Genomic DNA, 144,179 nt, shown 5'->3' with positions numbered 1-144,179 from the left:
ACGTTTTTTAGTATGCCGGTAATTTGGTGGTGTTTTTGCTTTGGGCGTGGTAGCATGCCGGTATCCCCAAAAAAAATTGTGGGGCGGGGCGGTGCCGGTAGCAGCCTTTGGGGGAAACTTTGCAACTCTATTTTATGGCTCAAGATGATCTCCATAAAAAGCTCATAAGCCAACGGTCATTATGGGTCCAGAGGCCAGTTTTACCAACAGAAAAATAGCCGCCTGCCGGAATTTTTGCCTAAAGATCGTTTCACATATGGAGCGTAAACGGTAAAGCCCTATCCGCTTACGAGCCCATCGCGTTTACGCTCCGTATGTGAAGCGGTCTTGACTGAGGCAAAAATTCCGGCAGGCGGTTATTTTTCTGTTGGTAAAACTGGTCTCAGGTCATGATATTTCCGGGCTGGTGAAAAAAAAAAATGATGGGCTCGAGGGTACAATTTGGTCGTGATCCAATGCCTTTTACGAGAGCTTTTAACGAAAAACCACCCGCCGCCCCTATACGTACAAGGGTTAAATGGGATATAGCATAGGCGGCGGAACGGGGAGGGCACCGGGGCACCGTGCACCCTTTGATTTTTGCATTTTAACATTAGCCCTATGGGCGTTGCATGGAAAGAATGGGACCAAAAGGCGGCAGTGCTCCCCCCTCCCCCTTAATTGAAGGTGTTCCGCCGCTACTGGGATATAGGCATTAAATGTTTTGTGGAGGAAGTGTCATGTTTTAAATTTGATGCGTTGGAAATGCACAAATACCCAAAGAGTTCCAGGACGGTATGGAATTTCAGTAAACATAGTTGTGTCAGCAATGGGGTCTGGTAGGTGGGGGCAATGGCCCTGCCTGGCGCCCAAAAAGGGGGCACGACCCCAAATGACCTGCCGACCACTGATCTAGTGTATGGGGCTTCTTGCCTCAGGCCGTGAGGTGTTTTGCCCTGGGGTTGGGGAAAATGCCCCATTTGCAGTTGCTTCACAAAGCACTTCCTAGCTGGGAGTCCGATCATAAGTGAATGAATTTGAGGGGTGGAATTTAAAGTAAAATGTCCAAAGAACACATTGAGCACAAATTTTGCCTTCCAGGTGATGTGAGACAAAAGTAGGTACATACCTATGTAGCAAAATAAATTATCTGTGGCGTCTTGCCCAAGGCTACCCTACTTTATACCCTACGTACATTTGCTATGCGTAGGCTTTTGTACGTGACGTACTTTTGTCCATACGTACTTTATACCCTACGTACTTCTGCGATACGTACTTTTGTCCGTGACGTACTTTTGTCCATACGTACTTTTTACCCTACGTACATTAGCTATACGTACTTTTGTCCGTGACGTACTTTTGTCCATACGTACTTTATACCCTACGTACTTTTGCGATACGTACTTTTGTCCCTGACGTACTTTTGTCCATACGTACTTTATACCCTACGTACTTTTGCGATACGTACTTTTGTCCCTGACGTACTTTTGTCCATACGTACTTTATACTGTACGTACTTCTGCGATACGTACTTTTGTCCTTGACGTACTTTTGTCCATACGTACTTTATATTGTACGTATTTCTGCGATACGTACTTTTGTCCCTGACGTACTTTTGTCCATACGTACTTTATACTGTACGTACTTTTGCGATACGTTCTTTAATCCTACGTACTTTTGCTTACGTACTTTTGTCCTACGTACTTTGGCGATACGTACTTTTGTCCTTAACCCCCGGCCCGCACCTGGTGCTCCCGGGCCGCGGCAGTCGACAACCCGTAAAACGTGACCTCTGCTGACCTCTGACCCTTACAGGTGACTCAGGTGCTGTGCTGACTGGATGACATTGAGCTGAACTTTCTTTTAGGGTCCATCCAGTTGAAGGTGTACATACCTGAACTTCCTGACTCCTTTGCTTATAGCCCAATCTTCTCGGATCTTAGCAAGAAACTTGGTTTGACTTAATCCCTCATTCAAAACTTAATCCTTCAAGGTCGCCACTTCAAACGGGTGACACCGTCTTACGTCTTACTTTAAACCCACACCTCCCTTCACCCCTATCTGTACCGGGGAACCCGTATCACTCGCGTTCTCCCCCACCTCACGTGCAGGTGACTCTGAACGACCTGCACGGCGCGCACAAGGAGCCATCCGCCGTGTCCCTGAAGCCTCCCAAGCTGGACCTGAAGCGTGTCTCGAGCAGCCAGTCTGCACTGGCGACCATGACGCACGCCGAGATGAGGCGCATGTTCGGTGGTGACCGCCGACTGGCCATGTTTGGCTTCACCGTGGAGACCATCACCCTGCTGCTGCTGCCCATGGTCACCACCAAGTGAGTAGCGCTGGAGGGAAGAGGGAGGAGGGAGAGAGAGAGGGGTCGAGGAAGACGGATGGTCAGATGAGACAGGGCTGGACACTATGACCCGTGTTTGGGGACATGTTGTCTGGGTAGGGTGGTAGGATGGTGCTGATTATTCATTGTTGTGTCGGAGAGAGCGGGCTTGGTGATGGATCTGTTTGTGGGCTCCGGGATTCAACGTGGCGGAAAATTAATGGTGATGGTTAATTGAATGTAACATTGCGTTCTTAATCATGTTTATGCTCTGCCTCTGATGGGTATCCAAACAGCCTTCGTAACTAGTCGCAGTAAATGTAACCACTCTATAGCTATTTCCCATCGCGTGACACTTTCTTCGCATGCACCGTGTCGCTTCCACTTGGAAATTGACTCGTTTCCTGCGTACAATGGTCCTGAGACTCGCATGTTTTCGCGCAAGACATACATATAATTCCGCGTTCCTTATGGTTTGTTTATTTTTCATTTACCAAAGTACCTATATTCTTACTTATTTTGAACGCGTTTTAGGTTACTTATGTCACGTACGGACAGTTCAGCAGCGTCCGGTTTATGTCACTGACACAATCCCATTGTCGCCTACAGGAAGGAGGCTCTGGGCTCGATGGGCAACGACGCGCCGCTGGCCTGTCTGTCCCAGTACATGCCGCTCATCTACAGCTACTTCAAGCAGCTGTTTGCCCAGGTCACCAACCCTCCGATCGACCCGTTCCGCGAGAAGATTGTCATGTCACTGGCCTGCCCGATCGGTACGTTCTGAGGGCAGTGCTGGGGGTGGGGCGGGGTGCGGATCAATTGTAGGAGCGTGGCGTGTCGGGAGGGGTTGGGGGGGGGGGATAATGGAGAGGAGCGAGACCGGTAATTGAGTGGATGAGTGTTCCCAACTGCCGCGCTGACGACCTGTTATCGTCGCAACGGGAGAACAATGCGAGCGAGTAGCTGGCAATATCATTATCGACGTTCCTTTGCTTTTGTTCGGTTAGCGGACTCTTGGGCGCCATAGCAGTGACGATGAACAAATTGAACCAATGGACTGCAGTTTTGCCAACACTTTACCTTGCTGTATGGACAGGAATTTTGTTACAACTTATATGCATACTTTGCAAGTTAACCCTGACCATTCCGTGAAATTATTGAAATCATTAGTAGTTAACTAACTTTGCCTAACGTCCCCAGGCTATTCAGTTTGCCCTGACCTGTGTGACCTGACCTGACTTGACCTGACCTTTCGCCGCCCCGCCAGGTCCGGAGGCCAACATTCTGGAGTCGAGCGAGCTCCAGTGTAACCGACTGTACCTGGAGCAACCGATCCTCTCTGTCAATGACCTGCAGGTCATCGTGGACTGCAAGTACAAAAACTGGCGGGTCAGTGCCGGCGGCGAACTGTGCATGAACACGAGCTGATATAATGTTTCTATATTTAAATTTTGTGGTAATTTCAAACATTGAGATCGATTATACATTCAGCTACCTTACTCAAGTCAGTCCCTCGCTTTACATTGGTAAGGAGTATGCGGACAATTTTATCGATACACGGCTGGAAATCTTGTAAAGTTTGTTTTGTTACCGTTAATTTTATTGGGGTCGTTTGTTTGAATTTTATGAAATACGTGGTTCACAATGGTCGTACAAAGGAGACCGTTTGACCTCAACTGCTCCCGGCCGGCCGGTCCATAAATCACTCGAGCTCCGCGGCGCTGGTCAGCAGAGATGTTACTCGGACGACATAAGTGGCCGTATTTGACGTTGTCTAATGATCCCTCTGGTCGTGTGCGGACCACTAATGATGTCATACTCAATCACCGCACAGTGGAGTCGGTGTGACCTTTACAATACCACCGACAAATTGTGACATGTACGAGTGTCGCCCAGACGCATGCCTCCGTCCGACAGAATAATTAATAGCCTGTGGTGATTTGCAGCGATTGTGTTACTGTTACAAGAACTAATGTGACACATTAGACATGTATGACTTCCTGAATGATTGCATAGAAGTTAACATTGATATCATTAGATGCATTGACAGTCACGAGACCCGTATGAGACACGTAGGTCTTGTTAATGCCATAAAAGATTGTATCGTGGGACAAAACTTCTTTTTCATTTGCTCATAACGTGTAGTGCTGAATGTACCCCAACGTGTAACGAGATGCATCTGCTAACACACGTTTTCCATGTGATATGAGGATATCACACTGGGGTACGTTTGTCCGACGCATAGTACATCACATGAGGCGGCACATCACTCCGCCTATCCCGTCCCCTACACCTGCCGTCATCTATAATTTCCTGTTCCCCCGTTTCAGACGTGCGTGATCGACGTGACGTACCCAGTGGAGAAGGGCGCCCGTGGCATGCTGTCGACCATTGACCGGGTGGCCGGCGCCGCCTGCCAGGCCGCCAAGGACGGCTACCAGCTCATTGTTCTCTCCGACAGGAAGGCAGGACCCGAGAGGTGAGGAAAGGGTCAATGGTAGAGGGTGTAGAGTAATGCCAAAGGACGGAATGATCATCGAGGAACACCCTTCGGGGATATGTCACTGTCGAGCGACGAAGAGGCGCATATAGGGAGGAGTGTTGACTTCGAGTCATTGCCACTGCAAGTTAGGGAGGCCATTCCAAATGGATAACGGTACTGTTGATGTTGCCCGATGTGACTGTTGGTATAGAGAGATATTATTGCTGTTTAGAAAGGATGTAGGTGCGTGGACTGCGTGTTACGCGTCGATGAAACGTATTTATTACTGAGTGGAACGCCAATGTCATTCCCCGAGCCCTTACCGTGAGCCCTTTGCTTGGATTGAATGCCACCATTCCCCTTCTGATTGTGCTGCTCCGTTTCTCGTTCCCAGGGCTCCCATGAGCCCTCTGCTGGTTGGTGATGATCGACCGTACTCTACTCTGCTGAGTGCTGACCGTGCCGCTTCGTTCCGTCCCACAGGGTTCCCGTGAGCCACCTGCTGGTGCTCGGCGCCACCCCATCCCCTGTTGACCGCGTTTCGCTTCTCGTCCCCAGGGTTCCCGCGAGCCCCCTGCTGACCGTAACGTTCTTTCCATCCTCAGGGTTCCCGTGAGCCCCCTGCTGGTGCTCGGCGCCACCCACCATCACCTGATTGAGGAGCGTCAGCGGATGAAGGTCGGCCTCATCGTTGAGACCGGAGAGGCTAGGTCAGTGGACAAAGTCGCTTACCGTGGCGACTCTGCCATACTCACACTCTCTGATGAACGAGGTCGTTTGGACAGATAGTGGCGGTCGAGGAAGCGGTTGATCTTCTTCGGGCTATATTGGCCTGGGGGAAGAAGATCGATGGACGAGTTTGCACCGCCTCATAATTTCAGCTCAGGTCGTTCTGAGAAAACCAATTTTCGTTGAATGACCGTCCTATAAAGCGAAGCTATTTATGTACTTTACGAACTTAGGCATAATCTCTTTAAGGCATGAAATTTATTTACGAAATTGTTTCACGGGATAAGATGTCAATGACTGAAGTTTTAGAGATGTATGGTTATATCAATGGTAGGAGCTCGGGCATCTTCTTCAATCACTATAATATTTTGCCGTAACAGATAGTTGACGTGTCATGATGCTAAATACGTGTACAACACTAATTTATTCGAGACACCCGTTCGTTAGCTGCACAAACCCTGTTAGCGACCACCGAATGCCGCCCCACTCTGCCTGACCGCCGCTCCCGTTTCGTTTGTGCGTGTATGTGCTCGTGCAGGGAGGTGCACCAGATGTGTGTGCTGCTCGGGTTCGGTGCCGACGCCATCTGTCCCTACATGGTGTTCGAGATCATGGCCGCCCTCCGTGAGGAGAAGGTCCTGGATGAGACCTTCACCGACAAGGTCATCTTCACGGTAAGTGACGAACACACCTGTCTTGGAGGTGGGTAAGGGGAGGGGCGGGGCTGACCAAGACTATCGAAATCTAGGTAAAGTGTGGGTATATGGTGCTCGAGAGGACCTTTACGTTCGCACAGCAGACCGGGTATTTTTAGCGGATTGGTAGTTTGTGTCGACGCCAGGTCTAATGCCCGGATATATGAAGGCATGGCTCCTGGTTCTCGTGACAAGTCAGGACTATAAATGAGGCCTCTTGCACCAAACTACCTACCTAGGTAATTTCAGCTTTTACCTAGATTCTCTTGCACCAAACTACCTACCAAAAAACGCTACCGTGAAAATTTACCTAGAAATTCTACCGAGTGGCAAAGAACTTACCAATTGTTAAAATCCGACCGGCTGTTTTCCTCTTGCACCGAAAGCCGGAAAGAAGTACTCGCGGAGGAATTTTTGACGATTTGACGGTAAACGCGGGCTTCCAAAATAACTAGCAAAACCTTAGGTAAAATGATTCAATTAGTAACAATAGGCACAATACATATTAATCCACGGGTACTTTTATGTAAATTAGGCATTACAAAATGTTTAGACAATGAGAAATCAATATTTTTATGAGTGAATAATAATATAATTGACTAAATGCTCCATGGGTTCACAGAGGTGCTTCTCCGTACCAAGGCGATAAACCTCCGTAGCAGAACAGCCAGGTTGAAGACTCACTCGTTGCCATGGAAACTAAGCTTATTTGTTCAAGTAATTTAATATCAAAATAACTTCTATCGGTATTTACGTAAATAAAAAATGATTTCATAATACCAAAATGTATATTAATAAAAACAATATCCATTTAATTGTTTTCTTAAGTTACTATTTGTTTGCGCCCACAAATAATTCGTCGCCAAACAGCCAATCAAAACAAATCCTAAAAACCCGAGCTGTCAAATTTACCTAGGTAGGTAGGTAGGATGGTGCAAGAGAAGCTACCGCCGTAGGTAGTTTTACTAGGTAGGTATTTTGCCGATTCTACCTAGCTAGGTATTTTGGTGCAAGAGGCCTCAGGACATTGTGAACAGCCTGACAGGGAAATTGTGATATGTGGGCAGAGGCCTCTTGCACCAAAATACCTAGCTAGGTAGAATCGGCAAAATACCTACCTAGTAAAACTACCTACGGCGGTAACTTCTCTTGCACCATCCTACCTACCTACCTAGGTAAAGTTGACAGCTCGCGTTTTTAGGATTTGTTTTGATTGGCTGTTCGGCGACGAATTATTTGTGGGCGCAAACAAATAGTAACTAAAGAAAACAATTAAATGGATATTGTTTTTATTAATATACATTTTGGTATTATGAAATCATTTTTCATTTACGTAAATACCGATAGAAGTTATTTTGATATTAAATTACTTGAGCAAATAAGCTTCGTTTCCATGACAACGAGTGAGTCTTCAACCTGGCTGTTCTGCTACGGAGGTTTATCGCCTTGGTACGGAGAAGCACCTCTGTGAACCCATGGAGCATTTGGTCAATTATATTATTATTCACTCATAAAACATTGATTTATCATTGTCTAAACATTTTGTAATGCCTAATTTACATAAAAGTACCCGTGGATTATCGTGTATTGTGCCTATTGTTTCTAATTGAATCATTTTACCTAAGGTTTTGCTAGTTATTTTGGAAGCCCGCGTTTACCGTCAAACCGTCAAAAATTTATCCGCGAGTACTTCTTTCCGGCTTTCGGTGCAAGAGGAAAACAGCCGGTCGGAGTTTAACAACTGGTAAGTTCCGATGCCGCTCGGTAGAATTTCTAGGTACCTAGATTTTCACGGTAGCGTTTTTTGGTGGATAGTTTGGTGCAAGAGAATTTAGGTAAAATCGGAATTTACCTAGGTAAGTAATTTGGTGCAAGAGGCCTCAGCTCTTCATGGCTACCGGCCCATTTGTCCGACCGGCATATTACTGAGTTTCTGGGGACTTGTCTCTGCCCAACGCGCCAGAAATAGTTAATGTAAGCTGCACTGTCGCCTTAAAGCGCTAGGCCCAGGTCATTCTGTTCTTTTGATGTGCCCTGGTAATCTGCAGATTAACACTTACTTTGAACGCAACTCAAACTCGTTTTGTGAGTAGTTGATGTAATAAAGCCTTGGAGCGAACCTTACGTAAAATGACGATCGTTATTCTTGTAACAGTTTAAATTAATTTATCGAACTTTGTTACGAGTGGACGATATTACGTTAATATCGTACTTTCATCGTGGAAGTCAGCGGCAGCCAGCGTTGCGGAGGTGATCAGCAAAGGTCACCATTTATTAATAACCCCGGACGCACTCGACAGTCCACAGACATGTGTGTGATACCGTGACGGCTTATCTTCCAGAACTACGTGGCGGCCATGTCCCGTGGCATAGCCAAGGTGATGGCCAAGATGGGCATCTCCACGCTGCAGTCCTACAAGGGCGCGCAGATCTTCGAGGCCGTCGGACTCAACCACGAGGTCATCGACAAGTGCTTCAAGGTAGGTGCTAGAAGAAGTCGGTCTCGGTACTGCTGTTGGTGCCCTGTTCTCATTCTTTGTCTGCTGATTCGTAAAAGTCCTAACACGACGTGTCTGATATTTTGTTTATTTGTTAATTTTCAAGCAGGCTAGGCTACTTCAGAGATATCCTCCATGATTGTAGCCCCGCTTATTCGAAAATCCTTCCACCATTTCATGTCATGTGTTCTTTGCCCAGTAGCGAAAAGAGTGAATCACACAGCATCCAAAACTGCAACCGAGTCTCACCAACGGTGTGTATCGTCGCGACTGGAGGATATGACTGGAGGATACTGTTCCCCGATACATTCATTCGTACCACTGTGTTTCTCCCTTCCCCAGGGCACGGCGTCGCGACTGGACGGCGTCACGTTCAAGATGCTGGCTGACGAGGCTCTATGCCGCCACCGTCTGTCCTACAATCTCCGAGAGTGTGACACCTACGTGCTGCCCAACCCGGGCTACTACCACTGGCGCAAGGGCGGCGAGAAACACATCAACGACCCGGATAACATCGCCAGTCTGCAGGTCGGTGGGGGGGGGGGAGGGGATGGTGGACGTTGTGGAGGGGAGGGGTGTTAGGTGGAAGCAGAGTATATAGAACGTCGGTGGAAGGGTGGGTGGAGGGGAAGGGGATGACGGGAAGTGGATGGTGGGAGGTGGTAGGTGGACCGTGGACCGTGGACCATGGACCGTGGACCGTGGACCGTGGGTGGTTTGATGTGGAGGGTGTGAGCTGGACGTTGGACGGTGGGCAAGGCGATAGACAGCTGGGGAACAGGTGTTAGAGACGATGCCAGGGGAAGTAGCCGCGACTGAGGACGGTAGCTTCGGATCTTCAACAGTTCGTCATTTGGTGCTGTCTGCTCAAATAGTTCTAGGGATGTCTCGTTGCACCGTTCTCATCGTTCCAGTGATAGATTTGAAAGTTATCGCTTGGTGAGCGGTTGTAGTCAGGATTACCGTTCTAGTGGCGTATCTAACAGCCTGCGCTCCTCTCATCGTCCGACAGGCGGCAGCGCGCACCAACAGCAAGAACGCCTACGAGCGGTTCGTGGCGTCGAGCATGACCACGATCCGCGAGTGCACCCTGCGCGGACAGCTGACCATGGTCGAGTCGCAGACACCGGTGGACATCAGCGAGGTCGAGCCGGCCAGCGAGATCGTCAAACGCTTCTGCACTGGTCAGTGGTCGGTCACTAATGGCTGGGAGAGGGAAGAGGGGCTTTGGATGGAGTTACTTAAAGGACATTGGAAAAGTGGACACGAGAGAGATGGTTTGGTAAATGTTGATGTAGTTTACCTACTGATTAGTGAAGAAAGTGGAAAATGAGGAAGAAAGGTGAAGGACTGTTTATGCTACGATATTATGACCTCAGGCTCCAGTTGACTGTTGGTTGGAACTGTCATTACGCATTCTGTTACATGGATTGTTACATCACTGCAATGCACCACCGAGTGCACAGTTGTGACTAGTGATGTCAATTACAGAAAATCAGGATACCGATACCAAACCAAATACCAACCAAAAACCATGGGAATATACCGGAACCAAACCAACTTTGGAATACCAGGAATATACAAACTTTTTACCAAATTCGCAGCCTCTTATACATTATTGAGGATTCATAATACCAACAAAATACCAAAAACATAAGGTTGGAAATACCAAATACCAAGTTGGTATCGGTTTGGTATCGGTATACCAAAAAGTCGGTATCCGAAACCGAATGACATCTCTAGTTGTGACGCATTGTGTTTTTCGCTTTCCGCACTTGGCGCCACCCCACATTCCGTTTACACCGTCCGCTGTTGACTCCTCCCACCCTTCTCCAGGCGCCATGAGTTTCGGCAGCATCTCGTACGAGACGCACACGACTCTGGCCATCGCCATGAACCGGGTCGGCGGCAAGTCCAACACCGGTGAAGGCGGCGAGAACTCTGAACGGTTTGTGATCGAGGACCCCAAGAACATCAAACGATCGGCCATCAAACAGGTTTGTGCTGCCGGCTGGGAGGAAAACAGAGAGAGGTAGGAGGTATAGTCCCCGAATGGGACACGTTACTTGGGTTGGGCTGGCTAATTGTTAGATAATTTTGGTCCTCGATGTTCAAGGAAAGCGCTGCGATTAAATTGGGCTGGGGCCGCCAACCTAGCGTAGTGAGTACGAAACAATGCCGCTAGCTCTCCTTCTTCATGCTTGTCGATAACTTGCGAATTGAATTCTCTTTTTCCTTACATATGTTTCGTCAGTCGTCGAACTGTGTGGCACTTCCTGAAAGCGGATTTTTGTTGCCAATTACGGAGCCTCTGTGTTCCGGATCTATATGCGCACCGTCAGGTTTATGTTTATTTCCACCACCACTCACCACTATCCCCGTGTTTTTGCCAGGTGGCCTCTGGCCGGTTCGGAGTGACCGCCACCTATCTGGCCAATGCCGACGAGATCCAGATCAAGATGGCGCAGGGAGCCAAGCCCGGAGAGGGTGGCGAGCTGCCCGGACACAAGGTGAGACTTGGTGGGGATTGGAGATGAACCAGAGACTACATACGTGCAGGGCGCTGATTGAGTCGGGTTGCATGGTCGTTTGCGTCAATCAGGCAGCATTTCTGCTATTTTTCCACATGAGTTGGTTACCTTTGTTTTTGACTTGGGGGCAACAAAGCATAGACGACTTTGTGTCACCATCCAGTGTAATGGGTGAGCTTCGTGTATTTATCTTGCCATATTTGTCACGTTGGCTTGAATACTTGTGTGGTGCAGCTGCCTAACCCACATATCCATAGCTGCGTCCATAACTTCTTCCCCCGTCGATAGGTGTCTGAGGACATTGCGAAGACGCGTCACTCGGTGCCCGGCGTGGGTCTCATCTCCCCGCCGCCGCACCACGACATTTACTCCATCGAGGACCTGGCAGAGCTCATCTACGACCTGAAGTCGGCCAATCCAGCGGCCCGCATCAGCGTGAAGCTCGTCTCCGAAGTGGGAGTCGGCGTGGTGGCCAGCGGCGTGGCCAAGGTGAGTACGGTTGCTAGTGGCTTGTACAGTGGTTTAGCGTATTGGGACCTTGAAAGGGTGATCTGGCAATGGTGATTATAGGAAGCAAGAGAGATCAAACAGATGCAGTTAATTGTCATCAGAGGAAACTAGAGTTTGGCCACCCAAGTTAAGGAAGTGCTGATTAAGGTGGTTCACCATTATTGGTGTATTTTGCAACATTCAAAAGTGCCTTTTAAGACAAACAGTGGTACATTTCGACGAACACTGACCGCTGCCTGCGTAGGTTAATTATTCCCTTACTATCCCTGTCCCCCGTCCCGCTGACTAACGCCCCGTCGTGACCCCTCCCTTTCTGCCTCTGTCTACAGGGCAAGGCCGAGCACATCACCATATCGGGCCACGACGGCGGCACCGGCGCCAGCAGCTGGACGGGCATCAAGTTCGCCGGACTGCCCTGGGAACTGGGCCTGTCGGAGACGCACCAGACTCTGACGCTCAACAACCTGCGCTCGCGCGTGGTGCTCCAGGTCGACGGGCAGATCCGCACAGGTGAGAGTAGTGGGGGACTTTAGAGAGATGGGAGGGTGCGATTTGTAAAGGCGATAATCATGTCAGGTAATGGCGAAACCTCAGGTAGTTGCTGTATACTGTATAGTCTTTTAGTTGCTTGGGTTGTGTCGGATTTTATCGTTTCGGTGTAATGCGTAGTACTTTTAAAAGTTTTGGTTTTATCACGGACAGGAAATTTATTAGCACACGTTACAGCTAATTGCGCTTAACTTACATTTGTTAACAGCGGGACAGGCCTCATTGCCGTCGACCAATTTCTGATAGCACTATTCCGTCGTTAGTTGGTACCTGTTATCCTGGCCTTAGCTACATCCATTTAGCAGTGGTGAGGCTGCGAGCGGGCAGCGTCAGGTCTAGATGGCCCCGCTCCGGGTCAGTGAGGCTCACCTCCAGCTCAATATCGCCCGTGTTGAGCAGCGTGGCCACGGTTCCGCCGTCGGGAGTCTCGGCCACCACGCTGAGTAGGTCTCCCTGCTCCACGCCGGCGTCCAACACCGTGGAACCCGGCGGCACAAACCTGGCGAAGTGGCCCATCGCATAGAACATGGGCTGCTTGTAGAAACGCTGCAGCTCGTCGTCTACGATGATCGGAGAGTCGACGAAGTTACTCACCCAGTTGGGTCCGCCGTTCATGTCGAGCGCGATGTTCCAGTCGATCCATCCGGTCACCCAGTGGTTCAGGTCGCGGATGATGTCGGCAGCGTAGTTTTCGGCGCGATGCCAGCTGCCCAGCGCTACCTTCTGGATCTCCCACGGGTAGGAGCCCTCGCAAGCCTCAGTGTTGAGCAGAAACTTGTCCGGGTGGTGGTTGTGCGTGGCCGTGAGTGCGTCAGCAGGGAAGAATGGGTCTCCGTACCAATGCACGGCCACGCCGTCCACGTAAGCAGCCGCCTCGGGATCCGCAAGCACGACGTCGGCCCAGGCGGGCAGCAGGAATCGCTGGTCGTCCAGGATCATCACCTTGGTGGCGTTGAATCGTGACGCCCGCAGCGTCGGACCCAGGTTGGTTTTAATCCACTCTGTCTGCGACTCAGCCGTCCAGCCCATGCAGTTGAAGGCGAACTCGGGGATATCGCCGTCAATAGGCTCGTTCTGTGCCGTGACGCCCCACATAGAGATACCCTCCTTGTCATACTCCTCCAGGAATCGGACGAAGTAGTTAGCCCAGGTCTGATAGTACTCCGGCAGCAGGTGGCCCATGCCGTTCAGCGCACCGTTGCTTTTCATCCAGGCGGGTGCCGACCACGGAGAGGCGAACACTCGTACCTCAGTGTCAGACACGGCCAGCGCGCGGCGTAGGTACGGCAGCTTGTACTCTGTGTCCTCGTGAGTCAGCGAAAAGTTGGCCAGCACTGTGTCTCCAGCCACATCGGCGTACGTGTAGGGATGGGTGGAGAAGTCGCAGCCACCCATCGGGACGCGCGCCACCGAGTATCCGATGCCGTCCGGTCCATAGTAGGAGTTGATGAGCTGCTCCTGCGCAGCCTCGGGCAGCTTGACGATGTTGATGCCGGCGGCGTCGGTGAAGGCGCCGCCGAATCCAAACACCTCCTGACGGCGTTCGGCGCCCTCCAGAGCGATCCGCAGCTGCGCCAGTCGGTTGGCGTCGCGCGGCTCGGTGCTCCAGGAGGCAGAACTGAGCTGGAACCGCGCGCCGGCTCGGGTAGACGTGATGACTACGGCTTCACCGGCAGCGGGCGCCGGTACTTCAGGTACCGTGTCGCAGTAGGTCGCGTTACAGGCGCACACGACGCTGTCATGGCCGAACTTGACCGGTTCGCAGGGCACCGACTCCGCAGCGGTCGGTGAAACCAACACTGCTACGGCGAGCAGCAGCACCACCGCTGCCATGGTCGAGCTGAGGTCTGTGCCGGCGAGTGGCGTATCGCCGCTGAATCGGTCCGGTCGGACCACCAAGCTTTACTCCGTCCCCGGTCGCGCCGACACTGACACTGACCGAGGGCCCAGTCGGTAACGACCCTATCTCGGCCCATCTGCCCGGCGTCAGGCCTGGCGGCAGTGGCGTGGCTTTGGAAGGCGGCCAGCCGGAGAGCGGCTCCCAGGGGTTTATTTGCCGGCCCGACGGCTCGGAGCCGCTATCGGATGAGAGTTTGACAGCTGCGGAAACATTCGTGGCCGAACGGCGGCAGGGTCAGGAAACGGCCGCGATTTGTTATCACAATGGCCGTCAAGCGGCGTTCATTAGTCTTCTAGGAACATGTTTGTTAGAAAGTGGAGTGTCGATGAAAGTAACGGGGTGTAGATTGTTCAGACGGTATCCTCAATCATCGTTTTTGTGTCATGTTAAATATGTGCCGTTTGTTTTACATATAAACATGCTTTTCACTTCATGCACGAATTAGAATGATAAAGCGAATTCTTCAAGCTATATCATGGTGTCATTTAGGACCTATCTCCTACCTATCTCCAGCTTATTATATAAATTAATCACTTATCTCCCGATACACGTTCCTTTCGCCTTCGCCCCTACGATTCACGGACACGGCTCCCTTTCTGTGAGGATGAGACGTGCTGGTGAAACCGAACGTTTCCCATTAATCACATCTGTCTGTCCTATCAGTCACGATCTAACCTTGCTGATATATTCGTCAGGATTCGACGTGCTGGTGGGCGCCATCCTAGGTGCCGACGAGTTCGGCTTCAGCACGGCGCCGCTGATCGCGCTGGGCTGCATCATGATGCGCAAGTGTCACCTGAACACGTGTCCGGTCGGCATTGCCACCCAGGACCCCGAGCTGCGGAAGAAGTTCGAGGGACAGCCGGAGCACGTCATCAACTACCTCTTCTTACTGGCCGAGGAGGTTAGTAGGATGACTGCTGGTGGCTACAGAGATTCGGGGAGAAAGGAGGGAGGGAGCTATGTAATGCTGATGCTAGAGGCGATGAGAAATGTTATGGGAATGAGTATGGGCTTGCTTTAATCTATCGTAACCGCATTCCTCAAAGCATTTTCTTGGTCAAGAATACTTCGAACGGTGGAATAGACGGCAGCACACGATTTTGTAGTGATACTACCAATGTTTTGACATTGTCTACCATCTACTTCATGATGTAATCACCACTTTTTTCTTCAGGTTCGTGGCTACATGGCCAAGCTTGGCGTTCGCAAGTTCAACGACCTGATCGGCCAGACCCAGTACCTGAAGCTGCGGGACGACCTGCCGCCCAAGACGAAGCTGCTGAACTTCGCGCGTATCCTGCTGCACGCTCAGGATCTACGGCCCAACACCAACATCCTCGGAGGGAGCGTCGCTCAGGTAGGGTTGTGTTGGAGCTCCCTCCTTGAGGTGCTGTCCAGGGAAGGTTCACTCTCTGTTTGTTATCCGTGGGCTCACTCTGGGTAATGTGCTTTTAAATATATGCCTGGCCGTGACAGACAGTCTTACATTTTGACGCGTCATTTTATCGACTCGTCTTTAAATCCTGTAATCGCTTTGTTGCTGTATTTTCTACCGCCAGCTGTCCTTATGTTCACCCATTCTCTTGTTTCGGTGTGCTGACGTCGTCACCACCCGGCAGGACTTTGAGCTGTCGACCCGAATGGAGGAGGGCATCATCGCCCAGTGCATGGACGTGATCGACGGCAAGACGGACCGTGTGCACATCCAGGCGGACATCATGAACAACTGCCGGACGTTCGGCGCCACCCTCAGCTACCACATCGCCAAGTGAGTTAACGACACCATGATTCTTACAGATAACCGCACCTGCTGCCCTCATGTTACAGTCGTCTAGTCATATCCAGAATCATGTCACAATCTAGCATTGCAGTCCCCGTGCTCACGCCTAGGTCGGAAGGATAGCCCGCTGTCTGACTTTTCTCGTACCCGACCCCGCTGGCTGTCGCTCTTCCACCCGCTGTCCGGTCAGGAAGACACCCTGTTGTTATCTCTAATTTGTCGCACGCTAACCGTCGCACCTCTCCGTCTTTCAGGAAGCACTTGGACGCCGGCCTTCCGGACAACAGTATCCAGCTGGACCTGAAGGGCTCGGCCGGCCAGAGTTTCGCCGCCTTCCTCTCCAAGGGCGTGCACATCACACTCGAGGGAGACGCCAACGACTATGTCGGCAAGGTGCGTCATACATTATACCAGACACCCAGGCTGAGTCAAACCTTGTCGAAGTGGAACTTTCCTACGGTGATTACAGATTGTGTTAAGAGGTTGTTTCAATTGTCTGGCTATAAAACCTAGCTAAGTGTTATTGCTGGTGCCTGAGTATCATTCGGGCGAGCTGTAAGGGCACACAGCCACGAGAGTATGGTCGGTCGTTGATTACTGCGACTGCTACATCTTTTCGGTAACTGTGAACTATCTGCATTTCGACACTGATTGATAATTAAGCCGCTGCTTCTCATTTCCATCATTGATTCAGTGCGCGCTTCATTCCACATTGCTTGATTTTATTAAGTTCGTTTTAGTGCGTGATAAGGTCACATTCAATCACGGGAGAGGGAACTGTCAAATAACTGGGACGTGAATTGACTCGCCAATGAACCCGGACTACAGAAGTTTTAATGTTAAACGTCTTCAACTCTTCACGGCCTGTAGACATTCGGACATCATCCTCGGCATATTGAGATAACAGGAATTAACCTTTTCGCAACATTAGGAGTGGACTAACTAACCCGTATCAGCGAACGCCTGACCTTGTGACCCTTCCCCGCAGGGTATGTCTGGCGGCGTATGAGCGGACGTCTGACCTTGTGACCTTTCTCCACAGGGCTTGTCTGGCGGCGAGCTCACCATCTACCCGCCCAAGGGCATGCCGGAGGAGTTCCACTCCGAGGACAACATCATCGTGGGCAACGTGTGCCTCTATGGCGCCACCTCGGGCCGCGCCATGATCCGGGGACAGGCGGCCGAGAGGTTCTGCGTGCGAAACTCCGGAGCCACCGCCGTCATCGAGGTCAGGAGGGAGAGGGAGGGGCTGGGGGATCAGGGGAGGGTAAGGGGGTTTCGGAATAAACAGTAGGTCAAGTAGCTTGGTATCATTGTGAATTGAGTGAATTGCCAATCCCAAATTGACTTTTCGGTGGTTGGTTTTTAACGTAATTTTGAGCATATTGCTCGCTCGAGACGAAGTTTGTCTGCAAGAGTTCCTGAAATGGTTCTAAGAGGATGTCATTTGTTACCACTTTTCATTAGACTGAAGGCTAATTATGGTATTTCTCTGCGTAACTTTGCAACAGCTGGTCAGGGTGCCTAATTTCGCTGGGATAATGAAAAGATGCAACTCTAGTTAGCTACCACTTAATATGTCTAACGTTACTTTGTGCTCAGAGCGTGTTACATTTTTCGTTCTAACGTGCAAGCTTCAGATTGTCTGGCAACATCAGTAGAATACAATCCCGTATCAACGACGGCTCACACCAGCCGTCTGTTTTATCCGAGTATAACGGGCGGTATATGTGAGGGAAAAGTAATATGTCTCACGGGCGGTAAAAGTAATATTTCCTAACATAATTAGTATTTATCCGAGTAGCTAGCCCTGACCGATCAGACCCCGTCTCCCGTTGTTCCCACAGGGCGTGGGTGACCACTGCTGTGAGTACATGACCGGCGGTCGGGTCCTGATCCTCGGACCCACCGGACGCAACTTTGCCGCCGGCATGTCGGGAGGCATCGCCTACGTGTACAGCGAGGTGGCCGAGGACTTCCAGAAGTGAGTGCGCCAAACGCCAAAACAATGTGGAGATAGCCCAAGTCGCTCTCAACATTTGCCTGTTGAGGAGAGCGACTTGGGCTGTGTTGTAATTGCAAGTTTTCCTATCGAACTATGAGGCTTTTGAAAGATAAATCGTAGGGAAAGTTCAATATAGTTAAGTTACACAGTCGGCAATGCGCGTTGCATTGTTGGAAAAACCGTTAGAGCCGCTCTGGTGTGCCTAGGCACTTCCGTTACCTTAGTAGTATCAATAGTAACAGCTTCCGCCTAAGCGAGATCCTTCAATCAAAATTATCGAATGCTCTTTATTCTTTAATAGGTGTGCCTACCACTTATGTTTCATTCCCATAAATTGGTCGCACTCTGGTGAGAGATCTACGTTATGAGAGTGTTACTGGAGGTCACTTACTCACGACCGTCTCTCTTCCAACACCATCAGGAAGTGCAACATGGAGATGGTGGACCTGCTGCCGATGGAGAAGGAGGAGGACATCATGTTCGTCGAGGCGCTGCTCCGTGAGTTCTCCGAAAAGACTGGCTCCCTGGTGGCCCTGCGCATCCTCGACAACTGGCCAGAGAGCGTCAAGAAGTTCACCAAGGTCGGTTACGGATGTAACGTAGACATAACGTAGAGTCGTAGACGGAACGTATGACCGTGTGTGTGTGTGTGATCGCTGACCAGCTTCTGACCGTAGCACCATTTTCTGATTTTGTTACCAGCCTCTGGCCGTCTGACCGTTTGTCCCCACGTCAGACCTGCTCCTGACCATGTACTTTCGTCCGTCCAGGTGTTCCCATACTAGTACCGTCGGGCGCTGCGCCAGCTGACTCTCCTTTTGACCGTCTGTGACCTGTTGTCTCACCTGTGTGACCTTATGACAATATTCCAGGTGTTCCCGTACGAGTACCGTCGGGCGCTGCGCCAACTGGCCGAGGCTGAGTTCAAGAAGAAGCAGCTGGAGAAGAAGAAGGAGGCCAAGGAGGAGTCTGACGAGGAGCCGGACGTGCTGGACATCGAGGACTCCATCACCGACCCCGAGAAGGAGAAGAAGGTGCTTGTCAAGCTGGACAAGATGAGGTCAGTCGACTCGGCGGTGTAGCCGAGCCGTAGTCTATGTGTTGGCATCCTGCTAGAGCGGTTCTTGCTAAGACTGAGTTTATTACTGAGTTAAATCGCCTTTCGCTTTATGTCAAAGCCTCTTGAGAGGCATTTCACATAGTGTCTTTCTTACATTGGCATTGCAAGCACTTCCTATGTGTGTAGGGCAATTGACACACATCAGCCACTATAGGCTGAAAGTGCCTGCTTATCGAACTTATTTCGTACGCTTTGTGCGTGGGTTTTAGCGACCGTGTTCTTTCTTATATGAATTGTATTCGCAACCCCAACCATTCTGTTCAAACCAGCACCTACGTCCCACATACGTGCAACGTCTAACCCTCCTCACCCTCCACCCCCAGGGGCTTCCTGCAGTACGACCGTGAGAAGATCATGTACCGGTCGGCCGCGGAGCGGATGAAGGACTGGAACGAAATCTACAACCACAAGCTGGTGAAGAAGGGACTGCGGCGCCAGGCGGCAAGGTGAGTGCCACACGGATTGTGGCTTTCTCCGTGCTCGTAGGGGTAGAGACAAGAGTGCCATGCCTGTTCCTCGTCTTCGATGACTTGGTCATTTGCCGAAATTAATGAACATCGTGTTTCCTTTTGCGTTTTGCTTCCGTATTTGAAAAGCCCAGGTTACTTGCGGGTGTGCACGGTTGCCACTGGTCGGTCTGTGTGTCGGTCGTTCACCGCCTGCTCACCGCTCGTGGGTCTGTCTTTAGTGTCTGACTATCTTCTAATCGCTGCTTTGCTCTCTGCCAGGTGTATGGAGTGCGGCACGCCGATGTGTCAGAGCACCACCGGCTGTCCGCTGGGCAACATCATCCCCAAGTGGAACGACCTGGTGTACAAGGGTCTGTGGGAGGAGGCGCTGGACCACCTGCTGCAGACCAACAACTTCCCCGGTCAGTGCGACCGCCGCTCGCTGGCCTCAGTGGAGACATAAAAGTTAAAACTGATATTGAGTCTTGTCAGCGCTCGATGATATTATATAGAGAGATTGTAAGGAGCGAATAGTTTAGCCTTGTGTTCTGCTTATACAAATGCAGCTTGTCGCTTGGGGGGAGGGGGAAGGGGGGCAAAAACTGACGGACGTCTGTTTGCCCTACTTTTTAGAAATTTATCGCAATTGACATGCAGTATTTCCATTTGCGTTTGACGGGGCAAATTTCATACATAAGTCACCTGAACCGTTCCCTTTCTTCCAATTCACCACCTCACGTTGACTCGTCTCTCCGGTACAGAGTTCACCGGCCGCGTGTGCCCGGCGCCGTGTGAGGGCGCCTGTGTGCTGGGCATCATCAACCCACCGGTCACCATCAAAAACATCGAGTGCGCCATCATCGACCACGGATTCGAAATGGTGGGTCGTAGGGTGGCATTTACCTCTGACTGTATTGCTAGTCATGAGCCATGCGGACAGGATCAAGACCCCCGAAGAAAGCGCTGACATTGTTAGTGTGCTGGTATCACTCAACATGCGCTCATTGCTTTATCTCCATACTCGCGGTCGGTACAAGCGTGATGCGATCTGTTGTGCCTCATCCTCTTCACAGCTCTTGTTTGACGTTTTTTAGGACATTATTTGTCATATTCATCTCGTAAATGACCGTCGTCGATTTGTCATTTGTTCCATATGACCGTATTGCCTAATTACCCTCCCTCTTTACCAGGGCTGGGTGCACCCGGAGCCGCCGCTCAGGCGCACCGGTAAGAAGGTCGCCATCGTGGGAGGCGGTCCGGCCGGCATGGCGGCCGCCGCCCAGCTCAACAAGGCCGGCCACACAGCTGTCGTGCTGGAGCGAAACGACCGCATCGGCGGCCTCCTCCAGTACGGCATCCCCACCATGAAGCTGGACAAGGGAGTGGTGGCGCGCCGCGTCAAGCTGCTCGAGGACGAGGGCGTCATGTTCGTCACCAACTGCAATGTCGGCGTTGACGTCAAGCCCAAGGTGAGTCGGGTGCGGTGGGGTGCGTGAACTGTCGTCAGAATTAACGGCCGTTTCTCTACCACTCTTCAGCCTGTGTAGCGTAACACCTCGCCTCCCTCCCATAAAAACTCTGGTTGTGAGTCACGTAATTTGTCATCTCTCATCATGTAAGTTCTCATCTCAGCATGGTCATCACTCATCATGTAAGTTTGACATCCTCCGTCTGCCTGTTGTAAAAGCTGCTGTTAGAAGATTTCCTGTCCTGTATCCCTCCCAAAGTCGATGGACAATGGGCATGGACAATGGGCATCACTGATTTGCCTTTCTCCTGATGAGTATGATGTCGCACACCACCTCCCTCCCGCACGAGCTGCTGGATGATATAACGTCACACCCCGTCTCCCTCATCCAGGAGCTGCTGAGTGAGTATGACGCCGTGATCCTATGCACGGGTGCCTCCTGGCCTCGTGACCTGCCGATCCCCGGCCGAAAGCTGGAGGGCATCCACTTCGCCATGGAGTTCCTGGAGACGTGGCAGAAGAAGCAGATGGGTAACGACATTGACGAGACGCGCCTCTCGGCCAAGGACCGTGACGTCATCGTCATCGGCGGCGGAGACACGGGCAACGACTGCATCGGCACCTCCCTGCGGCACGTACGTAACGGGGAATCCAAACTAATGACCATCGCTGCTTTAGGAACGTGACCTCGGAATATGTGGAGATGGACGAGCGTTTTAAGTTGGACGTTTTGTGTGATTATTGAGTCGCATTTAGTGATTCTGCTGCAAGGGATAGCTAAAAGTGGGTCCATTCTTCTTTTGTCATGCGCACACGCTAGCTTGCCAGGCAATCTTATCAGGCTCAGGCTCAGCTGGGAAGTTGACCCTGATGACATGACTTGAGCTGATTCGGTTAATCATCTGCAATGGTTTTATAGGGAGTCGATTGTCAACATTTCACTCGCCGGTTGTCTGACCTATATGCCTGCGTTTTCGGCAGGGCGCCCGCTCGGTGACGGCATTCGAGATCCTGCCGCGGCCGCCGGACTCGCGCGCCAGCGACAACCCCTGGCCTGAGTGGCCCAAGGTGTTCCGTGTCGACTACGGACACGAGGAGGTCAAGGTAGGTGACCTGATGCCGCTTGAAGGTAGCGATATCTGAAGTTTGAATTTGAAGCTATCGATACATTTCGGTTATTAACTGCTGCTACGTAAATGCTCCAACATGATTTGCACTATGAAGTCGGTAAATCATCTTAATCTCGTTCAAAGATTACGAGAGAACCACTTCATTCGCTCTCTGTCGTTCTTGTGTAGTTAGTGCTTTCTCCTCTTACCCAGACTGTATACTCTACTAATGGTCCCTGACTTCCTCCCTCACCCCCCCCCCCCTGTGTCTTACAGCACAAATTCGGCGCCGACCCGCGCCACTACTCGATCATGTCCAAGGAGTTTCTGTCGGACGATTCGGGCCGCGTGTCGGGCGTGCGCACCGTTCGTGTGGAGTGGGTGAAGGACGACGAGGGACGCTGGCAGCTCAAGGAGCAGCCCGACACCGAACAGGTGGGTGCGGTAGTCACAATCAGCTCTTCGGTGAAGGGTTGTTTTCTAGTTCGGAGGCTATCTTATTGGTATGTTGATTGATAATTTGTGTATTACATATTACTCTTACAGCTTCCCTTGTCATCACACCAATAAGGTACCGAATTGTCTTACCTCGAAGTTCCTCTGAAATAATCGGCTTAACTGACTTAGTTTGACGTATTCTGTTATTATTGGTCTGACTGTGAAACGAGTCACACATAGACAAAGCCAGTGTGCATTTTATCACAAGCGTCCCGTGTAAAATATGTGACCAATGGTTATCGTCTCCCACCAGGTGTTCAAGGCCGACCTGGTGATCCTGGCCATGGGTTTCCTGGGCCCGGAGGCCGACCTCATCAAGCAGATGGAGCTCGAGCAGGACCCCCGCTCCAATGTCAAGACTCCGCCGGGAAAATACAATACCAGCTTGCCGGGCGTATTCGCAGCGGGAGGTAAGGCGATTGGGCGTGCCCGCTACGGCTTGGTGCGTCTACAGGGATGTAAAATGTAGTTACTCTCACCCGTGACGATGGAATTAAAATTGTGGAACATAAAATTGTTTATCATTGTTGGTCATTTTACACTTTACTTCGACGTATTCCTTCAGTTATTCCCGTTGACTCTACTGCTGTATCTACTGTTCATCCCAACATTTCATGAATGCTGCTCTGAGTGTCCGATCCGCTGGTCTCTGTCCGAATGTCCAGTTCCATAACGTAGTATGTCCTTCCCGCTCTGATTGTGTGTCTTCCTCCCTCTGTGAGGGATGCTCTTCCACTACCGTAACCGAGTGTCTTCCTTCGCTTATGACCGCCTACTCCCCCCGCTTTGGCCGAGTGTGTCTCTCCCTCTCTGACTAGTTGTGCCCCTCCAGTCTAACACTCGTCGGTCCCGCCTCGTTTCCAGACTGCCGCCGCGGCCAGTCGCTGATCGTGTGGGCCATCTCCGAGGGTCGTCAGGTGGCTCGGCAGGTGGACGAGTTCCTCTCCGACGGACTCACCATGCTTCCCAGCGAGGGAGGTATCATCCGCATCCCGGCCATGGGTGAAAAGAAGGCCTGGGACCCGCTGGAAGACTACGAGATACCCGTGTAGGCTACTAGCAGTCAGCGCCGCCGCTTCCGAGCCACTCTCGTCACCCGTTGCCCGAAGCCGCCGCCGGCTAGTCTAGTGCTAATAGTGGTGTGCTCAGTAGCACTGGAGGGCCAGCCGGCCCAGCTCGACATCCTGACCCTCGTCGTGGTGTGTGTGGCCGATCGTTGCTTCTTGTTTGGCTTACGGTGCTACGAGGAGATGCATAGCTGGCGGTTGGGCTAGATGTGCTGGCGTGAGACAGTACCCTGTCGTGTAGAATGGGTAAAGCGAGGTGGTCCCGCGTGCGTTCGCGGCAAGAGCTTTGGGTGCCGTGGCCGGACGTCCGTCTCGAGACAGGGCGCGGTTTTTGTCAGATGATCTGTCTGCAGCCAGAAGGACGGATTAGTGAGGCTGTCGGAAGAAGAGTAACCACGTGCGCGAGGGTCTCCCTGAGGGGCCGAGACGACGCTGAGTGAGATTCTGAAGCATGTTTTCTGTGAGAGCTTTTGTGAAGTGTGCGGTCGAACGGCGTGGCCCTCGACCCGTTCGAGCAGTATGTGTATGTGTGAATGAGTGAGTGTGGTGGAACCAGTCAGTCAGTCGACTCTCGTTAGAAATAAATGGTTTCTCTGCCACCATTGGTCGCTGTGCCTGCGTGTAGAGGTTGTGTATACCCACAGATGTGTAGTCAGGATATCGTCGTTTGCCAACAGTCTTCCAATAATCGAACAGCTCACGTATTTGTTGCAGACAGAAGTGGGTCCGACTCAGCTTTATGGGTACGCTGTAGGTATGGACAGCTGAGCTGTAGAGGACATGGTGCTGATGTAGCTGCGTATCGTGACCTCACAGTCAGCAAAATATATTCATGTGCGGCGAGGAAGTTTGAGCGAAAAGAGGCACGCTTGAGGCCAAGCGTGTTAGGCCAACGGCATTCGCTGTTTGAGCACACTTGAGGCCAACGACATTCGCTTGCTATATGTGTTGGGAAAATTGTGAAATTGTATTTTAAATATCGAATTTTAAACGTCAGCTATTCAATCCAATGATTGCCAGACATTTCTTTTGATTTAATGGATGGAGATGACTGTGTCACATTTTTTTTTATTTCCGCATTTGCCAAATGGATTAACACCTATCTCATTTGTAGATAAAAGCGCAGTGGCAATTAGCGATCTTTTTGTCATGTAGAAGCATAACCGATTAAACGATAGATAACCCACGATTGTCCACTCCCTGGTTACCCACGGACTGCGAAGCGTCCTCTGACCACAGGACGACTTGGCCCCCATCGCAGGCAAGATACACCCTACCGGCGTACTGTTGAACTGCTGGTTCAGGGACTGGCCGCAAGGCGGCAAGTAACTGAAGATGAAGCTCAAGAAGGTAGTGATCCGGTCCGATCCGGTTTCAACTGAGTGCGACTGCTAAGTCTGCCTCATAAGAAGCTCCCAATTGGTTCATGGCCTGTGCTAGTCTCTTTCGTATGACTACCACGATGAGCCCTCGCCGGACCTGTCAGTTGTCTACATCCTTGCGGTTCGGCCGAGAGGGGGTGGAGTGAAACTTCCCTAGCCGTTCCGACACCGATTGGGTCGAGCCTCGCAAAAACATGAACGTGTGCCTTCGCGAGACGCAGTGATTGGTACCCGGTTTTGAGGTCTTATACCAGCTGTTGAGCCGTGGGGTCAGGTCAAGAACCCTTTAAGTTCGGTGGAGGCTCGACGGCTCGTTTTTTGGTTGCTTAATGTAACTTCGCCAAAAACGGTCATAGAGCAGCGATTTTGACACCAACATGTTCGTCATAGTCAGGCGAGTGTGATGTTTTTTTCTGATTGAGGCCAACTTGGGGCGTTGACCTCAGACCAAAGCCAGGTCAAAGTCGCTCAGTTCACGAAGTTCGTCAGAGGCGGTTGACATGCATCAAATGAGCACTTGATCATGCCGCACATCAATTGATTGGACAGATCTTTTCGAGTCCACTGGTGGCTTCACCGACTCGAGAGCGTTCAATTTGATCGATATTTTTGCTAAAATTCCGATGCATTTGATGGCGTCGCATATGACGTCAGCTAAGATCTGAATAATCAAAAAGGCATCGGCTCTTTCAAGGAGTGTGTGCTATTATGATTTTATGTGCTTGAGCTAGTCGGTTAGTCTTATATCATTTGTGGTGCCAAAGTAAAAATTGCAATGTTTCTCACCGGACTTATTATAAAGGTGAAGCTACGTGACTGAACTGAGCTCATATGACCTATGTGAAAAAAGTGCGAGACAAACAAGCTTTGAGAGCTCGGGAGTTGTATGTCGACGGTCGTATTCCACTAGTACTCACTGTCCCACCTACCGTGTGTTGACGGTCATATTCCACTGGTATTCACTGCCCACCTACCGTGTGTTGACGGTCATATTCCACTAGTACTCACTGTCCCACCTACCGTGTGTTGACGGTCATATTCCACTGGTATTTACACTCCCACCTACCGTGTGTTGACGGTCATATTCCACTGGTATTGAGTATTGACAGTCCACCTACCGTGTGTTTACGGTCATATTACACTCCTATTCACTGTCCCACCTACCGTGTATTGACCGTTGTATTCCACTGGTATGTATCCTATTCACTGTCCCACCTACCGTGTATTGAAAGTCGTATAATACAGCATTCAGTCCCACCTGCCGTGTGTTGACGGTCATATTCCAAAGATTTCCTGCCATTACAGAGCTGTGTTTAAGCCACGTAGTGCCGTCTAGGCCTGTCTCTTCCATGCAGTGGCGGATCTACGTTGGGGCAAAATGGGCAATTGCCCCCCCTAAACGGAAAACCTCTGGGCAAACATATCTTTTTGCCCCCCCCCCCTAAAAAAACTACAACTTGAATACTAAAAATATGGTGTTTGAAAAGAAAATGTGAAATAAATGGAGGACTAGAAGGTTGTCATATTCGTGATATTAAGTTGTGAGCTGACAAAAAGTCCTCCGCCCCATGAATGTCAGTCCATCATCCATCAGCAGTGCCACTACTGCTACTGCTACCAAAAAAAAAAAAAATAACGCGATTTATTGAAACCTTGAACCAAGTAAACAAACCGTCAACAGCAGACCGCCAGACGCCAGTGGGGTCAGGGGTCACCACACTGGTGAGCGGTTGGACAGTGGTGGGTTTGCATGGGTATATAAGAAGTGTTTGCATAATTACGGAGCGAGCGAAGCGATCGTAGTCTTTCCTTAGATTAAAGGGACCCTCCCACCTTCAAAAAAGTTAATGAATTGGCATAAAAGTGATGTAGCGTGAATCACAAAGAGCGAAAATGAACATCTACCAAATTTTACCGGAAAATATTCAACCGTTTTCGAGATATAAGACTTTTATTTTTGTTTACTTTTTGGGAACTCCGCTGTTTCTATGACGTCATATAAAGGTTTTCTTTACGTCGGCATTTGGAAGCAATAATTTGGTATCAAAGTGCGACAAATATTGCGCGAATGATGCGTTTATCTTATCAAGGTCAATATATGATGGCCAACAAAGGATTCCAGCAAGGCCGTGATTCCAGGACAATTCTTCTTATGGCATTTTTTCGTATCGCAATTCTTCGTCTGCAAATCTTCGTCAGGGCATTTATTCGTATCGCATTACTTTGTCTCGCATCAGGGTATATGAAAATCGGCTCGCATTTCTTCTTCAACGCAAATATATGCAAGAGTAAGCATTGATGGACAAATAAATGCACCGACGAAGATTTGTAGACGAAGAAATGCGGACGAAGAAATGTCATGCGAGGATTCGTTCGGGTACCATGACATTTATGTGATTTCAAAGTCAAGGTTCACAGCTGATCTGCTAAATCAAGCCAAGAATCCAAACTATCAAAAAACTATAAATATTTGTTTGTCTGTCACAGAGGTCTCAAGCAATATAAGGTTGACATATGTTGAATCAAAAATCTACTGCCACAACTCACATCTCCTGCCTTAGTTTATCATTGTTGTTTTAACTTGCTTTCAAGAGAAACAGAAGCCAGTATCTGATATCACTTCAGATGATTGTTTCAAGATCTGAGTTCAAATGGAATTAAAAGCAAGATCAAGATGAAACAGGGATTATTGCTGTTAAAGTAGTTTGGCCATGATACAACAGGCACATAAATCATTAGCCAAATCAAATACTGGTTGGTTTGTCAAGATGTTTGTTGTCTGTCGTCTGTCGAGCTGCTATGAACACTGAACGCTCTCACTCTTACTTTAAAGAGAGTAGTTTAAGTTGAATGGTAGTGAGCTGTAATTAGACAAAGCAGCTATTCAGTGCTCACATCAAGCCAGGCTAGGAAATGGCATCAACTGTGGTGGGAGGAAGCAGGTTCGGCAGGCCTATGTTGTAAACTTCTGTTGTGTCTTGTGTTTGATCAACTGATGTTTTCTGCTCTGTTTTGTGCAGTGATAGTAGCAGGTAACTGCATGCTTGTCAAATTATGTGAATAAACGAATTCATAACATTGCATTTTTCTCTCCATGCAAGGAACAAGTAAGATGTTGTAGAAAATGTAATAGAGGGCTGCATTGCTGATTTCATGCACTTTATCAGAGCTTTATTTAGAATTGCTTTCCTGAAAGCTACACACAGGCCACAGCACTGAAATTCACAATGTCATAGCTTTTGGCAGAAAAAAAGAAAAGACTTGCCTAGGTAAAATTGACAAAGTATGGCAGAGCAGGTCTTGATGCGTATGCCCATCCGTGTGCTTGGCGAAGCCGAACTGACTGCAACACATTAACTCTGACCCACCATGGTGGCTGGCATATCCTGAACTTTCACCACTCTAAACAAGACAACTTTCAGCCCTCAGCATTGTATTAAAACACTGTACATGGCAGTTGACACTCAAAATTTGTTTCAGTGCCATCCACGGACAACATCAGTCGCCATTCACCAGGCCAGTAAAAACAGAATAGATAAAAGCTTCAAACCCATGTAGTCAGAGTTACTAGGTCTGCACCTCAAAACAAAATCCAGGTGACATTCACCACGCCAGTAAAAAAACAGGTAGGTACTTAGGTAACGTAACAGCTTCAAATCTGGTAACATGTTGGTCGGACTTAACACTACCATATGTACATACCTTACCTTACCTTACCTTAGAAGTACACGGAATTTTGAGGCCAAGTAGCAGGCCTATTGGACCGGATCATTACTTTAAACTCGCTCTGTTTCTATTGATCGAAGACTGATGAATATTGGATGTTTTTCCAGTGGGAGTCGAGTCGGGACTTGAAGGCATTGACAGTAGGTGCGGATACAACAGAGGGAGGCAGGCCGTTCCAGCTGTTGATTGCTCTGACTCCCAGAAAGTTCCTCCTCGCTCTTGATCTTGATCTTGGCTTGTGGAGCTTCAAATGATGGCCTCGAGTAATCCTGGAGCTTGCCAATGGAAGGAGACCTGGGCGCACATCGAGGGAGCCCCGGAGTATCTGGAAGACCGTTATCATGTCTCCTCGTAGGCGTCGATACGTAAGTGAGGGCAGGTCCAACTCCCTGAGTCTCTGCGAGTATGGCTTGGGCCGTAGTTCACGGACCAGCTTGGTAGCACGTCTCTGGACTCTCTCTATCTTCTTTTGGTCTCCCTTCGATGGCGGTCCCCATATACTGTTACCATATTCCAGGTGAGGTCTTATCAAGGTCCTGAACAACACAGTAAGCATGTCTTTGCTAAGATTTCCAAACGATCTGCGGATGATTCCGAGGAGCTTGTTTGCTTTGGCCACAACCCTTGCTGTCTGAACATGAAACTTCATTGCACTGTCTATTGTCACGCCTAAGTCCTTTTCTTCGTCAACAGCAGTGAGGTTTGATTCAAACATTTTGTAGCTGACACAGGGGTTCCTGGGACCCATGTGGAGCACCTTGCATTTGTCCAAGTTGAGTGGGAGTCTCCAGCGTTGTGACCACTCAGCTACTTTGTCGATGTCTTCTTGAAGTCGAAGTCTATCACTGGGGGACTGAACAGGACCGAACAGCTTGGAGTCGTCCGCGAAAATCTTGATATGACTTTCAAGATGGTCAGGCATGTCATTGATGTATATGAGAAATAACAAAGGACCCAGTACGGAACCCTGAGGAACACCACTTTTCACCTTAGAGCTGCTTGACAAGGCGCCTTCGACCAGGACCTGCTGGGTGCGATCAGACAGGAATGCTTCGACCCATTTCAACACCCTTCCATCAACACCATAGTACTTCAGCTTAGAAAGAAGAAGACCATGTGGGACCGAATCAAATGCCTTGCTAAAGTCGAGGTAAATGGTGTCGACAGGCTGCCCAGAGTCTATTGCTCGCGTCCAGTCATCCATAGCTTCAAGGAGCTGGGTTGTACAGGACCTTGCAGGACGAAAACCATGCTGGTGAGGACTAAGCAGATTGAAGCTCGCTAGGTGAAACATGATCTTGTCCCTGACAACTGATTCCATGATCTTGCAAACGACTGAAGTTAAGCTGACTGGTCGGTAGTTCTTTGCATTTTCCCGGTCGCCTTTCTTGAAAATGGGAACTACTGTAGCGTGACGCCATGTTTTCGGAACGATCGACGTTTCCATGGACTTGTTGAACACCACAGCAAGAGGATGGGCAACCAATGGCGCCAACTCTTTCAAAACTCTGGGATGAACCCCATCTGGACCTGGTGCTGCTGACACATTGAGACTCTCGAGCTTGGACGTGACCTCAGCGGGGCTCACCGACATGTCACTGAGGATCTCATCAATTTGAGGGAGTCTCTCGATGCTCTGGGCTGGCGAGGCAATTGGTTCACTTGTGTAGATACTGCTGAAATGCTTGTTCAATATCTCAGCTTTCTCATGTGGTTCATATCTTGGTATACCTTGTTCGTCTATGATAAGGTCGATTCCAGACTTGGTTTTGAGGCGAGAGTTGGCGTACTTCCAAAAAGCTTTTGGGTTGTCCTTCAATTGAGATACTATGGATACTTCAAGTTGGGTTCTCAGCTTCCTCGTCATTTTTCTAAGGGCGTTCCGTGCAGCAGCATATCTAGCAAAGTCCTCTGGGCGTCTAGACTCCATGTATATGGCCCACAGATTTCGTTTCTTTTTACGCAGTCTCAAGGCTTCTTTGTTCATATACAAGTTTTTTGCTTTAGCAATCTTAGTCTTCGGCACAAACTGTTCAATGAGGCCCGCTATACTGTCTTGAAACAATGTATAGGCATTCTCCACATCAAGCCCTATCATTGAACCCCAGTTGACTTTGCTTGCCTCAAGCCTTAGCTTGTTAAAGTCAGCCTTGTAAAGGGCAGGCTTCAGCTCTCTATGAACAGATTGTATTGTGTAGCAGTTCACAGTAATGGAATGGCGGGAGTTGGCGCCATTCCATTACTGGAATGGCGCCAACTCCCGGAATGGAATGTAATGGAAAGTAATGGAATGTACATGGAATAATATGATACCAAACAATAGTGCAACCATTCTGGACAACAAAAGTGTATGATAAAATTAATTTAGAATACTTTGGCAGCATGATTTACGAGCACAGGCAGGTGTTACCTACCAGCCTTCTCAATGCTCGTAAAACCAACATTGTAGTTTTGATTTTACCTTACATGATAACACACTTGGCTGCAATGGCACTTTTAATTTAACAATGTGAAAAGACCAGTTATAACCACTTCACAAGCACAATTGCACCTCATGCCGACATCCTTTTCCAAAGACAGTCAGCAGCGTCTTTCGTCAAATCTGGAAGATCAATCCCCTTTCAACTGTTAACATCAAAAATATTTCTTCATGGTGTGATCTCCTATGGAAACCTTGCGGGAAAAGAATTAATGTCAATTGTCAGCTCTTCAAATTTCTTTGGACTTAAACTTGCAGTACCATATCCAGTTTGCTTTGATATTTTGTTTTTCATTCCATGTTGAAGTTGAACACCAAGCTCCAGATATAGCAGGCAGCTTGATCATCTTCGGCCTTGGTATAATATCAGTCCAAGTTCCAGTGGTGGGTATCTTCTAATATTCAAATTAAAATGAAAAGCAATAGGCTTTCTCAGCGCCGACGACGGATTTCACACGTTGATAAAAAAGGGAGCTCAAGGTCAGCAAAACTCGGGTCCAAGGAATGGCGGGCGTTGAAATGACTGCTGACGTCATCAACAAACCGCTAATGGTTAAGAGATAGGGACTAAGCTGGTCCCACCCTGCAAGTAAAGGGAAGAAATTTCTTGAACACCATAAAGCTGCGGGGGTTGCGACCAGGATAAATGGTGGTTTCTGAGCCTGGCCGCAAACTTGGCTATCTCAACTCAAAACTAATGTTAAGGTGGGATGGTCCCTTTAACGGAAATTTCTGAGTATGAGCGGCCGGCCGGCCTGCCGGCCGGCCGGCCGTGGTCACGCTTTTGCGAGGCTTCTATCTCAGCAACCACTTGACCGATTTACACGCGGTAATTTTTGTAGGGTAGCTTCATTCCTTCTACCAAGTATTGGACTATTCCTGATGCATGTGGGTGACCCCTTATGCACGTGCCACGTGCAAAACGAAGAGGTTTTGTAATTGTTGCAATATCTCGGTAACTACTTGGCCGATTGCGCTGAAAGTTGGCATGTAGTTAGGCACCCACTAGGCACTGCATATCCATGTGCCAGAGTTGGGGCGCTGCTGCACGTGCGCACGTGCAGGGGTCGTTTCCAGATCTCGAGAACGGCTCGACCAATTACCCTCAAATTTGGTACACAGTTAGGGACCGGTTAGTAGGGTGCCGTGCACAAGTCAGTTGGGACCCATTTTACACGTGCGCACGTGCAGGGTGCCGCTTCCAGATCTCGAGAACGGGTGGGCCGATTGTGCCCAAATTTGGCACATCGCTAGAGACCGGTTAGTAGGGTGCCATGCAGAAGTCAGTTGGAGGTACCCCCTCGCAATTTCGCACGTGCAAGGCCCACCCTCTCGCTCGCTCCGTTAGTCGCCCCAAAAGGCGCTATACTGGTATTTTATTGCTAGATAGCATGGGTGTAGGAGCTGAAAAAACAAGTGTAGTGATGGGTAAACAATGTGGCAGTCAGACGCTGTGAAATGTGAAGTAAAGCTGCGCTGGTGGTAGCTGTAACATGGCAGGCGAGATAGAACTGGTTGAGTGAACGATATGGTTGAGCTACTGCCGCTGTGTCACTCAGTGCTCGGGGTTACATGAGCAGAGTTAATACGCATTACAAACGGACTACAATGGTGAGCGAATAGGAAAATCCGTTCCTGATACGCATTTAATTGCTCATGTAACCCCGGTAAGTGATGGCCAGAAAGAAGGGTGTACTGCGTGCCTTTGAGAACAAGTGCGAGATAGGTTTCTGAGAGGAATAACGTAAAGAAGATTACCAATCGCGGCTTTTTCATGAGCCATACCGTTATCTAACGGGGACAAACCCAGAAAGGCTCAGTCAGAGCTTTTGGTTTGCGAGGTGTTGGAGAAGCTCAGTATGTTGTGGGAATTTAACGCTGTTCAGTGTGATTCCGTTGGCTGTTGCGCTGTGGTCCTATGTAGTCTGTAGAAGCATCGTCTATCTCCTCTCGAAAGTAACACTTATTGTATAATTTTGCTAGCTCGCGAAGTTTAGTCCCAAAGTTAAGGAATGTTCATTGTAATTGCATCAATAAATGCAGGACCGAAAACAAATGCGCTGTTCTTCGTCTATTTCTTGTTGGGATTCTTAATCGACTGATCTAATTTTCTATTACCGGAAAGAACTGTTAATACGTTTAACTACATGGCAACCCTGACTGCGTATAGTATCGCAGGTACGCTGATGTGGCCTTTGGTCGTAGGCATTTACACATGAACCTGCTGCTGCGACCCTTATCGGTCTCCGGATACAGAAGCCCTTGAGAACCGGCGCGGGCGGACCTTTCGGACGAGGTCTTGCCGAGGTGATGCGGGAGGTAGAGGACGGACCGTCCATAGCGCCGGTGAGCTATTCTCTAACTATCTCCCGGAGTCAGGGTGGCTGCAAATTTTTTTTTTTGCGCTGCCCTGGCTTGGCCGGACTGACAAAAATGTAAAAAATAAAAAAATCCCGAAATCCGAGGAGAAAAATAGGGGTAGCTCTTTTTTTTTGCTCCTAAGACTGGACGTTTAAAATTCTCGCCGACTTGCCTGGGGGCGCAATGTTTGCCCCCCCTAAACTCAAATCCTAGATCCGCCAGTGCTTCCATGACCGGCTAGCAGGGTATGCGGCCCTCCGTTCCACTCCCTCCTACACTCCACTCCACTGGGCTCGACCGGCCGGCCGGCCCGCTCCATCCGTTACCAACCGCGGGGGGTCCGGCGGGCGTCAAAACGTTGATTGCTCGCAGCAGGGCGCGCGCGGTTAAAACGCATAAAATAAGACAAAACACCGTAAATCCCGGGCGGCGTGCAACAATTCGTCAACACCTTTATTAAAGCGCCGGCGCCGGCGGCCCGGCCGAGGCGCTGTGCTGTGTGGGTCGCGGGAATGGGAGAGGGCTGGGCGGACCGGGTGCTGTAGATGGGACGGGACACGGAGTGGCGGCTGGGGAAGGAGAGTATCGGGGGCTGGAGACATTATGTTAGGACAAAATAACGATAACAGCTTGTCAATTTAGAGGGTAGTGCAAATGAGGAGACGAGAAAACGAACCGAACTAAAAGGCGGTGATTCGTCAAAATGAGGTACACGTACGTCATACATGTTTAATTTGGCCCATGAATGCCTATTGTTTAATAGCAATCCCTGCGAATTAATTCCTATTGGTTATTGAGATGAATGTTTCATTTTATTCTATACCATGCGTGTAACCCACGCCCTGTTAAGAGGATTACGCCAGCTCAGGTCTCAGCCGCCAGCTTAGCCATGGTTCGAGCCTCGGGGGGGGGGGGGGTATTTTGCAACTGCCTTTGAAAACTAAGAAAGGTAGAAAGGTGCAGAAAGAGAGCAATCGGAATCGATAGCTCTCTAGTCTCTAAAGTTTTCTTTAGATTTATTATGGTATTTTTATTTGTTCAACAGTGAGGTCACTTCAGGTCACCTGACTAAAATTATCATTTTCCCTATATTTTCCCGGTTTCGAAGTTCACCAATCGGGGTATACCTGAGCCGAAGGAGCTAGAGCGTCGTGAAAAAGCGCTTTCGATAACTATTTAAGTCGTCAGCCGCCTTCATATTTGACTTCAGATCAACGGTTTGGCTCACAGAGAGCAGTAAAATGAACAATTTTTGCAACAACAAAAAAATACAACGCCTTTGTGCCCAACAACGTGGGCATTGCATTATTTTACCATCATTGTATGTCTCTTAAAACTCGACGAATAAGCTGTTAAAAAGTAAATTGAAAATTTGACATAAATTGAAGGTACAGACCTGGACGGAAAAATCCATGTTGCATATTGATCGACCCATTTTGGTGCGATGAATGCATTGCAAGTACTTTCACCACTCCGCCAATCCTGCACCAAAAGTAGCTTCGCGGAAAAAACGAGCGTGCTGCCCGTGACGAGAGGAAGCCGATGATACCCAATTTTAAGGTCCTAGGGCATTGGTTGACCTTCCAGGTCAGGTCAATGACCCAAAAGTCGGTAAAATCGGGACCTGTTAGAAAGTCGTAAAGTGTGGCTCCTAGAGGGGTTTTCGCGGTGCTGATCTTGAATATCGTGTTAGTTTTGATCACAGATGACGTCTTTAAGCATTAAGACCAGGTCGGGTCGGGTCAGGTCAGGTCAACCAGTAGGGGTCGTGACGGGTATTCGTAGTACGTGTCAATCGCCTCTGACAGCTTCGTAACATGTTACGAAGGCACCACAACTACTTCGTAAATGTTCAAATGGTTGTTAAAGTGACCATCCCACCTTAACATTAGGTAGTTTTGTGTTGAGATAGCCAAATTGGTGGCCATGGCCTGCAAATACCGGTTTGAGCACTCACAACATCGAAAAATGCTTTAATTCGGAGATATGAAATTTCAAACTTGCAGTTTCCGGATTCTAAGGGGCTAATGCATTGGAATGCCCCCTTAGAATTTGTGACGTCAGCGGAGATCTAACGATTTTTAAATCTTAGACTAAAACCATCGTTAACACGTGGTGGTATACGAGTATATGCTATTTGCGCGCAACATCTGCCGCAAACGCCGCACTTCCAAAATGAAGTCGCTAGGATCAGCGGAGATCCCAAAAAGTAAACAGAAGTAAAAGTCTAATATCTTGAAATCTGGTGAATATTTTTTTGGTGAAATTTGATAGATATTCGTTTCTGCTCTTTCTGAACCGAGCGACATCATTTTCATGCCAATTCAATAACTTTTTTGAAGGTGGGAGGATCCCTTTAAATTCGAAATCAGCTCCAAAAACTAGCCTAGAAGCATGTAAAACTCGAAAAAGTGAACCGAGGTCACCAAAGGTCAATGACCTGACCTGACCTTCAGGTGACCTTGACATCCACCCAAATGCATGGGAGCAACATCAAATCACATATTTGAACATTTGAAACCACGAGAAGCTTGCAAAAGCGCGGCTAATGCGAACCGACATACGCCGAATCGCGATTCCGGCCAAACATGGCCTAGAGAAATAGGTCACAGGTCAAAGGTCACTTGGGCCAGGGTCATGAAATTTTCATAGTTGGTGTCATAATGATCAACTCGAGTGCATTGAAAGTTTCGTCGCGATCGGTCGCTTTTTGCGCGAGTTATTCGCGAAAAACCATGGGGGGGGGGGTCCATCCGAACCCCCTACACATGCGAGGGTTAAGAGCTGCCGATTGCGATGCACGTATCACCCGATGCAGCAGCGTGCAGAGGCAATCACTGAGAGGGTGTGGAGGTGTGGACACCGCCACAGATCAGTACGGCACCTGGTCCGACCGCTCCGTGTCAGAGAGAGAGCCCTGAAATACCACCCTCCGCTCGACCCGTGACGTAACCACTCACACTGAACGCTTTATGGTAATTGCATATGAATACTCGCTCGCTCGCGCAGCGCTGCCCAGTGCGGCTCTGACCTGTGATCGAGGCGCCGACACAGATCATCGCTCAGTGAGCCCATATCGGCGCCGGTGCCAGACCGTCAGAGAAAGGCCGATCGAGTTGGGCCGCCGCCGCCCGGACCGGCACACCGCAGCGTTTATGGGGTGCTAAATCGGCCGACTCACCTACACGGCAATCGCCTGTCTGCTTGATTCTCAGCCGGAATGATATCTCAACATCTCGACGATTCGTTTATGAAGATGGGCGTTGGGTTTTATTGTGATGGTCGCCGACGCGGGAGTGCCATGACCGATGTGCTGTGCTGACGCCCAGAGCGGGGCTCTGACGGCGCCGGGCCGCGGGGGAGGAGGGTGGTAGGGCCAGCAGCGCAGCAGGAGCTCTGGTACTTACTGACATCGCTGGTGGTAAGTACCGACTGCGCCGGTGGTAAGTACCGGCACCATACCAGCACTATTATAGTGAACAGAGGACTACTATCGGAAAGAACGACTTCAGCAATTCCAGTGATAAGGATAAGCGCGGCAAATCTGATTGAAACCGCTGCGTGGCTAGACAAAATTTACTATTATTCTAAGCTTTAAAAAGCAATAACTTTTAACGATTATTCAAGCAAGGCTTCCAGTTTAACCAATTATATTTTAATTAAACGTTATTCATAAACGTTGATAAAGGTGATTAACAAAATTAACGAAATGTTAAAAAATATATATATATAACTTAAGAGCTTAGCACACTTGATCACCGACATTCGTGAGATTGAAGTGTATATAGGGCATTGCGGAGAAACTAAGAATGCGTGCGCGATGCGCAAGCATGACCGGTCTGCCTTGGTGGGCAGGAACTGAAGGAAGGTTATAAACTTGCATACCTACATATAGAATATGCCGAATATTTGCTGCGAGGTACGGCTAATACCTACTGGTCATAAGACTAACTGTATGAACTGATATCAAGTAAAAGTTCGAAAAACGGGTAGGTATTTGCATAAAGATAAGAACCGTTAATTTATATTCTGCTGCGTACATTTGATCAAACCGTAAATGTAAGATAGCGCGACATTCATGATTAAATGGTCGATTATTTCTCACCCGAAGTGTTCATTCTGAATTAGGCGATTGTCAAGTCGGGAGCACTGCACGCTCTTGAGCGTTTGTGGTACTACGTGCGGCACCGATTCTCCTGAAATAGGCCTTCTGCAAGGCTGACATTTGGCCGGCGGATGTTGAGTTATATAATTACAATTCACTCCCTGTCTACACCACGAGCGTGACACTTGGCAATGTCACATTAGCGATGGAGTGGGCTCTGCCTGTCGAGATCACTTTTCAAACGGTACAAACTACAAACCACATTACTCAAATAGCGACGACAACGTCACAAACTTGTTGTCACAAAGTTTGTGTTGAACCAAGTCTTAACGCATCCCATGTTTGTTATTTTTAATAAAATGAAAAATAACCTGTAGAATTATTATGTGATCATTACAATTGCAAACATATCTGCCATTTTTCGGCATTAAAAAAAACTCCCCTTACGCATTCTTATGGCAAAAAAATAGCACTTTGGCTCAGCCATTATACTGTGGCGGTTGATGAACCGTTTGCTCAGCCGCGCAGTGGTTTGCCCATTTGAGCGCCCGGTTGGTGTGAGCGCTCTCTGACGAGCCTTCCTCTGGCCCGGAGAGAGCTGTCAACGGTTTCCGCCGCGCGACTACTGATGACGGGTCGACACGGTGCGCCGGTGACAGGTCACGTGACGCCCCGAGGCCATCTCACACTGCAGCCTGTCGCCGGGGGCAGCGTGGGCAGAGGTGCTAAATTTGGCGCCGGCACGACTCGGATGTCGACTGTCGCTCAATTGCAGAGAGAGGAGGTGACTAACCGGTGTGTGGAGGCTCCTAAAAATCAGTTCTCAACACGTTAGTCTGCTGATGTTGATGGAAAAAGTCTTCATTACACCAACTGTTAGCGAGCAAATAGGCATTTTGGATACCTTCGCAAAGACGGCCGGCGCTCGGAGCGCGGCGGTCGGTCCGCCGCGCCACGCCGCTCACATATGTGTCATCTGGCCCCTGTCCTGGTTCTCATGCCCACGTGTTGTGCGTACCACGAGGGCTGAGACGGGACGGGGGCCTGACAGTCTTCGACGGGACTCCACCGGTGCGCGACGGCCCGGTGCACGACGTGGCCGACGTGGCCTTACGTACGACGCGGCCGACGTGGCCCTACGAGAACAATTCAGTGAACCGCATTTGTGACCGCCGTATTTTGTGCATTTTAACCGTTTCCGTTTCATTCAAGAATAGACTTTTCATATATGAACAATAACTTTATGGTCCTCCGGGTGACGAGAGAGAACGAGTACGAAAGCGAGTGAACGATCACGAGCACGCACGAGCATTTCCGTATCGAACGGGTGAACTGAACGATTCTCACGAACATTTTGGTCCTCCGGGCCGGATATCAGTGAACTAGTGTGATGGATTTACAGTGACGACGCGGTGTTGTGAACTGTGAGTACAATGTCTGACAAGCGGTCACGACATGCCAGTGATGCGAAATCACATCAAAGCCGCCGAAGCTCGTATCACACGAGGAGCGAGGCGAGCTTCAGCACGGCGTCCTCCGGTCTCAGTGAAGCCCGCCGCCGGGCTGCACTTAGCCAGCTCCAGGCGGAACAGGCCCAGCGCGCCGCCGCCGCCAAGGCTGAGCTGGCCCGGCGTCTGGCGGAGGCGGACGCGGAGCAGGCCCGACGACAGGCGGAGCAAGCCCGACAACAGGCGGAGGCGCAGGCAGAGCAGTCCCGGCGGCAGGCGGAGCAGGCAGAGGCGCAGGCAGCCCTGGAGGCACAGGCGGCGAAGGATGAAGCTGAGTGCTGTCAGCTGGAGCTGGAGCTGCTAGAGCAGGAGGAGCGGGGCTCGCAGCCTCGTTCGTCCACTCCATCATCCGTCGCTGGTCTTCCGGTGGTCGCAACAGAGCCACCGGCACGAGTGTGCGTGTCTCAACAGACAGACGAGTCAGTCACGCGCACCCGACAGTGGCTGGCTCAATCTCAGCCGCACGTGCCGCCGGTGTATACGGCTCCTGTCGGCACCCTGCCTCCACCTGCAATGCGTCTGCAGCGCCCGTCCAGTGACGACAACCGAGCGGTCCCGCATCTGCCGCGCATTACGCTGGAGAAGTTCGGCGGCTCTGCCATCGAGTGGCCGCGGTGGATAGCCCTCTTCAAAGCGCTGGTGCACGACCGCGCTGATCTCACCGACGTGGAACGGCTAACCTACCTGCAGACTCACCTGACGGGGCCGGCAAAGGAGTCTGTGCGCGGCATGCTCTGCGATGCCAGTCTCTACAGCACCGCCCTGGGTGAGCTGGAACGAGAGTTTGGTGACCCGTCCCGTGTGATACACGCCACGATGAAAAGACTCCTCACAGCGCGGCCGGTGAAAGATGGCGATCTGTCAGCGCTGACAGAGCTGTCTCGTGAGCTCCACACCGCGGTGAGCGTCCTACAGTGTTTGCACTACGAGCACGACCTTGCCGCCGCCACGAACGTCACCACTGTGACTGGGAAGCTACCAGCCTCCCTCGCCTGGAGGTGGGGCGAGCACATGGTGGAAAATGGCATCACTCGTCCGACGCTCGTCGATCTCGACGAATGGCTTCGCCGTCATGTGTCAGCTGGTCGGTTGGCCTTGAACGTGACCACCAAGCACCTGCCGAAGGTCGAGGCTAATGACGCTGAGTGCCGCCCAAGACGCGTGTTTACCACCGCGTCGGCGCGGCCCACGCCGGCGGCTGTAAAGCGGGAGAGGACAGCTGCCATAAAGTCATCTGCAGCGGACGGGAACAGCGACTGGTGTACCATGTGTCAGCCAACACACGAGCTCCAGCACTGTGACGAATTTCTCGCGCTGACTGTGAGTGAGAAGGCAGAGTTCGTCGGCAGAAACGGACTGTGCTTTAACTGCCTAGGTCGTGATCACATCAGCGCTACGTGTCCCAGTGATGCACGATGTGACGCGGAGCACTGCGGCAGGCGTCATCACACGCTGTTACACAATGGAGGACGAGTGTTTCCGCTGCGCGATTCCGATGATGGTACGCCGTCATCTGCCAAACATGTCGGCACCGCATCGGCCGAGCCTCGCAGTGATATTATCCTGCAGGTGGTGCCCATCACCGTAAATGGGCCGGCAGGTAGCCGCACCACGAACGCACTCTTCGACCTGGGCAGTCAGGTCACACTGATCACCGACGAACTGTGTGACCGGCTCGGCATCTCGGGGCCCACCGACAAATTGGTGCTGAGTACGCTGAGTGGGACCCAAACGACGACGTCACGACGCGTATCCTTCGCCGTCGAGGCTGTGGGCGGCGACGGCAGGGCACACCGTATACGAAACGCCCAAACGACGCCGACGTTAAACGTGTCAGCCAAGGCCATGGACTGCACAGTAGCAAAGGAGAAATGGCCGCACCTTGCCGACCTGGATCTCCCCAGCGCCACCCACGGCCCAGTGGAGGTGCTCCTGGGAACCGACGTCATCGAACTTATTGTGCCGCGGGAAGTGATCGAGGGACCGACGGGAACGCTGTGCGCCGTAAGGACGCTGTTGGGATGGACGGTGACCGGGCGGGCGTCGGAACGCTCGGTGCTCGATGGTGAACACGTTGTCAATCACGTTCGTGTCAGTGATAAAACGAGTGCAGTCGCTGACCTTCACACCCAGGAATCATCAGAGACGACCCAGTGGTGTCACGCAGCCGAGCCGCCGGGCCCGGCCGACATCTTCAGCAGAGGCGGCCCGGGGACGGACCTCGCCCCCGGCGGACCGTGGATACGAGGTCCAGCTGCGCGGTCCGGCCCGGCCGCCCTCTCCGACGACGAGACGAGGGTGACAGCGTGCGTCACCGAGCGAGCGGAGCCGGTCGTAAACGGCAGTGACTTCTCGTCCTGCCTCATGGACTCCGGCGGCCTGCTCAGAGTCGGTGGCCGTCGCTGGAAGCGGAAGAACACGCAGCCGCAGGATCGCCCCTGGCGACGCCGGCGGCGAGAGTGTCTCCCCGCGCACGCCGACCGCACACTGCATGTCGATCATGGACACGACCGAGGTCAAGGTTGGCGAACTAGTGCGACTGACCGACGTAAACGTACCGTGTGGACACCGGCCGATGGGACGAGCGGAGTGTATGACCCCGGTGTAGGCGGTCGTATCCGCGCCGTGGATGCGACGACTGCCACTGGTCGTTACAGGCGGCCAGTCTCTCGTCTCTACCGTCTCGAGTGCGACGGCGACGAACAGTAAACGGACTCGGAGAGATAATGTGCGGCACGGGGGACGGCTAAAGTGAGTCGTCTACGACCGCACTGTGCCGCCGGCGAGCAGTGTGGAGATCGGAGCGTTTATTAGTGTTCTCTGCGCCCATCATTCGCGGTGCTAACGTGTGTGTGTGCGTGAGAGAGTGAGCCGCTCATTCTGTCCGCTGCGAATGGTCATTTGTGTTGAGTTTTCAGCCATTGGCTATCAGCTGTGAGCCGTGTGACAGTTCTTGGACGCGCTAGTAGTTTACGACCTTAGAGTGTGACATAGCAGTGTTAGATTAATTTATGATGCGCACCGTGTTAGCGCTATTGTACGTCCGCGTTTGTTCGCTTCGCCGCTTCGGTAACGTAATGTGATGTGTGTTGAACGTTGTGCGATGGGCGTTAGTGTGTCGACAATGTGACGGCACTGTCACTGCCGCCAGTGCCTCTCGAGCGAGTGTTCGTAGTTAACGACATGCGTCAGTGCGTGACAGTGACCGGCGGCCGGGACCGCGCCGTCGTATAGTTTTACGACTGGGCGCGTGATTGTTGTCAGGAATGACCTCCGCCCCGGCCAGACTCTGTGTAGTGCGTAATGCGTATTGTATGTGAGTGTATGCATATTGCGCACGGTGTACGGATCGTTGCGAGTGTGTGCGTGCGTACGAGACGCTTGAACGATTGCTCGCTAGTGGTTGGATTTTCCGCGGATGATCGCGAAAAACCGGGCCGGCTATGTTAGCGAGCAAATAGGCATTTTGGATACCTTCGCAAAGACGGCCGGCGCTCGGAGCGCGGCGGTCGGTCCGCCGCGCCACGCCGCTCACATATGTGTCATCTGGCCCCTGTCCTGGTTCTCATGCCCACGTGTTGTGCGTACCACGAGGGCTGAGACGGGACGGGGGCCTGACAGTCTTCGACGGGACTCCACCGGTGCGCGACGGCCCGGTGCACGACGTGGCCGACGTGGCCTTACGTACGACGCGGCCGACGTGGCCCTACGAGAACAATTCAGTGAACCGCATTTGTGACCGCCGTATTTTGTGCATTTTAACCGTTTCCGTTTCATTCAAGAATAGACTTTTCATATATGAACAATAACTTTATGGTCCTCCGGGTGACGAGAGAGAACGAGTACGAAAGCGAGTGAACGATCACGAGCACGCACGAGCATTTCCGTATCGAACGGGTGAACTGAACGATTCTCGCGAACACCAACTTTCTGATTAATCAGATGCCTAAATGCCAGGCTGCGTCACCCTGTTTGGTCAAAAATATAACTTGAAATTTATCGGACATAGCTGACCTTCAAGGTTTGATCTCGAAATACGCAGTGCAACAGTAGCAGCGGAACACCTTCAATTAAGGGAGGGGGGGGGGCACTGCCGACTTTTGGTCTCATTCTTTCTAATGAGAGGCTAATGTTAAAATGGCAGTCACAGGGGGGGGGGCACGATGCCCCAGTGCTCCCCCCGTTCCGCCACCTATGCAGTGCAAGGCTGATATCCGCAGCCTCCCTTCACCAAACATTTGCGGGTGGTCAAACCACTAAATAAAGCTCTATGTTATGCTTATTATCCCCGCCGGCACACACCATTTTGCAACCTCGCGTTTGGCTCCTGATCGAGCTAGAGCTTCGCGGAAAAAGCGAGCGTGTTTCCCGTCACGAGAGAAAGCCGATGATACCCAATTTTAAGGTCCTAAGTCATCGGTTGACCTTCTAGGTCAGGTCAATGACCCAAAAGTCGGTAAAATCGGGACCTGTTAGAAAGTCGTAAAGTGTGGCTGCTATGTGGTTTTCCGGGGTGCTGATCACGAATATCGTGTTAGTTTTGATCATAGATGATGTCTTTAACCCTATTCCTGGCGGGCTCCGCCGGGACAAGAAACTGGCGGGGGGGGGGGGCCGATTCGGCCCCCCCCCCTGAGATCTCGAGAACGAAGCAAGATAGCGACAAGCGGTAAACGGCATCGGATACGCACGGCCAAGATCTACAATTTTTACTAAGGTCATTTTCAGGTCAGGTCAAAGATGACGTCACAGGGGTCGAAAAAGTCAAAATGGCGGCGCTAGATATGGAGAGAGTTTTTCTCGAATAACTTTCGAATTAGTCAAGATAGGAACAAACTAAGGGCATCATCGTGATCCTCTCGTCAATCCGCATCGAATGATATATATGTTGACCTCGAAAGGTCAAGGTCAAAGGTTGACCTCAGGTCACGTGACCTCGAGGTCATCATGTATATCATTCGATGCGTCTTGACGAGCTGAACACAATGAGACCATCCACGCGTCTGTATCTTGTTCCTGTACGGAGTTATTGGCCAAAAACCTTTGGTGACTTTTGATGACGTCACATGACCTCACAGCTGCCCAACAGCAAAACAGACCTCAAGGTAGTGAAGGTTGATCGTATATGAAGTCATGTATGGTATATGGGGCCATTCCGACCCGTTTTAGTGGTAAAAACAGGGAGTTGATTTTTCCCCCATTGACTTATAATGGGGAGGTCGCGAAATTGACCTGACCTTAGGTCACCGATATCAAAATTCCGAGATATACAAATTGCACATACTGGTACCCTAACTAAACCCTGAAGAGAAGAAATTGATCGGTCAAAAACTCTAGCTCTGGCGTGATTGCAAACTTTTCTGAGGTAGGGTCACCAAACCGCCTCTGGTGACCTGACCTGAGGTCAGATCAACTCAAAATTTTCAGACCTGTTGCGTAGAAGCCTTTTAGGAAAAGTCAGAAAATTTGAGCTTCCTAGCTCAACGCGTTTGGGAGAAATAACCAAAAAACCTCAGGGGGGGGGGGCTCCTGAGGCCCCCCGCCAGGAATAGGGTTAAGCATTTAGACCAGTTCCGGTCAGGTCAGGTCAGGTCAACCGGTAGGGGTTGTGACGGGTATTCGTAATACGTGTCAACCGCCTCGGACAGCTTCGTAACATGTTACGAAGGCACCAAAACTACTTCGTAAATGTTCAAATGGTTGCTAAATTCGAATTCAGCTCCAAAAACTAGCCTAGAAACATGTAAAACTCGAAAAAGTGAACCGAGGTCACCCGAGGTCACCAAAGGTCAATGACCTGACCTGACTTTCAGGTGACCTTGACACCCACCCTAATGCATGGGAGCAACATCAAATCACATGTTTGAACGTTTGAAACCACGAAAAGCTTGCAAACGCGCGGATAATGCGGGCCGACATGCGCCGAACCGCGATTTCGGCCAAACATGGTCACAGAAAAGAGGTCACAGGTCAAAGGTCATTGGGGTCAGGGTCATGAAATTTTCAGGGTAGGTGTAAAATTGATCAATGCGATGGTACTGAAAGTTTCGTCGCGATCGGCCGCTTTTTACGCGAGTTATTCGCGAAAAACCTTAGGGGGGGTTGCATCAATCCCCCCCCCCTGTGCCGGCGAGGGTTAAGAGAGATCAAGGTAGATACCAGCTACGAGTATTGTTCTCATTGTCGAGAAAAGAATATGAAACATGGCACCGGCCCATACCTCCCGGGCCATGGCCCATACCTCCCGGTGTATTTTGGTGGATCGAAAAAGCGCATGATTTGTTGAAAGCTATCTCGAGACAAAATAGTCGGTCCCAGGTGCCTAATATGAGGCACACTTTGCAGAAGAAAGGCAATTTCACGTACACAGAGTGAAAAACCGAGTCTAGACACTGCCCACTGGAAGAAAATTGCCTTTTCACAAAACCGGCCCATACCTCCCGGGTCTCCCCTACATGCCTATTGCATTTACTGATTGACACTTTTTGTTACTTGTGATGATCGAATGGCTCTCAAGTTTCAGCAGCGTTTTGATAATCCTGTATGAACAATTTATGATGAATTATTCTAATGTTAATAATTCCAAGGTAAAATCAAGACACCAAAGAATAACGAGAGGCTTTCAGCAGTGCCACTTTTTCTTTTAGGTAAGTAGGTAAGTACTGCAAAGTTGCAGTGGTGAGTGGTGACTTTGCACATTCTGTTATCCGTGATTGATAGACGTTCATTTTGGAATACTTTATATAAAGATAAAAATACAAAGTATTCGATACCCGGATCTCGCTCGTCATGCCCATCACCTTTCTGTCCTGCACCGATCACCATCCACCAAGGGGGTCTATCGCACCGGGGACAGCTCGGTCGGTTAGCCACGCACCCGGCCCGGCGGCTGGCCGGCAGCCGCCGCGCGGCGCGGTAAAGCACGCCCTCCCGGCAGCGCGCTGGCCCCGCCCCGGGCCGCCAGCAGCCAATGAACGGGCGTCGTGCCGGGCGCCGGCAGCAGCGCGAAGTGTGATTTGATCCCGGCTTGGGGCGCCCGGCGGGCGGATTAGCCACGGTGCCGGTGGGGGTGTGAGGTGCGACCCAGCCGCCACTGTGAGCCGAAATGGGTGACTGGAGCGGTCTGAGCCCGCGCGCCAGGGCGTTTTCCGTGGCGGCACTACTGCAGCTCTCGGAAGCTGCCGGTCACGCAGGCCGAGCGTCTCGGCGATCAGAGACGACTGAAAACGATGGCAGTTCAGGTGAGCCAGCGATCATAGAGTGTCCTATTTGATTAGCTGTTGTTTAAAGCTGACACAGGGGCGCGGGAACTACTTTCCGACTGTGGGGGCACACCATAATAGAGATTAACCTAGGGTACCCCCAAATCTAGTTTTCTCACCGGTTTTAGGCCACTTATTTTTCACCCCTCGGCTTTTTCAACAAAAAAAGAAAACATTTGCAAAAAAAAGTGTGGTAATCCGTCTCAAAGCTGTGGGGGCACCGCCCCCACGGCCCCAGAGTTGGGGGGGCAAGCTGCCCCCACTGCCCCCCCGGCTCCCGCGCCTATGAGCTGACAAATGATGTAAACCGACTGATGGCAGCTAAAAAGCGTCTGGTGTTTATTTGAGGAAGATAAAAATGACAGCTGACCGTTCAAAAGTGCCCAATATGATATCTATAAAACGAATGTGACCAAGGAACATCTACATATTGTTCGAACGCAAGTGAACTTGTATATTTGTATATTTTGAATGTAATTTGGAATGCAAGTAGGTACCTAAAAGGCTTAAGATGCACAAACGACTTTCACCGGACCTATTAAATTTCTATATACCGGGGGTAGGTGGGTACGATCCCCCCCCCCCCACCGTTTCGCCCGTAATTGAGTTAGAGACTCGCAGAAAAACACACGTGTGCATCTTTACGAGACGCAGCGAGTAGTGCCCAGTTTTAGGGTCTCGGGTCAACCGGCGGTGACCCCTGAGGCCGGGTCAAGTGTCAAAAGATACGGGTTCGGTTACTGGTAAAGAATTTCGCCAAAAATGGTCGCAGAGCCATTAATTCGACACCATTGTATTTTTCTAGTTCAGGCGCGACGATTGATAACGTTTTGATTCGATAGGGTTAAGTTAAGTTCTTGACCTCGGGTCAAGGTCAGAGCCACTCATGTCACGAAACTAGCCAAAGGGGTTCATAACGCATATCATCTGATTTTGCAGGATTCTTGAGTCCATTAGCCCTCGCCCGCACATGGGGGGGGTGGTTGCCACCCCCCAGGTAGTCTTTCTGCTCTGCACTCAACATTTTTAGAGTTAGAAGGCTGATTTTTCGTATAACTGCTCCTCTATCCTTTCTTGATGTCCACTGAAAATTTCAAGTTTCTGTGATTTTTGGTTTCGGAGATATGACCCTATTTTTCAGGTCATGTCATGACCCAAATGGTCAATTCTCAACATCTTGCGTTTGCCATGGGCCTTATGAGCTTTTGACACCCTGATTTCGGCCTTTTTTGCCAGTCTTACTTCCTACCTATCATGGAACATGTTGTTTGATGATGTAAAGGGGTCAAGGTCAGGGTCAAGGTCAACCTAGGTCACCTAAGATAATTGCGTTTTAGGCAAGCTGAATTTACTTTTTTTGAAGTTTTTTGACTGCATTTTTGGTAAAAGCTTCTCAGATCATGATTTCATGTAATATGGACCCAAAAACAATCGGTGCACACATCAGTATACACACAGACACACACAGACATACAAACACATATAATTGACCTTGACCTAACTTGACCTGAAATGACCTCAGCAGCAAAATTCTGGTCGGGTAGTGTGACAAAGAGGTTCTAGCTGGCTTGGCACCAGAAAACAGCATCGTCATCGGTATTTGATAAGCAGCACACTTGATATCCAACGGTGACCCAAAACAGCAACATTTTTTAGTTTGACCTGACCTGGAAGGTCAATGACTGACCTGAGAAGGTAAAACTGCGTATCATTGGATTCGTCTCTTCCCAAAAAATCTTTTTGGTCTTTACTGCTAAGCTCTATCTCCAACAGGAACGAAATGGCGCGGGGGGGGTGGCAACCACCCCCCCCCCCATGTGCGTTCTAGGATGGGAAAATGGCATGTGCGGGCGAGGGTTAGTGGCTTTTCCGACTTGCTAGCCGTATTTGGTCGGGAGTTATTGACCAAAAACTTCTATGAACTTAGTGACGTCATAAACGATGTCATGCAAGGTCAGCGATGCAAAAGTGAAGCATCGGACCTTGTAAGGAGTGCATGAAATCCCGATGTCATGTGCTTCAGTTAGTTTTAGATCATTCCCAATGCAAAAATATAGTTTCCATATTTTCTCCGATTTTCTCCATTGACTTATATTGGTGAGGTTACGTGAACGACCTGACCTCAGGTGAGCTTCAGGAAAAATCCGAGATAATTAAGCTGTGAGACCTCTGGAGCAGTAGCGACGGAACACCTTCAATTTAGGGGGGGGGGGGGCGCTGCCGACTTCTGGTCTCATTCTTTCCATGCAACGCCCATAGGACTAATATTAAAATACCCAAATCAAAGGGGGCACGGTGCCCGGTGCCCTCCCCGTTCCGCCCCCTATGTTCTGGAGATGTTAGGTCCTATAAGCTTCATCTCTCCATGAAAGTTTCCCTGGCATTGCAATTGAGGGCGTTGCGAAGTTGCGACATTTTAGGACCGTGCAGAGGTTCATTTATGAAGTCATAAATAAGCCAGTGACCTGACCTGACCTGAACATGCGGTTAATATCGTAAATTCCAACTTGAATCAAGAGTCATGTATGTAAATTGTCAGCTCTCTGTCCCCAGCGTGTTCCGAGCAAGTGCGAAAAAACGTATAGGGGCAGCACCCCTTCCCTTCGGCCGCGAGGGGAAGGACCACAACTACAAACGTTAGTGCAATAGCAAATTTTGATGGGCTTTCTCATTCCTAGCCAGAGGTGGAGATATCGGGGGGGGGGGTCGGGAGTCAGGACCCCCCTGAAAACGAATTACTGCTATGTTAGTCAATGGTACTGCATCCAGCCCGCCTCCATCTGCCCAGCCTGGACCCCCCCCCCTGAAATTTTGACAGATCTCCACTGATTTATTTCACGCTTATATCGTATCACTTGTCGGAAGTTGGAACATGGAGTTACCAGTGCAGTAGCAGGAGCCTGGGAGTTGGTTTGAGTCGCTACTGAACCCCGTACGGCTGGAACAGACATGAAATGACTATGAAATGGCACGGCTGTCATGAAATGGCTATTCCAATTTCCAATATATTATAAATCGCTTGCATCAAGCGCGTGCACCTCAGTGCCTGCAACTTTTTTTTCATATAAAGCGGCTGAAATGACCGTGCACGCCACTGTAATTCACCCTCACGTATTGAAAACGTACAAAATAATTGCACCCGAACTTTACATGAATCCAGAACGCAACTGGCACGCCGACAGGATGTCAATTGAGCAATTTAAGAGTAACAGCGAATATGCTCATTCTGAGTCTGGTTCTCGAACACGACGAGACCGACTGCTTTCAAATGTTTCTTTTAAAGTGGCATCCCACCTTTACTTTGAGTTGAAATTGCCAGCTTGAGTTCCCTGGCTCGGGCTGGGCACAGGCAATTTCGATAAGTGCCTTAATTCGGTAATATTTGATATCAGAGTCTGTAGCACATACTAAGGGGTTAGCACATTTGAATGGCCTCTTATACATTTGGACGGAATCGCAGAATTAACGTATTTCAAACCTTTTACTAAAACAACTTTGGTTAAAAAGATGGACAATAGGTATAGCTCTACATGGCTATACAATAAAGGTAAACGCAGCACACGTGCGATATCCTTCGCACTTTACGGGATTCCAAACTATTGCTTTCAAATTCAAGTTTGCGCAAAGGAAAGCATTTATGACGCCATATGAACTTGATAAATAATACAGAACAGACCGAAAATAATAAAGCCTTACGTCATCAAGGCTTAAGTGTCTTCGAGCTTACTTAATTACGCTCGATAACAGTTTTTAAGTTTTCATGGGAAAGCTTTGCTTTTTTACGTTTCTCATGAACAGCTAAGCATTTTATCTGCTGTTTTGTTTTTGTGAATGGAATAGCCATTTTTGATTAGCGAATAACAAAATGGCCACCGGAGTGGCTTATTTTAACAACCGCAAAAAGAGCTATGGCACGCGCAGTTGAACGGGGTGCAGGGGCGAATTTCGCCAACTTCTCCTGTTTTTCGCAAATGAACCATGCCGTAATATTCTATTGACGTTTAAGTTTCAGTACCTGCCTAAAATTAAACTGCACATTTTACCGTGAAAGCGATAACTAAATCGGTCCACAACTTTTCTACTAACACGGGTGTACCGTGTAAAGTCAAACATTTTGCCCGCAGAAGCGCGTCGGCCGGCGCCGGCTGCTACTCGCCGCCTGGCTGATAGACTGTGCAGGTGCCGGACGGTTCCGTCCTGCCAGTCCCGCTGCCAGTACCGCTTCGCGTCAAAATATCTGTGAAGGCTTAGAAATGTAGTGTAAAGGTAATGTTATGGTCACATATATGCGAAAATCAGCCGGTAGAATTGTGGGTTACGACTTACGAGGATGATAAACATAAAAATGTGTCTGAACGGCTTCCCGCGTTGGCTGATCCCCACCTCAACCGGAGGGCATTTTACTCTTAGCCAGGGGCGGCGCCACGGGTTTTCGATAGGGGGGGGGGGGCGGGGACCGAAAATCGAAAATCCCAAAAGTAGATACTGATCGTGTATGCAAAAAAAAAACGAGGCACGTAACGCCGCGAAACTTGGCAAGGCCCAAAACACATCGAATGGTGCATCCCGTTTCCAAACTTATCCTAGGACACCTAAGATCGATCACCTTTTCAAGCATCCTTGCCTCTTAATCAAAATTTGCAGTCTTGCCAACTCAAAGCTGGTTTCCTACAAGCTGCGAATTGCTTAGGTATGAGTAGCAGTGCTAGCTATTCTTACGTTTCGTACTTTCAAATTTTCGATCTTACGTCTGGTCAGCTTCAGGGCTTCACCATCATATAGTCATGGAGGAAAAGTGGGAATGTCTTCTGCTCTGACAAGTGCGCCAAAACTGCAATATAATTTCAGAATCATGACATCACCACCTGATCCATATGCAACGGGCAGGGTGCAGCTAATGGCTAGCCGTCAGTGGTCATGTCATCGGTGGTCACTCAAAAGGCCATGCTAGGTCATGGAAGGTCACCAGCCGTTTTTTTTTTCAACTTCTAGCCATTTATTTGATCATTTGACCACCATTAACCACGCAAAACAAACGCACACAAACATTACATACAAAATTACAACATAATATGACACACATAGCTTAACAGCTTTACTAACAGACCTTTTAACAAAAAACACAAAACACAAAACCAAACAAAGCAAAAAAGAAAAGAAAAAAATAAGCAAACGAACCCAAATAAAAGTGACGACATACGTAAGCAGTTCGGATCAACTAATAACGGCATTCGTGACCCTCCACAGGGCATCATATCTATCCATTTTGTCATTTATTTGCGCCACATGCTTTTCCATAAGACTGTACTGTTGCAGCGTGCTGATAAAGGTCTGGAAGGTTACCGGTCGGTTACTAACTCTACAATTCCAAATATACTGTTTGGCTACCAAAATCAGTAGATTTAAGCGATCAACAAAGTGAGCTTCGCCTTCGACCCCGCATATTATCTGTTGTAGAGACAGCTCCTCTCTTACCCTGAATCTGTCCTTCAACTGACGCCAGAAACTCGCCACTACCTGACAATGCCAAAAAAGATGTCCAATAGATTCTTGATACATTGGACAACTCCGACACTTGTTTGTTTCACTTAGGCCATACATATACAGACGCTTATTCGTGGGTAAGAAACGATGTAAACACTGATATTGCAACCATCTTAACTTTCGATCTTCACTAATTGCGTACACAAAGTTAAATGCTCTATCCCAATCATAAGTTGCTGGTAACCCCAGTTCTTCCTGCCACTTAATGCATGCAATCGGCTTCGCCTGATTTTCTCTGATAATTTTCAGATACGCCCATCTTACTACTTTCTTTGTTTCTAATAGTTCTTGCGTGACCTTATTTCTGACCCTTGTGATAGGCTCCTCTACGTTCAGCAGTTCACGCCAATTCTCGGGGATTGTCCTAATCAACGATTGACATGGTAATGGGTGTAAGTCGTACTTTAATGCCAACTCATTTGCAGACAACATTCGATGTCTATCGTAATCGTACAAATCGCTCACTTTGACCATTCCCTTAGCAATGTATACACTTCTCCTTATCCCCTGAATTTTCTCTATTCGTATATTTCTATTGAACCATATCACTTCATTAAGCACATCGCCAGCTGTTAGGGATTCTTTTGTAGCTACTTCTCGCCAGGCTAATACGGTTTCTCTCCAAAAACTATTACTCACGCGCCCCTGTACCTGTCTTAGGTCAGGGTTGCATTGGAATATACTGACATCGCCGTTAACCGTCAAAACTGGGCTTATAACCTTTTTCCAACTAGAAACATTATCTTTGTCGAGATATCGTTTGACCCATCCAATCTTCAGACTTTTTACTACCGTCAAAACATCTGGCACCTTTAGGCCTCCTTTTTTGTATTCCATTTTGAGAACTTCTTTCTTAACCCTAGCTCTTTTCTTGCTCCAAATGAACTGGAAAATAATATCATCTATACGTTTGATCATATCGGCTCTTGGTTGTGGGAGTACAGACATTACGTAAATTAATTGCGACAATGCGACAGATTTGACCAAATGGATCTTGCCATATGGCGTCAATCCTCTTTGCAGCCACGGGTTAAGACGTTGTTGCAATTTATCAATCTTATTTGTATAATTTTTCTGCAAGATATCCTCCTGGAGTTCGGTATCAATTAGCAAGCCTAAAATCTCGATCGGCTCCCTCGTCCATTTCAAGCCAATTTCTTCGCAAATGAAGTCTTTTGTCTGTGATTCATTGCCAATCCACGTGCAGTGGGTTTTATGTTTATTTAACTTCAATCCAGACACTGCTTCAAAACTATCGAAGGTCGCTATACACTGTCTGAGTGAGTTCGTTGTTCCGTCCAAAAATACCGTAAGATCATCAGCGTAAGCTGTAACCTTCACAGTGATGGAGCCCGACAGGTCCACCCCCTTGACCTCATCGTTATTTCGTAATGTGCGAATGAGGGGCTCTATACACAACAAAAACAGGTAACAACTCAGTGGGCAGCCTTGCCGTAGTCCCCTTTTAATCACATACGGCTCAGACAAAAAGCCGTTTACTTGGACTCTAGCCGTAGGGTAATGTTCAGGCAGATCGGTATACAGTATATCTATCCACTTTTGGAAATTTGGTCCAAACCCGTTCCTTCGAACTACCTCTTTGAGATAAGACCAGCTCACGCTATCGTACGCTTTTTGCATATCACATGCCAAGAGTAAAGCAGAAATCTTATTCTCTTTACACTGTTGTATAGTATCCAGAATTAATCTGACATTTTCACCAATGTATCTCCCTTGTATAAACCCAGTTTGGTCTTCATGAATCAAGTCCTTAATCACATTCCTCACCCGTAAAGCAATCGCTTTCGTTATTAATTTGTAAAGAACATTTAATAGACTGATCGGTCTTAGATTTTCAACGTGCCTCCTATCTTTACCTCTCTTCGGGATCAGTATAGTTATACTTTTTTTCATCTCTCCGGGCATTTTACCTGTATCTAAGATCTCGTTTACGGCTTGTGTAATCAAAACCCTGAATTCTGACCAGAACGTTTTAAAAAATTCAGCAGTATACCCGCATGGTCCCGGAGAGCTACCATTCTTCATTGAAAACAGTGCTTGCTCTAACTCCCTCGAATCAAAACGACTTTCACACCCGTCCCGTTGTCTCTCTGACAGTGAGGCAGTGTCGTTCAAAAAATTGGTGTAGCACTGCTCAACGTGCTCCGAATCATAAAGCTTTGCAAAAAATGTCCGGCATTCCTGCAATATTTCATCCCGGTCTACGGTGACTTCTCCTCTCTTTGTGCCATAATTTGACATGACCATAGCTTTACAAACGTTATGTGCAGCACTTCTCACAGGCAAACCATGAAAGTATTTCGTACCTCGCTCTGCGTGCATACGCCACCGAATTTTCGCGTTCCACATGTTTTTATCAGTCATTTTGCTTACCAGACTTTCCAGCTGAGCTCTTTTCAGTTCTAACCTATCCTTATCATCCTCATCTAAAGTATCTAAATTGCTCATGTAGTTTATCTCTTCATCGAGCTGCTTAAACTCTTGCTCTCTCTGCTTTTTTTGGGTGGCTGCATACTTAATAATATCACCTCGTAAAACGCATAAAGTTGTCTCCAGTAACAAAGTTCTGGGAGTGCCTATCGTGTCATTGTCCGCAATTATCATCGGTACTCGTGCTTTAACCATATCTTGAAATTGTCTGTCTTTAATGAGATCTCTTTTACACTTCCAGTAAGATTTTCCTATCTCGCTTCCCGTAACCTGCATCTCCAACACAACCATTCTATGATCTGCCAAAAAACCGTCAACTATTCTCGCTTCCGTTTTACCATCCCCATACAACACTGATTCACTCACAAGGAAAAAATCTATCCGAGACCTGCTTCTACCATTTTGACGAATGTATGTGTAATCACGTTTAAATGGATTTTGCTCCCTCCATATGTCTATAACATTATATTCATTCATAATTTGCTCGACAGCTCTTTTGCAACGATCATTATTAGAAACATCCCTACCGGAGGTTTTTCTATCTAAGTTCCTGTCAAATCCAAAATTAAAGTCACCCCCTATTACTAATTCATCGATTTGATGTTCGTTCAATTTTGCGTGCAAATTCTCATAAAACTTCGGATCATCGATGTTTGGTCCATATAGGGTCACTAAAGTCATAGATACACCTTGAGTCTCTATGTCTACTATGAGATACCTTCCGTTGGGATCTGCTTCTACAAGTTTCATCTGTATGGCTGCCCCCGGTCTCAGTAAAATGCACACACCCCTGCTCCTTATGTCGCCGTGTGCAAAATATCCATCTCCCCCCCATTCGTTTAACCACCTTGCAGAATCTCTCTCCTCTGAATGAGTTTCTTGTAGCATGTATATGTCTGCATTTTTCTTTTTGAGCCAGGTAAACATCTTTCGCCTATTTGGTCCTCTTTCATGTGTCCTCAATCCATTCACATTTAACGATACTACTTTAAGCATTTTGAGTTTAATTTATTTTTCCCTTAACCTTCCAGACCTCCTATCGCCGCCCGTAAGTTGTCGTATTATCATCTCGATGCCCTCCGAAGTCAGGCAAGGGCAATGATATAGCGCTATACCACCGTCGTCGCCGGCCTGAGAGCAATTCGTCAAACAAAAAGTATCCCTGGTACTACGCGCACGTTGTGCCGTTATATCCGTAGGCCTTATGCGTGACATACATGATCCGATTGAAATAACACAAAACAAAAATGCAAACACTTTCACTAACCGCAGAAAAAATCCCGACATCGCGAGACCGTGCCCGTGGGCCGGTTACCCGAAAGGCCCAAACATCTTGTACCAGAACCCCCAATGTAGAAACACAAGTCGCGAGCTAACAGTGTAAGAAATCTCGTCGTAATCCACACCATCCTTATGTTTGGTGTTATCCTTAAGTGCGCCAAAACTGCAATATAATTTCAGAATCATGACATCACCACCTGATCCATATGCAACGGGCAGGGTGCAGCTAATGGCTAGCCGTCAGTGGTCATGTCATCGGTGGTCACTCAAAAGGCCATGCTAGGTCATGGAAGGTCACCAGCCGTTATTTGATCACACTTTCTGATGGATTTTACTTGCCAAGAGCTTCGCGGGAAAAACGAGCGCATGCACCGTTGAAAAAAAAAAATTGAGTGAAAGGGTCTCAGGTCCGGCGACCTCTGCAGGTGAAATGCCCCAGGGTATAGGATTCCGGTCCTTGTTGATTAACTTCGTCAAAAATGGCAGTAGAGCTGTGATGTCGGCACCATTGTGTTCGTCATGATCGAGCTGGCACGACCTGCATCGTTCTCATATTCACCCTCCAATCGTAACAACTACAGCAGGGATTGCCAAATGGCGGGGCACCCCCTTTGGGAGGTAATGAAGGTCATCCTGGAAACCTCATCCCGAATCTCTTTAGCATTAGTGGCTCTCCTTATGGAACAGGTTTCTTGACTGGTCTGTTTCACCCCAGAATTCAAAGACTAGTCAAGGTAAAACCGAGCGCACCACAGTGAGCACAATTTGACAAGCTGGCGTATCTCAATTTTCATGTAGAACCTTTCACGCATCACGGACCTAAAACCCTTTCGTGCACTCATGCAAAAGCAACTGCCATGTTTCAACAGCTGGTAATGGCATTTTTACAGCCGCTGACGTAAGAAGGGGAGGGATGGGGGGCTCGATTAGACCCCCAGCCGTTCGGCCGCCGACCGAACTTAGTTTTGCAGAAAAAATGAGTGCTATCGAACCCCTTGACGAGAGGGAGCCGATGCTATATCCAATTATAAGGTCTTGGGCTACTGCGTGCTTTTTTGATCCTGCCTGTGATCTATCCGAACACTTCTCCCCACAAGTGCTGGGGTTAAATGGCATAGATTTCAAATGGTTCCTGTGGTAGAACTGCCATGCTTGAATTTGACTAAATAGGAATGGAAAATTTTCCATATAGTAACGGAAATCTATGGAATTTCAGTGAACTTGGTTTTATCGGCAATGGGGTCTGGCACTTGGCAGTGGGGTGGGGAGGTAATAAGTAATAACCCTGCCTGGCGCCCCAAAAAGGGGGCACGATCCCCGAGGCCCTGCCGATCACCTTATAACTACTGCAGGCATCACAGCTCCACACCTTTTGCAGATGGCCAGGACCCCCTGCGATGCATCCCAACAGCAATCTTTATTCAGAACCTGCCTTGATTAACCAACGATGCATTAAATGCGACGGATAGCTCTATAATGCATTATTATCAACTATTGAACGGGCCTCGCCGATAGGGGGGTACTGTACCCCCTAACTTTCGATAGCGGGGGACCTGTCCCCCCGTCCCCCCCCCCCCCCGGTGGCGCCGCCCATGCGTCTTGGCAGAGTGATTGGACTGAATAGAAATTCGTAATGTATTTTGAAAAATTATGTGCTGTCGTTTAGTGAAATAAATAAGAAAACTGGCCGGTAGCGGGTAGCTTTTTGAGTTATGGGAGTGTAAACAAAAAATAGTTAGTCCCTCTTGTGGTAAACTTTACCTTATTTGTCCTCATTTGACATTGACGATTTTGATCTGATGTCATGAAATTAACGCACAGTCGAGTTCCCCACCACCCCCACCCACCCCTTGAATTTAGTCTTTTTAGCTTCCATAGTAGTTAAGATCTTAGGGGAAGGGCGACATTCACCCCCTTTCCACTGGGAGAAGTTCTCGGAACCCTTCCACTGCGCGTGATAATTTGCAATCATAAATCTGGGATGACAACCGTCTACAGAACTCTAGTGTGTCCCATGTCGACCAAGATATTTATTTTGCAATTGCTCCTTTATCAACAGTGCCGTTTTTGAACTGCCTTTTTATTTCTTTGGTTGTTTTCATATGTTATGCCCATATTTTGATCGACCGAGGCCATTGCAGGGCCGACAGGATATTAAGGGTTAGGGTAGGGGACTTTGGTCTGGGTGAATACCATCATGCTGCATGATGGTAGTGCTGAATTCATGCATCACAATGGTTTAGCCCATTCCGTGGAACAGGCCACACAGCCGTATAAACGGTCGTCCCACCGCACAGGAGCCTGCTCCGATCACGATGGGGTTACCCGAGATCCAGAGAAGGATGTACGATATCTGGAATCGGCACCCTCCACGTGCGCACGTGCAAAATGGAACCAAAGTGACTTTTTACGGCATCTCACCAACTGGTCCCTAACCGCTTACCAAATTTGAGCGCAATCGGCCCAGCCGTTCTCGAGATCTGGAGACGCCCCCTGCGCGTGCGCACATGCAGTAGCACCCTAACCGTAAACACGGGAATGCAATGCCTGGCGCAATGCAAATGCTATATCTACATGCCCAAGTTTTAGCGAAATCGCCCCAGTAATTCCCGAGTTATTATAATGGGAACAAACTTGGCATTTCTTCCTTCTGCAGTTTCCACGTGCAGTGAGGGTGACCCACATGCATTAGAGTACCCGATGTTTGACAGAAAGGATGCAACTTCCCTACAAAAATTACCGTAAGTCAATTACCCTAGCGTTTGCCGAGATATAGGCCTCTCAAAATCGCTACTTCAGCAGAACAATTTAACTTAGCTTTTCACGTGACACGTGCCACGACGGCCACCTAGATGCATCAAGAATAGCCAGTTACGGGGGAGAAGGGATGGGGCTACCCAATAAAAAAGACCGCAGGTCAATCCTGCGGATTTGCTGTAGTGTCCACGGTTGCTGAGTTATAAGCCTAGCTCTCAAGCGTTACAGGCCGGGTCGGGCCGGGCCGAGCCGCTCATACTGAGATTTTTCCGTTATATTGAAAAAGACTCGCTTCACGTTTCGCGCTCGCTCGTAAACATCGATTCTTAATTATGTGCATTTCCATTTCAGATGAAAACTACGTTCTTCAAAATCCCACCGATGGCCTTGCAGAAGCTGGTACTATTTTCAACCATGCAATGTATGCCCCATTTGGAGGTCAAGTTCAGCCAGCATTATCAGCTAGAGCGACACAGAGTCCGGCGGACGGGAGAAGCAGTTGGTCTCCAAATACTATCACAACACGAGGCATCGGGTCAAATGAAGTCAACCAGCTGCCAGCACGGTTCAACAGATCACCCTCTGACTGGAGTGAATTCGCTGCGCCGTCAGACCATCTCGGAAAAGTGACCGGTACACAAAACACTCTACGGAAGGATGACCTCTTCTCCAGCACTACAGCAAATCAAGGATTGATATCCTGCGGAAGTCCGAACGTTTTGCAGCCAAGTGATCACAGTTCGGGTATCCCAGTCTCGAGCCACTCTACTACCCCGGGTGATGACGGTGGTCTGAACGACCGGGTGCCCCCCAGGCACGCTGCCTCTGCCACCTTTACCACATGTTCAAACCCAGCCACAGACCCAGCTATGGACCCTGCCGTTGATTCTTCCAGGCACCTGCAATCGAATCCGGGATCATGTTCCTTCGTCCGATCACCAAGCTCGCCAGGCGCCCGCCGAAGGATGAGCCCAAGTCCAGCTCGAGGCACAGAAGAGGGTGCATCCGACTCCGGAACGGGAAGCGGTGACGATGATGAGCATGAGGATCTCAGTGCCTTCGCAGCCCCCAGATCAGGCGGAATGTCGAGTCAGCCAGTGCCGTCCGAGTGCCCTCCCCAGCAGAGCACGTCTAGTCAAATGTCTGAGCAGAAAAGGACGACTTCAACATCTTCAGCGGAGCAGGCACGACTCCCTCCGTGGTCGCCATTTGCTGACATGTCGCCAAAGACAGGGCATGAGCCGGACCGAGTGACTCCTGCTGAGTCGACCCCGGTAGCGGGGCGAGACGTGGCCCCAGTAAAGCCAGAGCCCCCGACGACATCACGAGACCCGGTTCCCCGGTTTCCTGGCGGGATGGGAGCGGCGCATGAGGAGCCCAAGGACCCCAGTCTGGCGGCGCTGGGCATCACAGCGGAACTCTGCTCCAGAGATCTGTGGCTGGAGTTCCACGAACACGGTACTGAGATGATCATCACCAAAATGGGCAGGTGAGTTTCGGAACGTCGAGGGTGACCGCGTGGTATGCTTCTTTAGGGATTCAATAATGATCACATAGGCTAATATTTTTAACAGCTAATCTGAACTTTCTCAATGAAAACGCAGAAACTTTTCGGCGAGGCTTAGACAAATAAGGGAAAGGTGCTTAATTCGATGTCTACATTGTCTAAATTTGTATACGTTATCTAAATCCGACCTTTTTCCGAATCCGAAGTTATTTGCTCAAAATTTGAAACCAACCATTGCGCTAGTACTCGGACGCCAGAGGTCGTCCGTTGAACTCAGGACAAAGCAATTGGTATTTTTGCTTTTCGTGGCGGTCAGCATGGCCTGTTTTTCGGCTAACATGTTGTTATCGGTAGGTCGTTGAAAAGAAGCCTGCAACTACTTGCATATTCAATGTTTTTCTTTTAAAGCAAGTCATGGAAGCAAGCCTAACTGCTGGTGCGATTTGTAAAAAGTTAAGTTGACTGCAGTGGCGTATCCAGGATCTTGAAAAGGGGAGGCCAAACCTGCTCTAGATGCCCCATCCTTGCCTTAGGGGTCCCAGTAGTAGCATACTTAACCCGCGCGGGGCTGGGGGGGGGGTAAATTTTACCCCCCCTCGCGAATTTTTGCGATATCTCAAAAACGGCGGCGCGCAGCGCCGCCAAACTTTCAGTACCTTTTCTTACATCAATTTGACACGTTCCCTGAAAATTTGAGCGAAATCCGTCGGAAAATTTTTGAGAAATTGACGTTTTAGTGACGTCATGTTCGCCATTTTCGCCTCAAAAACGGCAAAAGTTCAAACGCCGCTAACATCTTCATTTTTAAAGGAATCAAGACGTAACAAAAAAGGTTATACGTAACTTTACTTTGTCTATCAAATGGCTATCTCGGTTTTTTGAAAATTTTGGATTTTGGCCTGAAATTTTTCAAAAAACTGATTTTTTTTGGAAAATCATTATAAAATCCAAAATTTTGAGTCTATCAAAAAAACCGGAATATATGTCAGAGAAGTGGTCTATGTGCACCTACATACCAAATTTTAGAAGAATCGGTTCAAAAATGTGGGAGTTATTCAAAATTTTATGACGTCACGACACACAAATTTTTTGAAAAATGACTTTTTTGGAAGTTCTAGACCTCGTACGGTAACAAAAATAGCACCATTCGATTCGCCGTGAAAAACTGCATCAGATAGACACCTTTTTAGGCCTTAACAACCAACTTCAAAATTTGACCTCACTTGACCTGACCTTGACCTGACCTCGACCTGAAATTCATCCAGAGGTGGTCCATATCACTTATTGAGTGTGCCTATTGAATTCTATGAGTAAAATGACCCATAAAACATGTGTCGCACATGCCCTTTTCTATATTTTGTTTTTGGTGACCTGACCTGACCTGACCTGACCTGACCTTGACCTTGACCTCTGAATGATATTGTATGCAACGAATATTGTCTTGGTAGCCTAAGAACACGTTTTGGGCGATCAGTCTCAGTCCATGACTCCATTCTTCGGCAACTACGGTGCATGGCCGATACTGTAGAAACTTGCAATTTGTACCCTTGACCTGACCTTGACCTTGACCTCAAACTTTAAATTAAGTACATGTTTTTAGTAGTTCGTGATGAGAGCTTTCGATTGGCGTTTGAATTTTCCAAATCGGACCATTAGTTCGGGAGATAACAGGGGGGGGGTAAAATTTACCCCCCCCCCCAGCCCCGCGCGTTCGGCTGGAGACCCCAGCCCCGCGCGGGTTAAAGGTAGCGTACCACCTTCGAATGATTTCCCATTTTATTTTTCTTAGGATAAGAAGCTTCTGTTTTTACCTAATATCGCAAAAAAATCAAAAATGGGCCTAAAATAGTGTTTTTTTTCGCCTAAAAGTTTATCGGTTTTTCGACATGTATAACAATTATAGTGGGCTGACCTGCAAACAGGCGTCGGCAACAATCACGAATGCGGCGCACATGTGACAATAAGCAAAGGTCATTAGAGTTACGACGTACGGGAATGAGTTATCAGCTGTCTAATCGTAGACAACACAATGTCGAATTTAAACTGTAAGCCTGTATTGGTATTGTTTCTTTAATTTGGCTGTCGAACATTAATTTATGGTTTGAAATATTATTTTCTGTAAAATAATTGATATGAAACAGCCGTCTCTAAAGTTATGACCCCATCTCACCACATGAAAGTGGCAGAAATGACAATGATCAGCTGACGCATTTTTCTTGGCCGAAGTCAGAGCGCGCGGCCCGACGCACTACCACCGCACCACAAAGTATGAGCAGAAGCCGCGCCCAAAGCCAGGGCCCAGGTAACGTGAGGTAGCCGAGTCGGGGCAGCGTGCGATGACCCAAGCCGGGGCCGCGGCTGTGGGCGCGGTCTACCGCATCCCCGCGGGCAGCCCCGGGCTATCACATGACACCGGGAGGACGCGCGGCCCCGGCTTGGGTCAGCGCACGCTGCCCCGACTCGGCTGCCTCACGTTACCGGGGCCCTGGCTTTGGGCGCGGTCTACCGCACCACCTAACAGGCGTGTTCGAAACCGCAGGAGATGATGATGAAGGGGTTTATCGAAACTTGATTGGATGAGCCTATCGGTAATAGCGATTTCAGTGTGTGCATTTATTGTTTATAGTGGTGTGAAATGTGGTTGGGGTACGACCGACAACCCGTCGGGGCGAATTTCGCACTGGGGTACTCAAAATTTGAAGAATTTAAGACGTTTCCATTAGTTTTGAAGGTATGGATAAGTTCTAAAAATCCGGTTCTCTTTATCTGGGCCATTAACTCCATACGGTCCAGGAAAGCTGGCACACTACCTTTAACCCACGCCCGAATGCGGTTCTTTGCCAACTTCCCCTTGGCATGTTGGCAATATTCAAACTTCAAACTTGGCATTCTTTTTTAGAATGCCGAGTTTTTAGGCACCGCCAAAGCGGCCCCTGAGGACCCCACGCTAGCCTTTGGGGGCTCGACCTCAGCCTCTGAGGGCCCTCAAATGGCAAATTAAGATAGTTTGAACGCGGTTTGACTAATATATGCTTGGGACAGTACTTCGGATCAGGCCCTGCAAGATCGTTTCTCCTGGAGCACTCAAGTGGCCCAGAGCACCCACTTGCTTGTCTGAAGTCAAAGGGGGAGGCCATGGTCTCCTGGCCTCCCCCTGGATACACCACTGGTTGACTGACACATGAATCGCTTGGACAACTGAACTTTTACTGTTTGGTCATCATTTTTGGACATATTGCTTAGACAGTTCACAGTAGACACAGTGCCGTTTCCCTTTCGTTCAATTTTCTCTGCTAACGCCTATATTCGCAAATGCAAACGCTGCCAAGTTTCAGGAAAATGTTGCGTTCAACGCTAGCAGCTCATGAATGAAATGTCAGATGTCGACTGCCCAACGTGTCAAAAGGTTCGATTAAATTGATCTCCAATGTTATTTTAACCCTCGCATGTGTGCGGCGTTTGCCAGCTTCTAATGTGTAGGGGGGGGGGGGGTCGGTTGGACCCCCCCCCCTTGCCGTTTGGCCCCTGATCGAGCTAGAGCTTCGCGGAAAAAACGAGCGTGCTGCCCGTGACGAGAGGAAGCCGATGATACCCAATTTTAAGGTCCTAGGTCATTGGTTGACCTTCCAGGTCAGGTCAATGACCCAAAGTCGGGAAAATCGGGACCTGTTGGAAAGTCGTAAAGTGTGGCTGCTAAGGGGTTTTTTCGGGGTGCTGATCACGAATATCGTGTTAGTTTTGATCACAGATGATGTCTTGAAGCATTTAGACCAGGTCGGGTCAGGTCAGGTCAGGTCAACCAGTAGGCGTCGTGACGGGTATTCGTAGTACGTGTCAACCGCCTCTGACAGCTTCATAACATGTTACGAAGTCACCAAAACTACTTCGTAAATGTTCAAATGGTTGCTAAATTCGAATTCAGCTCCAAAAACTAGCCTAGAAACATGTAAAACTCGAAAAAGTGACCCGAGGTCACCCGAGGTCACCAAAGGTCAATGACCTGACCTGACCTTCAGGTGACCTTGACACACACGGGAGTAACATCAAATCACATGTTTGAACGTTTGAAACCACGAAAAGCTTGCAAACACGCGGCTAGTGCGAGCCGACATACGCGAAATCGCGATTCCGGCCAAACATGGTCTCGGAAAAGAGGTCACAGGTCAAAGGTCATTTGGGTCAGGGTCATGAAATTTTCAGGGTAGGTGTAAAATTGATCAATGCGAGGGTACTGAAAGTTTCGTCGCGATCGGCCGCTTTTTACGCGAGTTATTCGCGAAAAACCATGGGGGGGGTCCATCCGACCCCCCCCCCTACACATGCGAGGGTTAACACACTGTGAGTACATGACAGACCCGGCGGTTCAAACAACTCCAGCCGTGGCCTCTGGGATACGCTCGAAGATTGACGAAAAGTCTTCTCGGGCAGTTGGGGACTGCAATCCTACCGGCCTGAGCTGTATAGCGCCGGCACCACCGGGCGATGCCGGGTTCGCCCCGACCTGCCGCTCCCCACTCGGGCCGCGCCACAGCCGCCCCGCTGCGCCGCCCATCGTCTCAGCGCGTTATTCACGCCGCGCCACGCCGGTAGATCGCGCCGCTCGGCCGACCGGCGGCCATCAGCATAACTCGCCGATCGGCCGCGCCAGCCGCGGGGGGCTCAATTAGGTTTTTAGTGGCGGCGCTGAGCCAGGTGTGGTGTCGGCCGGCGCGGGGGGTCGGAAACAAACCGGACCGAACCGCCGCATGCGGCTTCATATCAGTTTCATGAATGGAAGCGTAGGGTCTGTGGAGTGAGCGTGAGACACGGTTTGGAATGTTTTGGGCTGACGGCACGTCGTCATTGGTAAAACATCGTAGATTCATGTCGTTCAATGGCTCATATCGTTAGTTGCTTTTTAATTTGTAGAAAAACCACTACCGCAAAGCCCATTGGCAGCATATACTAACGAGTGGTGGCAACATTTCGAATTGGGCTCCCACGGCCGGTTGGCTGGACAAAATAGCGGACCCCACCGAGGTTAGAGAGGGGAGGGGGAAACCACCACTGATACTATGGCGTCACGCCATAGTATCATTTCTTTTCGTACGCCAAGTGCAGTGCTTAAAAATAGGTGTCGTCTTAGGAGCTGGGACCTACTCCCCCCCCCCCCTGGGCTGCCAGCAGCAAGACTTGAGCAAGACCATGACTGATTCAGACGAAGGGCACCGATCTAACGGAAAAGTGGGTCATTTTTATCCATTTGGTCCGCCATATGTATGCATGACTGATGACATACGTGTTTCACTATGTGTCCACGGGCCAACCGCTAAAAGTTGGCAATTATCCACCTTTTGGTTGTTGACTGTTGCTGCTGTTTTACACGTCAATACAGCACAGAGCACATGCTTGGCTTGGAGAGCAGTTTTTACCAAGCACTGCTTCCCGGGGTCGTTTCAGACGCATGTTCCCAACTGTGAAGGTGCGTCTGCACGGTCTGAAGCCGTCTGACTCGTACATCGTCTACATGGACATTGTGCCGGTGGACGACAAGCGCTACCGCTACATCTACCACAGGTGGGAGAGCCAGATATTGCAGTTGGTGCTCGTACGGCCATGAGATCAACCGTTTGATAATCCACCGGCGTTGATAGTCGCGGGTTTCTGGTAGCGGAAACAACATACCACATGCCTGAAACCGTGCAAATTTTGGGTGATTTTAAAGGGACCCTCCCACCTTCAAAAAAGTTTATGAAATGGCATGAAAGTGATGTCGCTCGGTTCAGAAAGAGCGAAAACGAATATCTACCAAATTTCACCGAAAAACACTCACCGGTTTTCAAGATATTAGACTTGTACTTTTGTTTACTTTTTTGGGATCTCCGCTGTTTCTAGCGACTTTATTTTAAAAGTGCGGCGTTTGCGGCAGATGTTGCGCGCAAATAGCATATACCACCGCGTGCTACAAAACGTTTTAGTCAAACTTAATGACGGACGTTCGAAAGCCTGATGACGTCATCAGATTCCCGTAATGGTTAAGAGATAGGGACCACGCTGGTCCCACCCTGCAAGTAAAGGGAAGAAATTTCTTGAACACCATATAGCTGCGGGGGTTGCGACCAGGATAAATGGTGGTTTCTGAGCCTGGCCGCAAACTTGGCTATCTCAACTCAAAACTAATGTTAAGGTGGGAGGGTCCCTTTAAACATGTTGCGATATCGATTTGCAAGAATCGAAAAAGCTAATAATCGAATCACTACACAGGGTAAATGTGGCCGCTGCTGATAGTCAATGCACGCCAATTCCACATCGATGGACCCTGATTACCGCTTACGAATTATACAAGGTTGCGCAATGTTTCAATTCCATTTTGCAGTTGATCATGGTTGTGACGATGGCGAAATGGTGACAAGCTGCTATCTATCTGAACTCTGAAGTGACAGACCCTCGGCCTGACGCTAAGGTCAGAAATGTGAGGCGTGAGCCACTGACCTTTGATTTCGTCCTCTGAACGGATCTGTCATATTCCGCAAGTCATCCCGACCCATGATGCAGAATGGGCGCAATACGTCAAATTGCTGAACGGTGACCTTCCTTTGACATAAACTGCTGGTGCAGTTTTGAGAATTTAACCGTTGCATGATTATTCGCATTTCATTCGTTGCTATCAATTATCATCCCCGATTATGGATACGTCGCTAAGGTTCTCCACTATTATGAAAACTGATTGCTATCTACGTAAAACAGATATTGTGCGACTTCGAGGCAATATATAAACTAAACAGCACATGGGCGCAGTGCACAATGTCACATACGAAATTATCCAATACTCTAACGATTATGCGCATCTACCTAAATGGAAAAGTTTAGCAAGGGCCCGTTACACAAAATACATCTTTGGTTAGACGAATAAAATGTTATGTAACAGAGAAGGTTTTCTTTAGGTTCTTTTTATATTTTTGCCAAGCCAGTCAACTGCTAACCAGTTCTGCTACAATGTGTGACTCGCTTCCCAAATATCGCTTCGTCATCCATGCATCCGTTCCGTTCGAACAAGTATTTTCACTTCAGAAGTTGGCTTGATTTTGGTGTTTGGCTTAGTTTTAGTTGATATTTGGTTTGGTACCGGCTTTCTAATTATGTATAACTAACTGACTGGGTGGTGGCCGGTTGAGAGGACTCTCTTGCTGACCTGTATCTGTCCTATTGTATTTTACATTCATGAGCGATCCACATTATTAAATTGCGTGGCGATTGAATAATGACTACCCATTCGGATGACCCCAGCTCGGAGTGGGCGGTGGCCGGCCCTGGCGACTCAGTCATCGGCCCCAGTCGGTACGTCCATCCCGACTCACCGGCCCTGGGCCGACTCTGGACGTCTCAGGGCATCGTCGCTTTCGACAAACTGAAACTGACCAACAGGAGGGTCGCGTGTAGCCCAGCGCAGGTGAGAGTGCAGCCCGGCACAGGTGAGGGTGCACCCAGCTCAGCGAGAGGGTGCACCGGGCACTGGTGAGAATGCACCCAGTACAGTGATATTGCACACTCGACACATTTCAAAGGGTGCACCCGGTGCAGGGGCAGACTGCACCCGGCACTAGTGTGAGGCTCTTTTGCAACGACCATGATGCTTAGCGACAGTACCGACAGACATTCATAATTATAGAAATTGTAATAAAGCTTGAAATGTCATTTACCAGAGGGAGGGCTCCGCACGTGCACGACATAGGATCATGGGAACGGTTGACCATGACTACGCGAACTCTGAAGCCAAAGATATGGGTTGAATTTTAACCATTGTTTGAAGATCAAAAGTAAGCGAATTTATTGACTTTTAAGAATATGCCATTGGATAAGTTTGTATCCTTCTAGCGCATTGCCATTCTCTTTCAGATTTCTCTGCATTCCATGCAGAAGTACCGGCCTCGTGTTCACGTGCAGTGGACAAACGACCTTGTGACCCCCGTTGAAGAGCAGATTGACCTACGCAGGTCACTGACCTTCTCCTTCCGGGAGACAGAGTTCATTACGGTCACAGCCTATCAAAACCAAGAGGTGAATGTTTGTCGCTGATCTGATACTGTATTAGATGTCTGGTTTCCATGGATTTGTGCGTAAATTGCATGCTTTATTTGCATGAGCTAGCGACAATCGCACAGTTTTGTGTACGTACAGCCGTGAGCCGATGAATGTATGGATACCAAAACTGACCAAAACATATATTGTGTATGCTACGTTGCGTGTTCAACGTATTGTGTTGCTCATGATGGATTTTCTGTAGGTTATAGCCGAAATTTATATACTCGTATCATTCGCAGATAACACGTCTGAAGATCGCTAGCAACCCGTTCGCCAAGGGTTTCCGAGACATCCCCGCCAGCAAACGGTCAGTTCTTGGGGAGATGGGGGGGGGGGGGCGCCGCTCAGCGATTGGATGATGGATATGTGAATATTGCGGGCTAGATCATGCGCTAATTCTTGTTTGTTTGTGTATTAGGGTTTACAGGCGCGTCGACTGCGGTGGTCATTTTGCGCCCAACCATGCGTTAATTCATTCGCTACTTCTCTACTTAACCCTCGCCGGCATCGGCCATTTTGCGTCCTTCGACGGCACAAGGGGGGGGGGGGGTTGGTACGACCCCCCCCTCGCGTTTGGCCCCTGATCGAGCTAGAGCTTCGCGGGAAAAAAACGAGCGTGTTGCCCGTCACGAGAGGAAGCCGATGATACCCAATTTTAAGGTCCTAGGTCATCGGGTGACCTTCCAAGTCAGGTCAATGACCCGAAAACCGGGAAAATCGGGACCTGTTAGAAAGTCGTAAAGTGTGGCTGCTAGGTGGTTTTCCGGGGTGCTGATCACGAATATCGTGTTAGTTTTGATCAGAAATGATGTTTTTAAGCATTTAGACCAGGTCGGGTCAGGTCAGGTCAGGTCAACCGGTAGGGGTTGTGACGGGTATTCGTAATACGTGTCAACCGCCTCTGACAGCTTCGTAACATGTTACGAAGGCACCAAAACTACTTCGTAAATGTTCAAATGGTTGCTAAATTCGAATTCAGCTCCAAAAACTAGCCTAGAAACATGTAAAACTCGAAAAAGTGAGCCGAGGTCACCCGAGGTCACCAAAGGTCAATGACCTGACCTGACCTTCAGGTGACCTTGACACCCACCCTAATGTACGGGAGCAACATAAAATCACATGTTTGAACGTTTGAAACCACGAAAAGCTTGCAAACGCGCGGCTAATGCGAGCCGACATACGCCGAATCGCGATTTCGGCCAAACATGGTCACGGAAAAGAGGTCACAGGTCAAAGGTCATTGGGGTCAGGGTCATGAAATTTTCAGGGAACGTGTGAAATTGATCAATGCGAGGGTACTGAAAGTTTTGTCGCGATCGGCCGCTTTTTACGCGAGTTATTCGCGAAAAACCTTAGGGGGTTGCATCACCCCCCCCCCCCCCCTGTGCCGGCGAGGGTTAAAACCGGCGACCCTTTGGGTTTTACCCAAACTACTCAAACTCTGAATATTATATGAAACCATTGATGTCGTCAGCTACTGTTTATTCAATCAAGCTTTTTAGTAACGCTTATCACATTTCAGTTATATAAGTGCATGACTTATAAGTGCATGATGACTTCTGCATTGCCTACACATCAAATGCATCTATGGTGAAGATGAGTTGTCAGTTTCGCTATCGGCTTGCCGCTACTGACCAGTCGGTGATAGTTGTCCCCTCTCGACGCGTCATTCTCGTTCAACATCCTCACAGGAAAGATCTGAGTCATCAAAGGCTCGTTGTGCTCCGTTGTAACGTGTGAAGGCCGCTGTTGGCCTTTCCACCGAGTACCGGGTGAAGAAAGCGCCCGTTGTGAGCGCCGGCTGCCGTTGTCCCGATGTTTTCTGACACCTTTGACAGCTCAGTTCGCGGTAATGACACATTCATCGGGTTCGGTGCGTCGGCGGTGCCGGCGCGCCGGTGGCGTATCTGGCGCTGCCGGTGCGCCGCGATGGCCGCTTGTTGACCGAGCGCGGCGATAGCGGCGCGGCCGACTGACAGTACTGTTGGCACGGCCGGCGGCGCCGCTGACCGCCAGATAGCCGCACACTCCAGCCGGCCGGCCGACAAATGAATTAAGCTCTCGTGGCAATCAGTGTTTGAGCGCGGCGCGGCCGGCTGCCGCTGCACCAGAGAACAAAGGCGGCGACGAGTGGCGCCCCGCGCAGCCGCCGCCGCCGACAATTCTATCGCTGATAGCCGTCGGCCGGACAAAAACAGCACCTTGGCCGGCCGCGTCATGAGAGAGTGTGGAACGGCTGCTCGGCAGATAGCTCCCGGCAGCCCGGCCGTCACCGCTCCGGTAGTGCTGTCAAGTGCACGGCACAGATTTGGGCAGCGGAACAAATACGATCATATTGAATGATCATTGGATCCCGTTGCTCTGTCGCCTATTGCTGCTTACACAATTGACCGATCTGAAACGACAGGTCAAGGAAGGACTGAGGAAAAGCAATTATCAGTGACATGGCACTTTTGCCACCTCATGCTGCTTCCGGCTACCGGGCACTACAGCAGAGGGTGGCAACTGTTGTAGGTCAGCAAACAAATACCGATAAAAAGGTCCACAAGATATATTGTTTTATCACAGGTATTTTTTTCAAAGTATTTTTTTTATTATTAGCCATTCGTACATGATAAATGCATACATATTACATACACGTGCTGGCAGTGATTAAAATGCATATTCCCGATGGCTGTGTTCTTTCTCTGAAGCCATATGTCTACATAACTAACATAAGCCTGAAATGGCATAGGTAACTCCACGCCACTCAAGTCTTATTCTTAAGTCATGTTCGGCTAGCTTTCATAACTCCTAAAATATCCTTAAGATAAGCATAAGTAAGACTGATGTTGAAAGGAGCATCTTCTTAAAGTTCGGTGACGATATTTCCACCATTGTAGTGTAGGAGATGTCGAGAGACGAGGAAAGAAATCAGGAAAGCCGGTGTTTCCCTGATCATCTTCACGGAAACTTCTGACTCCAACTCCCTAGCGCCTCCAGTAGTCAATTTTGTGGACTCGTCGTCCTGACTGCACCCCCGGAGTCATGGGCAGTCGCTCTCGACATCCGGCCACCTTTTGTCTGCATCGGACACTCAAGTCCAACCGCCACTCACTCTATAGATTCTCACCTCCCAACCGCCAATCCAATGTCCGCCAATAATCCACTGTCTGTCCGACAGGCGACGCAACTCTGACCAGTCACTGAGCTTCTGTTTGCCGAGGCTTTGGGATACATTAGCGGGTACTAAGTCTAAGTGGCCTGACGCCGCTGGGCTATCGCAGGATGAGCATGTGTCTACAGCGCCGACACACATGAAAGTGCGAGCGCCGACACTATCTTGGGGCGAACTCCAAACTGTGCCGGCTACATGGGTTTGATTTGTTTTCGCCACGTGCCCTGTTTGTACGCACTTGTGCGACGCCTCCGACTCACTTCACATATTTATAGATGTGTCTTTAGTTATCGGAGAGCGTCTTCAGCGTAATGCATTAGCTGGATCACGCCCTAGGCTTTCAGGGTCAAGAACGCTACAAAAAAAGACCAAGTAGCGACAGCGATTAATTGCATTGGATTAATATAACATTGGTAGACCATGTCACTGTGAATATTATTTTCCTTTAATGTACCCTACGAGTATAATGAATCTATGCAAACTGATGCAGTGAATTGGAATTTCTTGCATCTCGTCATCCGTAGGGGAAACTGGGGTAGTTTGAGCAGTGAGGTAATATGATCCACGCCGATTTTCAACGCCGGTAATATGATCCACAACGAAGTTTTCTAGATCGTGAAAGTAAGCTGTCGAGAGTTTGGCAATTTGTTAACCCGCGCATGACTGGGGGAGGGCTCTACAGAGCCCCCTCCCGTTTTTCAGAAATATCTTCTAAACCGTTTGACGGATCGACACGAAACTTGCGATACCCTCAGCGGCATCAATTTGACACCTTGTGTTAAAATTTCAACTTTCTAGCTACCACAGTTTGGCCGGAAATGACGTCAGAATGACGTCATGTCGGCCGATTTTGATGCAAAATATTGAATTACGGCAAACGCTCTCAAGAGCTCAGTTTTTAAGCTAAATCCATTTTCTTTGCATGATTGGAATACAAATACACGTAGCTATCAAACTGCTATCTCGAATTTTCAAAATTTTGAAAATTTGGAAAAATAGTCATTTTTCGCAACAACCGTACCTAATATATGTGATAGAACACACTCTGATGAACTACACTAGCAAGTTTTAGTCCAATATCTTTAAAAATAGCCAAGTTATTCGCAATATTGTCAAAATTTTACAATTATATATTTTTCAAATCCATTTTTCAGTACGTTTTTGACGCCGTACAGCAATATAAATGGAACCGTCGTGTTTCTGAGCTCAAACTGCATCTGATAGGCACCTTTTTTGTTGAAAAATTACGTTTTCAAAATTTGACCTTTTCTGACCTGACTTGACCTCCGGTAAATTCAGCTGACAATGACCTCAAATGACACAAACGACACTATTTTCGAAATCTACGAGTAAAATGGACCATAAAACATGCGTCACGTGACCGATACATGATATACAATTTTCGTGACCTAGGATGACCTGGCCTTGACCTTAATAATTTGAAGTAAAAGTTCGTTACCCTCAGGGTATCTAAGGCATCTATCACGGAGTGCGTAAACTAAAAATGAGCCTAATCGGACTTGTCAGCCGGCGGTCAGAGCCTAGATTGTGAACTAGCAAAAATGTCGATAATTTTTTATTTGACCTGACCTGTGACGTCATCGGTGACCTCGAGGTCAATGAAAATAGGTTTCGTTCGACAGTTTTTTCAGGGCTATCAAACACCGTTTGAATTTTGACGATCGGCCCAGTAGTTTCGGAGATAGGAGGGGGGATGCTCTGGAGAGCCCCCCCCCCCCCAGTCACTCGCGTTATGGAAAATACCCCAGTCAAAATACACTTCACTCGCATTTAGGTACCGTTCATGGATTTTGAACTGTATCGCCTCGCTTTCGGACACATATTTCGGCCCGCTGACGCAAATGGTTCACCACGCGCTTCACATCCTCCGCGCACAGCATTGCAGCAAACCTCTCCACTGTGACCTGTAGCTCTATCAGGGTTGTATACGACTCAATCAATAGCATTCAATTCAATCACGACAAATTTGGGAAACCAATCAAATCAATCAAGTCAGAGCAGTTTTCGGGAATTGATTCAATCGACTCAAACGCGACAATGAAAGGAATCAATCAACTCAATCAAACGACTCAAACCAAGACATACATTAGGTTATTTGCCCCACCAACTTGGAAAAGTGTCCATAGCAGTCTGGTGTACAGTATATCTAAAAAGTATGTCCCCTGGTTTGGCTCTCCCACAGGAGGCGAATCGGTAACTTGGCTGAATCCCAGTTGCGGCACCCGGCCGCCAGGGTCGCTGCCGCGCGAGCGGCCTTGACCGCTCGCATGTCATTGGCAGTTCGGTCCCTCCCCATCTATACCGAGGTGGGGAGGGGAGAAGATGGGAAGAGAGGGGAGGGAGCGGCTTTCGCTCGGCACTTGGCGATACCTGGCTGACCCCGCGCTCCCTCGCTGACCTTTGTCCTGCCCTCAGGCGAAGACCGACTTCCTGGCCTGTAGCGGCCCAGCGGAAAACCGAGCTCGCGGGGCGCGACTCCATTGGCCCAATCTTATAAATGGAATGCTGTCGTATTCACGGCATTAGATAATATTAATAGTGATACCAGCAGTGGATGTGGTAAAATACAGTCCAAAATAAAGGAAAGCACACGATTCGTGCATAATGCGCCCTCCCATTCAAATAAGCCCGCCCACTTCGATAGATGGTGTAGTTTCTTAGGGCGTAAAAGATACAAAACACTACCGATTTTTTTTTTAGCTCGGCCACTGGGACCGACAATATACAATTGACTGAAATGCATGAAAACCATTATGCATTTAGGTAATAGCCGTTTTCTGCACCCAAACTTTAGCCAGTGACACCCTGTCCATTCTAAAGCGTTTATAAGATTGGTCCCAGCACCCGATTTTATCCCGCGCCCCGCTGGGGGGGGGGGCAGAATCTGCCCCCCCTCCCGTTTTTCGCCAATAACTTCTAAACGCGTTACGCCAGCGACGTCAAACTTTCAGTACCTTATCATACATCAATTTGGCACGTTCCCTGAAAATTTGAGCGAAATCCGTCGGAAAATTTTTGAGAAATTGACGTTTCAGTGACGTCATGTTCGCCATTTTCACCTAAAAAACGGCAAAATTTCAAACGCCGCTAACTTCTTCATTTTTAAAGGAATCAAGACGTAACAAAAAAGGTTATACGTGATTCTACTTTGTCTATCAAATGGCTATCTCGGTTTTTTGAAAATTTTGGATTTTGGCCAAAATTTTTCCAAAAAACTGCCTTTTTTGGGAAAATATTTATAAAATCCAAAATTTTAAGTTAATCGAAAAAACCGGAATATATGTCAAAGAAGTGGTCTATGTGCACCTACATACCAATTTTTAGAAGAATCGGTTCAAAAATGTGGGAGTTATTCAAAATTTTATGACGTCGCGACACACAAAAAATTTGAAAAATGATTTTTTTGGAAGTTCTAGACCTCGTACGGAAATGAAAATAGCACCATTCGATTCGGCGTGAAAAACTGCATCGGATAGACTATTTTTTAGGCCTTAATAACCAACTTCCAAATTTGACCTCACTTGACCTGACCTTGACCTGACCTCGACCTGAAATTCATCCAGAGGTGGTCCATATCACTTATTGAGTGTGCCTATTGAATTCCATGAGTAAAATGACCCATAAAACATGTGTCGCACATGCCCTTTTCTATATTTTGTTTTTGGTGACCTGACCTGACCTGACCTGACCTTGACCTTGACCTTTGAATGACATTGTGTGCAACGAATATTGTCTTGGTAGTCTAAGAACACGTTTTGGGCAATCAGTCTCAGTCCATTCTTCGGCAACTACGGTGCAAGGCCGATACTGTAGAAACTTGCATTTTGTATCCTTGACCTGACCTTGACCTGACCTCTGACCTACTTAAGCAAAAAAATTTGGGCTCTTAAGATTCGCCTTGTTGAGAGCTTTCGATTGCCGTTTTCCCCGTCTTTCTACGACCATCGGTTCGGAAGTTAGACAGGGGGGCAGAATCTGCCCCCCCCCCCCCCAGCAGGGCGCGTATGGCTGAATAGCCCAGCGGGGCGCGGGTTATATGAGGAAGTTTAAAAAGCATCTTATTTTATTTCTAACGAATTTATTATTATGGCCACTTTTACAGGACGTCTATAGAGCTTTGACTTACACATTTCTTCCTCGTTCAGGAGAAACGTTTTAACCCTCACCGGACCTTCAGGTTTTCTGAATACCGAGGGGACGTTGGGGGTTAGAGGTGAGGAAACAACCCCTTTCGCCGATTCGCCCCTAATTGAGCTAGAGCCTCACGAAAGAAACGATCGTGTGCGTCGTTACGAAATGCAGCGATTGGTCTCCGATTTAAGGACCAGGGTCAGCCGATGACTTCGGAGGTCAGGTCAAGTGGCCCAAGGCACAGGTTCGGTTTTTGGTAAATAACTTCGCTAAAAATGATCGCAGATCCGCGATTTTAGCAGCATCGTGTTTGTCTAGCTCAGGCGTGTCGAATGGTATACTTTTTCTTCGGGTGAGATCAACTTAACCCTCGCCCGTATAGAGGGGGGGGGGTCGAACGGACCCCCTCCCTCGGTTTTTCGCGAATAACTCGCGTAAAAAGCGGCCGATCGCGACGAAACTTTCAGTACCCTCGCGTTAATCAATTTGACACCCACCCTGAAATTGTCATGACCCTGACCTTAATGACCTTTGACCTGCGACCTACTTTTCGAGACCATGTTTGGCCGGAATCCCGATTCGGCGTATGTCGGCTCGCATTAGCGGCGGGTTTTCAGTCTTTTCGTGGTTTTAAGCGTTCAAACATGGGATATGATCTTGCTTCCATGCATTAGGGTGGGTGTCAAGGTCACCGGAAAGTCAGGTCAGGTCATTGACCTCTGATGACCTCGGTTCACTTTTTCGAGTTTTACATGTTTCTAGGCCAGTTTTAGGAGCTGAATTCGAATTTAGCAGCCATATGAACATTTACGAAGTAGGTTTGGTGCCCTCGTAACATGTTGCGAAGCTGTCAGAGGCGGTTGCCACCTACTACGAATACCCTTACTGGTTGACCTGACCTGACCTGACCTGACCCGACCTGGCCTAAATGCATGAAGACATCATCTGTGATCAAAACTAACATGATATTCGTGATCAGCACCCCGAAAACCCCATAGCAGCCACGCTTTACGACTTTCTAACAGGTCCCGATTTCCCCGACTTTTGGGTCATTGACCTGACCTGGAAAGTCAACCGATGACCTAGGACCTTAAAATTGGGTATCATCGACTTCCTCTCGTCACGGCCAACACGCTTGTTTTTTTCCGCGAAGCTCTAGCTCGATCAGGGGCGAAACGGCAAGGGGGGGTCCAACGGACCCTTATACGTTTGAGGCTGGAAAAACACCAATACGGGCGAGAGTTAAGGTATTAATCTCGGGTCAAGGTCAGGTCACAGCCCGTCAGGTCACGAAGCTGGTCAAAGGAGGTCATATTGCATATCAATCGATTCGGCAGGTCTTTTCATGTCCATTAGTGGCTTTATTAGACTCGGTAGCTTTAGTTGATCGGGAGTTGTTGACGAAAAACTGATAGCCTTAGTTACGTGATAAATGACGTCACGCAAGATCAACAAAGCAAAATTGAAGCATCAGACCTTGCAAGGAGCGCATGAAATCACGACTCCGTGTGCTTGAGAATTTGAGATAGTTGTATATCATTTCCGGACCAAACTAGCAATTTCCATATTCCCCTGACTTTTAATGGTGAGAGACTGACCTGATCTCAGGCGACCCTTCAGAAAATCCTAGATATACATTTATACAAGTTGTGAGACCTCTCGATCATACTATAAGATCCTGTAAGTTTCATCTCCCTATGAAAGCTCTGCACTGAGGGTGTTGCGAAGTTGGAACATTTTAGCACAGTCCTAAAATGTTCATTTTAGGACAGTTTAGGACAGTTTCACACAGTTCATTTTAGGGCTGCTCATTTATGACGTCATAGATCAGTGACCTGACTTGACTTAAAAATGCGGTTGGCGTAAAAAAATCCGACTTATAAAATCCCGACTAAAAAAAAAATCGACTTATAATCCGGTTAATCAAATCCCGACCATGTTTTTACCTGGCCATTAATGTTCTAGCCTTACAGGTGATTGTTTGAACGCGGAAGATGCTGAATCACTTATCGTATGATAAAGAACGTCAGTGTTAGAAAGTTAATTAACAATTTTATTTAGGATAGTTTAATTCAAGTGGGTATAATCCGACTTGACAATTTACTAGGAGGGTTTTGCAGCGCTATTAGTTCGGCATTTAATTATAAATCATTGCTAATTTCGATCCGGATATCGTTATTCAATGCTGGCCTTTGCGTCCTCAGAAAAGTTGTTTATAGTCATGAAGGCTTGCATTTACCCATACTTTCCATTTTTCAGCACCATTATTCGCCGTAGTTGACCAGATGTTTTTCTTCAGCTCTCCCCTGAATCCTTTGGCTTAGACCTGGCGTATCACCCGTGCATCGCAAGACGCACCTACCACACACAAGTTCATGATCCCCACGAACCCACATCAGCGTCCGTTCGCTTGGTGTGTGACGGGACCCCTTGACCTTTGGCCGCGACAACTGCCAGCTTGCTGGAGCACCCCTCCCTACACGCGCTGCCCCGCCCGCTCCCCTCCCTCCCCCGGGGTCGTGTCACGAAGGTTCGGGCTTACGCTACTACCGGCCGCTGCGCAGCTGTCACCTAGCGCTTGGGAATGTGTGGTCTGGTGCGGATTCAGCCAACTACCGGCTCGCGACACCAGCGCCACGTAGTGGCGACGGTACATTCTTTTTAGACACACTGTACCTACCTACCTACCTACCTACCTACCTACAGAAGAAACATAAAAATATTGTCATTTAAAATTATAAATTGCCATGCCATTCAAAGATTCTATGTAATAAGGAAGGATACCTATAGTGATGGACAGGTGGATCATGATATTGAGGTTCAATGGGTAGAATTGGAGCAGAAGTTTCATTTAATGGGTGCAAAATAACCCAGTAGTTGACTCGCCCCTTAACCCAAATCACCACCTTTCACCTAAAAGTTGTCATTTTAATTTTGGCCATATTCCAGCTAAGTCATCAGGCCATCTACCCCATGTAAAGCCCCTGTCTGTCTCTATGTGAGTTATGCGGAGCTCTTCTGAAATGAACCCTAAACATAATGAACCTAGCTAGGTTTCATGCCACACTGACACCATATCAATATGAAGGTGTTGAAAATGTGCTACAAATTTGACAACTTCATTAGGTATGCTTTATGAAGACAGCAGGAAAGCAGGTAGGTACCTACTTACCTGCCTAGATGTGTCACTGGCTACCAACATTACCAACGAAGGTAGATTGGTTATATGTGAAGAATTCAAAACATTTTATTGCAATACAATTTGAAACTGTTAGGACTGGGGGATAGGGATGAGGATTAAAAATATATTTAAAAGGAAATGGAGAGGACAGGGACCCTGGAACCACAGGATAAGTTAAGGACAAAGGAAGTAGGAACAATTGGAAAATTAAAACGCGAAAACGGCACGGTGCGACTGCGAAAAAACAAAGAAAACGTTTTGCCAACAAGTATGCTAAGCTTTTATAAATGCTTATTCTACGTCTTTGATTTTTTGGTAAGATGACGTCATTGATAATCATGTAGTATGGTAGATTATCATAAAATAAATCGGTTGTAAAACACCAATTTCGTTTTAATTATTATTTCATTTGAAATAAAACCACTTTATAATATTCGGTAAAATATTTTAAGGAAAAAATGAAATATATTAAATATGTTATGCTTAGGCTCTCAGGAGAAAAGGATCAACAAACGTTCTGCTGTAAATTAAACAATGCAGCAAATTTAGCGAGACGAAAACGGCGCTTTTGTTTCAGTTATTTTTGTAGGGGTTTCAGATATTTATAGAGTTCAGTGGGTTGTTCCTGAGGAGATGTGGAGATGTGAATTATTAATTAATCACACATTATTAGTATATAGGGCCTTGCACTTTATCATCTGGATTAAAAAAAAAACGTTTCCTGCTGAGTGCAGAAAGGTAGGTAGGTGCATCGCCAGGTTCTATCACCAGGATTGGAGCAGTTATTGCAGTTGAAAGTCAAAGTTGGCTGTTCATGTTTAGGCCCTGTTCTTTATTTGGCCATCTACCCCATATTGCAGTTGTGATGACAAGCAGTTTTCAGTGTAGTTTTGTGATCTTTGATGTCATCAATTGGTGTCATTATTTTTCGTCAACTAAAACTTATTTGAACTTTCCATTCAATCGACTCAATCATACGAGTCACTCTAATTTTCGGGAATCAAATCAGTCAACCAGTCGCTAAAGTCAAACGAGTCAGTCAACCAGTCATCTCGAAAAGTCAATCGACTCAATCCAATCAACTCAAAATACGCGTTGAATCAAATCAATCAATTCAATCGACTTGATTGGTATACAACCCTGGCTCTATGAGGGTCACTGGAAGGGCCTCTGCTTGGGGCCTCCAAGACGACTGCCCAAAATCAGAAGTTCAACGGTGGGAGGTCAGGGCTCCAAGCTGGCCATGGCCGCTCAGTGAGACTGCTTATCACTTCTGTCAAAGTTGCCATCCAACCACTGGCGCCCAGCCGCCATTGTGTCACTTCAGCGCCGTCCTGCTGAAACCAGAGGCCTTGTCTTCGAACCCCGCCAGGCACATGAGGCCAGAATTATTTCTTGAGCAGCCTCAGATAAGCTGGCCCGGTCACTGATGAGCCAAAAGCGAACCAATGGACGAAGATCCGCCCGTCGACCATGGCAGCGCAAAACATGACCTTTCGTGCGTTTTGTTCCTTGCAGTTAACCGTGACATTCTGGAATCTGTCCACAAGCCTGTGATCATTTTAGAGCGGACATTGTGCTTCTTTTGAAAGTGTCCCCGAAACTTATGGTAGACAGCCGTGCCCCTCAGTGAGCCGTTTCCCACGACCACCCAAAACGCCTACGTGAAAAAAGAGCTGACCCGTGCTGTAAGGGGAACCATTTCATGTCCGCACAAAAGGGAAGTTTGGTGAAGTGTGGCAGTTTTAATTACATCAACAGAAATTCCAAGAAATTGTCAATAATGTAAATACAAAATGTATGCTCTTATTATTTACGAACACCTTCAGCTTCGCGCTTCAAAAATAGCATTCATTATGAAAGACCCTGTAGTCGTTGTGGGGGCAAGATGAGCAACGCTTTAACGCAAATGCAATACGATGCTAAGATTTTGTTTATGCCTGAAACCTCATAATTTTGCTACATGCTTGTTAAAAAGTTAGTTTTGGCCCACTTTTTACTGTGATATAATAAATTTATTCCAAATTATTTTCCTTATATGATGCTATACCCCAAGCACTTTCTTTTTTTGTTATTTAGCAGCTGTACAAAATTAGGTTACAATCACGATCCTGTCAAAAGTTGAGCATGGAGGTCCGGGAATTGCGCTTTACGATGCGGTTCCAAATTGGTCTTGAAACGATTCTTATCGAGCCAATAGATCAACTTGCTCTCTATGATGGAGCATCTTACTCCACCCATGCTTATCAATGCGCAACGCCTGTGTTATTCTTTATTTAATGAACATTTTTTACAAGATATTGCAAAATTTGTTGATTAAATAAATGAGTGCAAGGGACCAAGCTATCATTGGATGCATGAATTAACCCGGCGGCCGCTGGGCCTCCGCGCCACCCGCCGGCCGCCGGGGGGGGGGCATATAGTTGCCCCCCTTTACTTCTGCGACGATATCGTCGCAACGCGAAGAGATAGAGAAACGAAACTTTGCACACATCTTCTTGAATACCCAGCCAAGATTGTGTCCAAATTTGGTGTTGGATCCCATTTGAAATGACGTCACAGTGACGTCATAAATGAAATTATAGATTTACGACTCTCATATTCCTCACGTTACATCAGATATATGGAACCGAATATAAAGGGTCGATTATTGGTTAGAAACTAGATGGAAGTGTAGATAGATGTTTTAGGATGACAGCAGGTGCTGTCTAGTTCATTTACAGTTGAGTTTCATGCTCAGCGTCATCAGAAACGGTCCATATCGGAAAACGACAAAACTTTATGACGTCACTGTGACGTCATCTTAGGTGTTACAACCACCAAACTTTCCTCAAACATTGCCTAGGTATTCATTTGAAGCTATGCCAAGTTTCACGTTCGTAGCTCATCAGGTTTCAGAGATATTTCACAAAACGTAAAGGGGGGCAACTTTATGCCCCCCCCCCCCCAGCGGCTCGTGGGTTAATTTTGAGTTCCGCGCATTGTATGGCGTCAAAGGCTTAAACAAGAAAATGAGGCTCAACGTACGCCGTTTTCCCTTACATTAGTGATGTGTCTTAACAAAAAGTAAAAAAGAGCATGTTTATAAGCAAAAGAGCAAAAGATCCTGCGCGCCTAAGCAATTCGTTTACAAACAAGCCTAAGCAAGCATTGATGTTTTATGTTTTCCACAAAGTGATGAATCTCCTTTCATTGCTCTTACACAGAAACGGGATAAGTAAAATTCAAATGAGTGATAGAGCTATCCTTACAGAATCGGCAATCATTTGTATATTAAAACAAACTTCCACATATCAGTTGCGTCTATCGCTTATTTATAAGTAAGTACAAAAGAAGGATGCATTGCTATATGTTGTATGCGTGGTAACAAACAACAGATCCTGTTGTCTTATAATTGCTCTTCCGTTTATGGTTGTGGAATGGAACTTGACTGTGTCCTTGTCAAGTCATTATCGAGATTGTAACTGGTGATTGCAGGCAAGGTGACGAGGCTTACCGTACTTTTAGTGGGTACGAGTGGGTGGCGCCATTGCAGGTACTCATAACATCTCCGCAGACAGCAGACGCCTTGTGTAATGGCACTGCATGTCGTATCAGGAATGATCGGTGAAGATAGATATAGCCGAGTGCCTACTGTACAGATTTTCGAGGACCACTGGTCAGCAGGCCTTTATGCTCGTATGTAAGTACACACGGAAAAAGTTGAGCCCTGATAACTGGTATTTCACTCCCTACTTGAGTTCATTGAGCAGTATCTTTTCTTCTTCTACGATATACAGCCATTGGCTTCGGGATTTCGTCATAAGATATTTAAAGATGCTTCACACTCCAGCTTTCAGGACGCAAAGGCCGCAAAGGGGTCACAGGGCATCGCCCACGTGAGTCATATGTTCTGTGATGTTGCAATCATTATTTTAAAATATACATAAATATAAACGCTAAGGTCAAAGGAGTTTATCGTCAAGAACAACCGATCAAGTTCAGCTATAGAGTCAGAAAAGCTACCAATGGACTTGGCAAGATCTGCAGAATCAAATGATAGGCGATATGACCTCCTTCGACCACCTTCGTGACCTTAGTGGCTTTGATCTGACCTTGAACCGAGGTCAAGACCTTAAGATGACCTCGCCTAAATCATTCGACTCACTTGAGCATGGAAAACACTCGCGGCTCTGTGACATTTTTTGCGAAGTCATTTACCAAAGCCCCAAACCGTACTCTGGGACACTCGACCTGACCTCAGATGCCATCGGTTGACCTAAGATCCTTAAATAGGATACCAGTCGCTGCGTCATGTATAATGGAACATACCCTCGTTTTTTTCGCGAGGCTCTAGTTTCTACCTCAATTGGGGGCGATCCCTTTCTCTGAAGCTTTCGGAGAAAGGGGTCGTACGTCACCCTTTGCAGGGACGTATGTATAAAACCAATAGGTCCGGCGAGGCTTAAGAGAAACGCCCTTGATATTTTAAATGAGTATATAGGTACTAGTGGTGTCAATCGGAACTTGAATCTTCGGAATTCCGATTTTGTCCAATGTCCAATTCGGAATTCGGTTGGACAATGGCAGCAGGCTTTGGACAACTTTGGACAATCGCTTGCTACACCTCAACATTTTTAAAAAGTAGTCGTGTTTAACATTGATTGGCTATTAGAAAGCTCAGCTTTCGATATGATTAACACTTCTGAGCTTGTAACGGTACATGAAAAGCAAATTAGATAACAGTGTTGAGTGTAAACTATTGCGTAGGTGTCGGACATCTTTGGACAAATGGCTGGCTTGGACATTTTTGGACGGACAATCGACGTAAGCATTGGACATTGGACGTACTTTGGACATACGTTTTCTGAAACTGACACCACTAATAGGTACCTATGTTACATTTATTATTCAGCCATGCGTGTTGCGTACGGCTCTCGCGGTTTTAAGGCTTTAAGCGGTAGGTTTTGCCTTTTTACATTTCCGGCTATACCTCAGAAACTTATCGATATACGATGAAGCCATTTTAGAGGAGTGGCAGGCATGTGTACGAATAAATCGATCGCACATTCAACGCTTGAAAGCGTAAGACGAAGGAGATACAGCCGGGAATAGATTTCATCCGCTAAAACCCGCGAGGCCTGTACTATAAGCAAGAAAGGATGCTCTTATTTACGACTTAGGTGTGGCAAGTTTGAATATGCATATTCCCCCAGCTACCCTATCTTCAACACATATGTATATGAGCAAAATGTAAAGAGTGAGGACTGTAGTAGGAATTAGGATTAAACGGAGAGTTGTCTAATGAATTTCACGTAAATAGCAATAAATAAATAAAGCACAGTAGTTGCATCGTATACAATAATTGACAATTCATCTCTGTTTACTCTCGACATTCATCAAGGACTGCGATGTCCGGACTCTTATGGGCCTTGGCCCGTTACGTGATACTTTTTTATTCAGATGAAAGCTTTTGGGCAAAGATTACTTAGGTATGTACGTACCTAGGTACCTTGTGACTGAAGCCAAACCCGTTAATCTGACTAAAATCTGCAGAAGTTCGTACAAATTGTGACTACGCCACTTTCTGTGACAAAATGTACCCGTGTAGGTCTTATGTTGCGCCATAAACATGAAACTGAAACTGTAGGTATGTAGGACGTAAGGCGTAGGTACCCGGCAGCGCATCCTGCCATCCTGTCCCGAACTGCGGCGGTCCGCGTCCTGTCAGGTCGTGATACGTGGGTTTAGCCTGTCGGCAAGCTAGATACCCAGCAGTTGAAAAAAGCACTCGTTTTTTTCTGTTTTCAGCCAGCGGACACCATCGAGCGACAGCTCCGGCAGCTGCAGCGGCGGCGGCAGCCAGAAGGCATCCAAGAGAGCACGTCAGGTAGCGCCGCCTAGCAGCGCGCTGTGGAACTACAGCTACCCCCTGCCGGCCACCCACCCTCACCTGTTCTGCATCGGTAAGCATTATGGAGGAGCCGTCAGGACGACTGAGGAGTGAGGGAGGAGCGATTACGAGGATGTGGATTAGGCGGACCTGAAGGTGAATGTGACGAGTGCTGTGACATGAACAGAACTTACGAGTCTTTCTACATAAAACGCAGCAGCACCATCTATGGAAAGACACCTCCAGGGCAACAAACGAAACAAATAGAATCCGCAATTCCCCGTTTTTTTTTTTAGCGTAGCTCGTAATTTATTATCACACAATATAAATCACTGTTACTAATATTCCAGATCCGTTCTCTCCCGTCGCATTGCTGCAATCGTACAGTCTACAGATGCAAAGCCACCAGTACGAGAAGCGGTGACCCCGGGAAGGACAAGTACTCGCTGTCGCCGCTAAGTGGCAGCACCACTGCACCCGCGATGGCGGAATGGTGATACCTCCTGGTGAATCGTGTACAAATCTCTGTGACATGGGAGACGAGACGATGCTGGATTACGATTTACGAATGGGAAAAGATGTGCTGTGGTCGCTGAGCAGTTGACCGAAATCTTTATATCTTTAGGACGTAAAAAGGGCGATGATGTTTTAGATGGGTATGATGCATTGTAAGAGCTTTACCTCGCTGCTGTTTATTTTGCAAACAATTACGGAACTTTTATATAGAATGGTTACTGGTTAGCAAATACAACAGATTCTTGGAAAATATTCTTACAAAATCGTGTTTGAATTGCACTGAATGAAAAGCAAGTGTCAACGATACCTACTTTGGTCAGGCCAAGGCAAGTATAATTAGTTTTACTTGATGCATCTTATGTTGAGATCCGCTATCATAACACATTAAAGCCTGTCACGTGTAAAAGAATATATTGGACAAATATTTTCTCGCAATATAATTTTGATGTTTCGGGAAGCTTGTGAGGCGTATAACAATTGATTGATTGTTTAGTGGCAAATGCTACACATGAACTCAAGTTATAAAAAAACGCCTGTGCAAATTATTGTTCCCTGGTTGCGCGTGGGTGGTGGCTCAAAATGTGTTTGATAGGTATGTGTCCCATCCATCACGCATGCACGTCAGCAATCGAAGGAGAACTGTTTGTGTGTGTTTTGACTGCGAATTTCAAGTAACCTTTGATCTAAGATGATGTGGGTGCTCATGCAGTTGGGGTAAGTCGGGTCAGGTCAGGTCAGGTCAACTAGTAGCCAGTAGGCGTCCTGCCGGCTATCCATACTATAGTATGGATAGCGGTGTCATTCACCACCGACAGCTTTGCAACATGTTACATAGGCTGACCCAAATTGCTTCTCAAATGTGCAAATGAGTGTTAACCTTCGCCGGACCTATTGGTTTTCTACAAACGCGCCGGCCGAGGGGGGGGGGGGGCGGGTACGAACCCCCCCCCCCCCCTTCGCCGTTTCGCCCCTGGTGGAGCTAGTGCGTCGCAGAAAAAACGTGTGCGCCGTTACGAAACGCAGAGATTGGTAACCGATTTTAAGTTCCTAGGTCAACCGGTGACCTCTGAGGTCAGGTCAAGTGCCCCAAGGTACGGTTCAGTTTTTGGTGAATAACTTCGCAAAAAACGGCCGCAGAGCCGCGATTTTGGCAGCATCCATCGTGTTCGCCTCGCTCAGGCGCGTCGAATGTTATATACCTTTTTGTTTGGGTTAGGTCAACTTAGAGTGTTGACCTCGGGTCACGGTCAGGTCAGCGCCCCCAGGTCACGACGTTGGTCGAAAGAGGTCATGTCGCATATCATTCGATTCGGCAGGTCTTTCTGAGTCCATTGGTGGCTTTCCCGACTCGCTAGCTTATTTTGATCGGGAGTTATTGACGAAAAACTAATATGACCTTGATGACGTCATAGATGACGTCACGCAAGGTCAACATTGCAAAAGTGACGCATCTAACCTTGAAAGGAGTGCATCAAATCACGATTCTGTGTGCTTGAGATAGTTGGAGATCGTTCGCGGCGCCAGAATAGCAGTTTTCATTTTTCCCCGTTGAGTTGACTTATAATGGTGAGGTCACGAAAATGACGTGACCTCATATAACCTTTAGGAAAAATCCGAGATATACAAGTTGTGAGACTCGTAATGGATACTACGTCCTGCAAGTTTCATTTTCCTGTGAAAGCTCCTCTGGCAGTGAGGGCGTTGCGAAGTTGCGACATCTGAAGACCGTACAGAGTTTCAATTAGGACGTCATAGGTCAGTGACCTGACTTGACCCGGAAATGCGGTTAGTGTCAAAAGATCCGGCTTGAATTAAAGGTCAGGTATGCCAAGTTTCAGCTCTCTATCTCTAGCGTTTTCGGAACTATCGCGAAAAAAACTATGGGGGGCGGCACCCGCCCCCTCCCCCCCCCCCCCCTCGGCCAGCGAGGGTTAAATTCGAAATCAGTTCCAATAACCATCTTTCCAGGGGCGTCGCCACGGTCCCCAAACTTGCACGGACACATTCCGTAGGCCATCACACTCTAAAACTCATCCAACGATGTTGTAATTTACATGTCTCAACATCTTGCCTTTTGCATGTTGTACCCAAAGAGACATAGAGGATTCTTCATGGCTCCAAGTGGAAGAGAAGGATATCTTTTCCAAGCGGGCTACTGAAAAACCGAGCGACGGAGGAGCGAGGTTTTTCTGTAACACGCAAGGAAAAGATATCCGATCTTCCACGAGTGAGCCATGGGGAATCCTATATCTTTCTATGTTGAGGTTTATTCTTAATTAGCCCGCGCCCCAGTGGCGGTCTCAGCCAACTTCGCCCTAATGGGGGGAGGGGGGGGGGCATACCTATGTTACCACCCACCTCTAACTCAAAAACTAAGAGAGCTAGAAAGACGCGGTAAAAAGCAATCGATAGCTCTCAATGCTACGTTTGAAAGTATTTCGGCCATTTTTTTCATCTTCGAGCAATATTGGGGTCACTGGAGGTCATCAAAGGTCAAAATTTGCCAAATGTCATTACATTTTTCCGAAAACATGCATTTATCTCAAGAACTATGATAGCTAGAAAAACGCATGGAAACGCAATAGATAGCTCTTGAACTATTCTTTCGATAAGGTCATCATCAAAATTGACCTCAGGTCAACGGTTTAGCCTTCAGAGGGCAAAAACTCCAAAAAAAGCTGTTTTTACGAAAAGTGTTTTTCGACAATAACTTTTGACTAAAAAAAGCCACGACATTTTTATTGTCAGAATCGTGCTCCTCTCGCCGAGACGCATCGAATGAACTATAATTTGACCTTTCAAGGTCAACTTGAAAATTTGACCTCAGGTCAAGGTCATGACCTGACCGGAAAAGGTCATGTTGCATATCAGTCGATGCTGCTCGGCAAGACAAACACAATGAGACCATCCCCAGCGTTCTATCTTTTTCCAATCGAGAGTTATTGGCAAAAATCTGTTTGCAGCCTCAAATGACCTCGGATGACCTTTCTAGAGGCTATCAGCAAAAACGACACCTTGGTCGTCACGGGTGGTCCAAATCATTGTGATTCTGAAATATTTGGACTGTTCCTATGCGTACACACGGATCTAAAGGCATTTTCATTTTTCTCCATTGACTTATAATGGTAAGGTCACGCCACTGACCTGACCTTAGGTCACGGATATAAAAAATCCGAGATATACAGATTGTAGGCGCCCATAACATCATGCAGTCAACCAAGTTTAAAACCTTTCTGACAAACACTGCAGGCTGGACATGATTGCAAACTTTTTTAGGCTTGGTCAGTTAACTTGACCTGGTGACCTGACCTGACATGACCTGGTGTCAAAAATTTCACACATTGTCCCAAATTGATGTGCAAAAAGCTACCCCAAGCAGCGCGGCGAAAAACGCGACAGGGTGGTAACATATGCCCCCCCCCCCCACTGGGGCGAAGGTTAATTAAATATCATATGTACCTATTTAAATGTAGCTATTCATCTATGTTAAAATAGATTCAGAGTAGTTTATTCTTATTCCATAAGTTTCACCCATAAACAACCATTAAAAATGTCGTTCGGTTATTGACCCATGGTAACTTGAACTCTTGATTTTTGGCTATGAACCCTCGAGACCTTATCTTTGCATCTCAGAGGGATGCAGAGATAACAAATTCTTATCTTTGCATCTCAGAGGAGTGCGAGATAGAAATTTCCCATACCTGCTACATTGCATGATTAAATCGAGACATCCAGGCATTTAAACGGCACGTGCACTGTACCACACTTTTCAAAGTTTAATGCAATGCTTTATTATTACAAGCCGTGTTGTTCAAGGGGTGTGGTTAAACACGTTGAACCACACGGCTGCTGACGTCACTATCATATAGTTGTGAGCTTTTGGCAGGTATGGGAAACACCTTCCAGCCCTAAGGCCGGGAATTCAATAAATGTCACCTCGCTTTTTTAGAAAAATCACCTCGGGCCTAACGGCCCTCGGAGTTTTCGCTAAAAAACCTCGGTGACATTTATTGAATCATCCCGGCACCGGGCAGGAAAATATATTCCTGCCCGGGGCCGGGATGATTCAATAAATGTCACCGAGGTTTTTAAGCGAAAACTCCGAGGGCCGTTAGGCCCGAGGTGATTTTGCTAAAAAAGCGAGGTGACATTTATTGAATTCCCGGCCTTAGGCAGGGGCGCGGGAACTACTTTCCGACTGGGGGGCACACCATAATAGAGATTAACCTAGGGTATCCCCAAATCTAGTTTTCTCACCGGTTTTAGGCCACTTATTTTTCACCCCTCGGCTTTTTCAACAAAAAAAGAAAACATTTGCAAAAAAAGTGTGGTATTCCGTCTCCAAGCTGTGGGGGCACCGCCCCTACGGCCCCAGAGTTGGGGGGGCAAGCTGCCCCCACTGCCCCCCTCCCGGCTCCCGCGCCTATGGCCTTAGGGCTGGAAGGTGTTTCCCATACCTGCCAAAAAGCTCACAACTACCTATGATAGTGACGTCAGCAGCCGTGTGGTTCAACGTGTTTAACCCACTGAACTCTAATATATACTGGAAGGAGCATTGGTGACTTGTTTTTGTCTATCGATTTCCGCCATGTTGTGTATACCAGAAATATAAATTGCATGTACGGTAGCAGAGGTGCAGTTAAGTGAGAGGTACACTGCTCAAAAGTGCTGCTGCTTCATGCTTGCAGTTTGATTGCAGTGATCAACTTTTCAAGACTTTGGTATACACAACATGGCGGAAATCGTTAGACATTCTGGCCCAAGGCCCTATATAGAAGGTATGCTCATTAGGCCAAAGCAGCGATTTCCGTGACGTCACAGGTACGAAGCGTCGGACGGCTGTAATGCAATTCTATGGAAAATGACCCAACTTTAGGGCTCTCCCACATAGCTGCCAGACTCGACACTAAGGTAAAAATCATATCATATTAAAGCTCAAATCAAGACAAACAAGAAACCTATCTGACGTTTTTACGTATTACTAACGGCTTAGACACTATTCAAGTATATTCAGAGCTCTGCATTAACTCACTTTTTTTTTCTGCCGTCAATGCCACTACAAATGCCTATAGTCGGCGCACGTGCGCTTGTCGAGCGGGGACCACCAGTCGGGCGATTCGGAGCTGCCGCCCAATCAGAACGCCGCAATGCCGTGACGTCATTGGTCGCACACGACACGTTACGGAGATAGGGATGAGACAGCCCTGATTCTGGCCCATATACGGCCAAGGCGAGTGCCTCCCCCTGGTGCACACCCCTTGAACCACACGGCTTGTAATATTAAAGCATTGCATTAAACTTTGAAAAGTGTGGTACAGTGCACGTGCCGTTTATATGCCTGGATGTCTCGATTTAATCATGCAGTGTAGCAGGTATGGGAATATATTATCCCTGCACTGTAGACCCAATGGCAAATAAACCTCAACTAGAAAGATATCAAATTTAACCCTCGCCCTGGCAGGGCATTTTTCATAACACGGCCTGGCAGGGGGGGGGTCGATGCGACCCCCCTCGCGATTGGCTCCTATGGCACCTAGAAACACCAACTTTGGTAGGTAGGTGGCCCCCTGGAGCTCTCGCCCTTGTGCAAATTTGGTTGCTCTAGGTCAATATTTAGGTTTTTTGGGGGTATAAATGTAAAAATTTCGCTAAAAAGAGGTCAAACGTTTTTCGCTTATGACTTTTGATCTAATTAAGATAGAGCAAAAAGAAAAGCACCAGTGAGCTCAGCACGTCAAGGCGCGTCGAATGATATACTTTTAAGCTTGCTTAAGTGTAATTTAAGTTTTCCTTAATTATTAAGTAAACTTTAATTAATTAATTAAGTTCAAGTTAGCCAAATTGCATCATATTGCATATCATTCGATTCGGCTGATCACCAGGAACACAATAACACCATTTTTAAGCTCTAGCGTCATTATGTGCCAAGTTATTGGTAAAAAAAGTCATTCGACCACCGTTGACCTCATTTGACCTGACTCATGAATAAGTACACCAAAAAAGAGGCACCAAGTGACCTGCTGTTAAGTAATGTGGTTTCAAAGCACAAAAGTGATAGAACGAAGCGGATATCTCCAGTATTTTCCGAATTTAGTATTTTCCCATAGGCTTAACATTACGACGTAATGACCTGTAACTGACCTCAGGTCAGTGACCTAAAAAAACGAACTATATGTTATACAACTCGGTGAACTTAGCACCTCCTGGAAGTTTGAAGGAAATCAGTCCAAAACTGTGAGTTGGACAGTTGCAAAAAGAAAATTGAAATTTGACCATGACCTTGTACTGGTTTTTCTGACCTGGTGACCTGACCCAAGGTCACCCGGACCTGGAATTTTTAGGTCATATGTAAAAAGGTTGCCCCATAGGCTGTGCCAAATTTGGCGGCGCTGCGCGCCGCCGTTTTTACGCTATCTTCGAAAAACCTTAGGGGGGTCGCATCGACCCCCCTGCCAGGGCGAGGGTTAAAAGAAAAATAGTCAAAATAAGCGACATAAGGCTGTTATTAAAATAAAGTTAACTGAGAAAATATGCAGGTGCCCCTGAACCAATGGTTCGACGCCTAAAAATCGCTTGTTTTCTTATGCCTGGATCTGAGTGTGTTGAATGACGTAACCTTCGCCTGACAGGGACTATGCTTTTTCTGCAAATGTTGTTAGAAGTTTCAGACCCCGATCGCTCGAGGCCAGGTCACCAAGTCACGTCAAATAACATTTCCACGGGAAAAATGATGAATTGCTCGCCATGGTTACGTCGACTGAATGATCGTTTGCAATTTTCAATCTCTACCAAATTTCACCGAAAAAATATTCGCCGGTTTTTTAACCCAAGAACGCCTAGGGGGGGGGTTGTATCAACCCCCCCCCCTGAGGTTTTTCGAAGTGCACGCTAAACGGCTTGTCGTAGCGGGCTGAAATTTTCAATACCCTCTGGGGCAACCTTTGCGCATCTTTTGCCGAAAAAAAATTGATCGGGTCATGTCAGGTCACGGAGTTATGACGTCATAAGAGGTACAGACTCCGGCCGACAGTTACCAAACGTGTGCGCCGAATCCCTAGGTTTTCTGCCGGTGATACCCACATTGTTTGATGGATCATGATGAAACTTCCCATGCATGTTGGGGCAAGCATTGGCTATCGTGTGGTGCAAGAAAATTGACCGGGTCAGGTCAGGTCACGGAGCTATGACGTCACAAGAGGAACAGCGTCCGGTACTATTTTTGAAAAGCGCCCGAACCACTATTTTGCTTTCTTGTCACCTCAATGGGAATATGCAGCAATATTAGCTTCTATAGGGAGCAAATGGACCTCCCAAATCCAAAAATACAATCAGATTTCAAAAATTTAAATTTTGATTTTTCGAATTTCTGCCGCCGACTGTGACCTTGCCGACTTCCGGCGCTCCAAACGCGCCATTTTTAGAGCTAGGGAAACGAAATACATACCAAACGATAGAGAATTGATCAAGGAACACGATAGTGAAGGTTTCAAGTCGATATCTCCCACCGTTTTGCCGCAACCGCCGCGGAAAGTTGAAAAAGTTTGATTTTTTCGGAAAATTTGACCTTTGACCGGTCATAAGTAGGTCAAATGTTGACCTAGGACCAAAAAATATACCACCAATCGCGAGATCTCGTTGAGAGCAATCCGTTGTTTTTTCCGCTAAGCTCTACGACCTTCCGTTTCGAAACGCCAGGGGGGGGTCGTAACAACCCCCCCCCCCTGGTCGTTCGTGTTATGAGAAATGGCCTGGTCGTGCGAGTGTTAAGATATTCGACTTTTGCTTTATTTACTTTTTGGAATCTCCGCTGTTTCTAGCGACTTTATTTGGAAACAGTTTGGCAGCTGAAAATGCGGCACTTGTTGCGCGCAAAGCAGCATATACACTGAGAAAACAGTGTCCCGATTTTCGGGCTCAGAGACCAGTTTTCGGGCTAATGTACCATATTCAAAACAGACAGCACATTTCGAGAATACTTTCTGAGCTAGCGCCACATGGGCTCATACGATCCCTTAAATCGGTATCATTGATCGCAGAAACAGAGCTCAGTCAGTACCCATTATCGGTGTCAAGCTCTAAAACTAGTCTCACTATGATACCAGTTTTCAGCCTGATCCCCATTTTCGAGCTCACCTGATTCCAGTTTGAGGGCTCAAATTGTGTGGTGAAGCCAATATTAGGGCTCACGTCATCGCGCTTTTCGGGGCTTTGGTAAAAGCTGGATTGCGTCAGCTGGCTGGCCAGCTGGCGACGCACGAAAGGTATTTAATTTTAGATATACCTAAGCGCGGTAGTAGGATGGACATAAATATTTCAAATGGCTTTAAATGAAAAATTGATTGGTAAATATTCATTCTTTTATATCTAGCATTGATATGTAAGAAGCTCTGCTAGCGCCACCATACGGCGCCAGCTGGCAAAAAAATCCAGTTAATACCAGAGCCCGCTTTTCGTCCGATGCAGCCCCTCCTCCCCCCTCCCCCGTGTCCAGCAGCTGCGAATAAGACGAAGCCGCGGACAAACTTTTTTTTTGCTCGGCCAGCCTAGCGCCAGTCTCGAGCGGTGGGACAGTTAACCGGCAATTTTGGCCGGGATGCAAAAGTTACGTTAAACCGGTTTATGTTAACCCGGGAGCAAATAACAACGTGGGAGCCTATCTTAGGTGTGGCAAAGCTAACGGATTACTTACTTGTTGCCGAGGTGCCCAAAGAAGGTACTGGAACCGAAAACACAACATTGGTTCATGTATTTATTAACATTCATACACACAGTCATATACTTGTGCAAGGTGTCAGTGTTCGGTTGTGGGGTGTAATAGCCAGGGAAAAAGTTCTATGAACTGAAAAACCCGGCGCCTATTACTTCGCAACATGGTTGTGTATTCAACATGAACTGCAAGGAGTGCAGACGACATTGCCTGTGCTAACTTAACGTCTCACGGGCAGCGCCGCGCTCTGACACCTTGGTCCCAGAAGCGGCGGCGTTTCTGACCGCAAATCGCCGGAGAGCCGGTCGACGCCGTTGAGGGGACTGAGCAGGCCGCTGCCAGCTCCACCTTCACGTCCGCGCGGCGCAGCTCGGTGTGCGGCGGCGGCTCATCGCGCGGGCCGCACCCGTCCGTCCGCTGCACGAGCCGCTTTTCGATCCGACAGCGCAACACCGGCACGCCATTGTGCTGGCTGAGCGGCGGCAGCGGCACGTAGGCAACAAAACAGTAGAAATCGATGGGCCTGGATCGGCGTTGCCAGCAACGCCGGCAGCGGCGCGGCGGGAGGCGCCAGTGCCGCCGTCGGGGACGTGTGCCCTTCGCTGCGCTCATTCGAGTTGGCCGGCCGGCCGCGCGGCGTAGTCCTTTTGACACGGTGCGAGAAGAGCCGGATGAAGGTGGACTTTTTATTGGCGTTGCTGGTGCTCACGCCGCCGGCGTCCAGTTTGGGCGGCAAGTCCGAGTACCAGGAGTCGGACAAGTCCCGCGCGAACGCCGCCAGCCGGTCGTCGTCACTGCTGGCGGCGGCCCGCCGACGGCGCTGCCTCAGAATCGGACGAGTCGGTGGTACTGAGCACCTCGCGGGACGGGTAGCTGGGAGTGGGCCGGCCGCGGCCCCTGCCAGGCCGCGCCACCTTCACCGGCGCAGCCGCCTTCAAACTGCCCTTGCTGGGCGGCGGGTTGGTCGGCGGAGGCGGCAGCGGTGCCTCGACGTCAGTCCGAGTCGCTGTCACTGGGCGGCCGCCGCGGAGACGGCTTCTGTTTGACCCGCAGCCGGCCTGGGCCGGCTCGGCGCCCTCGGCCGGCGGCGCGCGCCGTTTCGAGCGTTTCACCTTTTCACTGTTACTCTCGCCTGGTCCTCAGCGTCGAGCGGCTCGGCGCTGTTCGGTTTCATGTGGCCCATGCTGCTGGGAAACTCGGGTGGGGACAGCTTTCTGACTGGAGTGCCGTCGAAGATGGAGGAGACGGGGGTGCTCGCAGAGTCCTTGCCCAATGCCCATGATAGAGCCGAGGCTCCACTGGACGCCCAGCTTAATCGGGCTATCGCCGCCCTCCTTCTATGGTGGATTCTTCGGCCCCCTACAGCCACTAGGGCCATCATATACTCCCAGATGGCGGCACCTAGGGGATGAGGGGGGGGGGGGGTGTCTGGGCCACTTGTCCACCTCGTAGCGTCGCCAGCGACGCCTGCGAGTCGGAGCAAATGATTATGGGGTCTTCCTCGAAGGACGGGTGCTTCAGGAGATGTTGCTTTGCCGTTTTGGGCGCCACCATCTCAGATCGGTAAATGGAGCAAATCCTCCCCGCCGCCTCCCGCAGTACCAATGTTGTACTGTCTGGGTGCTCGGTGAGGACCCCAGCGCCGCCTTCCTATTACTCCCCCGGTCGCAGACCCGTCGACCCAGGCCCACGTCGCACGCTGGGGGAGCGCTCCCAGTCCGCCTCCGCAGCACTCCTCCTCGCTGTCGCGGACGCCCCGATCGGCAGCAGGTCCAGGTGGACCGTGACGCCGTCTGTTGGCGTCTACGGGGGCAGTCTCGTGGATAAGCGCGCCTCGGCGGGCAGCGCCACTCCAGTGGTCCCACACCGCTCCCCCGCGCTCTCTCCAGCCGGTCACTGACTTCAGTCACGGTTGGGGGGGGGGCTTCCGCCACGACGCGGCGGGTCCTCCGACGGGAGGGAGAGCGCCTTCGCCAGTAGGCGCGATGCCAGCGCATCCCTCCTCATCTCTCCATCGGCACGACGCCCGCCTCGGCCCTCACGGCGAGTCTTGGAGCATGGAAATCGGGCAGCCAGTGATGACTCATGCCACCATCAGCATCTCCGCCTCCAGGACGCCAAGATGTGTGGCCGCAGCCGCAGGCAGCCACGCCGACCCCGCTGCCCGCATGCCCAAGTAGTCTCGAATCGCTGACACCTCTCCTGAAACAAGAGTGGTGTCGTAAGCTTAAACCCCTTGCTGGAGCCCGCCAGCCGCGACAACACCGCCACACCAATTTTTGTGACCCCGGAACTTCCGTCCCGAGCCTTATTTCACGGCACGATGCTACAGTGCGCTACACGTATTGTGGTATTCAGCTTCCATGGAAACATCAACTAATTTGGACGCTGAAACATGGGAGTCAGGAGTGGTTAAGGCCCAGAGCGTTCTGTCTGGTTTATAAAACCTTGGCCAGCAGATGTAAACGTGCTTTTTGTATAAGTGGCTTAATTTTGACGCAAAAGGGCACTAACCTTCGGCGCAAATAATGCAGAAATTTCAGCGCAAATTGCAAAATAGCTTGCGCCGAACTTCGGCGCATGACGGCTTCACGGGCGTCCGGCGTACCATATGGAATATGGATGTTTTCCAGTTTGGGCTGCAGGTTTTAGCAGCCCATTGGGAAAACTTTGCAACTCTAATATGGATGTTTTCCAGTTTGGGCTGCAGGTTTTAGCTCTAGGTTTTAGACTGTAGGTTTTGGGTTGGGTTGGGCTGGGCTGGGCTGGGCTGGGCTGGGGTGGGCTGGGCTGGGCTGGTTGGGGTGGTTGGGTTGGGTTGGATTAGGTTAGGTAAGTTTAGGTTAGTTTAGTTTAGGATAGATATGAATACCTATTTTTTGTAAGTTGAATTATTTTTTTCATTTTGTAGCATCATATGCCTTCCATCTTTGAACTGCCATATTCAAGCACCAGAATAAGTATGGACTTGAACCTTTTCCAGTCTGGATGCCTGTATGGAAGTTGTGCAAAATCATGCAGTTGAAGGTATTGTAACCACAAATGACTCAAGTCTCAACTTGTCCATAATTGGTTATCTTGATGTATACTTGTAGACCCTTCCTCGTACTTGGCACACAGGCATGGTGTCACAGTGTTCTAAAATTGGATTTCAATTGGGTGTCCCAATAAAAAAAAATCTGAAGACAAAATGAGATAGATTTAGTCTTTCCGCAAAACTGCATAATGCCATTTTTACCTCAGATTTTGTCAGAACCTTCAAAGGATCTGAAATGAAATGATGTAGAGTAGATGCATCAATTGTCAAGTCATGCGTAACCTGGCAGCTGGCTGTTGAATCAAACTTTTGACATTTTTTTTTTTGCAAAGATGAAATAAAGCCACTTGTCATATTTTTAGGATGAAAATATTTTCCCCATCATGTGTGGTTATTCACCTAAAATTCTGAAACATGGAACACTGTCATACCAGCATTCCATCATGTCAACCAGCATTCCGCAGCATGTTAGCAGAAGCAGCAGCATGTTATAAGTATATGAAAGATCCAAATAGGTTGTAGGTTGGTAGGTATTGGTACTAAGTTTAACTTAATAGGTTAGTAGGCAAGGTTAGGATTAATTTTAGTTGAGCATCAAGATAACCATTACGAACAAGTAACAAAATCCTTACCTACCCTTGAAAGTATTGCTTCAATCACATCATCACGAAGAACCAGACAAAAATTTTGCACATTCCTACACTATTTGACATCCTGAATCCAGATATGATGCTTTCATGTGGCGCAAATACAAGAAAAACGAATAATCAAACCCGTGCGTATTCATATCAACGGCGCCACAATTGTAGATCAGACCTTTTCTGAACAAATGCCACCACAATTTTAATTGATAAGGGATTAAAATGGCATGAGCATCAACATCTTGATTTTTTCTAAAAGATAGCGATAACTGATAACTAATAACTTACCATTCATTTTGAAATCACGGCGGTAGGTACACCAACACATGGCACTGAAAACAGCAAAAGACGGAATGGCGGAATGTCGTATGGAGCCCTAAAACGCAGCTCGAATTGAGCCCGAAAAGGAAGACGAACTGATGCCGCTTTCGGGGCTAATGTACTTTGAGCCCGAAAAGGGCGCCTAACTGATCCCGATTTTAAAATCATACAGATTTGAGCCCTGTTTTGGCACTCATATGAGCCCTTATTCAAAAATGTTCTCAAAGTGTTTTCTGAGTGTACCACCGCGCGCTGCCAAACGTTCTAGTTAGTATTAAAGATTTAAAATCGTTACATCTGCGCTGACCTGACGTCACACATTCAAATGCATTAGCCCCTCTGAATCCAAAGTGTTGCAACATTGAAATTAAACATTTTCGAGTTGAGGCATTTCTCGATGTTGTTAGTGCTTAAACCGGTGAGTGCAAACCAGGGACCCCATTTTGGCGACCTCAACTCAAAACTGTCACTTTAAGGACGATAAAGGCACTTTCACTAGGTTTCCTTCATTGTTTCGGTTTCCTCGTATTAGAATGCCATCCCTCGTCCATTGGGCCCTTTGAATAGCTGAGAAACACGTATGTCCTACAAATGGTGAGACTCCTTCAGACAAGTACGAATGCGATATTTGTATGACCCCTTAGAGCGGTATTCTATCCCTTCATATGCGTCATGGTATGTGACACAACCCGCTCTCAGGGATGTAACCATGTTGATCGTATGCTTTGCGTCCCTGTCTTCCTTAGCCTGAGCCCGAACCTGTCCTTCCCTGTGCGGGCCCTGTTCTGTGACCTGCATTATGTGTGTTCCCTGTGCTGTCCCCCGTCCTGTGAGAGCGACTTCACTCAAGGTGGCACGATCCTCCGGAATTACAGCGCGTCTGTATAGTATACCTGATATACTATACATACAGTTTGAAAGAGATGTGCATCAAAAAACGTGATAAGATCGCTGTCTTCCTCGTCAAAAATTGAAACGTTTTGAGCACTTTTCCGGAAATCTAGCATTATTTCTAACACTTTTGCGGCATTTATGTCATTTTAATTGCAAAGCTTGTTTTCGGTCGTCTCAACTTGTACGGACATTCCGTACAAGTTTTCGGACCTTTCAAACTTGTACGGACACTGTCCGTCGTGTCCGTAGTGGTGGCGACGCCCATGTCAGACTCCCATAGACTTTTGAATGCGCCGTAAGTGCCCCATACAGTGCCGTCGCACAGCCTTCACGAGGATCAAAGGGTGAACACGAAGCGGTGAAATTCTGCTAGCGGGTGGTAGCATCGACCCATGCGGCAGGGATCGGCCGATATTTTGGTCGACTTGTTCCGAGTTCGCCAGAGGTGGCGGTGAGTGCACAAGCGCGGCACCGATGGAGGAGCATCGTGGAGGTCTGGCTCTGCTGGGACCAGGCTGGTCCGCCGGACCGGGACCCGAATGGTCTCCAGACCGACCCCTGCGCGTTGTCGCCGTCAACTGCTTGCCCTACATCTCTGTGGAGCAGCGGCCGGACGGCTCGCTGGCCTACAGCAACGTCCTCTTCCAGTTGTGGCAGATCATGGCCGAAGAGCTGGGCCTCAGCTATGAGATGGTGGCACCACTCACGGACGGCTTCGGCACACTGGATGGCAACGGCACCTGGATAGGGGTGATTGGAGACCTGGTCGGCGGGCGCGCCGATCTGGCGCTCCAGCGGCTGGGCACCACACCCGACAGGATCGCCGCGGTCGACTTCCTAAATGGTGTGCCCTTCGACTCCTGGAGTCCCACGTTCTTTGTTCGACGTGACATAGCAGGGACGCCGCCTCTGTCTCCAGCGATGTTCGCTAGCCTGCTGCGGCCGCTGGGCGCCGACGTCTGGTGGACGCTGGCTGCCACACTGCTGGCTCTCTCGCTGGTGCTGCGCCTCTCGCTGCGGTTCAACAGTGCCAGAGCCGAGGACGGCCGGCTGGTGCGCGACATGGGCTGGGGCTCGTGTCTGTTCGCCATGGCCTTGACCGTGCTGGGCCAGGGCTGGCACAGGACGCCGCGGTCGCTATCCGGCCGCACAGCGACGATCATCGGATGGTTCCTGGGTATCCTCATCTTCATTAACTACACAGCCAACTTGATGTCATTCCTGGCGGTGCCCAGAGTCGTGCGACCCATCAGCAGTGTTCGCGAGTTTGTCGAACAGCCCGACTGGACTTTGGCCATGTACTCAGGCGCTCGGAAACTGGACGAGCTTAGATCCAGCCTCGATCCCGACGAACGGGAGCTGTATCGACGATCAATTACTGGTGACAGGTTTGTAGCTTTAGATAGTGTGGCAAAAGGCGATCTGCAAACATTGGAACCAAAACTGATGATTTTCGGTGATTTTGACGTCCTTTATCACTTCTTCGGTGAAGAGGCGTGCAACTATGTCCCGCTGCACACTACACCGATCAAACCAGTCGTACTCTTCATGGCGATTCCAAAAGGAAGGAGCGCTTTCAAGAAGGCCATCACCAAGGTGCTGCTGAAGCTGTACCAAACAGGCGTAGTGTCGCGACTCATACACTCTGTTTGGAAGCCTGATTACAGCATGTGTGCTCCACCTAAAGGCTTTGCAGAGTTATCTATCCATAACCTAATGCCCGTTTTCTGTCTGCTGCTGCTGGGAATTGTTACCAGTCTGACCATACTGGCAATGGAGCTGTTCTTGCACAAAATGTCACAGAGGATGCGCCGCCAGAGATGAAGAATATCGCACCTAAGTGTTGAGTCTGGCCGACGTCTGGTGGCCAGTAGCGCTGCCAGCGGTACTGCACGACCTACGGCAAGGCTAGGAGCGATGAACCGGACCTGACGGACCAGCCGTTATATGGTCAGACTGGCGGACACACATCAGTCAGCACACGCCGCCTGCGGCAAGATTGCACGGGAGTTCTACTGTTTTCCCAGCTCTCGAGTGCACTCTCGTGGAGCAATATATGTGTACCTACTTACCTAGCTGTGTGAGGTTTATTCACGATCGATGGCAACACAAGTCAAATTCCTAGTCAAAGTCCTAGTCAAATTCCTAGTCAAATTCCTAGTCAAATTCCTAGTCAAATTCCTAGTCCACAAGTCAGACTTGTGTTGCCATCGATCGTGAATAAAACTCAACCATGTCTGATTATTTACTGTGTGTACTTGTAGAAGGATCGTCTATGCTCCGGCGTTCTCCGCATTCGGGCCTCATCTTTGGACTATCTAAATCATTCACCTGAGAGGTTTGCTCACTTAGAGCTGAAGAGCGTTGCGCCTGGTAAATTGAACGGAGCTTTCGGTTGCTGGTCCTTCACGAACCCTTTTTAACGCACTGAACCTAGCCAGTCGGTATTTAGACCTAAGAGTAGCTATAAACGTTTTTTATAGCACCATTGAAGGATATGCTTATGTATAGAATAGAATAAACAGTCACAATGGTAACGCACAAGCCTTAGTTTTCGCGATTCTTCTCGTCGTCAGTGTGGTTGCTGTGATGTGTTATGGATGTGATCTGTTATGGATCTGCTATAACTGTTATAAAAATGCAATTATTGTTAGTAGGCGTTTATAAAGTTATCGTAATGTGTAGTAACCTCCGACCTCGTAAGTCAGAAATACAGCCGAGATGCGTCACGTTGGATCGTTCTGTCTCACTCAGGTTGGCAGCCACGATCACTCCCTCGCGAAATTACGGCCGCACTGGTGGAATGCCTTGTCAGCACTGTGTCAGTTGTCACTGGCTTGAATTTTGATAAGTCTCTGTTGAACTCGACCGCTTACGACTGCCTTACAACAGATGGCGGGCTGTTGCTGTGCTGATCCAGTGTTGTTTGGGGTAGGTGATGCCAATGCTTTTCAGGAAGTTCCTACGTTTGCTTGTTGACACAAAGACCTTCTTGATCATGAGATGAGTATTGAGTGGCTTCAAGCGATCAGCGATAAGTGCAGGTGTAAGTCAGTTAAGGAGTCTGTAGACGGTGCACGACTCATAGGTTGATTTAACGACTCCATGTCTTGGTTCTGAGCGTTGAAAAGGAGGGCGTTATTTTTCAATATTTGTTAGGATATGCACACTGGAACGCTGATCAGCAACTGCTCATATAATTCGTTTCCAATTCCCCGACTGGTGCTTCCGAATTCGCGAGCGTTTCGCGGTCAAACCTCGGAATCCACGCTATTAAAATCGAGAACCCCTGGATCGGCTCGGCGCGCCTGCGCTGCGCCATTGGTCCGGCCAAGTACGCGAGTAACGTCATTTTCTAAGCGTCATTCCTCGACTAAAGACACCAAGCAGAACCTAGAATTTCGGGTATCGTAAACTCGCGTCCGGGTCCGGTCTGTACTGACCGCCTGGACTTCTCTCGGAGTGGACAGCCCAGCTCGGCGTGGTTGCTCGTCCGCACCCAGGGCCCATTCCACGGCACGACACTACAGCGCGGTACGCCTATCGGTGTGTAGGGTTTCCACGGAAACATCAACAACCCCGGACGCTCGCAACAGTGGAACGTTGAAACGAATTCGGCTCAAACGCCGCATCAATACCGTTGCGTAGCGTATCGCGCTGTGGCGTCGTGCCGTGAAACAGGCCCAGGTCGTCGGTCCACCACGATAGTCTGACACCCGGTGACGTCCTTCGCTGACCGACCGTCACCCCGCCGTCAGCGCGCCCGTCCGTCATCCACCCCCGCGCGCTGCAACCGGTGCGGCAATGGATGTCAGGAGGGCCACGTGGGCGGCTGTCAAGCGGACGCGCGCCAGCGCGCGCGCGGAGTTGCGGGCAGCGAACGGTGCGGCTGAGCCGAGTGAGATCGCGGGGAGTGCAAGGAAGGCTGTGAATAAGTGTGAGGCTGTGCACAGTGTGCAGTGTTTGTGAGTTAACTTCGAAAGGTGTGATAGCTGTTAAGAAGTACTGCACGGAATCGAGTGTAACCGTCGTCCGGTGCTGCCTATGTCACAGCAGACGCTAAGTCGGCGTCGCGTTGCTGTCATTCGTCGCTCGTGATAGTGTTGATGATCCAGTTCTAGTCGCTGTGATATCAGCTGGTTTGGTCGAAGATCTTACGGTCTGAGGGTGAAAAAGCCTCAGCTGATCTACTCTGGTAAATTTCATCGTCTTTTGGGTTGATCCGGACCTCCGCGACTGTCCCAATGACCACCTTGTCATTGTGGGGTCCGTGCGCATCGCGATGAAGCTGCAGGTCCTGCTAAACTCGGTGATGGCGCAGCTGATGCTACTGCTCACCAGCGTTGCTGCGCTTCCTACCCCGGCGGCAGCACCTCCTGATCCTGTACCAACGCTTCCAACTGTTAGGTCAACACCTCTCACCCCAATACCAGAGCCTCCCACCCCTGCACCAACATCTCCTTCTCCTGTAGCAGCACCTCCCACGACTCCAGGATCAGCAGCCGTAGCATCTTCAGCAATGCCGTCAGCCACATCAATGACTGAGCCTTTATTACCCGCATCAGTGCCAACACCAGTCACTCGAACACCAGCTACCTCGCTGCCACCTGCCTCTTCGTCACCTCCCCTGACGAGATCTCGACTTACATCAGCTCCGCTCACATCTTCTCTCAGTTTGAGAGCGTCCCCGACCCGGCGGCCGCTGCTGTCTGACCCGCGGTCGGCAGGCTTGAGCAACGCCGGTCGCTCGCTGCGGCAGACCCTGCCTCGGACACGCGCAGACGAGCAGCTGTTTCGCCGTCCCCGCGGAACGTTCAACGTCAACAGTCGACAGCTGGAGCAGGGACTGCGCAGCGCGGCGGTGGCGCCCTCCTTCGGTGACCTGCTCTTCTCTGACCCCCGTGAGCGCCGTCAGTCAGCGACATGGTTGGTCTGCGTCCGTCAAATGGCTCACGTGGACCGTAGCTCATAGCACTGCTGCTTGAGCAAAATCAATGCTTACCTCGCGTTCGATGTCTCTCGGACGACGAAGATTCTACGTCGTCCGTCCAATTCCGTTCCATAACCGCAGCCAAGCCCCTGCCGACCTTGAACGGGATTGGCCGGACGGCGTAGAATCTTCGTCGTCCGAGAGACATCGAACGGTGACTGGGATTAGACTGTCGTTTTGAGGTCAGAGATTCCCCGTTACCAATTTGTGTCCTCGGCTTACTTATCGAATAATCGATTGGTTCTTTGAAATAATTGTCAATTGGCAATTTTTAGAACAGTTTTTAGAGGCATGTGCTTCGTTAACCCTCGCCGGCACAGGCCATTTTGAGTCCTTCGACGGCACAAGGGGGGGGGGTTGGTACGACCCCCCCCCCTCGCGTTTGGCCCCTGATTGAGCTAGAGCTTCGCGGAAAAAACGAGCGTGTTGCCCGTCACGAGAGGAAGCCGATGATACCCAATTTTAAGGTCCTAGGTCATCGGGTGACCTTCCAGGTCAGGTCAATGACCCGAAAACCGGGAAAATCGGGACCTGTTAGAAAGTCGTAAAGTGCGGCTGCTATGTGGTTTTCCGGGGTGCTGATCACGAATATCGTGTTAGTTTTGATCATAGATGATGTCTTTAAGCATTTAGACCAGGTCAGGTCAGGTCAGGTCAGGTCAACCGGTAAGGGTTGTGACGGGTATTCGTAATACGTGTCAACCGCCTCGGAAAGCTTCGTAACATGTTACGAAGGCACCAAAACTACTTCGTAAATGTTCAAATGGTTGCTAAATTCGAATTCAGCTCCAAAAACTAGCCTAGAAACATGTAAAACTCGAAAAAGTGAACCGAGGTCACCCGAGGTCACCAAAGGTCAATGACCTGACCTGACCTTCAGGTGACCTTGACACCCACCCTAATGCATGGGAGCAACATCAAATAACATGTTTGAACGTTTGAAACCACGAAAAGCTTGCAAACGCGCGGCTAATGCGAGCCGACATGCGCCGAACCGCGATTTCGGCCAAACATGGTCACAGAAAAGAGGTCACAGGTCAAAGGTCATTAAGGCCAGGGTCATGAAATTTTCAGGGTAGGTGTAAAATTGATCAATGCGAGGGTACTGAAAGTTTCGTCGCGATCGACCGCTTTTTACGCAAGTTATTTGCGAAAAACCTTAGGGGGGGTTGCATCAACCCCCCCCCCCCCCTGTGCCGGCGAGGGTTAAAATAGACGTGGGAAACCCTTTGCAAGATCAGATATCGACCATTTGACAATGATTTCCTTTCCCTAGGCAGAGCACCGCTCAATTTGACGCTGAACAGAACTGGAAGTGCAAATGCACTCTTTAGAAGAGAGTTTGCCAATCGTAGACGAGGTGAGATGGACGCGCAAATGCATACTTACAGTTACATACCTGTATAGCCTATAAGTAATGTATAGTCTCTCTTGAAAGTATCGCTTCAGCTCCCTGTTTTGAGGACCCTGACTTTTTAGGACTGGCCGTCTGGCCGTTTCCGTACCGTTTTCACGGTATTATGGGTCAGCAAGGCGGCCGACCCTCAAAAGCCAGGCGCTCTCAAACCAGGGAGCGATAGCGATACTTTCGAGGCACGATACTTCAAAGAGAGACTATACCTGCTGCTTCGTTCTTTCGCATAAATCGCATTGTATGTTGTCTAAAACTATAAGTCAAAGGTAGTAAACGGCATTAGCCATGATAAATTCTTAAGATATTGTTGTGCTGTTGCGTCATAGTAACTTGCGTCCCTCGTCTCCGCACAGATCCCGTTATTGACGTCACGCTGACCAACAACGTGACGCAGGCTGAGCGACAGCGGCGCGTCACCAACGTGACGGAGCTGGAGCGTAACGTGACGCAGGTGACGGAGGACGGGCCGCCCGGCACCGCGGCCAACCTGACCAGCCGCCTGCAGCGCCGCAGTCTGGGCAACCGCGTCCTCACCACCAACTCGGAGTCGAGGGCGCGCGGAGTCGAGATCCGACTCAGCTTCGGTGGGTACTGAGCGGCGACACTAGGGCTCGGACTTGGATGATATAACTCAAAATCAATGAGTCGGTTTTCGTCCTCATTTTGAACAACGTTTTTAGACACTTCAGAGCTGATCGGAAAAGGAGCGTGTCTGTCCACGAGAGGAACCCAATGGTACCCGATGTTGAATTGCCATGGGTAACCTCACACTTAAGGTCAGTTGCAAAAATTCGGCTTAAATTTACACCATTTGGAAACTTTGTCTGTCAAATGACTTACAACCCCTTTGTTTGGAAGACGTTTAGGTCACAGTGAACTTCTAGTGACCTCATCTGACCTCGAATAAACTTGACCATAGATAACGATCTATGACTTGGCACATGACGGGTCATGCAATGTGCCAAAACCAAGATTTTGGGGTTAAGTGGACTTCCCAGTACCTACTGATGGAGGTGAAAAGGCTGCTCAATATATTATTCAAGGGACACTATATAATTCTTTTCCGTTATTGACACGCCGTTTATTCTTTGACTATTTTCTTTCAAGCTGCGAAATCGGACATCTTAATTTATACCGGGCTTCTCAAAAAAGTTAGACGATTTTATAACTAACGTATTGAAGGGTGTATCAGTGTAACAAAACATAATTGGGTATCACCTAAAAGCCTCATCAAAGACATTTCGTTTGAGGGGATTTCGATCCTCGGCAGTCGCCTTTCTGAGCCGCGCCGAGGTTATATTCGAGATGATTCCCTTTTTGCTCGATGCGCAGTTTAGCCCGGCGCAGCGCGACCTCTGCTGCAGCACGACCCACGGAAAGCTGCAGACGGCACACCGCTGACTTCACTGCATCCTTATGATCTTCGGAACTTTTTGGGTGGTTTCGGTACACCTGGGACTTGAGGTGGTCCTATAGGAAAAAGTCCGGTGGGGTTACGTTCGGAGAATTCGCCGACCACGGGCGTGTCTCGAACCTCGAGATCACGCGCCGCCCGAAACGCTCCCACAGCCCCTCCCGTTTTTCTTTAGCGGTATTGGCGGGGCACCGTCTTGCTGGAACCATTGGATCTTAAGCGTTTCCGGATCTCTGCTCATCCTGCAATTGCAGAACCCTCCAAAACGTCGCCAGAGCCACCCGATATCGCTGACCATTGACAGTCTGAGTAGCGCATCTCTCACACGAGTGGTGTTCGCCGTGAGCTTTTGATTGGGTTTATGGCCGCCGCTGTGTTCCTTGAATTGCGTGAACCTATTGTTAACACTTCCTCGAGCCAGAAACTTGTCAAAAATGTGGAAAATTTTGTTTCAAGATGTTGCTCTCTTTGCCCTAAAGTGTTTGCGGATCTTCCGTGGTGTCGAACCGACCGACGTAGTCTGGGAAAGCATAATTTCACGAGTTTTGCTTTTACTTTCTAAGACCACGGCTTCATTTTTTAAGCTCAAATCATGGTGTCATATAAATCTACGAAAAATTCTCCGTTTTTCCACGTGCATTGATTTTGCTTAAATGTTGTTAGGGGTCCTCTATTCGCAAAAGAAATCCGTCTAACTTTTTTGAGAAGCCCGGTAGTTTGAAATGCTGAAATAATCTACAAAGAAATATGATATTAATCTTACAAGTGTTCAGTGATCTGTATGATGAGCAGACGCCCTATTTACCTACAGACGATACCGGATCCACGTTACAACTATCGGCCGACAATCGACGCACCCTCACTGACATCCAGCGAGACGACAACGACCGAACGATTGTCAGAAATTCAACCGACATCTTCACCGAAACTGGTATGGAGCGAATAACATCATATAAATTAAAAAATGTATTTGTTATAGAAAAAAGAATAGTCAACTATCCATAGATTTATGAGAACCTGGAACTAGAAAAGGAATTTGACATTTTCGACTCAACTGTAATTTCACTCAATATGCAAGAGCATGAGTACCTACCAATATATATTGTTTTTCTCCTATGGTATTAAAACGTTTTCGTGGTAACGTGGTGTCATGACAGACGATATGTCTTTACCCATGCAGGATTTTCGAGACAAATACGCAACATGCGACGAAATAGAGACAGAGTAAACACTGCCAACGTTAATGAGACTCAAACAAACTTATCCGTGGGTCTCGGGATTCAACCTCGTAATGTAAGTATCTGGCATTCAGCAATATGATTTCTTTTTAACCTAGCTGATGCGTACATGTTTGGCATAAGAATTATATATTTTTAGCGTAGGAACTCAGAACAATGTTGGTACTTGCTGCAATGCATATATTTTATTGACACTGACACATATATTTCATCAAGCATGTGATTCCACTCACGACACACTTTCGAGAATTGACAAAGCTCTGCTAAATCTTAGCAATAAGTAGCTGCATCTTTAGAAGATGACCTCTTCTTGTCTCATTCACCAGTGAAGCTGTCGATATGGCTATTGTCAAAACAGCTGCAAACTGCAAACGTCCTACACAGTCTTGTAGATGCTGATGTCTTCTCATCCGCGTCTGCTGAGATGACGTCACTCATGAGCGTCCACGCTTTTACCTTCCTTTGGCGTGTCATCAACTGAAGCATCTCCCCCAGTAGCCTCATCTAGGAGTGAATCATGCAGCGAAAGCTGCGGAAGACTGTCCTGCACCAGGCTGTTCATGTCCAGATCAGCGAAAGACGTGCAGCCCAATTTCTTCGCTAGATCGTTTATCTTGCCTGTGGCCTGAATTATTGTTTCATCCTTATCCTGGGGGACAGATATGACTCCCAAGTCTAAACCGAAATCCGCGATATCAACGGATATCTTGCATCCATCGAGCTCGTATACTTTCCTCAGCGTTTCAATGGATGCAAAGGTCTCCAAATCTTGCGTTGCTAGCTCCTTGACCTTTGGATTTTTCTCTTTCTTCAGATCTAGAAGATGACAGAGCTGTTTGATGATCGTTTCCTCATCTTTTGTCTCTTGGTATTGGCTAGCGTAGTCGCTATCTGCTCCACCCGTTGGGTACTTGAGCTCAAAGACATCTGACCTTGATCGTAACCAATAGTTTGCTAAGGTTAGCTTGAAGTCACTTGTATCGTAATACGTGTCCAGAAACTTATCTTCTTGTAAGACCTTGCCGCCCAGTTCCATTACCTTCTCGTGAAAGTTTTTGGGTAGCAAAAAGTTCCTCTCCACCTTACGTTCTTTTCCTCCTTCGCCTTTTTCCATTATCGAATGTCTATCGTCGTGCTTACGCGTTTGAGCTCCTTTATCAATTAAACTTAATATCACAAATTATCTGTAGAAAATAGCTATTTCTTGCTCAGAGATTGTGAAATAATCGATGTATATCAATCAGCTTGGGGCCTTTTATCCCTTTTATCCCAAAACAACTTAATACACAGCTTGCACGCAGCGCCAAAAGCATGATAAATAATAGTCCATTCACGTGCATGTGAAATTAGGAATCCCACGTCTTTAAAGTCCTTTGCCTAAATCACTTGCATCATTTTTTCTTTATTTTTTACAGCCAAAATTTGTTACAGATTCAACTAGTATCAAATTCAGTTTATTTAGTATTGCTTCACTTAAAACAGCATTTGTCACATACCTACCTAATTAAACCAATGTTGGGAACATTTCGGAGGCTTCTGTTTTTGACAAATAGAAACTTTGATTCTTTGTCGTCTTTTACAGAGAACCGTTCTCCAACGGTGACCACCTGCCAGCAGACACACTTCGAATGCTACAGAGAAGAATGGGAAACCTTCATTTTCGTGTACTTGGGAATGATAAAAGGCGCAGCCATACAAGCAGTCCACTGACCGTAAACCGAATCAATCAACTTGATTTACATTTACTTCTAAGGGGAGCAGTGGAATCACAAGTAACTTTTGCAAGATCCTGTATGAATCAAATTTAGCTTTTTGGTAGAGCTCTTGTTTTCAATTAATAATTGGGTTAAAAATGTACAGAAGGCTGGAATACACCGAGGAGCTGCAAAGCTTTGTGTTCTTTTGCAATGACAAAGCCGGGAAGCTCCTGATATATCTGCAAAAACTGCAGGGTGGTATGCTGTGTCTGTGTGTGTGGGGGGGGGTGAAGGGGGTGCTTAAACACCCCTGCTCGGAGCGGGTTGATCTCGTAACAATGCGTATGTGTTACGCTATGTTTGGTAAAAACGCAACTGTTCGCTGAATAAGTTATTCAAGTCCTAATATTTACACTTTGAAACACCATTGAAAAGACGTCTCGTCTCTCTTTTTCTTGTCCCAGTTCGTCTCTCCTCACTCCCCCCCCCGTCCCGTCGGGACTGACGAATGACGATATACCTACCGCCTGGCGTGTCTGTCCCCCCTCCCCGCCCCCCGTCTGGTGGGGGAGGGTGCCGTGACAGCCAGTGCGGGCCCTGAGGCGGCTCAGTCGGCAGTCCGGCTCAGGGGCAGACGGCGGGTCAGAGGTCGGGTCATCGGAGGCCCCCCGGAGGTACGACGAGCGGCATGGAGCAGCCAACGCCAGCGGTGCATAGTGGTGAGTGAACTATCCTCCTGATTCGATCTAGTTTAGTTTATTACTTATACAGAGAGAGAGAGAGAGAGAGAGAGAGAGAGAGAGAGAGAGAGAGAGAGAGAGAGAGAGAGAGAGAGAGAGAGAGAGAGAGAGAGAGAGAGAGAGAGAGAGAGAGTGAGAGAGAGAGAGAGAGAGAGAGAGAGAGAGAGAGAGAGAGAGAGAGAGAGAACTTTGTATTTACAGACACTATAGGCTATAAGAACATCTTGTTCGATCAAATTAAGGATTGTGATCAAATTAAGGATTGTGTAGATGACATTTATTTTGCTTTGTTTGCTTATCTATAAATGCATCCTCGTTGCAATGGCAAAACCTGTGTTTTTATTTTAAACAGATGCATTTTATAAATTTCCAGATAAATAATTAACAATCTGAAACATTATGTGGGGAACAGTGACTTTGGCCTTGGCCTAAAAACGCTTCAATTAATGAATGATCAGCTCTAATTGTAAATGCAATCAATTCGCAAGTAGGAGTTTGACGTTTGTACGTGATTACGTAAGAGCCTTCTAAGAGAGATAATTACGTAAGAGCCTTCTAAACGTACGTATGTACCAACTACAAATGAAATTAAAAGCAGACACCTTAGTACGGAGATGCTGTGGCGAAATGCGAATCCTCCTAGTGCGTTGAACGCGGAGGTTAGTTAGACTGTGCCGCAATACTTCGGTGCCGTCCAGGTGGCCTACCCGGCAAGGCAGCTTTAGCTTCGCGTTTTGGGGGCGGAGACTGCACAGTTATCGACCTCAGTGAGCAATTTATTTTCCTATTTTGACAACTTAACATTTTTTAGGAATCTTAAATGCATAATCATGATGTCATTCACCAATTATCATGCCCATCTAGCATTTAACGGATTACTTATCATCACTGCATACGGCTTAGCTCCGATCAATGCGATATCACCCGTCAATTTTCACAGAACCATCCTATTTACCCTTCTACCCCTGTTCATTTCAGAGCCCTCTGGCAGCGTCTTGGATGACTTCGGGAAGGCTGGACCCGGTGGGCGGCCATGGAGGGAGAACCGACTGCAGGGACAGGACTTCTTTGAGAAAATGGTGAGCGATTCGATTGACCTCTGCTCTCCTATTCGCAGTGCTGTCCATTTTCTCTGTGATTGTGTGACTGATTAATTACATATAAATGAGTTCAGAGCTACGACTGCAAAAATCGAATTGCGAATTGCAATCTATAAGCTACCAATTTGCCCCGAATTTCAGTTACGTTTCCACACCGTTGCTTTGATCAACCCTCACGCTTTATCTTTGAGCCCAAGAAACCACTGGATATTCATTTGTGATGATATTGAAACAAAAGCTTAGTAAAATATGATATTATAATTAAGATATTAATTTGCTGATCACTTGCAATTGGCAGCTTTGACAGATTTATTATCTTATTCTATGTAAATCGAGATTCCATCATCAAAAGCCTACGTTTGATGTCAGCGGCCGCAGCATCGTAATCTACACAACACGCCGTCTTCATCATCTGACCGGGGTCCTGCAGCCTCGGCCGATAACCTCCGTGGCTCCGGCCACGTGCAGCTGCGTGCGTGACCGTCCGTCGGTCGTGCCGCTCATCGGCGCTCGATTGGAGCCGCCGGCGGGTGGCCTGAACTGACCAGGCGCCGCCGGGGGACCTCAGAGGCCGGCGGCGCCAGCTCGGGGGTCTGAAAAACACCGACAGACGCCGACCCGACCGTCTGCGCCGGAAGCTCGCGTGTCCGAGGGCCTCAGACCGGCGCCGGAACCGGAACAAAGTCGAGAGCGGCACGCAGTGCACTCGCCCCCACTGATCGAACGAGGAACGAACAAAGAGTGGGTGACGGAAGTCGATTGAATCATAAAATCAAATCATATTTTTCAATCAAGTGGTCCATGCCCTCGACACCTCATCAACAATGCATAGTTTGCATGTTAATTGCAAGTCTTTCACGTTGCAGGAGTACACTACATTTTTTAGCCTAAAAACTTTTCAGAAATCTTTTTGGGCATTTTTGTACCGTTTGAAGAAAGCTCTCCCTAATAAGGTTTAATCATTTTTCATTTTAAGCAAAGAAAACGGTTATCTATCATAATTTCGAACGCTGAGCGGGGTATGTACCTTGAATCACCCGTTCCACCAGTGTTTTTTTTTTTTTTTTTTGTAGGAATCGTGTTGAATATGATTACATCAGCATGTGGTTCGAGCAGCCGCCATTTTAGAGTGGTCTCGTGACGCCGATCGTCGAAACGCCGACACAGATGGCCGAGTGTTAAAGTGTTTGGACATGACCTTGAACGGACGACCAGCAACAGCACTTTAACTTTGACTCTAAATCTCGTGTGGCAGACCTGATACGCCACCCGTCTATTTCTGGGAATATATGGTTACAGAATGGCGCAGCGCAGCACGGCTGAGGACTGACTGGTGGTCAGCCTCACACAAGGAATATCGTCGTAACTTTTTTTTAATATAAGTCCTCATTAGGATATGCAGCCCCTCACCCACTCCCTTCATAAAGTTTCCACGGCTGACGTAAAAGCGATGGAGTTGGTGTCGCCTTATCTTACTATACTTGATACTTTACGTACTACATTGCATACTTCATGGTCTATTTTTGCATGTTTTTGCATACTAAACTTTGCATACTTTTAAGCCATTCCCTTAGAACTGCAAGTTTCAGTGACCTCACGATGATCCCACGTCACCCTGTAGGGCTGGGCGACCTCGGCGGACCAGCGTCGACGTAAAAAGGAGATCGAGCACTACCGAGAGGCCCTGAAGCAGATCCTGGCAGAGAGGAAGCGGGCCGCGAGGGAGGAGAGACAGTTCAGACTGGACGAGGTAACGCTGCGGTGACCGGTCATTTTGCTCATATATATATATCTAACTACATGGTTCCTGGAAATAACAGAAGAGCAGTGACTTTTACTTGTCGTTGGTACGTTGCCATCATATTTGGCAAATATGAGCCCTGTTCAACACCATGAACTTGAAATTGGTAATAGCACTTCAGTAAGAAATGTGCCTTCCGTCATCAGCCTGCTGACTTTATTCCATATTCCACATCAGGCTCAAAACTTTGTCTACAATTCACGCCAAACGTTCAACAACTGCTGCTGCTTATCACTATTTTACCACCATTGTCTATCACCATGGTCAATTCCCATCGCCTCCCACCCTGTCTGCCCCCAGTCTGGCATCTCTGTGTACCCGCTGATGAAGCAGCTGGCCACGGGTCGGCCTCGGCGTCAGCCAGACACGGAGCTGCTGTACAACCCGCTACCCCATACGGACGTGACGCGACACAGGGAAGGACGCATCACCTACCCGCCGCTGGAGCAGAGCCACTACCGCCGTCAGCTGGAGCTGCAGATCCAGGAGAAACAGCAGGAGAAACAGGTGGGTTAGAGTGACTGCCGCCTCCAGATCCGGGAGAAACAGCAGGAGAAACAGGTGGGTAGGAGTCACTACTGCCGTCAGATCCGGGATAAACAGTGGAAGAAACAGGTGGTTTTAACTGTACACTCAGAACAAACGGTGACTTACATGTGTGTGAAACGGTTAGTGACATTTCAGGAGAAACAGAGGGTTAACCAGATCAAGCTGGAAGTGTACGAAACCAGAGACTAACTAGATTTAGAAGAAATCAAGAAAGCTTGAAAACCCAGAAAGATATTAGGAGAAACAGGTTGGTAGAAGGGGAGAACGAGCTACGACTTACGAGGATGGTCTGTAGCTACCCGAAGCTTTGGAGTTCGGTTGTGACGGTATCAATTAAACCAACACCAAAGCCCTTTTGTGGCCGCCGCTGAATAGAAATCCCTTTGGCGAGTCTTTGTGGTGCGTCTGACCGGGTTGATGACGTGCCCAGCCCCCCGGCGGGTTCGGGGAAGGACAGGGGGTCACGACCGGCGGCGTCCCCCGGGTGGGACGGCCCGCTCTGTTCGGCGGGGCCAGCTCGGCTCGGCACCGCACGTTTGATCGATGCTCCAGTGCCACCCGACACTGGGTAACCGGGTAATCGGGACGACCGACACGACATACGCCGCTCGGCGCCGGTCGGAGCATCGCCGCGCCGCCGGGATTGACAGGGAACGGTGTCAGGACCGTGTGTGGATGCCAGGGAATTGTGTCAGGATCGTGTGTGGTATACCTTATTCTGGTAGTTCGGGGTCACACGAGCATGCCAGTCCTAAATAATCCCGGGCGAGACTGGGATATTTTGTCACGCTGATGGACACTGCATCACTGGCATGCTTGACCTTCTCAATTGGCAAGAAAATCCTGGCTAATTACGGTTGGCGCACATTTAATAATAGTATTTGGAATTCCAAGAATGATTTCTATATAATGATTGAATTTATATAGAGCGCGTCTCTAGGTGTAGCTTGCTTCTGTAGGAATAACTGAGTTCCTACCGACTGCCGTACTTTTATCTACAATCTAAATAGCATCATAGTTATGTATTTATCTAACCTCTCTCTCTCTCTCTCTCTCTCTCTCTCTCTCTCTCTCTCTCTCTCTCTCTCTCTCTCTCTCTCTCTCTCTCTCTCTCTCTCTCTCTCTCTCTCTCGCTCTCTCCCCCTCTCCTTCACAGCGGGCCCGTGAACAGTACTGGCAGGAGACGGTACAGCATCTGGAGAGTTTCTCCAAGTTCTGGGGTCGACCCGGAGGAGGGGCGCCCATCTCTCAGCAGCACAAGAAGGCCAACATCTCGCGCATGCTCTTCCCCGACGCTATGCAGCCTCAGAACGTGGCTTGATGCGCACAGTGGACAACTAGCTAGTGATGGATGTCGATGCCAGTGATTTTATTTTACTAGATGTTCCTTTGGAATCGATCATCATAATTTGCATTTTTTTAAATAAAGTGCTTATTTGCAGCTGTTACTTGTTTCAGTCATATTATTAGGTATGTAAAGTGATCTTTAACCAAGTTTGATATTTTGCACCGTGCATACGGTCACGTAGTACTCGTATAATTATTGATAAAAGCTTTATTGCTGTATATATTCATGACATTTTGTTTTTCCCTTGGATCACTTCAGAACATTTCAACCTTGACTTATTTATGAATATTAGTAACTGGGCAGCCCAAGTAACCAAGTAATAGGCATTCAATATCTCTTCGTTGTTGTAATGTAGCGCGGCTAGCACCCACTTTTCGATATCTTGATGTTGTAAAGTTGATTCAATTCGGTGTTGCGCTAAGGGAAAGGTGCACTGAATCATGTAGTTAATCGCTCAAGGTCTTTCGCTCTGTGTCGCCTGTTATATTTTTATGAGTTTCTGTTCATCATTGAAGCCTCATCTGAGTTTACTCTAAACTCTTTCATGTCGAGGCTAGCGTATCTGCCGCTGATCCAATATGTACAGGTCTTGGGACGTCTAATCAATCCCACATTTTATACCAATCGATAATGATGTTATACTTCAATAAAAGATTCTCTATCATTATTATGCCATGATGCGTAATGTTGGTGGAAGAATTGCAATCGGCTGCATATGAGAAATGAAGATCAACTTTGCATATGTCGACGTCAATGCATGCTTCAGTCGTGATGCATAAATGTCATCATTTTCTAAAATATATTACACACTTTCCGAGTCAGTTCTCAGATAAGATCGGCATGGATATATTTATAAGGAATGAGGCCTGAGCGTACATAGGGCCGACATAAGTAGGTATATATTGTTTCCACCGTTCCAGTGTGCCTATAGCTGCTTATGCCGTTTAAAAACCAATGTTTAAAGAGTCGCACGCTATGGAGGAGAAAGTAGATGATTTCCTCGTCATATATGTCATGCAGAATCAGAGTGCAGATACAGAGAAGAAGGCACATGATGAAATGGGATCAACACTTAAATGAAGTCAAAGTGAGTCATACAGTGCATACGAGTACATCAGGGATACAGTCATACAATAAAGAAGTAAACAAGAATGGCGAAAGAATGTTTCGACCCTGCCCTTTTGAGATCCAATGTAGGTATATGTCGCGCAGCCATAAACGGTAAACGGCTTCCGAAACAGCGTCAAAATCGCTCAGAATGAAAGCATAAATTGTGGTTATAGCGCCAGACCAAAGGTCAAATGACCAGAGGTCATCAAAAGTCGAAGTTTCCATTTTTCATATCTAATAAACTATTTCATATCTCATTAGCTGCACTATGTAGATTGTAGAGCTACAGCGTCGCAAGAAGATATTCCAGGGCTCTTTTACTTCTATCTCCCAAGAATTCGTCAGATCTGACATTACATCAACGGTTTGATCTTTAGAGCGCTGAAATGTTGCGATGTTGCAACGCAATATTTGCTGAAACATTAACTCTGCGATTTGCTTTGGCATAGATAACATGAATCATGTTATCTATGGCTTTGGGCGTCCTGTTTACATGCAAGTTAACATTTGACTGGCACCATTGCATACAGGACCGTCTTTACCTACCATGGTCATCGAGTCATCGAACACAGCACAATGGTAACGGGTGGTCAGTCTCAGTATGAAACTGGACAAAATTAGATTATCGCCTATAATGGACACATTTTAATGATTTTTGGCAGGTGAATATTTCCAGTTATTTTACAGTAGCTTACTAAAGGCCGGCTGTTTCGTTCTCGTAAGCAGACGGCGCTGTTACGCTGAGGACCGGCTGGAATTGGATACCCCATAGATGTCGCTAGTAGCACACCGAGGGCCTGGCGTAATCTGACTTCGCTTTGACGGCGCTGCTGCGCTTACGCTGAGGGCCATCGAAATATTGCATAGATGTCGCTGGTAGCACATGGGGGCCTCGCGTAATCAGGCTGCGGTGATGGCCACACATTTTTTTTTTGCTCTGATGCCTCTGACCTACTTTCAGGAAGCACAAATCCTCCTCCTCAACACCCCAAAACCCTGCTCTCTGGCCTGTACGATCACCTTATCGGGCGTGGGTAGCTCCATCACCCAGGAGCAGGCTCACATGCGGTGGGGTGATCGTTTGCGAGGCTGGGTGACCTGACCCTTGAGACGGTCTCAGCCCCGGTGGCGGACCAGGGTGACCGCCCAGACCAAGATATCCCCTTAATTCCTGCCATCCCTGCGGGTCTGTATTGGTATAATGACTTGAGACCGAAAGGGCCTATAGTCTAACAACAGTATAAACGAACAAACGAACAAACTATCATACAAAAGGCGCAGAAAGTGATGCCTGCTGGGTCGGGGCTCAGGGCTGCTCGTTTTCAGATTCGCTGGTAGCGCAAGGGGTGGAGGCCTGTCTGTCTGGTCGGTGGGTCATGGACCAAGGTCGCCGAGATATTCACAACGTGAGCGAAAATAGATACGTACGGCTGTCTACTTTTTCCAGTATAAACGTCAGAAAAACAGCCAGCGTGACACGCTGCGTGCGTACCAATGCAAAGGCAGAGCCTTCATCGCTAATGTCGTGGTTTCGTGAAGAGATAATTGCAGTTTGCACCTATATTCTTATGGATATGGAAAGTTATGCCGTAACAGGAACGTTAAAATGTCTTTATTTGCGCCGATAACACCAAAACACGCGGTCACGGTCACGGAAGTGTACCAAGTGACAATGATGCAATCTCTTCGAGATGTGGCAAACACGGCATGCTAGTTTGACAAACGAGGATTTGGCGTCAGTTGGTCACATCAACACACAACACGAAATTGTATAATTCAACTAAAGTGTATAATTCACCCTCCTCAACCTACATATATTTAGCAGCTGTTACGGCTTGATATTGGGACGCCCAAAGTCCATGTGAAGTTACGTAATGTGCTGGTTGACCACGGTCTCTCTGTGTATGGCGTATCGGACTGAACAGGGTCTCTGTGAACGTGGTCTCTCCCCGATGTCCGGACCATATCAGGCCGGACTGCGGTCCACGGTCCGGGAGGGCTGGTCCGGCCCCCTCGGCTTGGTCCGCAGTCAGCCGGGGCCCGGCTGGCCGGCTGGGGAGCGTGCCCTCAGGCATGACGTGTGTGGCCCCTCCCTGTGGCTGGTGGCACGCCCCACACCCGCACCGCGCCGCCGCAGTGACACGGTGGACTGAGCTGAGGGTGGACCAGTGGACCAGTGGAGACCAGTGGACCAGTGTGGACCAGCGGACCGGCGCACACACCACCCAATGTGGCGTCCACCGTCACCGGACAGCGGCGCAGGAGGGCAGGTGAGTGGTGGGACGTCACAGGTGATGTGGGTGTTGTGAGGTCAACTGATGTTGGTGATGTGACGTCACAGCTGACCTCGGAATTGGGCTCAGATATAAAAGGTGCTCTGGCACCGACCCCGATCCCAAACAGCCCATTTGAGCGTAGTCCATCCCTATTTCAAACCCGGGACAATAACTTTTCCTTTGCCCTTTTGTTTCATGTGACAAAATTACGGACAAATTAATTTAACATATTAATCTTAAAGCTCGAATAAAAGTGACATAGTCTGTCAAATGCGGCATCTGCCGTTCTGCAAGCGGAGGGGAGCGACACCAACAGCCCCAGTTTCAACAGTCACATTAAATTGCGACGGTAAATTGCATAGGCAAATGAGCATACGCGTATGTTTCGACGCTAACCGAGAAAGTATTGTCCCGATGAAACTGTCGCTGTTCACTATAGGCTCACGACCCCGGGGGTCCATGTGCATTCAGTTGAGAAGAAAGGTCGAAATGTGACCGAAGGGTGCTGAAAAAAAAAACTAGTTATAACCATATGAATAATGTCCTGGCGAGCTCACATCCATTGCCAGCGTTCGGCCGTTCGTAGCCAGATCAGTTAAGTCTGCGTTATGTGCAGTCTGTCTTCGATAGGTATTGTAATATTGTAACCAACCCTGCAGCTCATTATCCCCAGCTCCACGGGTGATGCTGCGCTGCTCAGTGGCTATGATATAGACGGCCGTACTGACCGCCTCCCTGCCCAGTGGGGTGTGGGTGCCACTAACTGGGCTGGGTCCGGCCCCGACCCTGACCTCGCCTACGACACGACTCCGTCACACGGAATGACTGGACGTCAGAACTCGGCTGCTGCCGTCATAATTGGGGCATGAGTCCGCCTCCGCTGCTATCAACCCTGCCCGTCTACCCCGTGGATGCAGTCTATTTACCCTGTCAGCCCTGTCTCTCTATGCCTCCAGTGCCCCCCCCCCTCTCTCTCTCTCTCTCTCTCTCTCTCTCTCTCTCTCTCTCTCTCTCTCTCTCTCTCTCTCTCTCTCTTACTCCTTTCCCTCTGTCCGTGCCGTGCCGACCCCCTCCGTGACTCTCAGCGGGTCGGGCTGAGCAAGGCGGGGCAAGGCTGTCCCTGAGGCTGACTGAGCTATGGTGTGCCCACAGTCCAGTGCTCTGGACCGGCGGCAAACAACTCCACCAAACATTGCGCTCGGTTTGTTACGCTCGCTCACGTCAGTTTGAGGGCCGCCTGTCTACGCTGCTGTAAATACGATTCTGTACATGCCTTGTCAGATTTTGGCGGCGTTATCTCGTTGAGCAAGAAGGTAGTCGTTCCTTCTGACCTTTCCACATTGTCAGGAGCACGGTATCAGATTAACTGATGTGAACTTTGGACTTTCAGAGGCAGCAGACAGGAATTTACTGTTTGTGGCGTGGTGTTGGGTAAAATGACGGCCTGTAGTTAGATCAGAATTTTTACAGAGCTATACTTGTGAGTTTGTAAACTATTGTCAATCCAGCTACATATGTCGCCTGCTGGTTCTAAAGAACTTTAACCCGCGCACCGACGGGGGGGGCGGATATCCGCCCCCCCCCCTGAGGTTTTTCGCGAATAGCGGGAAAACCGCGGCGCGTAGCGCCGCGAAATTTGGTACGACTATTTCCTCATCAGTTTTACACATGATGTGCAAGTTTGAACCTCCTACCTTTCAAGGTCAGGTCACCAGGTCACTTTGAATGACCCAACCTCAAGTCACTTTTTTGCAACTTTGTCACCGTGCCAGAGCTACAGTAGATGTCGGAGGCCTTTGAAAGTCGCAGGATGTTATTAGGTCATTAGTAGCTACAATTTGTTTATCTCGGAATTTTGATATCGGTGACCTAAGGTCAGGTCAATTTCGCGACCTCCCCACTATAAGTCAATAGGGGAAAAATCAACTCCCTGTTTTTACCACTAAAACGGGTCGGAATGGCCCCATATACCATACATGACTTCATATACGATCAATCTTCACTACCTTGAGGTCTGTTTTGCTGTTGGGCAGCTGTGAGGTCATGTGACGTCATCAAAGGTCACCAAAGGTTTTTGGCCAATAACTCCGTACAGGAACAAGATACAGACGCGTGGATGGTCTCATTGTGTTCAGCTCGTCAAGACGCATCGAATGATATACATGATGACCTCGAGGTCACGTGACCTGAGGTCAACCTTTGACCTTGACCTTTCGAGGTCAACATATATATATATATATATATATATATATATATATATATATATATATATATATATATATATATATATATATATATATATATATATATATATATATATATATATATATATATATATATATATATATATATATATATATATCATTCGATGCGGATTGACGAGAGGATCACGATGATGCCCTTAGTTTGTTCCTATCTTGACTAATTCGAAAGTTATTCGAGAAAAACTCTCTCCATATCTAGCGCCGCCATTTTGACTTTTTCGACCCCTGTGACGTCATCTTTGACCTGACCTGAAAATGACCTTAGTAAAAATTGTAGATCTTGACCGTGCGTATCCGATGTTGTTTACCGCTTGTCGCTATCTTGCTTCGTTCTCGAGATCTCAGGGGGGGGCGGTCATCCGCCCCCCCCCCGTCGGTGCGAAGTTGGCGCAGACCCCCGTCGGTGCGCGGGTTAAAGGTTCTAGGTATTGGGTATCATATGAAAAATTACATTCGAAGTTTACGCGTTTATGTTCCTTATGCATGCACATGTTGCATTGTATATATGCACATTGCACAATTATTGTAGATGTATTGGGTGAAGCCGTTATAAAGAGCGTTGGTTCCAAAACGTCAAGGCAGCAACAAAAAGACGAGAAACTTAACTGTCAACTGATAAGGTCGCAAAGAATTTGACTGTTGCTGACGCCAAACTTTCTAGTGCAGGACTAACCAGTTAGTTGTCTTGTCATGTTGAAAAACAACAAATTCATTAAAATAAGAAAAGGCCATTATTAGAAGTGCTTAAGTTCCGCAACGCTGACGGTAAGTGACGCAGATCATCATTTCTTCGGTTTCGCTGTAAAACATTTCAATTGTCGTTTATTAGGTGCATTCGAATATTTATGTGTAGTTTTTTTTCCTTAGGAATTAGGTACACAATTAAAGGCCTTTAATACACGTTAAAAAATATTAAAAAGTTATAGCTATAACGGCACGCTGTCAGTCTTACTCTTATTGCACGACCCCATCATATCAGCCGGATCACTCCCTATTCTGTCCGCATGGTCTGAATGGCAGGCCACACGATTCTCCGGTAAATTGATCAAATGAGCATCGTGGTAACAGCTGGAACGAGCGTATCATTTGCCAGTGTCCGTGTTTTCCGCAGGTTACTGTAACTATCGCTGCTGTCGTGTGCACTCGATTTCCCATTTTCCGGATTGGAGCTTCGATGGAGAACCAAAGAATCAGAGCCGCAATGCTGAGGACTGCTTTGCTGAGGATTGCTTTGCTGAGGACTGCGGCTCATTCTCACCGTAACATGGAAATGGTTGCTGGATGCAGATGTAAGCGTGATCTTTTTTCCGATGTTGTTTTCTCCTCTGTCTTGCTTTGCCCCGTTTATGAAGTTAAAGCACATTGAATCATCCTTATAGTCTATGGAATAAGCACTAAGTCATAATTTTCCGTTACAGGACTATTACCTTATTTAGATTAAAGCTATCCCACTATATGTCCTTTAGAAACAAGATGATTGAAATGGTAGAGGACTTATGTGCTTACCCAAGCCTTCACCAGCAAACATGCAACTCGAGCTCCAGTGCTCAGAATCGCAAGCGGTATATCGTTTTTCCTTACAACTCAACTCGACACTCTCAGAGCTGTGTGTGTTTGTTGCCTGCAGCTGGCTATCGATCTTACCCTTTTGTGATCAGTGGTCATGACTAGCTGTTTCTAATTCCAAGTAAAAGACAATTGTGAATTGATTAAGCTGTAGATGGTGCAGTTGCAGTCAAAAGAGTTTTGGAGCTTTGCACCATTTCCTTTGGGAGGTCTGTGAGATCTTGCCTCTTAGACTCTGAGATGTCCCATGCATGCGTTGCGTTCAACACTGACTAACACAGCCACATTAAAGACTATTGTTATTGACCAATAACCATATCATATAGACATTTCTTTTTCCGACCTTGTTCTGGTGATCAATGTTGCTCCTGGCTGCATGGCAACACCGCCGCCGTTTGCAACGATGCAAATGTCTCCGGCCAACTTTGCATGATAGGATACTCAAGAGCCTTGATGATTCAGCGAGTGACTTGGATCCTGGTTGTTGTAGGCATTTGCCACTTTTTTGCCGTGGAGGCGAATATAGCTGAGTTGTGCCCGTCAAACTTTCACCGTCATTGGAGACGTTTAGTATTTGCATGCGAGCTACACGATCCAAGGCGAATGACTCAACATTTATTGTAAGCATACATGATCAAAGGCGAATGATTTAACATTTATTGTAAGTATGTACTTCGCACGTAGCAAGGTGAGGTGATACCCAACGGGTGCTTCTAGCTTCTCAAGGAGCAAGCGGTGCCAGAGCCTAGAAGTTATCGCCATAGGTCAATATTTGTTTTCACACAGCCAATTTAGCGAAGCAGAAGCAAGCTGTCGGCTTTACGTGATCCGTAGCGTTGTAAGCGCTCAGTTACAGTGACGATGCCTCGTGTTAGTATCTGTGCCGTATATGTATATGTATATGTGCTTTTAAGCGTTTTTTTTTGTCTATGTGTATTGTGTATAATACCTATCTTCCGCACCCCGGTCACATTACATATAAGTTCAGGTCGCCGGTTCAAGTTAAGGATCTCACGTGGCCCATGGTAAATATATCCACAGAAAATAATACGCCTTACATTTGATCTGCCAGCAGATTCATAGAACTGTTGTGGTCAGTCCCGAGCGCCGTTTCTTTCAATCCATGCACGAACTGAGGTCGGCTGAAAGTAAACTGGCCGGGTCGGGTTCCTGGAATCACGGTCGGCGTACTCTACCCGAAGTGCCCCCGTTTTGGACCCCACCGGCTGGTGGTGATCTACGACCGGCCATGGTTTGACGCCGGCTCTGCCCATGGTCTGCCCGGGCGTCACCTGTCTCAGCGAGTACCTAGGTAGGTACCGCCGCCGCGCCGCCGCCGCCGATGCGCCGCCAAGAATAGTTCCACCGAACTCGACGCGCCGGCGGCGCCGGCGGCGGTGGCGGCGCGCGGCAGACGAGTAGCGCTGGTCAGTTGAGCCGCTGACGCCGCGCTGTGGGGTCGCCGCTGCGCCGACCGACCTCAGCTGTGACCTGTGACCTGTGACCAGGGATCTAGCCAGGAGCCGCACAGGTCAGTTGCAAAAACCATGCCAGGGGTTTATTGGAGCATGTGGTGGGCTGTTATGTTTGTTGCCAAGAAGCTGTTGGTCCTGCATGCCTCATTATAGGTACCTACACATATTGTTCCAATCGCTACAATCAATATGCATTCCAGCCATATCTAAATATGCTTTTGATTTTTTGCAATCATGGAATGTTTTCTTTTTTACTTTTCATTTGCATCGACTTTGCTTACACTATTAGGCAATTTCTAAGCCATTGCAAATGTTCGTCTATCAGAGAGGAAAAACATTTGCGAACAGCTGACCTGTTTTGGCAAGCAATGGATACCTACATAAAAACTAGCTTGAAATAATGTAGGATTAAGTTTTTCTTTGATATTTTTCTCGTATGATTTTAGTCTTAGCCATGTTGCATGAATTTCCATTTCGTTCAGCCTAGAATTTATATAGGAATAAAACTCCTGTACAACCGTTAGTGCAGCCAGGTTTCCTGCCATTTCTATTAGTTTTGTCAGGGTCTGGATTTACGAAAATATCTCTAGAGCCTTCTCGGTTAGTAAAAAGACAGAGCATTGCATGGATATGCACCGTATTGATCTGCACTTTCCGCACCAAAGCTGGCCTCTGGCTAGCAATTCGTCCAGAAGGTTTGCGTTAAACGTCGTACATAACCTTCGCCTTTTTCCAACGATATCGCATCAAATCATGGCAGGTGTTCGGCCCTTCACTGCTAAGGTGCGGTTTGTCCACAACGATTCAGCTTCCAAGCCCGATCAATAAAAATAATCGGCTTCGTACGGCTTCAGCCGGTAGGCTCAAGGTGGAAATGTTGTGCAACGTCCCTCACCAGTGACGACTTTCAGCTGCTTTCAACGATTGCTCGAACGATTCTCTAACGCAATGCATTAACATTTAACAGCTCAATGCAAACAAATGAACGATATGTAAAAAGCTAACAGCTTTGTGTTGGTTAGCCAAAGCGGAAGGACCGTGAGTAACACTTGGAAGCGTCCTGCCGTGACAAAGTTCTCCAATAGAAAGTTTGGCTCTTAGGCTAAACGTTACCGAGCCAGGAAAGGAGTCCAACCGCCCTGCCAAGGACAGGGCTGCCCATCGCTACATTCACTGGCGGCACCTCACCAGTGGAGCCGTGCTTAGCCGATATGGGTGCGGCTGGAAAGGGACGTTGGTGAAACAAACGGACTGTCACTTATACAAGTTTCACTTGATGCCGATCTATCGCTCACTTGCTGTTTTGATTAGAGCTATAAATTAAGGGATCGATATTGCATGAAGTGCGACGATTCTCGAAACGTATTATCAAGCCTTTATAATTGCTGTCATGGCAGCGGTGATGCAATGCTGGTCGTAAAATACTTGTGTGTGCAGTATACAGCTCAATACTTACTGCTCCAGTATTTGTGGTCGATTGCTCCCCATTCGCTTATTTTCGCTCTCAAAAACCACCAACAACGCTGATTGGGCTGCTGACATAGAAAACCCATTACCGTTTGGAGTCGGACATTGCGGATAGGGATCAGGGGGGCGGGAGGACACTGGATGTGCTGAAGGTAATACTGAGGGCTAGAAACGTTAACAGGTAGTTGCCAGCTCACCTTCGAAAGTGATAAAGCCTCACGTGTGCCTGCAAATGCATCGAATACATTTACTGAGGAAAGGTTCAAAAATCCGTTTCATCCTTGCAAAACCAGTATAAACGCAATGGTAAGAAGCAAAATTATGTTTAAAAGACACTTCGCGAATCCACGACCTTCTACCATGTAGCACCTAGCCGGCGAGCCACAAGTGTCTCAAGGTCGACCAGTCTACCTTTACATGAGTGCAGCGGCTGGTCTATGCCCGACCCCTATGATACCATCGATACCGCTAGCCAGGCGAGCCGACCGGCCAACTAACGCCAACAAATACATTGCATCACCCGGACAACGTTGGGCAATTACCTTACAAATTACCTTCGCGCTTACCTAATTACCTACCTACCTACCTTACAATTACCTACCTTACTTTACCTGATACGTACATATTCTGCCCTACCCTGCATGAAAAGTACGTGGTTTATATTAAAGGCATTTACCTTGCTTTTTTACCATGCGTTTTGATCTAACACCGTTCTATGAAATCCTATTCGCATTTCCATTCCAACGTCTACATACTCTAACATTCATCATGGCTAAGTCCATAGTCTAAAAACGAAAACGATAACCTTACAACCTGCTAATTGATGCCAGGCCACGACTTTGACCCAAAAATTGGTGACCTCAGTCCCCTCAGTGACTGTAACCCCACCGAGCACCATTCACCAGGCTGGCTGCCACTGGCCAGGCGGAAAACGGCAACACTTGGCCGCGACGCCGGCAGCCTTTCTATTAGGAAGACACTGGATGGCCAGTCGAAAACCTGATTTTGCACTGGCCTTGAAGGCGTCGGACCGCTCGCGCCGCGTAGAACCGCGGCCCAACGGTCATATAATCGTCCGTGTGCCCGTGTTCATGTTGCTGTCAACAACAGCTAGCGTTGATTATGCTGTCGACAGCAGTTGTGCTGATGGTTTAGTTTGTCCTCACATGGTGTTCACAGCACCCTGATCTGTTCCATGGTGTTGTGCTTCCCATGGTGTTCACTGTTTGTGCGGGGACGGCCGCTAACAGCCGGCTTTCTGAACAGAGCTGCAGGAGGTCGGGATCGTAAACAATACGCAGAGGCCTGATGAGCTCCTCATTACGCATTGAGTCATAAAGAGTCAAGAGCATGGCTGTATGTCGCGAGGGGCATGACGGACGTGCGTTATCAAGCTTATGAGATCATATAACAATTCATTCATCCGCATGAATGTTTCGGACTGCTGAAAATAAGCTTGATGAACAGCAACTCCAGCGGCCTATGCTCCAATATCTGCCTCCCAAGAGCTGTTCGGCACTATTTGCTGATCTTGGTGAAGTTCCAGCCGCTCCTGAGGATATAATGGTAGGACCATCTTTAGCGGTCTTTCTGACCTTGGCTGGGACCATACCGTACTGAAAATGCCCCGACCAGCGCGCCGGGTCGGAGGGAGGGGGTGACAGCCGGGACCACCCCGACCGGTCCCCACCGGCCGGCCGCCGTACCGCTAGACCCGTCCACCCGCTAACGACGCGCCGACCGGGAAAGGCCGACGAGCGGTCCTCCACAGGAAAACGGCCACACGACCGGGGTGGCGACACGGCGACACGACCATCCTCGGCGCACTGAGCGGCTCTGAATGGCTCTGTCGGGTGTCCGAGCTGCTGTCCTGCTGCTGTCTAGTGTCGCCCCTGCCTGGCGTGGCTAATTGATAGCCGCAATCAAATTATTGATAACTTGGGGATCATTCTAGCTTATTAGTATTTGCTTTATATTTGCTTGTTACGCTAATGAAAAGTCAAACATTTGCTTAGGCATACCGTTATCGAACACTTCGAAAGTGTCTGTAATGGACCAGGCAGTGGCTGCGAGCAGCAGCTAAGTGTCCAACCGTTCGAAATCCTCTTTCAAGTAGGTAATCCCCCACTGTCCTTGGCTCGCAGTTCCTGCTGGCGTACTTTCCGTTTCTTATTACCTCGGAGCCATATTCCACCTAGCTAACGAGCCCTCAGACAGACCGATTGGACCCGTCCGACAAAAGACCCACCCGTTCTTGGAATGTGACGTTTCCAGAGTAATTTTGCTCGCTCCATAATACGGGGGTCATAACTCTGGCCGATAGCTGTTGGGACACAATCGGCGGGCGGGTACAGGACAAAAACTGAGCCCCCGGCACAAAGACAGAGGCGGCCGACAGGGCTGGGGCCGGGGCCGGGGGGGAGGGCTGGCCACCGCGCTGGACGGGCTAGACTGTATGTAGGGGAGCCCTGAGTCAGAGCAGGTCGATCGCTGGACGGGTTAGACTGTATGTAGGGGAGCCCTGAGTCAGAGCAGGTCGATTGCTGGACGGGTTAGACTGTAGGGGAGCTCTGAATCAGAGCAGGGGGACCGCAGAACGGGGAGTACCGGGCTGGTTGACGCATTCCGTGTGATGGTGTTCTCTATAATATACACTCACAGCACATATGAGTCATCAGAGCGGTAATTGCAATCAGTCTGGATAGAGAGACGGAGAGAGGGAGGGAGGAAGGGAATCAGAGAGAGAGAGAGAGAGAGAGAGAGAGAGAGAGAGAGAGAGAGAGAGAGAGAGAGAGAGAGAGAGAGAGAGAGAGAGAGAGAGAGAGAGAGAGAGAGAGAGAGAGAGAGAGAGACAGTCCGAGGAGCAGCGGTTGTCCTCCCGATCTCGCTAACAGGGAGAGAGGGACTCCACTCGAGGTCACCGGTCCTGTTCAGACCCCGTGGACGGGGCCGTGTCCTCTGGACACCGGTTCCTCGCCTGAAATGTGTCTGTCGGTGCTAGGTGGTCGTCCTCGGCTGCTCAGCGAACAGATGTCTGTAACGATGTGAAATCCGATTAACTATCGATCTGCACAGAAGTTGGTGTCATCGGGCTGACACCCGCTCCCCTCCCCAAGTGGCGAGGGACTCCAGTGAGACGTCTACCTGCTGCTACTCTGTATCGGTAACGTGGGTGTGCCTTGTAAAGCCAAGCGAGTTTTTATTTCTGTGGGTTTGGGGCATGTGATTTCGCAATTCAAGTCGTGGAAAATTGATATGCAAATTTCAAATTATAAATTCATACTGACGCTTGATGCACCCTACAAACTCGGTGGATCATCGCATCCATTCCTAACAAGACGACGCACCCACTCCTCCTAAATGCGGAATCCTTGCATATTTATTGATCTTCCACGCACGAGTGGCTCTCAAATCAAATCCCTTGAAAAATAGTCGCTACGATGCACGACAGACTAAGTAAACTGCAGTCACTTGATGTCATGAAACACGCGTTGTTACTGCAAGCGGGGTGCGACATTTCACGTGACTCCCAGGAATGATATGTCACACCACTCCTGAAATCCAATTTACAGTCCCACATACTTTCCGCAATGCATATTCGGAGTTCACAGTCCAGCAGGCTGTGGAATTCATAAGAATGCCACTCAGCATATCCAATTTACGTCCTAAATGTGCTTCATTATAAGGTGAATCACTATAATACATATGCGCAATATTCGCATACCAACGACTGGCTAAATCCCCAAGATATAAGACATGCTTGGGTTCTGTCCGATAAGAATCGTGTCCTGAGGATGATGAAGGCGTTTCACAGTCAGTATGGGCTGACTTACATACCTGTCCTTCATTGGAACGCCGGCGGGAGACACTGGTCCGCGGGTGGGGCACCATTGGCGCCGGTTCACCGAACAGCGCGTGTCTCAGGCGGGCCGCGGCGGCATCTGGGGTGTTTCCGGCGCCGCGTGCCCTCTCTCCCCCCGCGCTCTGCCCTCCGCTGACCGCCCGGCCGGCGCAGAGTCGAGGTCACCGACCCGCTGCGACACCGCCCGCCCCTCCCCTCTCCCCCGCCCCCGCCCCGCGGTATGGGGGAGCTCCCACCCACCCATCAGACCACGCACTGGCACCATCCGGCCCGGGTCCAACCAAATGCAAACGAATTACGGAGCCAGATAAGCAGATGGGATCAATCAAAGACTTCACTCCAATAAATTACAAAGAAATGAACTTCCGTGTCTCTTCCCTCCTTCCCTCCCTCCACCCTGGCCCATTGTAGAGTATATCTCAAGTCATGCGCCACTTGGTGACGAGTAGACACGGTCTTTGCACCAACTGCGGCCGCATGAGCCTCGCTTGGGCTTGCCGCTCTACTCGGATGCTGCGTCTCTCTCGCTCAAGTGATAATGCCTTGTGCGAGAATGCAGTCACCAGCCTCCGCCTCTCGAGAGTGCACTGATGCGTGAACCGATCTCCCGTCGCGCAGCTCAGAATTTACGTTTCCTCGCGGTTGGTAACCGAACCGGTCTAGAAGTGTCATCCCTCCTTGCTCGTGGTGAATATGCGGCATTTGCATAGCCTGCACATTCCGAGAGATACGCATGTGTTTAAGCTGAACGTTAGACCCGATCATCTGCTGTTCATGCGCGCGCCAAGTAATGCCGAGTGCAGCGGGCGCTGTGCAATGTGTGCACTGTGCGCGCTCGGGGAATGCTGGTTGATGGACGGGTGCGTTGACCCCTCCCTTATACACAGTGCAAACTATAGACGCTTGATGGAAATGTCTGTGAAAACGATTTGCAAGTGACGTGTGGGAGGACATTGTATTTTCTATGGCCAGAGCCCAGAATTGATATATTTACGTGAAGTTAAACATTACCTAGTGTAATTTTGACGTGAAGTTCATGTCCTTCACTTAGATACACTTTTCCTGATTATTTGTTCTATAATCCCTATCATAATAAAACTGTTTTGTTTTTCAAAGCAAGTAAGTGAGCATGATGCGCATTTACATCACGATAACAAAGCCCCAATGTACCGGCAACGAGGAAAACCGGGGCGAAAGGCATGCAGCGAAGCGGCCGCATAGATAGACCGATAATAAATATACGGTCTCGATTCAACACACCAGTATCGTAGCACTGCAAAAGGAAGTTATAAGAAGGCTTAAAGTTGATTTTATTTTAATAAAAGATCGCTTATATGTATAAATGTGAACGCGTTTTTATCCAAAATTGTAAGCTTCGTCGTAATCTGCACTCATTGAGATCTTATTGAAATATGCATAACGTTTGCGATAGCTGATGACAAATCTCCGATGAATAACGTCGCACCTCCAGTTAGCGAGCCGAGTAGACATCCGGCACTTTCCGGCTAACTGTCACAATCAAAGAAACCCGTGCAGTAACTTTTATGCCCCAGTTGTATAGGTATAACCGCTCATCCTTTCCTCAAGCAGTACAGTTGGCGATGGCTAAATGCCTTGTTAACACCACTAGCGCCACAGTTTACCTTGAACAGAATTACGCAGGGGGAAAGGCCCATTGCATGTGTCGTAGAGCTCAATGCATTGCTCGATCGCTGGCGGGATCTGAGTGCTGCAGCCGCCAGGTCCCGACTGCAGTTAGTCCGGTTCGATCGCATCTTGTTGACGGTTCGGCACGCGCTGTAATTGCACAGTGCTACCCGGAAAGTGACCTTTCTTGGCCACATCCTGGCGGGGATATGAAATAATTTCGGTTCATTTGCATGGCTATATTTGCGGAAGTGGCTGCGTTTTCTTGAGGCACGCAGCACTGACAGTAGTTTTGTTCAAACATGTCTGGTGTGCGAACTCCGCACGCAAAACTCAGTGATATGGTTGAAGTGGCCTCACGGTCCGATTGCATGCGAGGGACACCCAAAAGTGGATGACCTTGCGGGTTTCCGTACGGCGTATTCCGTTACGGGTGAGGCCCCGCGATGGACGGGCCTGTCACCGATCCTTCAGCTGCCTTTGTCGGCCAGATTGGCTCCCGGCGCGGCGCCGCCAAAAATGGCACCTCCCAATATGTGTGCTGTGTTCCGGTTTGATCCACTTGGCTACGGACCAGTGCAGCGGTGATATGTAGATGAACTGTGCTGAGGGATAAACGCACTTGTCCTAAAGCTTTATACTGGGAGCAAGTCATGTGCTGAATATAGGTGTGAAAATGACGCTAAGGCGTTCCCGAAAACTACGGCTGACTCGAAACTCTGATCACAACCCCAAATATTCCCGGAAAACATCTTCAATCAATGGAACAGAGCTTTGTAGCCTTCACGGTCAATATAGGACCGACGAAGCTTTGCCTTGGTCTTCCATCGATCGCCGACGAAACCGAGAGTTCCAGTCCCAGCGAAGACCATGGTCGCGCCGCGCGGTGCCGCCTGCCATCGGCGCCTCCTGACCGCAGTAGGTACCAGTTGGGTCCAGCACGGGACGAGCCAGCACGACTCGGAGCCCACTGGACCGGCCGGCCGACCAGCCTGGTCACTCGTGGGGGCCTGCGGCGGGAGGCGAGCAGTCAGCCAGCCAGGCCGGCGGTCAGCCGGCGGCCGGCAGGGACCTTGAACCGGGCATGGAGCGACGGACGGCACCTGGCCGCGCTCCGGCCGGCGCGGCGGCGCCCTGACTCACGAGCGGAGTCAGACTCGGAGTCAACCACTGGAGTAGCTCCGGGCTGGGCTGAGTCACCATCAAGCTGTGAGATAGGGAGAGATGTGTTATATAAGTGAGTCATTTTCAGGAATGGAGCATACGAGTCGTTACGAATCGTGCGCTGTTATGTCAGGTCAGGCTGAACTGCGGCTGTGATGCTGGTCACGTTTCCAACAAATTCACTTCATGGAGGTGTCAGAATTCAGCCTTGTGAGTACCCCCGGCCAAGTTGTGATGGTTGTGAAGCGTGGGACCCTTGGCGTAGCTGTGGCTAGTCGTGTCCTTCATGGTCCATGTATCCAGCAACGACCGCGTGTGTGGTCACTCCCATGACCACAGGCCCCCAACCACGCGCCTGCTAAATTTGCCAATATTGAGCCGCTAGGCAGGATGGTCCAATTAGCCACGCAGTTTGACCTTGCCTACAGCGCCGGTCGCTCGCGCATCCGCAACTGCGTCACGGCTAGTTCCTGGTTCAGCGAATCGCCTATGCCGACGCATATCCGCACTCTGCCCCGCTGTGACAATGGTGTCTGTTTTTCAGCACCATCCGGTACTTCACCGGGGCGCGCAGCGACCAATTAGTGCAGTTTGTTTGTTGTCAGTCACCGGTTGTCATGGGAACACATTGATCTCCGCGCGATACGAAACAGATTTCGGACAATGATGACTGGAGCCTTTGTGCGTGAAAATGTCAGGACCGAGCACAAGGGTCAAATACATTTTGTGTTATGATTTGAGCTCTGAACGCTGGTATAGGTATCGTACAGCACCTTTGTATGTGCAGTATGCATATGCGGTACGTACATCTTTAGTTTTGGAGAACAAAGACTTCTACTACGTTCAAGTGTCACGGTTCGCCGAGCCGCCTCCCAAATAATTCACACTAGACCGCCAAAATAAACGAAGTACGCCGCCGGTCGCCGCAAACTGTCTGAAGAATGCCCTCCTTCCGGGAGACGGCTGCGAAGTTCCTGGCGAATTCCCACGCCATTGATCGCTCCATTGTGGGGAGGGCGGGAGAAAGGGGAGGGTGGAGGGGAGGGTACCACCCACGCTGCTGACTGCACGTGCCCCGGGGATGGACCGTGACAGCCCTCCCCTATCTCCGTGATACGCCAGCATTGATTGGGTGGGGTGCAACAGTGGAGAAGTTACATGGATAGTGATGGAAACGACGCTTTGCCTGTGGAAACATTGGTTGAATTGAAGCGTTGTGAAGGACAATTTCTAGATACCTAAGCATAAAGAGGTTTACCTTTTTATATCACGCTGGCTGAGATTTAGGATACTGCCCGTACCATAAGTATGTGGCTTACGTGTGTGAGGCATGTGCGTGCAAATGAGGGCTGAAAATGAACTTGATGCAGGTGGAACTTGAAACTTACGTGGCTCCAACCAGCCGAAATAGGTACGTCACCAGACGTACGTCATTGCCTGCTCAAACCATATGACGTGCTGACGTACCTATACGGTAGCAGTGACGTCTTAATGCCGGAGCAAACTGGTAGGTGGCTCCGAATAAGGAACAACGGCCTTGATCAACCAGCACTGCATGGTGAATGGTCCTGCCAACATCCCATGGTGACGCGCACAGTTTGATTGTTCTTAGGCCCTGAAGATGGAAACATGTCTATTTATTTTACCGAGTCTTATTTGGAATAATGTCAATCTTACCAACTCACATACCTACAGTGATAATTTTTCAACATAGAACACTAAATGTCTGCATTTGGTGCCGTGCAGACGGCAGTACGAACGTTTTAATAGTTATTTTCGCTAAGCCCGCTTACATTTGAAATCATCAATCATTATCTAAGCTTGTGTGCTTATTTCTTACATTCAACGTGCTTACACGGCGTACCTACCTATAATTGTAGAGTGTACTTATTCATAAATTTTGTGGTAGGTACTTTTCCTTGGCGTGCTCGAAATAGGGTAGCTGAAGCAGGATTGTCCCTGTTGAGGCGATGTTTCGGTGAAAAAATTGTGAGCTGTTGAGCAGGTAAAACTGTTTTCAGCTATCAGTTGATCAACGAGACCTAAAATATGGAAATGTTTCGTTATTGGCATCAGTTTTGGTCAAAAGAGAACTCCGCTTTCAGGCTGAGATTCAAAAAGACATCTCGTGCGTTTGACGCTCTTTATTAATGGGCTTATAATTTCTCTCAGACTTGTCCATAACTTCTGACGCTTCGGAACATGGTTCAGGTGTGGCTCTACTCACGGTTACTGGAGGATCACCAAAGTTTTGCGGTTACTGTTCGATGACAGTGAACGATAAATTACGCTTGAACCTCAGCGGCGCCGTGCGTTTTTCTGGCGTACGAACGGGCGCGGCCCGAGCGGCGCAGTGCTATCGTCCAGTCATCGGCGGATCGGTCCTGAAGAGGCTCATATTCTGGAACAATGGCGACCGTCCAGTCAGCGATCCAAGGTCACAGGTAACTGGCACCGGCGACACGCGATCACCGAACCTTCTGCAGTCTAACGGACACGGCAGGGACGCGCCACCCCTCGGCAGCCGGGACGGAGCGACGCGAGGGCCACACGGTGCCGAGCTGAGTGATTTGGAAGCACCGGCGAGCGCCATTCATGTCGTAGGGTGGAAGACAGACGACCAGGAACCATTCCGGATCTCGTCTTCGAGACGAAAAAATGTCAACGGTGCACGGTGCCAGCCTGGGAGCTGTGCAGATCTTTCCGAAGACCGCCTGCGTGAGGTTGCGCGCAAGGTATAGAGACTATGTAGAGCAACACATTCCCAAAGCTGGAGATGGCTGGTCTATGAAGGCCATGAAAACCACATGTCTGGTTTCATGCATGCGAATATCTTTTCCAAAATATGAATAATTATTGGTTGGAAATGATAGCGTCGAGCATTAAACATACACCAAGGTATAATATTTTGATTTCATATGTGCAATGTAAGTAAAATCAAAAGTAGTTGGCGAGATTATCATTCACTTTTTATAATGTCCCGCTTAAAATGCTTGAAATGACATAGTCAATCTGACATAGCCTTCAGTTCAGCTCACAGTCGGCGGCCAGTCCGACGAGGCAGCTATCAGTGGCATGGGAGGGACGTATAGGAACAGCCTGTACATGGGGCCTGGGGGAGGCAGTGCTAATGGGTGGCGTGGCGGCCGCGGGGCCAATGAAGAAGCGTAGGAACGACTCAGCAGACAGGTACTGGGGGTAGTATACCGACTACGCGGGGCGGCAGCCGGGGCCGATGACTCAGCGTAGGAGCGGTGGTCAACACTCATTAGACAGTAGGTACTGGGGGGGGGGGGGGGCAGCGGGACCGATGACGCGGCGCGGCCATCGCTCTCTGCCCAGCCGCTGTGTATTCAGTACCGAGTCATGGCTGTGCTGTGCTGGTTTCACAACTGGTCCACAGTCGCTCCCTGGGGCACAGGGTACCGCACCAGGCACCGGTCGATAACTCTGCAGGGCCCCGACTCGACTACAGACCGGCCCCGATGGGCAGCAACAGGGCGACAGGCCTACCCCGGCACCCTCGACAGACCCTACTCTGGCACCCACAACTTGCCCACCTCTTGGCACCCTCCCAATCGGCGACAGCAGCCGCCGTCGGCGGAGCTTTCCTTGCACATGGCGGCACCAAACCGGACCCGGTCGCATTAGATCGGCTGCTGCAATTGCCGGCTCCTCTCGCTGCCTGCAGTGGAACGATCAGCGAGCCACCAGCACAGGCCAATGGCCGTGCAGGGGTGAGAGGTGCCCGGGTCACAGCTGCGCACCTTGGATGGTGGGGAACTAACAGTATTAGATAGGAAACTTCCAACGAACGCACTTACAGTGGCGCTGCGTATTTCTGAATTCCATCATCTCCTTCCTGCTGCCCTCCCCTGTCTGTTTCTGTCCTTGCCCTGTGTCCCTCTATCTCATTCTCTTTCAGTTTTTATTTCTATTTCTATTTCTCTTTCTTTCTATCCCCCCCTCTCTCTCTCCCTCTGTCTGTCTCTCTCTCTCTCTCTCTCTCTCTGTCTGTCTCTCTCTCTGTCTGTCTCTCTCTCTGTCTGTCTGTCTGTCTGTCTGTCTGTCTGTCTGTCTCTCTCTCTCTCTCTCTCTCTCTCTCTCCTCTCTCTCTCTCTCTCTCTCTCTCTCTCTCTCTCTCTCTCTCTCTCTCTCTCTCTCTCTCTCTCTCTCTTTTCTTTCAGAGTACCGGACACTGTTGTCTGATAACCGTTTTACTCTTCAATACCTACCCATAATCCCGCGTTATAAGCGTGTGTCGATGGCATGCGTTTTCTATTTGTGACAGCTTGTTTGTGGATTATCCGCCCGTATTGCGATTTGAATCACCAAGATCAAACAGTATACTGAAAAAATAAGCCGGCTTTGGAGAGCCCATCGACGGTGAACGTACGTAAAAGAGGCTCCGATGCACTTTCTGCTACTCGTTACCCACTCAGAGCCTATGCATACGTTTCCTTTGTTTCACTGACGCATCGGGTCTCGAAGAATATTGGATGAATGTTATTTCTTCAAACCGTCTATTCAATAAATGGGTCAATCAGATGAGAACGTAAAACCATTGTCATCATGAAGCTGTTAGGACCTAAGGAAAACGAGCAGTAAGCTTAATGATGCAGGAGATCTGGTGACATGGTTGCATTGCTGCCTTGTGTATGCACATGTTACCAGCTAGCGGCAGGCAGTAGACTGATTTTGATGTTTCCATTACCTACTAATTTTTTATTGAACTACTCGGCATGACCTGGAGAAGTCCAACAGCTAAACATCATTATTTTGATTGTACCGTTCCGGGTTCAAACATCGTCCTCGTGTGCTTCACAGGGTTTACGTGATGTCTGTATTATCGTGTCTGCAGCTGCCACTCTATTCCAGCGTCATCCACGGAAATCCCAGCCCTTGCTTGTTCCCTTCTCCGGACTCCGCCACTGGCTGTTTGCTGCGGTCGGACAGCACAAGATACAATGCAATACCTGCTCACAATACAATGCAGTCGAACTGTGTGATAACCACTGATGGATCCTTCCGTGCCCCCCCCCCCCCCCTCCCTCCGTCGCTGTTTAAAGATGCCAATTGGATTCATCGTGAGCATAAATAAGTTTTTTAGATTTCTTTAGAGCGAGTGTTGAGTGACTTGGACGGGTTGTCTAGAAACGGATGTATGTTGTACGCACATGTTCACCAAATATAAAGGCGAAACTTATATCAAAGTATACCTTCTTCGATTGCGAGATAAAACAGCTAAAGAGAATATAGTAAGCCACAATAGCTCGCCATAATCGGCAGCTTTAAACAGAATGCAACATCTGTTCGGCATTCCTAGCATTCCACATCATCACCCAGTTTTTCGTGATCTCCGTTGGACCTCCGAACTTTGCGCATGCCATAGGTATATAGGCAACAGGAATTCTAATTATTCCACTTTCAACGCAACCACACTCCGTTCCAAGGAGTGGCGTGAGCTCGCCTTTAATCCCGTGCTGGTCCGGGGAGTACCGGGTAGTACCGCGGCTACCCATGCGTTATGTCGAACTCTAAAGCACCCCCCCCCCGTCGGGAGTGGCGTTGTTTGAGACAGCTTTGGGTTGCCATCATGCATGGGCGCGGGAACCGGGGGGGGGGCAGTGGGGGCAGCCTGCCCCCCTAACTTTAGGGCCGTGGGGGCGGTGCCCCCACAACTTTAAGACGGAATACCGCAATTTTTTGCAAATGTTTTCTTTTTTGTTGAAAAAGCCAAATGATGAAAAACAAGTGGCCTAAAACCGTCGAGAAAACTAAATTTGGGGGTACCCTAGGTTGATCTCTATCATGGTGTGCCCCCCCCCCCCCCCCAGTCTGAAAGTAGTTCCCGCGCCCCTGCCATCATGCAAAGGGTCTCTCGCCCCATGGCGTATTGCCGGACCCGCCGACCGTCGATCTATACCGTTCGTGGATCCATAGTTCACCAGGTGGCGCACTGACCGTTTTAGGGTCCACTTGCCGCCAACCACCGACAAAAGTACCGATCGATCCTATAGATCCGAACAGCCTGTTGGTTGTCTCGCCGCACGTTGCCATGGGAACGCGTCAACAAACGCGGGTCTAGCAAGGTCGCGTCGTAGGTCCACGCAGGGGCGTAGGCAGGGGGGGGGCCACTGGGCCATGGCCCCCCCCCCCTTGGGCGCCGAAGGCGCCCTTTGCGATTGTGATATAATCGAATCGAAAAACAATCGCGACTGGAGGGCGCCCTCCAATCGCGAATGTGTTTACAGGGAAAATACGGATGGAGGGCGCCCTCGGAGGACGCCCATTCCAAATACGCCCTCCAAATACGGTTGGAGGGCTCCCTCGGGCGCCCTCCAACCACATTTGTAGGCTGTAGCTCTCTAAGCGTAACGGTGGTCGCCTATGTAAGCCGCTGTCCCGTAAATAAGCGCCCTCTCACCCGAAGGCGCCCTCCTGTAGGTCGCCACCCTGCTACATATTGCCGCCCTTCTGCTGATCGGCGTCCTCATAATTATTGGCGCTCTCCTACCTATTGCGCCCTCATGTGAAATTTTCAAGGCCGCCTTTCTCCTTTTTGGCACCCTATTGTTCAGTGCCGCCCTCCTACCTATTGGTTCCCTAGTCCTTCCTGTTGAATGTTAATCGGGGCCCTTCTCTTATTGGCGCCCTCGTGTTGATCGCCGCCCTCCTAACCGCTGGCACCCTCCTGTTGATCACCGCCCTCCTATCCACTGGTACCTTCCTGTTGACCAGCGCCCTCCGCACAGACGCCCTCCTGTTCGTGTCATCCTCTTGAGCAAAGGCGCCCTCCTCACCATTGCCACCCCCATTTTAATCGTCACCCTTCCGCTCATTAACGACTTCCAGTTGATGACCGCCCTCCCACCTATTGGCGACCTCTTGTTGATCGCCACCCTCCTATTGGTGCTCTCCTGTTCCTCGCCACCCTCTTACCTGGTGGCGCCCTCCTGTTGATTGTTGATCGGGGCCCTCCTACCTATTGGTGCCCTCCTGTTGATCGCTGCCCTTCTATCCATTGGCGCCCTCCTGCTGCTCGCCAACTTCCTACCTATCGGTGCCCTACTATCGAAACTCGGGATGTTGATCGGGGCTCTCCTACCTATTAGCGCCCTCCTGTGGATCGCAGCCCTTCTACCTATTGGCAACATCCGTTGATCGCTGCCCTCTTATCATTTATTTACTCCTTTGGCATGTTTTTCAACTTAGTCGTTCTATTGCACATAGTTGATGTCTTGCCTGTGAAAACTGCCACAAATGAACGTGCATTCAGCACAATGAATGAAGTACCTATACCTACCAAAACTATCTACGCTCTACGATGCATAAAACACGTCTTTGGTCTTAACGGATTGATCCTATTTTACGTTCATCATGGCATCTATATGGATTACGATTAAGTATTGTCAACAGGTTCGGCCGCAACAGCAGGCATCTGAAGTTTCGGTGATTGAAACTGGTTATGTGGGTACACTGTATGCATCTGTGAGAAGGCTATGAAGGCTGGTCTGAGGTAATTTGGATGATGTTTACGCATCTCGCGCTCCGGTATCAATCCGATACGGTGATCTGGTGCGTAGATATGCCACCGCCAATAAACTTTTATACATCGACACCCATGAGCCAAGCTTTCTATACAGTTTGTGTGGCAGCGGCCCGACCAAACCTTAGGTATTTTTACACCTTCAAATTTGGTAAAAGAGCGAGAGGAGCTTTGAACGGTGATCGTATAAAAGGCGTGCCTAAAAAGCGGAGGAAAAGGCTGTTTTCAAAAATTTCGCGCGCCTTCGGCGCAGCATTTCAAGAACACTTGACCTTTTGTGACCTGGAGTATAAAGAATACACACGATGCAAAATCAATGCAGCACGACCTATACGAGGTTACGCAAAAAAAAAACTGGTGGCATGGTAAAAAACGCCTCCCAACCCCCCCCCCCCCCCCCACCCCGCTGAGCGATTTTTTATCTCGCGACCGTATGGCGCCCTCCTTGGGTGAGGTGGCGCCCTCCAAACCCTTGGCCCCCCCCTTCGCGATTTTCTAAATACGCCGCTGGGTCCACGCGTGTATAGGTGGGGCAGCTGGGCTGGTCTGAGGTCTCCTGTGGTCGACACAACAGCCAGTGGAACTAGACGAGCTACCAACAAAACAGCAGATCACCAGGGAGAACCTCGGTTAATTCTGCATGCTTCTGAGTGGATCGATTGTGCTGTTTTCAATAGCAGAGGTCAGCCCTTGACATCCGCTCACTTATTGCCCTGTGTATTCGGCCATGGGTGAACGAGCCATGTGTGTTCCGATGGACCTACTTTTGTAGCCAGCCGGTGACGTAGTGTGATCGACAGGTGGTCGCAGCACCCGGCAGATCGTGAGGGTGAGTGGTACGGGAGGTCTGCCCAATGGTCACGCCCTCTAATTAACGGTACCACCTGCGCATGCAGTCATTACTCTCTCCACATGCGGAATGCATAAGGGGAAACGTTGTTTGGAGGGGTCATTGCTTCCTATTCGAAGGAGGAAGCCGACAGATTTCGATCTCCAGATGTTGCGATTGCATCACGCTGTGAATGATTTCACGCATGAGATCAGCTGGGTCGTCAATGTCCGTTTCAGATGGTTGTCATAAAATATGACAATGCTCTACATAAAACAACAGACCATGACAAACAGACCTTTGCTGAAGAAATGGCCTCTCCCAGCATAGGCTCTCAGCATTTAGTGACGCCCTGGTCCAATGCCAGTCTCCTTTCAATGCCGGGACCAACCACCCTGATCCGGAGACCGACCCAATTCTCTCTGCATGTCGCTTATTTGAACGGTCTACAAATGCTTCTGTACGACTAACGCTAACCGGCTCTCCAGCAGCTGGGCGACCCTCCAACAGCTCCATGCCCTATGAAGATACTCGACAACTCTCTGACTGACTCTCCTCTCTCCCCTCAGGAGCGGCGGACTCCGGAGTCGCCCGACTCCCGTCGCCCGGTAGTCGCCCGTCGGCCTCCGCTGCCGGCGCCGCGCCTCTCGCTGCAGAGCGACCTCAACCAAAACTGCGCCACCATGATGGCGGAAAGCTCCGACGACGTCACCGTCAAGGGCTTCGACAACCCCGTCTTTGAGGATGACAAGACGGAGGGCACGGCGAGGCTCAACATCACCCAGGCCACTAATGAAGAGCTGGCCAGCCAGGCAGTGAACGGCTCCCGTCAGGACCACGAGGCGGTGAACCTCGAGCTGGTCACCATGACGCCGGAGAAGAACGGCAACGGCCACAGCGCCGCCGACATCAAATCCAAGGACGCCACCATTGACGTGACGTACAATGATGACAACGAGAGCGGCCAGCACAACACCCACCGGAAGATGGTCAGGTGAGTTCGAGTGAGGGGATTGAGGTTATATGTGCCTGGTGGGATGTGTCGGACTGGAACTTGGTATAACATCTTCAGTAAGGTGTTGTAACTACATAAGTGATCTTAAATACCATACTGATGCCTCGTGTACCTAAGATATTGGGGCTTTGTGTCATTTTAGAAGCCATCTAAGCTGGGAAACTAAAATATCCCTGGCGTTAGCGTCATTCATGAACCTCTAAATTCTGGATAGATTTGAGTTCCGATTAGCAAAAAAGAGACCATCCATGAACACTGGTATAAGAAGCCTGATTGAGCAGCCCACCGGAAAACGGGACACGATGTGTCATTCATTTTAAGAGCCTTGTAATGTGTTTTACCACCACTCAGCCCTCTTTGAGGCCCCACACTCTGCCGAGTGCCTCAATTTGGCCGTCTGTGGTGCTGAGTGCTTACCTGTTGTCAAGTGACGGCTCGGCGGGGCCCGACCGGGCTGAGCAGCAAAAACCGCCGGCCGGCTGATATAGAGGGTCGCGCTCGCCTATTGCCGCCATTGCGGCACTATATGGGGCGCGCGCGGCGCTCTTTTTGCGCCCCACCCTCGGCCTCCACCGGGCTAACGTATGCGGCTGGCTGGACCGGCGCGGCCGCGGCCGGGCCGGACGGAGCCGCCCATGGCCAGACCGCTGACCGTTTTTGTGGGTCCTCGCATACCCCGCCGTCGGATGGCCTGCGAAACTCCGAGCGGTGGTCAGACAGACCGATCTCCCCGGCTGGGGTCCGACAGACTCCCGGGGAGAGGACGGTATAAGGGAACAGTATCTCCGGAGGCCGGAACGGTAGCTGTGGGGTGCAGATGGGAACAGAGCTCGAAAGACCGTTTTACGCTTCTGTTATTGACAAGGATTTGTGAGGGCATTATCGGCATACTTTAATTGATATTTAGATTGGCACATAGCTTAATTGCCGCTATAATGCCTGGAAAACGTTATCTACTAACACACAAACAATGTAAGATGCGATGTTCTGATTCTCACGATGGGACAGTGCTCACTAGCCAACTGGCATTGACTGAAAAGTTACAAGGGGTTTCATCTACTTTTAAGTCCATCTACGTTTTCAGCTACATTTTCGAGACCGAATGCCTATATAATATCTATATTGCCACATCCAGCCTCCTTCTATGCATACCTACACTTCCCTTTGATTTTCGCTGTTCTGTAAATAGCGTGACTTCACTACGACAATTTTAACGTAACGCCTCACCGAGCCAGCGCAGTCGATGCATGGCCGTCGGTCGATACAGTCCTACCAGCGGATCAATATGGAACGCGGGGGGCTTTGAAGTGACGTCACCGTTCGTGTTTCGTTGTCCAGTCGCGGCCATTCTGAAGGAAAACATACCAGCTCATATCGGATCATCTGCCTCACCGACCGACCGTCCGACCGACCGACCGACCAACAGAACGACCGACCAATGGTCAACAGGGGTCCATCGGTACATCGGCGCCCGACCAACACGCCATGAACGTTCAGGGACCGGGCTGTGGTGGGGAACGAGTCAGGTGCGCTCGGCGGCCGGCCGGTTGGACAGCTCAGTCGGCGTGCCATGTCCGACGCTGGCCACATTGCACGCCAGCGATGGTTGATCTGATGGCAGTGGTGGCGCTTAGTGCTTACACTGGAGTATGTTATCGGACTGTGAATAAGGGGAAAGACGGCTGGTAGAGACGGCGATATACTGGTGCCGTGCATGCAGGTAGTTATAGACCATTGAACGACCTACGGTATACAGGGGGATCGATGACTGGGCCTTGATCGTTCTAGCATCGATCGGCCCACCATGGACCTCCGGCGATTGACCCGCGTCTCCTCCCCTTATTGATCCTATTCCACCACTCCCAGGAACACTCCAGAAGTTTGAGACGCGCACCACTCGACCGCCAAACCTCGGCGAGGGTTTCGGGTCAGTCGGGAAAACCTCCCGAAGGTCGACAGGAAAATGGCGGGGAAGGCGCCGATGGACCGTTTTTTATGGGAGCCGACTCGGTGTGGGCGACCACAACGGGGCGTCCTCAGACTCGTGGAGTGAACAAAAGCGCATCGGTTTCCTGTCCGGCGCCCGTTTACCCTATATAGTATTGCCGGGAGCGAGCGGGAGTCAAGGTTTATGCGTCGAAAGTCGTTGTGACACATGTTTTAGTACTTCCTTGTAAAGTGCGGGTTTTAGCGTCGCAATGTATTCAAAAGTAATTTGCTACACAATTATAATGTAGGTATATTTTGTTTACATTGTAACATTCCTGAATGTGAAATATGCCAAGCTCACGTGACATTCACGCCGCTGCGCACCCATGGCCAAGGTAAACCATCTGCCGTATCATGGCGTGCAGGTTGCATGGTGGAATGTCTACCCTCCATCGCCACGCCGTGCCGTTAGCATGCCGGTGTGTGGAGCGGGCCGAGAACCGAGGGACGACCGAGCTGCTGTGTTCCTGAACCGGACCACGGCGGGCCGGGCCGGGTCTGGCCGACCCTGACCCGATCAGGGCACCAGATCACCGCTGGCGGGGAGTGGTCACGCTAGACCCGGCTCTCTCGGCCCAGTTCTCCCGACACTGGACGGTTTGCGGTGCCACTGTGTGAGTGAATGCACCGCGAAGAGCACCGCATACAGACACGCGACGGATTGTCGGCTTAGCTTCACGGCCACCTAAGCGTGGAGGTCGGGTAGGTTTCGTTTTCGTTGGCCCGCGCACGCGGAATCCCCAGCGAAACCGAAAGTCGTTTGAGGGCGTGAGCCCGTGGCCCGGCCCGGCCCAGCCCGACCCGGTTTGGTCTGGTCTCCCCGCCGCACCGGTCCGGGCGTGTCAGTCCGGCAGCTCGGCAAGACAGAAGCGTCTTGCGGCGAGGACGCCAGCTTTATTCACGAGCACATGTCTGTGCCGGCGGCTCGTCAGCCCGCTTCTTGCCCATGGATCTGGTCTGCCGACCATCCAACCGGTGACCATCGACCGGCCGGCGCGACCGTGAGGCGACGACCGGTTTTGCCGCGGCCGATCCACCGCCACGCCATTCGAGGCGCGAGCGAGCGACT

General features: G+C 48.9%; 5 protein-coding genes across 6 annotated transcripts; 4 read left to right on the top strand and 1 right to left on the bottom strand.

Moving 5' to 3' along the window:
* The first annotated feature begins 2,086 nt into the window (after positions 1 to 2,086).
* LOC122373575 (glutamate synthase [NADH]-like) lies at positions 2,087 to 24,306 on the top strand. 2 transcript variants are annotated; one of them, XM_043351786.1, is made up of 30 exons: positions 2,087 to 2,311; positions 2,921 to 3,084; positions 3,579 to 3,700; positions 4,642 to 4,790; positions 5,399 to 5,503; positions 6,061 to 6,196; positions 8,560 to 8,697; positions 9,058 to 9,243; positions 9,728 to 9,899; positions 10,552 to 10,712; positions 11,109 to 11,225; positions 11,535 to 11,735; positions 12,086 to 12,266; positions 14,901 to 15,109; positions 15,383 to 15,565; positions 15,828 to 15,976; positions 16,243 to 16,381; positions 17,031 to 17,216; positions 17,836 to 17,972; positions 18,415 to 18,574; positions 18,866 to 19,053; positions 19,437 to 19,559; positions 19,842 to 19,984; positions 20,324 to 20,442; positions 20,753 to 21,031; positions 21,423 to 21,665; positions 22,012 to 22,134; positions 22,416 to 22,574; positions 22,891 to 23,047; positions 23,502 to 24,306. In XM_043351786.1, the coding sequence occupies exons 1-30, from the start codon at positions 2,202 to 2,204 to the stop codon at positions 23,687 to 23,689; spliced, it is 4,827 nt and encodes a 1,608-aa protein (XP_043207721.1). In that variant the 5' UTR covers positions 2,087 to 2,201; the 3' UTR covers positions 23,690 to 24,306. The 2 variants fall into 2 exon arrangements, with proteins under 2 accessions (XP_043207721.1, XP_043207724.1); XM_043351789.1 differs by lacking the exons at positions 2,087 to 2,311; positions 2,921 to 3,084; positions 3,579 to 3,700; ... (1 more) ...; positions 5,399 to 5,503; positions 6,061 to 6,196 and adding an exon at positions 7,658 to 7,961.
* Positions 12,438 to 14,239, bottom strand: LOC122373576 (lysosomal acid glucosylceramidase-like). Its single transcript, XM_043351790.1, has one exon. The coding sequence runs from the start codon at positions 14,136 to 14,138 to the stop codon at positions 12,594 to 12,596; it is 1,545 nt and encodes a 514-aa protein (XP_043207725.1). The 5' UTR covers positions 14,139 to 14,239; the 3' UTR covers positions 12,438 to 12,593.
* A 22,016-nt stretch (positions 24,307 to 46,322) lies between the features above and the next one.
* Positions 46,323 to 109,556, top strand: LOC122373577 (optomotor-blind protein-like). Its single transcript, XM_043351791.1, has 12 exons — positions 46,323 to 46,506; positions 58,912 to 60,049; positions 65,507 to 65,623; positions 67,334 to 67,496; positions 67,943 to 68,104; positions 68,368 to 68,435; positions 103,281 to 103,507; positions 104,873 to 104,956; positions 105,364 to 105,594; positions 107,236 to 107,355; positions 107,605 to 107,717; positions 109,245 to 109,556. Exons 1-12 carry the CDS (start codon positions 46,371 to 46,373, stop codon positions 109,263 to 109,265), a joined length of 2,580 nt encoding a protein of 859 aa, XP_043207726.1. The 5' UTR covers positions 46,323 to 46,370; the 3' UTR covers positions 109,266 to 109,556.
* Positions 109,557 to 109,691: 135 nt separating this feature from the next.
* On the top strand, positions 109,692 to 115,714 carry LOC122373578. The gene is made up of 5 exons (XM_043351792.1): positions 109,692 to 110,078; positions 111,078 to 111,178; positions 112,821 to 112,949; positions 113,301 to 113,507; positions 114,706 to 115,714. The coding sequence occupies exons 1-5, from the start codon at positions 110,048 to 110,050 to the stop codon at positions 114,868 to 114,870; spliced, it is 633 nt and encodes a 210-aa protein (XP_043207727.1). The 5' UTR covers positions 109,692 to 110,047; the 3' UTR covers positions 114,871 to 115,714.
* Positions 115,715 to 123,558: 7,844 nt separating this feature from the next.
* On the top strand, positions 123,559 to 141,100 carry LOC122373574 (the record flags this gene model as incomplete). The annotated part of the gene is made up of 2 exons (XM_043351785.1): positions 123,559 to 123,644; positions 140,676 to 141,100. A coding segment is annotated over exon 2 (311 nt), but the record flags the coding sequence as incomplete, so codon positions are not given.
* Positions 141,101 to 144,179: the final 3,079 nt, after the last annotated feature.

The sequence above is a fragment of the Amphibalanus amphitrite genome, unplaced genomic scaffold (assembly GCF_019059575.1).
Source record: "Amphibalanus amphitrite isolate SeventyFive unplaced genomic scaffold, NRLGWU_Aamphi_draft 001518F_arrow, whole genome shotgun sequence".
Classification (NCBI taxonomy): domain Eukaryota; kingdom Metazoa; phylum Arthropoda; class Thecostraca; order Balanomorpha; family Balanidae; genus Amphibalanus; species Amphibalanus amphitrite.
This window is presented reverse-complemented; position numbering and strand designations above follow the sequence as displayed.

Bases quoted from the DNA above. Each gene is read 5' to 3' on its own strand.
- LOC122373575 (XM_043351786.1), top strand. From the start codon at position 2,202: ATGACGCACGCCGAGATGAGGCGCATGTTCGGTGGTGACCGCCGACTG. The intron at 19,054-19,436 runs GTCAGTCGACTC...CTCCACCCCCAG, and splicing joins GTCAAGCTGGACAAGATGAG to GGGCTTCCTGCAGTACGACC. The intron at 22,575-22,890 runs GTGGGTGCGGTA...GTCTCCCACCAG, and splicing joins AGCAGCCCGACACCGAACAG to GTGTTCAAGGCCGACCTGGT.
- LOC122373576 (XM_043351790.1), bottom strand. From the start codon at position 14,138: ATGGCAGCGGTGGTGCTGCTGCTCGCCGTAGCAGTGTTGGTTTCACCG.
- LOC122373577 (XM_043351791.1), top strand. From the start codon at position 46,371: ATGGGTGACTGGAGCGGTCTGAGCCCGCGCGCCAGGGCGTTTTCCGTG. The intron at 46,507-58,911 runs GTGAGCCAGCGA...TTTCCATTTCAG, and splicing joins TGAAAACGATGGCAGTTCAG to ATGAAAACTACGTTCTTCAA. The intron at 67,497-67,942 runs GTGAGAGTGCAG...ATTCTCTTTCAG, and splicing joins TCGCGTGTAGCCCAGCGCAG to ATTTCTCTGCATTCCATGCA.
- LOC122373578 (XM_043351792.1), top strand. From the start codon at position 110,048: ATGGAGCAGCCAACGCCAGCGGTGCATAGTG. The intron at 111,179-112,820 runs GTGAGCGATTCG...GTCACCCTGTAG, and splicing joins AGGACTTCTTTGAGAAAATG to GGCTGGGCGACCTCGGCGGA. The intron at 112,950-113,300 runs GTAACGCTGCGG...GTCTGCCCCCAG, and splicing joins GACAGTTCAGACTGGACGAG to TCTGGCATCTCTGTGTACCC.